The sequence below is a fragment of the Cajanus cajan genome, chromosome 9 (assembly GCF_000230855.2).
Source record: "Cajanus cajan strain Asha chromosome 9, NIPB_CcT2T_4, whole genome shotgun sequence".
NCBI lineage: Eukaryota > Viridiplantae > Streptophyta > Magnoliopsida > Fabales > Fabaceae > Cajanus > Cajanus cajan.
In genome coordinates this window covers 12,627,443-12,771,621 of record NC_138525.1, presented here as the reverse complement: position 1 = coordinate 12,771,621, position 144,179 = coordinate 12,627,443, and the positions used below count along the sequence as shown (strand labels likewise).

Here is a 144,179-nt window from a genome sequence, read left to right as displayed (position 1 = left end):
TAATTGTGATTTATTTTAAAATTCTATATTTTGATTATGTGTAATTTATTGATTTATATACATATATTTTATAAGGTTGTTAGTGTGTTATTTTGGTATAGATTATATCATGTTAATTAAATTACATAAATAAATTATGTGTTCAAAAATAATTAATTTTATTAGATTTTGTTATAGATGGCATCATCATCATCTTCTAGGGGTATGCGTGTTACATGTGGACCCGTCGACGATGATTTATTATCGTTGCAAAATATACATGTGTCACAGCATGTTTGGAACAGAGAAGAAGACAGGAGACTAATAGCACGACGTGCTGCTCCGACGCGCACTAGAATTGCAGGAGTTCCACAGCAAATAATTCTGTTACTAGATCAAGCTGGTTTCGAATGGATAGCGCGTCTGAATTATATCAAAGTTAGTCCTGGTTTGCTAACGGCTTTGGTAGAGCGATGGAGACCAGAGACACATACATTTCACATGCCATTCGGAGAGTGCACAATTACTCTTGAAGACGTTGGCATGCTTGTTGGTCTTCCGGTTGACGGTGAACCGGTATTATCTCGAGGCAGTCCAAATATATTGAGATTGGGTAATTATAACTTGACTTTAACTTATTTGTAAATTTATAGTATATTTTTTATATTAATAATAGTTACATTTTTTGTTTGATTTTATGCAGCTGAGGAGTTGTTAGGGGTTGTTCCACCGCAGTCTGAAATTAAAGGACATCGCGTTAGGTTATCTTGGTTGGCAGCAAACTTTGGGGACATTGTTGATGACATAGATGATGTACATGTGTTGGTTCGTTATGCTACAGCCTGGATATTACGTTATCTAGGAGGAGTGCTTGTTCCTGATAGATCTTCGTCGTATGTGTCCTTACGGTGGTTGGTATTTTTGCGCGACTTTGATATTATTAGGACTTATGCATGGGGTGCAGCTGTCCTTGGATATTTGTATCGGAATTTATGCACCTCAACCGATTACAAAACCCCAAGCTGCGGTGGATTTACCCTTTTATTACAGTTATGGGCATGGGAACGATTCCCAACCATTCTGTCTTCACCATTGCCACCTATTCCTCCAGCCAGTCCAATTGGTTTAAGGTACGAGCAAATTTGAAACTTTATATTTTGACAATTAATCAGTTAATAAAATATTATTTAATTATTTATAATATGTTTTTTCAGGTGGTCAAACACAGCGACCAAAATAAGTATGAGCGTGATATAAAATTTTATCGCAAATACTTTGATCGTACTACTAGGAAATCTGTAAGTAATTAACGTTTTGTAGTTTTAAAAAAAGTTTATCTACATTATTTATATTTTAATTTTTGAATTAAAAATTATATTTTACAGATAATTTGGCAGCCATATCCCCCTGTTGAACAGATGCCCGGTGACTGCACACAGGAGATGCAGATTTGGGGTTCTGTAATCCCCTTACTTTGTCTCTGTATTTGTGAATGGCATCAGCCGGATAGGGTAATGAGACAATTTGGTTGCCAACAACCAATTCCACATCCTCCAATGACTCCTGCAAATGTGCATGCATTGACCTTACGCGGTAAGGTTGAAGATGACTGGGCTACAATATTAAGTCCAACATTAGAGCATTGGGGTCATCGATATGCAAATCACTTCACAGCTACTCCTCCACTAAGGCGCTATGGCCCATAGCGCTAGTTTTAAAAATATAACTATTATTTTATAAATATAAAATTTGTTTAAAAATTTATAAAAAAATTTGGGATAAAAGCGAAAAAAATAAATGAAATAACAAAAAATATAATTTTTAAAAATTTAGTAATATAATGTGAAAATATTTTAAAAACGAAAAAAAAAATAAAAAAACCTGGGGCGCTATGGCCCATAGCTCCACTAAGGCGCTATGGGCCATAGCGCTAGTTTTAAAAATAGTATTATTTTATTATTCTTGTTTTTTTTTCTTTACAGAGTGTCGCTATGGGTTACATTATTTTTTTTAGTCCATCAACGGTAGTGGTTCAGCCCATAGCGACACTGATGTGGCTCATTACAGCCCAATCAAGACCAAAAAAAAAAAGCCACGTGTCATAAGAAAACAGCCTCAAAGGTGTAATATGTTTCAAAACAACTCCATTTTGGTAATTTGTTTTTAAAAGTGTACCAAATTAGTCGTTTAGCCTGTAAATCGATGTCTGGACGACTGTTTGTACGACCTTTCAACGCTTGGAAAAATTTTCAACTTTATTAAAGTCAGAGTTTCGGCGACTTCTTTTGTACAAGAATTCGATTTTTAACTTAGAAAAAGTCGGAATCTAGGCGATTCATTTGGCCAAGCCTTGTTTTCTTTTTTATAACTTAGAAAATTTTCCATTTGGTTAGATTCGGAGTTTGAACGAGTCATCTTAGTCCAAGAAAATCGTTTTTAACTTAGAATATTCTACGCGTTACTAAGGCAATCGGGATTTGAACGATTCGTCTTAATCGAAGAAAATGATTCTTAACTTAGAATATTAAATCTCATAAAGAAGACTTAGGTCGAAACACAAAGAAAATATCAAACATTCAAAACATTAAGTTCACCAAAAAGAAAACCTAGAAAATTAGAGACATGCATAAGTTCACACAAAGAAATCCTACGGCAAATGATTATCAAACAATTCAATCATCTTCTGGGGGATCTACTAGTTCCCCATCCACAATTTCCTTGAAGTAGCCGAGCCCACCAAGGTCTATATTGGCATGGAGAAACTTCACTTGACTTGTGGCAGCATCAAAACCTTGAACGAACTTCTGCAGAGAATCCATCTTGGCCGCTTGAAGGTCGTTCTGAAGCTTCTTCACTTCAATTTTCATCACGGACAAATCATTCTCGAAGACGCTAGCAACATCGGCCGACTTGTCCCGAGACAGGCGTGTCTCGTCCAATTCTTTCTCCATTGCCATCTTCTCGGCAGCCCAAGCTTTCTTCTCTTCCTCAAAGGCGCGACGGCCTTCCAGCAGTTTGTCTCGTTCATTGGATATCCACTTGAAGTCGGACTTGCTCTTATTCAAGCTATCCTCCAAAGAAGAGATACTTTTCCCCTGCACCTTGGTCTCCCTCACTAGCCCCCGAATTTTGTCTTCGTTGACAAGTGAAAGAACCGAGAGACGGTTGGTCAGCGACTCAATCCCCTTGGCAATTGAGAAAGCACTCATTTTTTCTAAGTCACTGCGGTCCCCCTCCAACAGGTCAGTCCCATGAATATGGGCACCGTGATTGAATTTTTCATCCCAGAAAGAAGCCACGTCGCCACGATCGGTGCCGTGATCCACTGGATCCCAGTTTTCACCAAGGCAAGCGCTGATAGTCCTCTCAGTCGACTGGACCTCCGTGTCGCCTTTATCCCCTTCAGAAGCCATAATAGTATCCAAGTTGACTACCGAAATGGGCCTTTCGGTCTCGCGGCGACGCTTGTGCGAAGTTTCGCCCACGTTTTTCGCCAATGTCACAGGATTCTCGGCCACGCCAATCCTCTCGGTAGCCGACTCGTCAACACCGGCGACTTGAGAAGCTTTATGTTGCTTCCATAACTTCATCATTTCACGAGTACCCAAACTAGCCATTCTATCTGCAAAAAATGCACCCAACAATTAACAATAAAACAAAGGCAAAAGTGGAATAAACAATTTCAACATACAAACAAGCGCAAATACCTATGTATATTTTCAACTCTTGGGGCCTATTTTCTAGATCTAGGAGTTTCGCGATGTTGAAAAGGGTTTTCAGGTCTTCAAGTTTTTTAACATCCTCTCGGTCATTCTTCGGGAGTGACTCGGGATTTAGCCCACCAAAGGAGGTCGGTTGCTTGTTCCAGAAAAGAGGATACCCCTCAAGTAAACCTTCGTGCCCAGGGAGGCATCGAGTGCGAAAAAAGGATTTTTTAAAGTCCTTATAGGACGACTGAAATAGAGACAATAACCCTCGGCCCGACACACTACCCACCGACACCCAACTACTGCGTTTGCTAATACGGGCCTCGAAAAAATAAAAGAATTTACTAGAAGTCAGGATTATACCGAGACCAGAACATAAAATTTCGAACCCCCTAACAAAAGCCCAACTATTTGGGTGGAACTGGGTCAGGGCTACGTTCAAGGCCCTAAGCACTCCCTTCTCGCACTCGGTAAGAGGCCATCTAACCTTAAGTTTAGCAACTAGGGTAACATAACAAAAAGTAAAACGTTCCGACACCGAACTTATACACACTTGCTCTCTATCCACACAAGGTTCACAAACTAGGACATTGTTAGAGCCCCGACTCACCACATGTTCACTATTAAAACTCTCCATTGCAGCCCAAGAATTTATGCAAGATCGCACCTTAATACATCATCCTTCACCCATTCATAAACCTCCTTATAATTTATGCACGCCATAGATTAAAAGCCTATATAACCAAGTAACTACAACGATATAGACAAACAACAACTACCAAGCACAACGAGTATTTGGGCATACCTACCAAGATTTCAAAAAAACACTTCCTTTCCTTTATAAAATGCCTCAGAACCACCGTAAATCACCGTGAGGGGGCGGAGAAAAAGAAAAGTGCTCGCTGGAGAAGAAACAAGAAAAGAAAAAGAGGAAGCAAAAGGGTAAAATGAGTTTTGAAAGGGGGGTATTTATAGAGATGAGGGGTTGCGTGTGGGAAAAGACGCGCGCGAAACGCCACGTCCCCTGACCTTTGGGACCCCCCCAACGCTTATGCCACGCGCACCAAGTGACGCGTGGCATTATAATAATGTCTCCCCTCAAGCGACGGTGCTACAGTAAATGCACGTCTCTTCAAGGGTAAGGCGAAGAGACAAGCCTTGGGAAACGCTACACATTCAACACCTCAAACGTCACTTGAATCGGGTCCCAACCCCCAGTGTACGTTCACGGTCGAATTCCGGTGACACATCTCTATCGGGGATAATTCGACCACTTCCTACACCGACCCTCTTAAGCCCTTTCGCCTTATTGGCTCAGGGCTGGAAGGCAAGTGTACCGTCACGGTCGGATACCGACCGGACGTCTCTATCGGTGATAGCTCGATCACTTCGTAGACCGACCTTCTTAAACCCTTTCACCTTTTTAGCTCAGGGCTGGAAGGCAAGTGTACCGTTACGGTTGGATACCGACAGGATGTTTCTATTTACGATAGTCCAGCCACCACCTCGACCGGCCCTTAGGGGGACGGTCGGTCTATATCTGATTGGACACATCTATACACCACCTTTCGGTCTTCTTCCGACACCCCCATCCCCACTCTAATCTTTCATAGCCGAGATCTCACTCGGCCAATGTCCGACTGGACCACTTGGGATGGGCCCGGTCGGTCATGATCCGACTCAACGTTCCCATATCGGTGTAATGTTTTTAAAACAAGAACGGTTAAGGAAATTCCTATATTCTCGGGGCCCATGAGGCCCGTAAACAAGAAACGATAAAACTAAAAACCCTAGAGTTGAGAAGGCAGATGACACTCTTGAATGCTCTGCCTTTGAGGTTTGACCTAGGAAAAAACCCTAGTGCACCCCGTGGCCGGAACAATAAGTAATTATGATAAATAAAAACTAAATTAGATAAGAAGTTAAAAAATATATAAAATTCTTCTAGTCAAAGAAAAGTCTCTAAAAATCCAATGACACACAAAATAAACATTTGTGCTTTATATATAGAAGTTAATTATTCTTTGATTAGTTACTAATTTTAATTTAATATATATTTATTTATATTTTAAATATGAATATAGATTTATTTTAATAAAAAAAAAAGATTGAGGTTAGTATGAAGTGTTGTAGAGTGGAGTTGTTGAGAGATCAAATCTGATGGGTGTTGCACTAAACAAGATTGTTATTTAATACAATTTTAAAATAATTTTTTAAAAACGATATCAACAATACCCACAGAATTACCGACGGATGTATCTGTGGGTAATTATTGACGGATATATTGGTGGGTAATTATTTTTTATTAATAATTTATGTTTAAATTAATAAAATTAATTTATAAGTAATAATGATAAATAAAAACTAAATTAGATAAAAAAAATTCAAAATATATAAAATTCTTCTAGTTAAAGAAATGTCTTTAAAAACGCTATGGCACAAGAAAGACATTTGTGTTTTAATATAGAAGTTAATTATTATTTGATTAGCTACTAATTTTAATTTAATATATATTTATGAGGAAGGATCCGTTTACTCTAAGAGTAAGTCTACCTAGACTTACTCCATTCAATAACTTATGTTCTACATTAAATTTCAACGATCCAATCGTTGAATTTAAAGTTCTTAATGCATAGATCATATCTGCAAATTTTAAAAAAATTTGAAAATCATTTGATACTTCGTTTCATTAATTTAAATCAATGTATAAAATAATTTTATGATTATCCGTCAGTTTGAATTAATGAAATGAAGTATCAAACGATTTTCAAATTTTTTAAAAATTTGTAGATTTGATCTATGCATTTAGGGATGGCAACGGGGCGGGGCGGGTACGGGTTTCATGATACCCGTCCCCGTCCCCACGAGCCAAACTCATCCCCGTCCCCGTACCTGTACCCGTCGGGTATGTGATTTTCATCCTCATCCCCGTCCCCGTCGGGTATCGGGTATACCCGTACCGCCAAATTTTTTATTTTTTATTTTTTTAAAAAAATATAATATTTTTAAATTATTTTTTTAATTATATTATAATTATAATTAAGTTATTTCTTTATCTCATATTATAATAAATAATTACACATAAAAAATATTAAAATTCTTTAATAAAATTAAATTGAAAGTGGATATTAAATTAAAAATGGGAACGGGGACGGGGACGGGTACGGGTACGGGGCGGGTAAGTACATACCCGTACCCGTACCCGTACCCGGTCAAACCGGGTATTCCCCGTCAAAGTCGGGACGGGTTCGGGTATTACCCGCAGGTACGGGTATATTTTCCATCCCTATATGCATTAAGAACTTTAAATTCAACGGTTGGATTGTTGAAATTTGATATAGAACATGAATTATTGAACAGAGTAAGTTTAGGTTGACTTACTCTTAGAGTAAACAGATCCCTCCTTTATATTTATACAAATTTTAAATATGATTTATTTGATTTAACTATAATATTTATTTTTATATATAATTATTAAAAAATTTAATTATATATAATAAAAATATAACTTGTGAAATACACAGACTAAAATACTAGTATTTTTTAATTTACATAAAATTTATAGTATTATATTATGTTGTAACTTGTGAAATACATTGGAATGAGAGGAAACTAGAGATTGTATGAGATTGTATAGTTGAGGATGACTTAAAAGAATTAATTTATACTATCTATACCAATAAGATGCATCTACTCTTCGGTGGCTTATTTCATAAGAACTTCATAGTTAAGCGTGCTTGACATGGTATAATTTAGGGATGGGTGACCTTTATGCTAGTGAAGACAAGGCACGCTGAAAAGTCTTGTATTGATTTGTTGGGTCAATCTTTGATCCTAAAAATAGACGGATATCTAAAAAAAGGCTACCCGCGAAGGGTTCTGATCGGTGAAATGTTTTGACCAATAAGGAGTTGCATGAAGTGTCATGGAGTTGAGCCATTAATGATTTTTTTAAAATATTATCAACAATACCCACGAATTATAATCCATCGATAAATTTTTTAGACGAAAAATTTACCGACGAATTATTATTCGTTTGTAATCCGTCGAAAATAAAGTGTTACCCATGAATTTTTTGGATTATCCACGAATTTTGGTCATTTGTAATTTCAAAATTTCTTGTGGTGGTCTTATGCTTGTCTCTTTTGGGGTTTAGGGTTCAATTGAGGATTTTTTTTTTTTGATAAATTGATGATATATAAGTGTTTAGAAGTGAATTGAGAGTGTTCTACCAATTTCGTTGTAATTATAAGTGTTAAGAAAGAATGGAGTAGGTTATGGAACCCTGAATCGTATTTTTGCAATCATGCATGGAGTAGATTCATAGCACTAGGCATAATGATTTCATATAGGTTTCTGACCTCTCAACGTTGGGTGTGAGAAATACCTTGTCGGGTGCCATTTGATGTTGTTCTATGTAAGTTTCTTACCAGACATGGTCTAAGCCACAATGGGCACAAGCACTCTAAAGAGGCTTTTGACCGCTTGGTGTTAGGCATGGGAAGGGTCACTGATAGTGCATTTTAGGAAACAACTTTGTATGCATTTATTTGACCTTTTTGACCTTTGAATGTGTCTTATATTCATGTTTTGACTTAGATTTATGATAGTGGTATTATTTGATGATTGTTATAATTTTTATTCAATTTTTGGATTTTTACCAACTTGAACACTTTGTCTTCTACAGGCCGTATCTTGAGCTCTTGAACTTGGATTGGGACTTTCTTGATACCGTTGGAAATCTTAGAAAGATTGTTACAACTTCTTTGTCGAAGTCCAAATCCAATTCAGATCAGAATAGGTCCAAAAATGCAATGCAAAGTTATAGTCAATGTAATTTTATTTTGTTGTTTCTAGTTTAAACTTTAATGACTTATAATTAGTGTATTAGTGACTTAATTTGTGGGCCAGACTTTGTTTAGTCAAACTTAGACCCATTTATGTGAATTTATTTTTAGAAACTTGAGATGATTTAGTGATAGTGATGCCTTAATAGGAATTAATGTGTGATATCAGTAACATTGTGAGACTGATTAAGTTAATACTATAAATGTTTAGTTGATGTTAATCTTCTAGTGACTATCATTGAGGTAATAACATATGATTAAATAATTTCATAATGAAGCTATTTAAGGTGTTATCAAATGATGTTTTGGACATTGTTGTGTTTTTGAACTACAAAAATGTAACTTTACGAGATACAATGTGTTATGCTTGTGTGTAAAGTCTAAGTCGAGGCTTAATCGAATAAAGTCTAGGCATGTTGCTTATTAGTGATATTACTTAAGTGTGATATGTGATATGAATTTGTGATGACAAATACATGTGATATGAATATGCACTAGGTTTTGTGTGATATGCATCATAAGCTTAAATGTTTCTGTGATGGGTACGAAATGGAATATGCTACCAGGGAAGGTCCCCCTTGTGTAAGCTTGAGGATTCATGACCTTAGAGATAGTTGGGTTAGGGAGTCAGTTCCACCTATTTATGTGCATGGGGTGTGACTTGGCTAACATTCCTATCTTCACGTGCCCTAGTGTATCTCCTTCTACTGTAGATAGCTATAATGGTTAGATATGACATGTTCTCCTAGGTTAATCTATGTGTGCCTTCTGGCAAGGGTCGAAATATTTTACTAGCACCACATGCATATAAACTAGTGAAGTATGTCTGCCATAGCATTCACATGAATCATGACCTTTAATGTGTTAAGTGAACTAGAGTTGTGATTGCTATATTAGGATGAATGTGTTGTATACCTGTTTTATATTACTTGTTTCCATATTTGTATATTGCCTTGTTGTGTGTGGCTATTCGACCATATCTTACACCTGTAGTTAAAGTGAGATGTTTCTATCTCCCTTTTTTATTTGTCTTATGTTCTTGATATGTTTTGTAGGTGAGAATCATCCCAATAATGATGTTGTAGATGGGAGTTATAGGCCTTATGTGTTGGTTATGTGTCAAGCTCTGATAAGATGTGACATCGAGACAATAATTATGATTTTTTGTTTTCCTTAGTTTCCATCATAAGTAGGATTGATGCTAGTTCCTTGGTTGTAATGGTTTGTTTAATCTTTCTTTAGTTTCAGTCTATGTTTTACAAATGTGACTTCCTCTATCCAAGATGTTTTTTGTGATCTGTTTTTTAGTATTAGTTATTTCAAGCTCTTTTTTCATCTCTTATATTTATATTTATATTTATATATATTAGCATGTGAGATAGAGGGTGCCACAATATGTATGAATACATGGACTTAGGGATGGCAATGGAGCCCCATGGGGGCGGGTAATAGTAAACTCGTCCCCGCCCCACGGGATGAAAATTAGCCCATATCCGTGCGGATATCCATGAATTTCTTGAATACCCATAAATATCCATGGATATTTATAAATTTTTTAAGAAATTAAAAAAATTATATTAGAAATAATTTTAAGTTTATATTTAATTTCATTGAAATATTAAAAATAAAAATTCAATGTTAATTTTAAACTTTTATTTAACGTTAATTTTGTTGAAATAATAATAAAAATGCAAGATAATCAATAACTTAAAATACATCAATCTCACAAGTGAAAGTCTCATATCAGAAAGCTACAATAATTCAATCTCATAATTTCAAACAAAAGTAAACAACTTAAAATACATAAATCTTATTGTGATAACTAATGTGTGGGTTGTGCGGCTATGGAAAGAAAATAAGATAATAGAGTGTAGTTTTAGGGTTATGTGGTACAAAGATAATTAGGATATTTAAGAAATATTATTAAACGCGCGGGTACCCGCGGGTATGGATATCATCATACCCGCCCCCGCCCCATCTATAAACGGGTAAAAAATTATTCATCTCCATTATCCGCAGGTACCCAATTAGCCTATCCATTTATTATCCGTAGTGAATTTTACTCACAAATACCCACGGATACGAGTATTTTTGTCATCCCTACATGGACTCCACAAAATATTTTCAACACAACAACAATGCAATTATAACCATCAACTTGCCAAACCTTTCTTTCTAGTCTTCTCCACAAAATATCGAGTCTTTGTTTGGACTTACTCATCTCATCATCATCATCACCTTTTGTATTCTTACTATCATTTTTCATCACACTCACTTCTTTTATATATATATATATATATATATATATATATATATATATATATATATATATATATATATATATATATATATATATATATATATATATATATATATATATATATATATATATATATATACACTCAATTATAGTTATCTTATTCCTCTCTTTCTTCCTATACCTCCTCACTTATCATCACTCCCATTTCTTTTTGTTTTTTTTAATAGCTACCCATGATTATTCACTCTCTTTATCTTTTCTTTTTAATTTCTAATAATATCTCTCCTTAAAAGCTCGTCAACTAATTTTTATTCTTAAAACTTACTTTCTTTTTAATCAACACGTGGCTCCCGATGAGGTAAGGCTCGCACCCAACGTGCAGAGGTTATGACCTCTTTGTTATGTTTGCATTTGGTGTGGCTACTCCCACACCCAATGTGAAGGGAACAGGGGCCCCTCAAGTTTTCTTACACCCAACCCGCTTGGGAAAATGATGTCATATCATGCTAAGCAAGACAATCCTTGCCTAATGTAGAGATGTCAAGAACCTCTTTGTTGTTCTCGTGCTTGATGTTTCCTTCTACATGCCCAGCACGAACAACTATACTCATTATGCTAAACGCAGTAAATGTGCAGGTTGTTCTCGTGCTTGATGTGTCCCTCTCCATGCCCAGCACGAACAACTATACTCATTATGTTCAATGGATTAAATGTGCATCCAATACTGTCACTAATCCTACACTTCACAAAATTGCAAACCTTGCAATTAATTTAGGGTTTCCAAATCCATCTTAATCATTCATTCACTGAAATTAATTAGCAAAACACTCATATATTACTTTTTGAACAATTACATAACATTAATTCACTCAAATCAACTCATTCCAATCAAAACTCCCAAATTATACAACCCCAAAACCATAGTAGTCGAATTAGATTTAATGATTACTTCACCCTTTATACCTTTTCACTCATAATTTCCAAACCATAATAAATAGTCCACAACTCACTCTAGATTATGGAACATCATTCCGATTTTCACGTATAAACTAAAATAAACATACCAAATTCAAAATTCATCTATTAGGTTTTCAATTACAAAATGCACAACTTGGGTCTTGTGGAAGTTTTCTTTTAACCCCGAATGTGATGGATATGACTAGTAGAAGTGATTGTTGATCTTCTCCTAGTTCCATCTTCACGTCCAATCTTCTCTCGAGGTATTGAACTTCACGAATCAATGCTTCAAACTCTTCAAAGTTTGAAGGAAGCAACTAAGAATGGTGCGTCACTCTTCTTGAAGAAGAAGAAGAAGTAGGAACCAAGGCACAAAGGAAGGAATCCTTTGTGAAGGTTCTTAAGGAGAAGGCTTTCTCCTAGGTTTGGACCTTTGAAAGTAGAGAGAATTTCTGAAAATTCTGATCTCATTAACATCAAAAGTGTTTACAAAGTCAAGGAAAAGACTTATATAGTGAGGGGAAGAAGCTTGTGGTACAAGCTAGACTAACTATGGTTCAAGGAGAACCATGGTTAGCCTTTTTACACTCAAGCTAACCGATTTATTTAGTTTAGGAGGCTTGTGGAGCAAGCTTCTAACTTAGAAGCTTGGGAACCAAGCTAAGTTAGAAGCTTGGGAAGTAAGCTAAGTTAGAAGCTTGTAGCACCAGCTTCCCAAGTGTGTAGAAGAAACTAGGTTAATTCGACCAAGGAAATGAGCTAGGTGACCAAGGTGTTTTCCCTCATTTGGTGAACCTAGCTAAATTAATTCCTTGGAAAAAAATGGAGGAAAACAAGCCCAATATGTAAAATTTAGCCTAGGCCCACTTCTATCTCAATTACTAGTTACACCTACACACCTTACTATTTGTCACACCACTTCTACTACTAAAAATATGAAAATCAATGACCCTTAATACAAGGTCAAATGGAGCAAAAGTCTCCAAGTAACATACCCTAAAATCTCAAAGGAATATCCTATAAGAAAAAGAAAGAAAGTGTCTTACAAATACAAAGACAAAATAAACCTATACAAGAACCTACTATATACAAATGAGTTAGGCCAAATCTCAAGATGTGATGTCCAACATGAAGAGTAGCTTGGGCCTAGAAAGTCCACTACCCTCCAAGCTAGCCAATCCTTCCTGTATGCTCCTAGCCATAACTTGAGTAATTGGGCCCTTGACCCATGATCTTCCATCAGAATGTCATTTGTAAGGAGGTTGCAATGAGCTATTCTTCGTATCAATAACTTGATCCTTTCTAGGCCTTTCCATTGTTAGAAAAGTTTAAAAATGTGATAACGAGGTAGAGTTGGATTAGTTCTAATGCAATCATATATGTTGATTTTAAGGTGAAAACACCATCAATAGTGTTATTCCATATCATAGAATCTTCTTCATTTGTTATCAGAGGAGTCGATGATCCACTAATTATTTCCTAAACGTGGTATGGAATAATGTTGTTAATACCATTAAGGATCCAACAACCACATAATCTATGTATAAAATACTAATAAGTTGATATCTTCTTCTAGAATGGAAACTGTGGTTGCCTTGATTAGGGGTGGCTAATCATGTCCATCTCTAATCTATTAATGTGAGCAGTTAAATTATGTATTTAATATGATTAAATATCTTAAATTACCGAAAGATTAAAGTTTCATAAATGGTTTGTATCTGTTCAATTTTATTAACTTTTGCAATTAAGTATTATTTTAAATTTAATTAAATATCTATATAATTCTTATCTTTAATTATTTTTTAGAAAATATTTAATTGAAAAATAAAACAGACTTTATATATTTCTTAATTTCTAGTTTTTTTAACAACTCTTAATTTCTATCCTTAATCATTATTAAAAACTAATAGAGACAAAGGCAATTGATGCCTTCCCGTGAAAAATTTAAATAAAATAATTTTATTATTTTAAAAAGAGCAATTTTTTTTAAAAGGACAATTTTTTTTTTTAAGAGAACAATTGTTTTTTTATATATATTTTTTTATTTTATCTTTAAATATATATTAGTGAAAAGAAAATAAAATATAAATGTTTTGACAAAGTGGACATCAAAATAGAATATCCACTTTATATGTTACTATATATGAAATAGTAAAAATCATTTTTTTAATTCAACCACATCTTTATGAAATAATTTATTTTAATTATTATTTTTTATGAAATATATTTTAATAATCACATTAAAAATAAATTATATTGATATATATATATATATATATATATATATATATATTATTTTTTATTTTTAATCATTAATAATTAGTTAAAATAAAATATTAGGAATGTATTTCTATCGTTAATTATTATGCGCGCATACGTTGATGCGTATAAATCAATTGTTGATATTTGTTCTCTGTTCAAAGTTATATATATATATATATATATAAGATCCATTTGTTTAATTTAAAAAAAAATATTTATAAACAAGTACTTTTAAAAACAATAATTTTTTAAGAAATAAATAGTTGCTTCTTAAAAAAAATAGAAAACTGTTTATTTTAAAAAAATTAAATAAATATATCAAAAGGTAAAAAAGTACTTATTTTGTTTTAAAAAATATTTTTATAAAAAAATTAAACAAACCTTATTAACCATGTACGTGTTTTAAGCTTGAGCTCATTTTTTGTGTAAAAAAAAAGCTTGAGCTCGTTTTACTGGTTTTGTTAAGTGATGGAAAAATTAAATATATTTTTATAATTTAAAAAATTGTTTTGGTCTATCATAATGTTGACATTATTCGTTGAATCACATGTACATTATTATCTACATATGTTTTGTGACAGATTTTCTAATAATATTTGAATAGAGAATATAAATATTGTTTTTTTTTCAAATTATAGAAAATATAAGATTAATTTTAAATTTTAGAGACTAAAAATAAATTTATTTTATATCTAATAGATTAAATCCGAACAAAAAATTGAAGTTGTAGAGGAAAATTTTCAATGCAGACAAAGACAGCATTTATATTTGCAAAATCATATTTGGACATTCATAAATTTCTTGTTTTTATGTCTTTGATATCATCAAAGTTGCCTTAAAATAATTTTTTTCCTTTGGTATTACATCCTTTTTGAGTTCAAATTTTAATTTCAATCCCCATAAGCCATGAGTGTTTAGAGTCGAATAAAAATACACTTAGATTCATTTTTGTGTTATAATAATTTTTTAATAACTTTTTTTTTTCATTCTCGTCTATTTCAAGCTGTGTGTCACGACATGTTTGCAGTTTATTATTTTTAACATGTATATTTTTTTAAAACTAAATCACTTATTTTTAAATTCACCTTTAGTAAAAATTTATTTTGTAAAATCATAAGATCTAAAATCAAATTTATAATCATTGACCAAAAAAGAGAGTTAATTGAGCGAGTATGTGAATATTGTAATCCTTTTAGTACCAAATTCTATTCCCACCAGATGAAAAAGTTATAAACATACTAAAACTTAAAGTTAGACAAATAATTGCCAACAGTAATAACAAGATTTAAATCTATTTTTGCATCCACCCTTCTCTTTTAAACTTTTTGGCAGTGTTTGTTTTAGCATATATACTAACATTGTTCTACCATTGTTCTGCAGTATTTTGATTGAGGTATATATAATACAACCAGAGGTGACCGGTTTGAAAACTTCAGAAATAAATAGCATTTTAATTCTAATTAATTAGTGTATTAATCTACTATACCGTTTATGTGATTAATAAAAATAATGGTTTATATTTGAATTCCTGCAACTGATAAAACCAAATCTTCAATAATTTGGTCATTTAATTGAAGTTAATTGGAATTCAAACAATTCTCTTTCAAATAGAAAATTGATCAGTCAATTTCACTATAAGATCAACGTTCCTTCCATTTGATGTCTGCAAAAGATGGCTCAAGATAATCCAAGTAGTGCTCCTGATAACAATGCTGGAGGTGGAGGTTCAGGGGGTGGCTCTAGCAAAAATGAAGGTGGCACAAAAAAAGTGGATTTGCAGCCACATGCTGTGCAAGAGCAATTACCTGGAGTTCAATATTGCGTCAAGAGTGCCCCTCCATGGCGTTCGTACACTGTTCTTTACATACTATAATAACAAGAATTATAATTGATTTAAATTTTGGTAGTTTGTTGGAATTTAGAACACAAATGTTAACATATCATTACATAGACAATGCATTTATGTGTCATTACTAGTTAATTACACGTAGTTTATGTGACAAGGATGCAAAGTTTGTTTAGAAAATTTTTAATTTTGATGTTACATTATGCTTTTGGAAGATTTGTGGCATGTCTAGCCAAAGAACTTTAGAGTAACGACTTAAGTGATAGAGACTATATGATTGAATGTTTCATCATAAGGCAGGTGAAGCAGTGCTATTGGGGTTTCAGCATTATTTTTTGACTCTTGGCATGACCGTGCTGATTCCAACTATACTTGTTCCTCAAATGGGTGGAGGAAATGTAAGCAATTTTTCCAAATTTTGTTTGCTTTTGAGCTTTTCAATTATGTAAGTGAAACTTAATATGCTTTTATTCAACGTAGGAGGAGAAGGCTAGGGTGATTCAGACCCTTCTTTTTGTTTCCGGAATAAGCACATTTCTTCAATCTTTGTTCGGAACTCGACTTCCAATTGTAGTTGTTGGTTCATGCACTTACCTAGTACCCTTGATTTCCATTATCCAAGCCAACAGATACACTTCATACACAGATCCTTATGAGGTCAATGGAACTATTGTTACTGCTAATCTTTTCTCATGTTACATTGAAGAGTGTTTCATTTTCTGTTGGTGATTTTCTGACTTGGCCCATATGCTTGAATTTTTCTAGAGGTTTACAAATACAATGAGAGGGATTCAAGGTGCATTGATCATAAGTGGATGTTTTCAAATGGCTTTTGGATTTTTCGGTTTTTGGAGGAATGCTGTTAGGTTAGTGTAACTTTCTTGGCTGGTTAATTACACAGTTGATTAGCTTTTTTTAATAACTAATTTTATTTTGTTAATTGCTTCGATCTCAGGTTCCTTAGTCCACTCTGTGTAGTCCCTTATGTAACTTTCACTGGACTCAGTCTCTACAGACTTGGTTTCCCAATGGTATTTGAGATCTCTTGCTTATGTACCATTGAATTAACTTTCTATAAGTTTGAATTGATAACAGCTTTATATTTCGCAATCAATGTTGCAGCTGGCAAAATGTGTTGAAATTGGGCTTCCGGCACTAGTTATCTTTGTTTTCATCTCACAGGCATGTATTTAAGTCCATTTAATTTAATTTAATTTCTTCTTTAACTTTGGTCCATGTGTTTAATGTTGTTCTATGCTTATGCAGTATCTTAATCGTTATTTTGTCTCCAAGAAGCCTAAATATGACCGATTTTCAGTGCTAATTACTGTTTCAATTGCATGGTTATTTGCATTTATTCTAACTTCATGCACTACGTATAACAAGAAGCCAGAAAGTACACAGAATAGCTGCCGCACTGATCGTGCTGGACTTGTTAGTTCCGCTCCATGGTATGATTCAGTACTCACTGGTTTTCTCAATTAATGATCATTGAATAAATTCCTCCGTAAACACCTTATGATAAGAAAAGAAAATAAGGTAAAATGTATTGGATTTCTCCGTAAGTTAAAATTAACTTATACAAACATGAATTTGAATGCTTTTAAGAAATACTGAGCTTCATTCTTTGAAGGGGAACATGATTTTCTGTTATTAAAAATTTGTATAAATTAATAAAAGAGAAGATACTGCTACTTGAATTGTAATTTAGGAGATAGGAAACACAAATGTGTTGTATGTATTCTTAATGGAAATCTAGTTATGAGTCATACCACTTTTTGGCCTTTTTTTTTAGTTCTACTTCTACATGTATACATGCCTTAAAATTCACCATTTATGCAGGGTGTATATTCCATTCTTCTTCCAATGGGGGCCTCCTACCTTCGATGCTGGGGAGGCTTTTGCTATGGTCGTTGCTTCTTTTGTTTCTCTTTTTGAGGTACATTCTAGGGTAATATGCATTTACATTTAATTTAATACTGTTAAAATACCAGTTCCGATAACAATACCAACAATACATATGGTTAATAGAATCTCAAGTCTATCAATCATAATGTATTTGCACTAATTATATCACTTGTTTAATTGCTTTTCTTAATGAAAACCATGCAAAACCATTAAAATATTCACCTTGTCCTCAATATTAGTTTGCCTTGAAACGTCACAGTTTTTTATATACATTTATTTGTATGCATGCAGTACACTGGTACATGTTATGCTGCGGCAAGATATGGAAGTGCCACACCAGTGCCACCATCTGTTATCAGCCGTGGGGCTGGCTGGTTGGTAGGACTCACTAAACTTTGAAATACTCTCTTCTTGACTCTTGGACATAAAACTTGTGACATAATTTTACTTGTGTCACTGTTTTTGTTATTTTAGGGATTAAATGCTTGCCTCAGTGCCGTCTTTGGTTCTGTAACTGGATTTTCTGCATCAGTGTAAGTTCAGCCAAATTTTTTGTAGGGGACTCAATTTTATAGCTGGTTTGCAGGGTTTTTCTATGTACCTGGGGCCTCGTTTTCCCCTGTATTTTTTATATTATTATTATTATGCTTTTCTTCTATTTCAGGGAAAATGCTGGTTTGTTGGCATTGACAAAAGCAGGAAGCAGAAGGGTCGTTCAAATATCATCTGGTTTTATGATTTTCTTCTCTGTATTTGGTATGGTAGACCAATAAGATCTATACGATTCATAAGTTGAGTCTTGATAGTTTATCAGTTTAATTTATGATTGGATTAAAAACTGGTGTTCATGATCTTAGATTTTAAGTCAAACATATCATCCCCTCATGTTCAAGACTATTGAACTTGTGCATACATAATATGATTGGTGACCCATAATAAATTTATTTTAGGTTATGATATCATCTTAAATTTTGAACTTAACACATCTTTATAAAACTGAACTGACTCATAAAATGAAAGATGCCTCAACTTACTAAGCTCTTAAATGTGAGAGTTGGATTTTTTCTCATACATGAACCAATGTTGTTCTTTTCTTTTATTAATAAACCCAGTATGACTTTCTTATGCTTTCCCTTAGTATATATTATTCTCTCTGTTAAATGATATGTCATGTTAATTTTCTCTTCAACCAGGCAAATTTGGAGCACTTTTTGCTTCAGTACCTCTGCCAATTATGGCAGCATTATATTGTGTATTATTCGGCTATGTGTGTAAGTTCTCTCAAACTTAATTGTCATTGTGGCGCTTATGTTTGCATATTTTGTGATATGTAACTTAAGAGTGTTGCTATTTTGTTACTTGTAGCTTCCGCGGGTCTTGATTTTCTCCAATTCTCCAACCTCAACAACTTCAAAAGTAAATTTGTGTTGGGTTTCTCATTCTTCCTTGGAATCTCCATACCACAATATTTCTCAGAATATTATAATGTGAAGCAGCATCATGGAGTTCCTAGATGGGTGAGAATGAGACATCTTTAACCAAAACAAAACCCATCATTGAAATTCCATTCATGCCACGTGATACTATTTGTATACTATCCATTTCCTGTGATCGCTAATAATTCGTTTCATTTCGATGAATGTGCAGTTCAATGATACCTTCACTGTCATCTTCATGTCCCACACAACAGTTTCTGCATTGGTTGCTTTCGTTTTGGATCTCACACTCGCTCGTGAAAATGATGAAGCACGTAAAGACAGTGGTTTGCAGTGGTGGGAGAGGTTCAACTTGTACAGCGCAAATGTTAAGAGTGATGAATTCTATTCTTTACCATACAGTCTCAATAAGCTTTTTCCGCCAATTTGAGACACCATGCACATTATGTTATTTCCGTGTTTAATGCAAATGTGATTCGTCACTTTTTTTTTTAATCTTGTCAAAAAAATTTCTTCTGGATTCTAGTAACGTGGTTTTACTGTGATATGTTTGGAGCTAATGAATCAAAGAAGTAAAAGCCTTAGCTTATTAAGGTCCGAGTTAGAAACACTTTTAAAATTTTTTATTAGAAATAAACATTTGTGATATTAAATTTTTCTATTCACCAATTTTGTTGATGAAATTTAACTAATTATCTTTAGTGAAGTCCACACTCCCAAGTCTCAACAATATTTTTTTTTTGTACATAAGATTTGGCGACTTTGGTATTGTTTTCATTAAGTTGCTATGTTCTAATGATTTACTTCATGCTCCGATATTTGGTAGTTTTGTACATTTTTTTTTTTTATTATTTCGGTCATGGTTTGCAGAGGCATTCTATTTCAGTGAGTTGTATTCCAAAATATTTCAAAACCATTAACAACTCAAGACATGGTTAACTGCAGAGTTTGTTTTTTTTAGTAATATTTTTTATCTGCAGTTAACTTTAACAAAATTTGCTTCTGCATTGACGATGGATAGTGGATTTAGGTGAATTAAAATTTCTTCAAGATACTAGCCAATATTAATGGACAATAGACCTTTGATATTTCGTGTGATTTTAAAATTAGTCATTTCCTTTTATTTGTCTAGAAAAATCTAGTTTGAGCATGAATATATTTGTAATAATTGATTTTACATTTCTATTAATTATTTTTATAGCAAAATTATAAAACTCAAAAAAAGGCAATGGTAATTGCACTGATATAAGTAGTGATTATAACAATAGTAGTCGGTAGCAATGAGAATGATGTGTGGAGGAGAGGAGGTGGCAGGTAGTGGTTGTGGCAAGGTGGACGTGTGCCTGTTTATTAGTTTGTTTTTACGATTAAAACAAAAGTCAAAAGTACTTTTCTCTCTTTAAAATTGAAAAAGAAAATATAAATAATTTTCTTATCAGACAATTAGAAATTATCACTATTTTATAATAATTACAAATTACGGTTTGAAGGTTACACAGTAAAGAAAAAGAAGTAACAGTAAGGACAAAATTAGGTGCAATTTTGTTTTTAATATTATTCTTTGATCTTTGATTCTTTGATCAGAACTGATACTTTATTTGAATAGTTTACGTTATAAAAATTTATATTAGATATTATTGTAGCTTAATTAAAATTTGTATTAAAAATAAGCATAACTTGATGAAGTGGAATTATAATTGTAATTGAAAAATAACAACAAAGATATACAAGAGAAACTGGTATACTTCTAATAACTCGTAATGCAGGTACGCGTTTTGTCATGATGTGAAAGTCTATCAACCGATCATACGTGGGAATTAGGGTATGAGTGACATATATACACCGTATATTTTTTTAATTTCTTATACGGATATATTTAGGTACAGTTTTAAAATATCATTAAAATTTTCTAATAATTTTAACTTTTAATTAAAAAAAATTAGAATAGTGAATTTGAATCTAACTCAATTCTATAAAATTAACTTATAAGGTGAGAGTTGTTATTTACTTTAGCTAATCTTCGATTAATGTAGAACTTGGAGTTTTTTTAACACATTTCCTCACGCTCAACACTATTAAACTTGATAAATAGATAAATAGTTGACGATCTGGATAACTGACTCTTTTTAAAGATCTAAAATAATTCTGATATCATTTTAAAATAGTGAATTTGAGTCTAACTCAGCTTTATAAAATCAACTTTAGGTAACCTCTAGTATTTGGATTTTTTCCGATAAAAATTCTTAAAAACTGGAGAAGAACCTTACTCAAATAAAATGCCATCATGACTAAGGCAAGGGATCATTGTCTGTGTTGTTGCTGACCTGTAACATGAGGGATTGAGGTTGAACAATGGCTACAGAGTATATATATGAGCCGGAAAACATGGGCAGTGGTAACCGGATCTTCACTTTTCTTTCTGAATCAGATGCAGCTCGCTCCTCCTCTTCGTCTTGTTGCTATTGCTTCTCTCTCATTCATGTATTCTCCTAATTTATAGCTCTATGAACCCATTTATTCGTGGTTACAATTTGTTTTAGCTGTTACTTCCCTTTCAAAATAATGTAACCTTTTTCCTAGACTCAATTAAATGATCATTTCAAACCTCTTTTCATGCCATAAGAGGCCCTACCAACCCAAAAATATTTATTTCTTCTCTATGTGTCGTATTTTCAGTACTTTGATTTATATATATATATATACATATATATATATGTTGAATTTTTATTCTTTGATATTGTTGAAAAAATAAAAATAGAGTTTTAGGATCTCATTTAAATACTCTGATTTGGTAGGGACTCCTTATCATTTTATTCGTGTCTTTGGAAAGGGGAGCTTCCTTCAACTGTACTAGCTTTCTAGTAGCGCACTGTGCTTCACATGTATATACTTGATGTATATACTTGGTCATTTTAATGAACAATGTTCTTATATTATATATGTACATACATGTGTATTGTGAACTAATTTCTAAAAAAAAAATGGAATTAGATCAAGGTGTATCTATGCATTATTTTAAATTTATGAGACTTTTTTTAAATGGTCTTCCTTATTTTTAACAGTCTTTAAAGCTTATATGATTATGGGAAGTGTGAGTGTAAGGTAAGAAAAAATTAATAATGATTCTTTTTCTAATACTCATAAAATATGATAAAAGTAGTTATCTTTTCAACTAATTTTTCAATTATTAAGTCCTATCTCTTTTATAGAATTTACAAAAAAAAAAATTGTCTAATCTAGACTTTAAAAATGATGAATTATTTAATGAGTCATGTCAAGTGAGATGATAAGTGTGACATGTGATTTTTATTCTATTAGTTTACCATTTAGTTTAGTTAGTTAGTCATTTTAGACCTTATATATATATGAGATACTTTTGTGAGTTAAGTAGATAGAATTAGTAGGCATAGGTGTGAGAGCGTACATAATTGTCCAATCAACATTTGGTGTAATGATCTCATACTCTCAAATTAATACATTTAATATTCTTCATTCATTCTTTCTTATTTATGTGTCATTTGTTCTATCTCAATGTTGCACAAAAAATTGGTATCATGAATTCGGTTGAGATCATAGTTCCACATCTTTTGGTGAATCTTTGAAGTTAGATCAACTATTTGTTGTTTGTGATAGATATTCAAGAAAGTGTTCAAGAAGATGGGCAACACAATCAAGATTGAGAAGTTTACACGGAAAACAATTTCAACCTCTAGTACATCAAGATAAAAGCTTTGTTGAAAAAACAAGGTGTTTGGGCACCTATCCCTAGGATGACATCACACCTAGAAAAAATTGTTCTTGAACATAAGGAAGAAAGGCACACTTGTTAATTCTTCTTTCATAGGGTGGCAAACTTTTGTACAAATTAAGTTGCGGAATAAAAGACTACTTCAAGGTTATGGTTGAAGTTGGAGAAGTTTTTCATCACGAAGTCAATATGCAACAAGTTGTTGGTGAGAGGAGACTCTTTGGTCTTCGTATGAAGGAAGGTATGCCTCTAAAAGATCATCTTGATCAATTAAATTCTATGTTGTTGTAACTCTATGATATTGAAGTAAAAATGGAAGATAAGGATGTAGTTATGATTCTATTAGTTTCTCTCAATCTTTTCTATAAGAATTTTGTAAGTTTTCTCAAAGTTAGGAAGGAAAACATCACGGTGGAAGAAGAACTTCGACATAAAGCATCTGATTATGGTGATGAACTATTACTGTTTAGATTGGTTGCATCCAATCTTGCTAAAAGGAAAAATAAGAAGAAAGGAAAATGGAACAAGAAGTGCAAGGTCAATCCAAATGACAAATGTCATTACTGCAAAGAATCAAGTCAATGGAAAAATGATTATACCAAGAAAAGGAACAATAATTTTGTCACCTATTAACATAAAACACAAATGTTGTTTTGTAATTTTGGAATTCAAACTACAAATAAGATGCAAACACGTAGTAAAATTAGATTTGATTCAATATATTGAGACTATTAGGACCAAACTTCCCCAATTAATATTTGGTGTACTCTTCGATCTAACACATATACTTAGCTCATTTATTCCATCAACGCAATGACTTACATATCTAAACACCAATTCCTTGATATTTAGTTTTAAGCATTTTCATAGATCACCAATCCCTTGCATGACTAACAAAGAAGCTCGCATTAAGTTCAACAATGTACACGTCTAATGAATTAAACACAATTCCTAGCAATCCAATTCATTATAGGTGATTCAATTTAATTCAATTCTTGATTCAAGGAACATTTTCCAATCAATTCAAGATTGTAAATCATGTCACATGCATTCAAGATGAGACAAACATTAAGAGTAGAAGAGAATCACTAATGATGGAAGTAAACATAAATAAGCTTGTGTCTTAATCGAAAGGAATACATGAGGTTAATTGATTACATTTGATCCCAACAAAGACGAATTTAGCTACTCATACTTAGGAGAGCCAATCAAGATTGCAAAATGATCTCATCACATGATTTAGCTAAATAGGTATCAATATAAAAAGTAATTTACTAATTATAGTACTAACACAAAAATTAACTAATTTTAAGATTTAAACAAAAAAAAAGGCTTTAAAATTAAGTTAATTGTCTTGATATGTGTGTTTTAGCTCCAGATAACTCTACTAATATGCTTTGATATGTTTGTTTTTGCTTTAGATAAATCTACTAAAATGATATATAGTTTATTTGAACATATGATGAATTCTTGATTTGGATGCCTATATATATGTTTTGATAGAAATATAGTGAATATTGAATTATTCTTCTAGTAATTGAAATTGACTAGATCTGGTGTGCTTAAAAACTTTTTCTTTTAAAAAACGTGTTGTAGACCCCTAAAATTGTCCGGGTCGGAAATAAAGCTTGAAGACTCTCGAAGACTGAAGGAAGATCAGCCAGAAGGACTCCTGGAAGGCCCTAGGAGGGTTCTCTGTAGGTCTAGAGGTCTTAGGATAGCTCAAAAATAAGGAAGTGGAGGGAAAAAGCCCAATACGGCCGTACTGAACTTAATACGGCCGTATTGAAGCTTCAATACGGCCGCAGCGAAACTCAATACGGCGTATTGAAGTTTCTGAAACTTCAATACGGCCGTACTGAAGTCAATACGACCGTATTGACACTTCAATACGGTCGTACTGAAGTCAATACGACCGTATTGACACTTCAATACAACCGCAGCGAACTCAATACGGGCGTATTGAAATTTCTGAATTTCAATACGACCGTATTGAACTTCAATACGACCGTATTGAAGTTCAAAAATTTCAATACGGCCGTATTGCCCCTGTAGGCCGTATTGCGCCTATTCCCTATAAATATGACGTCAATTGGACGTCATTCCACACTTTCACACTCAGTTTTGACTCCCTCCTTGAGTATTCTGGGGTTTTTGAGCAGTGTTCTGCCCTAGAAATCTCTCTGGGAGTCGATCCGACGAAGTTCTGGAATTCTGAGCACTTAGCTTGGAGATTCGAACTTAGTCGAAGGGAAATCCTCCGGATTTCCATAGTCAAAAGTTTTTAGGAAGGAGCGAGCGAGCTTGTAGAGCGAGGGAACGCCAAAAAGCTTCCCAGTTTTACTCAATATATAAAAGCACGCTTCAAGAGGTTTCTTCTTAAATCCTTCCTTTTACTGCTTTCTGTGTGCATATTTAAACTGTCATCATGTAGATAGTTAATTTATAATCGCTTATAATAAATAGGGGTAATTTAGTAATTTTACGCTATTATTTTAGAAATAATCTGTCATAGGGAACCCGAAAGGGGCGCTGTGGGGTGCTAACACCTTCCCCACGCGTAACCGACTCCCTTACCCGACTCTGGTTGTAATGGCCAAAGTTGATTTATAAAATCAATTGCCTTATCCCTTTTTCCAATGTTTTGAGTAAAACATTGGTGGCGACTCCACGAACCCTCCTTTTGCGAAAACCACTAATCCATGGAGGGTCCCGCTTGGGATTAATATGGATTGGTGAATCATTTAATAAAATTGCTCGTTTAACAAGGTCTCAGTTTGAGAATACGTCATTCTAGCAATCCATATTTTTAAACAATTAAACGAGTCCAACCATCCTTCGCGAATGCCGAAAGCCCGTTTGGGCCGGTGGCGACAGATGGCGACTCCACTGGGGAAGCTTCGAGAGTCAGTCCCATTTAGTGACAGATTATTTTTAACAAATAATAGTTAAAATTACTTCATTACCCCTTGCTTGTATGATAACATGCTTTATATATTTGGCTTTAATAACTGTTGTATGTTTAATTTTCCGCAATTGTTTGAAATAAAATTGCACACAAACCTTTGCACACAACAGTTCCCTCTATACCCGGGGGCATGAGTGGTAATCCATAGGGAGTGGATGTTAGTACGGCCGGTTGATGGGTTTATAGGAGCCTATGAGACCGTTGTCGGAAAACATCACTCAAGGTGATAACCATGAACTTGAGTCCGACGGTGCGTTGGAGCTTTCCATCGACCTACGACAAGAGGAATTGGGTCCCTATAATGGGGGCACCTTGGGGGCCTTTGACCAAGTGAGAACAGTTAGATCCTCCTTGAATATGCACTTTTCTGCAGGAGACCCCTACCTCGTAATTTGCTCGTGACTGTTCGTGGATGAGTGAATTGTTTGTGCATTGACTATGTGACATTGTATGAGCATACATTTGCATTTGTTAAACAAACAACATCCCTATTCTATTTAAATAAAAAGAATAAATAGAAATAAAGATCTTCTAGTACATGGTGTTAACATCTACCTTCATTACATTCATATAGGTAGTTTCCCTTTTCACCCAAAAATACAAAAAATATAATAAATAAAAATACCCAAAAAAGAAAAAAGGGTTATTTATCCAAACCAAGCAATATCATGCATCATCTTAGGGACATCCCGAAAACATGATAAGGCTTAGTTCAATAAACACAATGCATGCATATTCATCATCTCATATCATGCATATAGATCATGGAGGGATCTAGGAGTCATTCATACATCTCTCCTAGTAATCCATTAATAAACATTAATAAAAAGAAAGAAATAATCGATGCGTATGTTCAAAGAATGGATCGCACGTCGTTCGTTATCAAGTGTAAGCCAACAACTGCGCCAAGCGAGCGCACATCAACTCCGTTGTTGGTAATCAAGACGAATAAAGGGGAAGGTCCGACACCATTAAGGATCACAGTTCCAAGGCCTTTCCCTTACAAATCAAATAAGGCTGTGCCGTGGATATACGACATCCACTCTTCTGCCGACAGCGATATCTCCAACATCGCTGGACTTGGGGGCATGACTAGGAGTGGCAGGATCTACACTCCCGAAGATCTTCATGACAAAACTCCCAAGAATAAAGGGAAAGAAAAATAAGAAAAAAGCGAGGAAAATAAGGAATCCGAGGAGGAGACAGACAAGCTGTTAAAATATATCCGACAGAGCGAGTATTCCATCATGGATCAACTTCATAAGACGCCAGCAAAGATTACTCTGTTGTCGTTGATCCTATGCTCCGAACCGCATCGGCAAGCTCTGTTGAAAGTCTTGAACGAGGCATATATGTCGCACACTATCTCCCAAGACGAGTTTGAGGGGATCGTTAGTCACATCAAGGCTAATGATCACCTCACCTTCATCGATGAAGAAATCCCCGCCGAGGGATCAAACCACAACAAGCCCTTGCACATCCCTATAAAGTGCAAGGAGTATCACATCGCTAAAGTCTTGGTAGATAATGGATCTTCCTTGAATGTGATGCCAAAAAGAACGCTCAAGCAATTGGCAATCAAGGGAGTCCAAATGCGCCCGAGCAACATGATCGTTCGAACCTTCGACGGTTCTAAAAGAGAAGTAGTGGGAGAAATCAATCTTCCAATCCAAATTGGACCCACTATCTTCAACGTCGAATTTCAAGTGATGGATATCACTCCCGCATACAGCTGTCTCCTCGGCCGACCTTGGATTCATGATGCGAAAGCTATTCCTTCTACGCTCCACCAGAAAGTCAAGTTCATAGTGGGTGACAAACTGGTGACCGAACAAGCTAAAGATGACATACTCATCAGCAAGCCATCCAACATACTTTATGTGGATGCAGCAGAGGAAGCTTTAGAAACCGCCTTCCAAGCATTGGAAATCGCCAATGTTGAAACGTTTCCCCGAGAAATGAAGAAGGTAGCTCATACGCTCACAAAGAACGGATACATGCCAAGACAAGAATTAGGCAAGGACTCCCAAGGAATCCCGGAGCTACCCATTATCAAAGACAATCCGGGGAAACAAGGGTTAAGATACAACCCTAACAAAGATCAAAGGACGAAGAGGAACCAAGATCCTTCTCGACGTTCTTTAAGCCAGATCTTTAGGAAGGCTGGTTCACAAACGTCAAGGCCAGCTGTTGTCATCAAGTGTCCTTCTCCTTCCGATAGGGATGTATAGACTCAGTGACTATTAGAGATCACTCCTCGGGGACAGCCCGACCCCCGAGCCTCGATAGGGCACATGTTTCCATTATGATTATAATAAAATCATTCTTCATTAATTCTTTATTGCTTCTTTTCTCGCTTGCAATAAAATTCTAGACCACATTATTTTAACCCTGTTTGAATAAACATGAATGAGGTTAAAATCATCTTAATAATAATAAACCCACATCATTTTTATGTGGAAGTGTGTGTGTCAACTTGGAGCACCTTTTCTTGGCCTCAATAAGTGCCATCATGGATAAAGAAATCCTAAAGAGCAAAAGACCCGCTAGGAATCCCACAAAAGGGTGACCTAGGCAAAAGTTAGGGTTACAAAATAAGACCAAAAGACCCGCTAGGAATCCCACAAAAGGGTGACCTAGGCAAAAGTTAGGGTTACAAAATAAGACCAAAAGACCCGCTAGGAATCCCACAAAAGGGTGACCTAGGCAAAAATTAGGGTTACAAAATAATGAATAAAAACAAAAGCCCGCTAAGACATCACAAATGGGTGTTTTAGGCAAAAGTTAGGGCCGTCAAAAAAAGAAAAAAAACAAAATAAATCCATGATGGTACCATCAATTGAATTCAACAAGGGGCTCAAGAAAAGCTATCCAAGTTGTCAAAGCACAATCATTAATAACAAAGATGTGCTTAACTTCATAAGTGTTTAATCGAACAAGCCTAAACACATAAGCCCACCTTGGCCAAACATTCTTACAAAATCAATTTTTCAAAAATAAAATAATCCCCTCTAAAACACAAACTTTTGAAAATATATATCATTTCCTTCTTTTCTCTCTTGTCCCAACGATTTTTGAATAATCTAGTGGAAACATGGAGATATAGTGGTCAATAGGAGGGTTGACACATCTTTTAAAGAAAGGGAAGAATCATTTGGTTGATGACACCAAAATCAAATATGCATCATTCCTCGGTAACAGAAATCGGCAAAGCACAGTCCGTCTGGAGGAATGGCAAAATCCAAACACAAAAACGCATCGGTTAATTCTTTTGAAAAAAGAATCAAATAGAATTAGGTGCATCATACTGCATACATGCATACAGATGATAGGTGTACTGGAAGATCACTTATTCTCTGTTTATTGAAAAAACAAAAAATATATAAACTTCAGAAAAACAATACGCCCATATCGTGTTCAGTATGCCCGTACCAAAATTAGGGTTATGAACAAATTTTCAATTCAATACGGGCATACTGAAATGAATAACGGCCGTATTGGCAATAACAGAAATCCTCCCTCACATCAATGACAAAATTCCTCCAAGAAGAAGAGGATAGGGGAAGCCATTCATTTTTTCCAAAAAATAAAATAAATTAAACTTGCATTTTGTGCATCGCGCACAATTAATTGCACATTCAAAGACCTCATCATGAGGCAATTGCATAAAATAGAAAAAATAGAAAAATTGCTTGTGTATGACAGCAGCAAACAAAATGCAAAGATTCAGAAAATCAACAGCGTCATACAGAATAACTGAGCCTGGAGAGGCTTGCCGAAAGAATACTCTCAGAATAACTGAGCCTGGAGAGGCTTGCCGAAATAATACTCCCACAGAATAACTGAGCCTGGAGAGGCTTGTCGAAATAATACTCTTTCAGAATAACTGAGCCTGGAGAGGCTTGCCGAAAGAATACTCTCAGAATAACTGAGCCTGGAGAGGCTCGCCGAAATAATACTCCCTCGTCATACAGAATAATTGAGCCTGGAGAGGCTTGTCGAAATAATACTCCTTCAGAATAATTGAGCCTGGAGAGGCTTGCCGAAATAATACTCCTACAAAATAACTGAGCCTGGAGAGGCTCGCCGAAATAATACTCTCTCATAATAACTGAATTTAATTTCTTTAGCACTTTTAATTTCTGTACAGCAAAAGCCAAAAACATAAAAAAGGCAAAATACAGAAAAAGCCAAATCAGAAGAAAAGGCAAAATACAGAAAAAGCCGAAAATGAAAAAAGGCAAGGATATAGAAAATCCAACAAACAATTTGTACCGAATAACTAAGCCTGGAGAGGCTTACCAAAATAATACTCCACATCCTCCACAGTATGCAGAATAACTGAGCCTGGAGAGGCTCGCAGAAATAATACTCCCCAGAGGGAACCTCAGCTCAAGCTCACGGAAAAATCCCCAGCGAGAGCTATCAAAGCAAAATCGACGCAATCCCCAATGGAAGTGCGATCATCCAAACAGTATATACAAGTCAAAGGACTTAACACTTCCTCAGTGGAAGATAGCTCTCCGACTCAAAGCGCTGAGCGAGGCTAAGCCTGTAGAGGCTTCCTAAATAATACTCTGGGATACAATAAGATCCCCAAATCCCCAATCGCCTACTCAAGAGGCATCCCTGCAAAAAGGAGAAGAAAATAAAAAATATCAATAATTATTCCCCAAGCTGAATTAGGCTTTTCAGCCAATCATTGAACATCAAGATGATATGCCTAACAGAAGAGGCTAATCAAAATCAACGACAAAATCCCCCAGCGGGTAACAGCCTACACAGAGGCATTCCTTCAAAGAAGAGAAAAATCGGAAAAATCAACAACAATTCCCCAAGCGGAATTCGGCTTTTCAGCCAATCATTGAACGTCAAGCTGATACGCCTAACAGAAGAGGCCAATCACAACTAATGACGAAATCCCCTAGCGGATAATAACCTACACAGAGGCGACAAAAATCAGAAAACCCAAAAGAGATACCCGAATAATGATAACCGGGATACTCCACCAACGTCCAAAGGACGTCAGCCAATCATAAGGCACTGCTCATCTCAGAAAGAGCATCTTCGTGTCTACACCCCAAGGAAACAGAAATTCCTCAATGGGCGCCAACTACTCAATGGAAAGTTGGGACACAAGAACCTATGAGTAACTGCACATCCCCTAGACGGATCCCTGCGTTATCCAGCCCTCAGTGGCATAAAAATCAAAAATAATCGTCGAAGCAGCATCGTGGACTGTGGAGACAAAATCAACATCCAGAATCCCCAGCGGATAACAGCCTACACAGAGGCAGTAAAAATCAGAAAATCAAAAAGAGTCACCCGAATAAGGATAACCGGGATACTCCACCAACGTCAAAAGACGTCAGCCAAACATAAGGCATCGCTCAACTCAGAGAGAGAGCATCTGTGTCTACACCCCAAGGAGTCAAAAATTCCCATGGGTACCAACTAAGCAATGCAAGTTGGGACACAAGAACCTATGAATGACTGCACATCCCCTAGACGGATCCCTGCGTTATCCAGCCCTCAGCGGCACAAAATCAGAAAAACAAACCGTCGAAGCAGCATTGTGGACTGTGGAGACAAACTATACTCAACTACCTCATCTTTGAGAGGCAAAGTCTGGAGAGACGATACTCAAACGAAGTCTGGAGAGACAGTACTCAAACAAGGTCTGGAGAGACAATACTCAAACAAGGTCTGGAGAGACAATACTCAAACGAGGTCTGGAGAGACAATACTCAAACGAAGTCTGGAGAGACAGTACTCAAACGAGGTCTGGAGAGACAGTACTCAAACAAGGTCTGGAGAGACAATACTCAAACAAGGTCTGGAGAGACAATACTCAAACAAGGTCTGGAGAGACAATACTCAAACGAAGTCTGGAGAGACAGTACTCAAACAAGGTCTGGAGAGACAGTACTCAAACAAGGTCTGGAGAGACAATACTCAAACAAGGTCTGGAGAGACGATACTCAAACAAAGTCTGGAGAGACAGTACTCAAACAAGGTCTGGAGAGACGGTACTCAAACAAGGTCTGGAGAGACAATACTCAAACAAAGTCTGGAGAGACAGTACTCAAGGTCTGGAGAGACAATACTCAAGGTCTGGAGAGACAATACTCAGCCATCAGCGTCGTCAGAAGCACGTTGGTGTTAAACTCAGCTACCGAGGATGTCAGAAGCGCCGAGGTATGCACCCACCTGGAGAGGCTACTCAACAATTTTCCGCCGGAAGACATTACAAGTCAGAAGGTCGGCACATCACCCGGACAATTGGGTCAACTCCTTTACTTGTCAGCCGGTACACCAAAAGGCCGACCGACTAAGTAAAGGGGGGGCAGCTGTAGACCCCTAAAATTGTCCGGGTCGGAAATAAAGCTTGAAGACTCTCGAAGACTGAAGGAAGATCAGCCAGAAGGACTCCTGGAAGGCCCTAGGAGGGTTCTCTGTAGGTCTAGAGGTCTTAGGATAGCTCAAAAATAAGGAAGTGGAGGGAAAAAGCCCAATACGGCCGTACTGAACTTAATACGGCCGTATTGAAGCTTCAATACGGCCGCAGCGAAACTCAATACGGCGTATTGAAGTTTCTGAAACTTCAATACGGCCGTACTGAAGTCAATACGACCGTATTGACACTTCAATACGGTCGTACTGAAGTCAATACGACCGTATTGACACTTCAATACAACCGCAGCGAACTCAATACGGGCGTATTGAAATTTCTGAATTTCAATACGACCGTATTGAACTTCAATACGACCGTATTGAAGTTCAAAAATTTCAATACGGCCGTATTGCCCCTGTAGGCCGTATTGCGCCTATTCCCTATAAATATGACGTCAATTGGACGTCATTCCACACTTTCACACTCAGTTTTGACTCCCTCCTTGAGTATTCTGGGGTTTTTGAGCAGTGTTCTGCCCTAGAAATCTCTCTGGGAGTCGATCCGACGAAGTTCTGGAATTCTGAGCACTTAGCTTGGAGATTCGAACTTAGTCGAAGGGAAATCCTCCGGATTTCCATAGTCAAAAGTTTTTAGGAAGGAGCGAGCGAGCTTGTAGAGCGAGGGAACGCCAAAAAGCTTCCCAGTTTTACTCAATATATAAAAGCACGCTTCAAGAGGTTTCTTCTTAAATCCTTCCTTTTACTGCTTTCTGTGTGCATATTTAAACTGTCATCATGTAGATAGTTAATTTATAATCGCTTATAATAAATAGGGGTAATTTAGTAATTTTACGCTATTATTTTAGAAATAATCTGTCATAGGGAACCCGAAAGGGGCGCTGTGGGGTGCTAACACCTTCCCCACGCGTAACCGACTCCCTTACCCGACTCTGGTTGTAATGGCCAAAGTTGATTTATAAAATCAATTGCCTTATCCCTTTTTCCAATGTTTTGAGTAAAACATTGGTGGCGACTCCACGAACCCTCCTTTTGCGAAAACCACTAATCCATGGAGGGTCCCGCTTGGGATTAATATGGATTGGTGAATCATTTAATAAAATTGCTCGTTTGACAAGGTCTCAGTTTGAGAATACGTCATTCTAGCAATCCATATTTTTAAACAATTAAACGAGTCCAACCATCCTTCGCGAATGCCGAAAGCCCGTTTGGGCCGGTGGCGACACGTGTCAGTCACCATAAAAAAGAGGAAAAATGTTAGATTAAAAGACAATATTGAATCCCTTAAGATATTGGTTTAATGCTAACAAACTTAGACATTTTCATCAAAGAAACTTTTTTCATATCATAAGACGAAATAGAATAGACGATTGGTTATGGTGATGTAGTCTCTTAGATGAACCACTTTGTTTGTATAAGACAAATATATTTAATATATATCACTTATGATGTCTGAGAATCAAATCATCATTATCTATATTATTCTTTAACATATTAAAAGGAATAAAAACTCCTTTGGTAGTTGCACTTCAAAAAGGAATAGAGACATGTTTTTTGGCAAAGAAAGGACAAACAAATTCCTTGAAGTATGCAAAGTCTCATTAAAAGTCATTTCTAACTGACACAAACAACAGTTCCTTCTATTTGGTATTTTAAAGGTGATAAGTAGCCTCCTTGATCAAATAAAAAGTGATAATTTGGTGAAACGCATTTAATGCTTACATTTAATTTACCAACAAACACTTCTATCCATGAGGAAAGAAGACAAAGATAGACAAATCAACCATGTGAGAAATGCTCAAGGAAAGAATACTTAGTTATTCTCTCTTCTTATTCATCAGAAAATTTTATTCATTCTTCAACAATTGTAAATAATACTTAGTTGTTGAAGCCTGGAGAGGTTTCATTATTCAAAGAATATTTGAGTAGTTGTTTGAAGAGGCAAGTAAAATAATATTTAGGTTGAGCCAGAAGTGGCTTGTGAAAGAACACTTATATCTTTGTGGAAGATAGTGTAACTTGATCAAAAACTATACGTAGCCTTAGTGGCTGAGACGACTAGTATAAAAATATTGCATGTTTTTTACTCTCATCTTTCTACACTTCTAAGGTTTTGTTACTACTTCACTATTTCAAAAAAAGTGTCAAATTATTATAAGATAACTCATTCTTAGCATTATTGAGGCAAGAAGCCCTTTGCCTCGCTCACACCTAATGTCATTCAACCCACGCCCAACGTGGATAAGTCACACTTGGCATGGAAAAATTCACACTCGACCCCAAATCAGGTAGAGACGAGTCTTTTTTCTCACAATAGTGTCACTCATTTAATGCCTAAGCCAAATCAAGCAAAACCATCTCTCACTTCATGCTTAACACCATTCAAACCACGCCCTAATGATCAAGTTAGAGGTTTTTTTCTCTCCTCACACTCGATGCCACCAATCATGTGCTCAACATAATTAAGATAGAGAGTCACTAATTTGAGTCATGCCTGACACCATGAAGGTACGCCTAGTGTGATGATGAGTTTTGCATTTGCAAACTCACAAATTTGACTCAGACCACCTGAAATCCAAAAAATTTGCAATGTAATATATCACACTTATACATAATCAACAACTCATTCTACACCAAATTTGCAATATGCAACAACTAAATTGGTAGAATCACCCAAAATCATTTTCAACATGGTTTAAACATTCCAAACTCAACTCTTCCATAATACAATCTAGAAATCAACTAATGCAACCACATTTGATGATAATCAAACAATATGCAACTCATATAACTCATCAAGAACAAATTTCTAGCTTCCTTTACCTCAAGTCCAAAGATAACCTAGGAAGAAAGAAAAAAAAAGTGGAATTCGAATTGTGAGACTTCGCACCAACACCAATCATTGGCTTCAACAACTTCGAATTACAACTTAACTGATCAACAATAGCTTTGGTGAAGGAATTAGAGATCTGCCTGTGGAATGAGGGGGAAGAAAGGTTACCTTAGGTTCTAGAGTGTCTCTCCCTAAATTCTATGAGAAAATGAGTTTATGAAATTCAAATCTCAAAATAAACCTTAAGTACCTTCTCCCTCAAGGTCAATTGGACATTTCCTCAAAGAAGTCCTCTAAAATCCTAAAAGCTCCTCAAGAGCTTCTTAACTCCCAAAATTTTTCAAGTACACCTCAAAACACCACACCACATAATTACTGAGAAGACACAATAATTAAATAAACGTACAATGTTACAACAAGTATGTTTACTATATATAATTAAAATTTATAATAAGTTATATATAAATAAAATGTTTAAATATATAAGTTATATTTAAAATTTGCCTAAATAAATATTTTTAAACATAAATTATATGTTTTAGATTTATAATAAATAATTTATATAGTAAAAAATAATTTATTTTTATTTATTGATAATTTATTTAAAATATTAATATTTAATTCATAAATAATTATGATAAATAACAATTAAATTATTATAATCTTTACAAACTCTCTTATTAAAAAGAAATTTTAAAAAAATATTCTAGCATAAGATAAATTTTTTTTTGTTTAATATAGATTACACAAATCTTTTCTATTTCTTAAACATGCAAACCGTACCGTTATTATTATTATTATTATAGAAAAAAAATAGATCAAATCAAAAGTAACTATAAAATAATTAATTTTTACCTTTTTATTTTCTTTTAATCTAACTGTTAAATATAAATTATTTATTGGAGTCATTAGATTAAAAAAATCATGAGAATTGAGACTAACATTTTAAAAGTTTTGGTGTACAAATGCAAATATAAGACCAAAATAAGTAAGTTAAACACTTATAAGTGTGAAAAAGTCGTAAATATAACGTGCGTTTATTTTTTATTTAGAAGAAATATTGCAGAAACGAACTATATAAGAATTAAACCTAAATTTTGGTGCTTATATTTGAACATCTTTTCTAACTACTACACTATCTCTAATCTCTAATGATTTGGAATAAAATTTGAAGTTAAAAAGTAACGTGGAAGAGTGTGTAGTTAACTCGTGACTCATCCAAGAAAATTTTTTTCACCATGATTTACCCGCTCGTATTCTCACGGGTATCCTTTGTGTGGAAAGTCGAGGGAGGATTTTAATATGATGTGAATTAATCCAGCAGAAAGGTACTCACGGTATTCAATGTGGTGAAATTACTCATCGCAAAACAACAGTGAAATTAGAACTCAATGTCAGGTAAAATCCTTCGCAAAAGACAAACAAATTTCAAGGCTCACCCTTCTAAAAGTTTAATTCAGAGAGGGATGGATAAAGGCGGTTTCATTACTTCATAAAAAAATGTATTTCTTGCATACAATCTCATCACACCATTTCTTATATACCTTTTTTTTTTATTTTATATCGGTTGATTATTAAAGAATGTTTTTCATCAAACACTTATCAATGAGGGAACTAGTTTTTTTACAATCATCAAATAGGTGGTGTTGTTTTCTCAACTTGAATTTTTTCCCACATAAAATGATTATTTATTGTTACAAATAATGTTTCTTTATAATATAATTAGTATTTTAATTTGTGTAAAGTAAAATTAAATATTTATTATATATGATTAAAATTTAAAATAAATTATATATTTTAATAAATATTACGTTTAAATATATAAATTATATTTAAAATTTGAATAATTAGATATGTTTAGATATATAAATTATAATTTAAATTTATGATAAATAATTTATATAATTAGATGCGAAATTAAATAATTTTCTTAAAATTTTCTCGTTAAAAAAATTCTTAAAAATACGTTCATGCAAAATAATTGTTAGCGTTTTATATATAGAAAATTTTCATTTTGAAAAAAAAAAAAAAAAAGTTGCTCTTTTGATATTTGTTAAGTAATTTTGTTTTTTACATGCGTGTATGAAAAGGATAAAAATTAAGCAACAATAATATATAAGGTATATTTAAATATATAATGTCCAAAGTTTGATGTACATGGAGCTCTATATTTTAGGAAAGGAAAAGCTAAAGTAGAGTGGGTTGGAATGTCAAATTCTATAGTCTTTTAATGTCGAGAATTATACAATGAAAATTGTGTGTGAAATGTAAATATCATTGTTACAATTTATATAGCTTTAAAACATTTACACCATCGTGAAAACCAAAAGGAAAAAAAAAAAAAAAAAAAATCATTTCATGGTGGTCCTGGAGCTGACAAGTACGTGTTTACCACTTGAGGGTTGGTTGGCATTTTACCATCACCACTGTGAAGCTTCAGAATTCAGATTGACTCGACTTTTGTTTGAGAAGGACGAAGAACAAGTGAGTTTTAAATTATGTCAATGTCTGCATACACTAGTCACTCTCACTCACTCTGGATTTCCATGCTTTATGCTTCCTATCTATCATTCATTAATATCAATTCCACTTAATAAACAATAATTGAGATAATTACACACATGTTGTAGACTTATTAACCCCTTTGGGCCATGCATAGAATGTGAAATTCTTAATCATCCAACACTTAATACCTAATAATTGAGATGATTATCAACACATGTTGTAGACACAAACTTTAGGATTGATCATAACCATCCAACACCATCTTATGACCCTTTTTGTATAGATAGGTAGAAATTGAAGCTTAAGATTTGACTTTGATCATATGTGATTTGCACTACGGATGGGGTGTGAAAGAGAAAGAAAGTTAATAGTAGAAAAGGGAAGCAAGACTTTGAATTTTCAGTCGGTGGTTTGGCACTGTTGCAACAAAGCAATCTTTGACTTTGCCATGTGAAAGGGGACCAAAGTTGCACAACGTTGTGGTGCTGGAAAACCCCATACTCATACTGTGACAGAAGTCTTTGCTAGTTGCATTATAACCCAAGAAAAGAATAAATAATTTGTAAGGACTTTGGCATGAAAGGAGACAAATCTAAAAGATAAGATACCTAAGTATAACATTCAGTTTCTTATCTTATTCAATGTGAGATTATATTGATTAATATTTATAACAATTTTTACTTTATCATATTAATCTAACCACAGTTCTTTATTATTATTATTTTTTAATATTTCACTCGTATTTGACACCTTAATCTAACTTATAAACAGTGATATAGACTAACATTAAGGGATATAGTTGCATCTCTTAACTTTAAGAATAATACAAGTATGTGTATTATGTTATTTTTTTTCTCTCTAAATTTATATTTTAAACTCAATGCTCTAATAAATTTCTCAACTTTTGTCTTTTATTGGTTAGGTTCTTTTTTATATTTTGGTCCCTTTTTATTTCTAATGGGTATTTAATCTATTTTTTCGTGTAAATTTATGATTTTATTTTGTGTATATTATAATAGTTATTTTTAAAATAAAATTATTTCACTGACTCAATGTCTTAGGCCCACCACTTATGATATTTTTCATAGTCTAACTCTCAATATAAATACTAATTATTATAACTTAAATACATGAGATAATGATACCCGACTAAAAACATATTTTTTTATAATCATTTTAATATTATTTTATATTCTTTTTTCATTATCATTTTTCTAAAATTAATAATTTATTATTTTTTTTATTTTTATTTTTGATAATTAATGTATGTTTACTAAATAATATATTATTCATTTTTAATATACCTATTTTTTTTTTAACTACTTAAAGAGTACAATAGTAAAATAAATAATAAATATTTTAAAAAATTAAAATATCAATTATTTTCTTTAACTTTTGTAGATAAATCTTAAACGTAGAAAAAAAAAAAGAGTAGTCTATTAGATATAAAAAAATAATAATAATAAAATAAAATAAAAAGTCTCGGTTTAAATACCACGCTAAATTTTCTATTCGATGATGTGAGACTTGTATATGTAATCACTTTAATTCATGGAAGTAGTGAACCCACTTTAATTCATACACTAAGATATAGTGAATTAAATATTTAAAATGTTAAATAAATCATTCATTTAACTAGCTATTATTTTGGTCTTTAAATATATATCAATAACAATTATCAATTTATTCATATTTTTTAATCTTAAATTAATATGAATATCGATTTATATTTTCAGAGATTTATAAATTCTTAATTCTAAAAATTAATATAACATTATCTTTCAAATTTGGGGACAAAGTGATTGTTTACATTGAATAAAAATGTGAAATACTTACTGTCGTGGGTATTATTTTAGGAGAAATTTTATGGTACTCATATTATTTGAGAGGGTACCGGTACAATTTTTTATATTTTATATTTTTAATAATTTATTTAAATAATATTTATGATATTTTATTCTTTTCATTTTATTTTTATTTTATATATTCTAATTTATTTGTAACAATATTATTATATATTTAAATAGTTTAATTTTAATAATTTTTTAAGTATATTTTTATTTTTTCACTTAAAATTTTTGAATTTCTATATTATAATTTTAATAATTTTTTATTTCTACTATTTATTAATTTTTTTTCTTTTTTAATATTTTATAATATTATTAAAATCTTATAATTTTAATCTCTATAATTTTATCTTACTTTTTATTTTATAAGTATAATTTGAATTATTCATTTTATAATTAAATTAATTTTTTTTAATTTTTTATGAATTTATATAGAAAAATGTATTAAAACTCCTCGATGTTTAAGGTACCGTATCTCTTATTTTAATGTCTTTTTCTTTCTTTTTCAATTTTCGCATTCTTTTGATTGATAGTAATAGTATAGCAGTAGAAGTTACGTATGAGTCATACCTCGTGATTTGAACTGCTCATCTACGTGGACAAGGCTTGATTGGTTTATGTCTTTTCTTTAGTATCGTCCTTTATCATCGTGTCTAATTTAAAAAATAAATCTTGATTTTCTTATTTATTTTCATATTTAGTTTTTTAAATTAATATCTTATAAAACATTTTTTATTATTAAATAGTTCTTTCTATTTAGTTTTTCCATTTAATTCATCTAAATATTATGAGTATCTCATTAGTATTCTATTTATAGAGACTAAATAAGAAATGAGTGATATGTAAGATTAAATGAAAACTTTTAACATTTAGAAAGACTAAAAAAAACATATCATATATAGAAAGATTAAATAGAAGACAAAAATTAAAAGGTTAAGATAAATGTATTATAAAAGCTTCGTTTTAAAAAATAAGAATAAGGAACCAAATGAAAAATTACAATTTTTTAAAGATTAAAACATATAAACCTTGTCATTATATCATTATATTATATTTTTATAATGAATAGGTGGCTTTTTTTATTTAAATTATTTTGAATGTAATCATAAATGTTTTTATATCTATATTTATCTTAGGACCAATTTGGTTAAATTATAATATATTTTTATTAGTATTTTTTATATTTGGTCAAAAGCATTACAATAATAATAAGAAGAACCGAAATTAAATTGTTATGTAAATGCTTTATCTTCATTATTATTTAACCCTAGTAATTGTTTTTTGTTTAAATGTACACACTCCTTTAGAAAGAATAACGATAAACTTACAACATTTAGAAGAGCTAAAAAAAAGGTAAAATATAGAGATTAAAAGAAAGTTCATAACACTTAGAGAAACTAAATAAAAATTCAAAATAGAAAAGAACTATTTAGGAAATAAGTTCTTTATAATAAAAAATCATTTGAATTTTTAAATACCAAATATTTAATTAAGTTTTATGATTATATTATCACATTATTTTCAGAAGGAACATGAGATATTTCTAAAAATAAGTTCTTTGAATGTAACCATGAATTTGGATCCTCTTCTGCAATATTCTCTCTCCAGTCTCTCTTCTGCAACATTAATAGTCATTAAATATATCTAATGGCTCAAATTTAATCTTATAATTAATGTAACTTTTTAAATGATTAAATTTGAGTCATTAAATATATTCAATGGCTATTAATATTGCAGGAAAGAGGCTGGAGAGAGAATATTACAGGAGAGGATCCAAATTGATTTTTCATCTATATTTTTCTCTTTAAACAAATATGATTGAAAGCATATTTATGGTATTAATATGTACAATGATTTTTATTTTGACTGTAAAAAAAATCCTTTCAATTTAGTCTAGTACAATCATTTTGAATTTGGTCTTAGTTGAATTTATTTATTTATTTATTTATTATTATTATTATAACATATTCTGATGTCATAATAACAACATATTGGAAGGTGGAGAGAAAATTAAAATTAAAGATCATGCATTTATAGACAAAAATAATATATTTTTATATCACCATTATCAATTGTACGGTCTTATAATAGTAATAAACATGTGGACAAATTAGAAATGATTACTCTAGAAGAGTATATGAAATTTAATTTTTTATACAAACAAATTAAAAATAGTGAAATTATATCATACTTACATAATATATATATATATATATATATATATATATATATATATATTAATGTGTATGTCTCCCCTCCATTATTATTTGTTGTCAAGTGTTACCTTTTTAATTATTCAGAGAAGGCAGAAAAGATAGGCATGAGTTGGTTCTCATTATATAAACCTTGAGGTCCTAACTCCTAAATTCCATGATTATTGCACTGACATAATAGTGTTTTGATTGTTTAATTAAGATGGATTAGACTTGAAGGTTCTACAGGTAGATATGATTGAGATTGGATAAGCCAAGTGCTTAACAGAGCAGAATGCATTAGAAACCTGCAAAGGGACACATTCTATTAAAAGAGAGGGACCAATTGGAGTCAGACCAGAATCATATAGTGGCCCTATGATCTTTACATAAAGTCACATTTCATTGTCAATAGACACAACCCAAAAATAAAAAGATGTAGAGAGCTTCACCTGCTTCTTGAAATGTTGTAGGGTCAGTGACTATCCTTAATTGATTATTTCTAAATAGTAAATAAGGAATAAAACCAATCTAGGAAAGCAAGATTTATTGATATTATCACGTTTCCAATGTCAACCGACGAATTGTTTTTTTACTGTTAAATGTGTTTCCACCCTTGCATTGCATAGTACACATAATACAATAAGCTACTTGCATATCATATCAGATTCCAAAGCCTAATGTTACCTAAATGTGACAATATTTTCCCCACTCATATCACAGGTAGAGCAAACCTTAGTGGGGTCTAGATGTGTCGTAAGTACTATATGGATTTTCTACCATTTGGACGAGGTGGGTTTTTTGTCGCTAGGAGCAAATTGTACCCGTGTGGCATTTCTGAATCTCAATTGTACTAGACTCCTTTGCATCCTCACGGTTATCTTTTGTACAATGTCCTCTCAAGCCTTGAGTGGTTCACTTTCTGCAATAGTTATGCTGTTTGATACACATGGTTAAGAATTTAGAATGAACTTTTTAAATCTATGATATAACTAAAATCTCATTTTGTGCAAGCGGAAGGAGAGAGGGCTTGAAAAGGCCACGGTCCCCTCTTCCCCTTTCAATTTTTTAAAATGTATTCAAATTATTCTAAAAATATTTTTTTACCTCCTAAAATTTATAAAATAAAAATATCATATGTTGAAAGATGAAAATTATCATAGTTTATATTTATGAAAGAAAAAAAAAATATATATATATATATACATATATATAATTGATATATAATATAATAGAAACAGAGATGAAAAAAATATATAAATGATAATAAACCATTTATGATGTTAGAATATTTACAAATAAGTGTTATGGAAAAAATCTTATCTTCCACAAGACAAAATTCTAGTTCACTCTTGATTTCTTGGGCAATCTTTTTAAGGATAAAAGTATTCATGAGTAAATAAAATTTTGGACTAAAGATAAGTGTAATTGTGATGTATAAAACTTTGTGGCTCAAATCTGTATAACTTGATTTCGTGGACAATCTTTTTAAGGATAAAAGTAATATGAGTGAATAAAATTTTGAACTAAAGATAAATGTAATTGTGATGTATAAAACTTTGTGGCTCAAATCTGTATAATAAATTTTAAGACAAGTCTTTGTTACAAATTTTAATATGTCATTATCGTCATACCTAATAGTAATTGAGAGTGTTTTTTCATCGCACCACATTTAAAATAAGTGTAATTGTAATTAGGTAAAATTGTTTATAATTAAACATGTACAACAATTTTTTTGAATAAATCTTTGTTGACAATCTCAACATGTCATTAATGTTCTACAAAATAATAAGTAGGGGTCTTTCGTCCTACCACATTTAAGATAAATATAACTGCAATTGGAATGCTAGCGGTTCAGGTTTATATAACAATTTGTTCAGATAGGTTTTGTTTAGCAACTTCAACATGTAATTAGTGGCAACCAATAGTAACATGTATGTCTTTTCGTCCTACCACATTTATTTATCAAAAGCAGAAACAGTAACAAGAAAATGGAAAACATTGAGAAAGAATGGCCAAGTAAAATTTATGTGACTAAACAGAGAAGTTAAGAATTATGAAAACATAAAACTCAAATAACCAGCCGTCTTTTAATGTAAACACAAATGCTTCTTATTAGTGTTACACTCAAATCAGGTGCTCATTAGTGGTTTCTTTCGATGAAACGTGGGTCTGTCTAGCTCTATGAGGAGATTCACATTTATAGAACTTCTAGTACGAGAGAACAAACTACTACTCAAAATGGTAATTTATGTCAAAATGAATAACCAAACTAAACTAAACAATCACTTGAGTTTGTTCCACTATTGAAATTACATAAACCTAAAAACTTTCAAAATTGCAAACCTTCCTTTAACTTTTTAGTAAGGCATGTCCAATTGTAAGTACTTTCTAAGCTCCCAAATTTCAGTTGAAAAAAAAAAAAGGGAAAGAAACCAAAGTAACCCCTCACTCATATCATAACTGTTGAACTTCACTGAGGGGTAAATACTGGTTTGTGAGTTGTGACAAATATGTTGAATAAAATGCTCAAGAAATAAATAAAGGGAGAAATAATAGTTTGTTGGTTGTTGCAAAACACACACAATGTTTGAAGGTGTAAGAAAATAAGCAAAGCCATAGGTGAGGGAGCAGAGTGCATTTATTGTGCAGTCAACTTGCAAGACCAGTAACTATTAATAGAAACAAAAAACTAATCATTAAAGTATCATTAGTTGTGACTTGGCCAAATTAAGATTAACTTTTGTCCTGAAAGGACAGCACTATCTTTTGATGTGGTAGCATGGTAATGCAATGTAATGCTATGCTGCTATAATCTAATCTCTCTTCCCTTATCACAATCTCTCACTCTTTCACTAGCAGACACTCTCGTACACACACGTTCACAAGGCCAACTGGCAATATTGATTCATTCGCATAAAGATAAAATAAGAAGGCGAAAGGATTGTGCAAAAGGACAGAACCAGTTTAGAATTCTAGTGCAATTCCTCTCTCTTAGTTCAATGATTTTTTTCCCCCAATTCTCCTTTTACTCCTTTTTCTTATTTATACTGAGAGAAGAAGAACTACATAAGAAGCACATGGGGTAAGAGACATAGGGAGATAGAGCAAAGTAGCTACTACCTCTAGGTCCTCTTCCACTATATGATCTTTCACATTTCACTTGATCATATCATACATATTGAGCATCTATAAAAGAACACCAACCTTGGTGCCTAGTTACTAGAAGAAAGAAGGGTTGAATGGATATATCTGGTGCTTCACAATACAGTAGTGCTAGTGAATCCGGTTGGACCCATTATTTGGACCAATCCTCTCTTTCTGAAAATTACTTCCAGAAGAGAGGTGGGGTTGTAGAGTATGAAGAAAAGGGAGCAAAAATGGAGGACTCTGAGGAAGATTTATCCATGGTCTCTGATGCTTCTTCTGGACCTCCACATTATGATAATCAATGCTATTGTGAGAATTGGTATCCTTACCTTTCTTTTACAAACAAGGAGCACCAAAAGAAGAAGAAGGCCAAAGAAAATGGCAGAAGTAAACAGTCTTCACCTCTTGATGACACTGCCAGTTCTCCTGTTTTCAACTGTCCAAAAGATAGTCACAAGGTTAATGTCAACATATAATATCTGTGCCTATAGTTTCTCCCTAGCAGAAAAAAAAATGTTAATGGGTTGGTTCTTTTGTTGTTGAACAGAAGCAAGACAGTTTCCAAAGGAATGGAGTACTGGAGAGTGAATTGGACTCTTCTCGATGTGTATCTGCAACAAGAACAAAGGTACAACTCAAATTCTGTAGCTAATTCTTTTATTAAATCATTCCACTGTAAGTTATGAGTTATAACTATGAGAGTCCTTTGCATTGCACTTTTTTACTGTTTTGAGCTGAAACTTTTTGTCTATGCAGAGAAGACAAAATTCCAGAAATAGTTCAGTTGCTTAGAGTGCTCTCTTGCTGGAAAACTAGCTCCAGAGGAACAAGGAGGTAAAGATCATCCATTTTTGTCTTGAATATTATGTTCTGTTACTTAGAAAAGACTTAAAAGAAACATGCTAACAAGTGCTTTGTTATTATATCTTTGATCAGGTAGTGATTTTGATGAAGAAGGGAAATGAGTGATTTTACTGTATCCTTTGTCACTGTTGTTGTTGCTGCATTGTTGTGGAAAGAGAGACCAGAAGAAGAATGGATGTCAAAGGAGAGAAGCTACTCTGTCTGTCAAAAGGAACTCCTTTTCTTTTTCTTCCTTCTTTTTCCCTTTTTTTCTTTTTTTTTCTTTCTAAAATATAAAAAAAGAAAAGCTCTTATGTTGTAATTTTACCACCTTTTTTTTAATCTGCTCCTATGCTACTGCCTATGGTATTGGGAGCAACCTAAGAGAATATAGGAAACTGAATAAGGTTTCTGTCTTCCATTTTCTTTTGTTGTCGTTAGTGGCAGGCATCTCTGGGACCTCCCAGGTCTTCTTTGGATACTATTCACAAACTCTTACCTCAGATCATATTAATATTCATTCTTTTTTCCGTTAATAAAAAAAATAAACACTCACTTTATTCTCTAAACTTGAAAAATATTGTCATTTGAAAGTAACAAATTATCAAATAAAAATACATATTAATAATCATATTAGTCTAAAATTAAAAGAATTGTATGCCAAAACTGATAACTAAAATGACAATAACAATCTGTTTAGATATAAACAAATATTTTTAGAATTTCTCAGAAAAATCAGAAATTGTATTTTTAATAAAGAAGTTCTTAAAATTTATTCTAAATTTGTATTCAAATAAATTCTAAATAATTAAAACTAAAGACTTATTTAACCTTTTTAAAAATTTATTTCACAATTTTTAAATTTCGGGACTAATATAACATACTTTTCCAAATTCAAGAAACAAAATGATTGTGTACCCTAATAATAAATATGAAACTGAATTAACTAATTCAACATAGCTAAGAAGAGAAAAAGGAAAAGTGATTTCAGCACTCACCACCATGAAATAATAGCATATATGAAATCTAAAGGACAAGTAATGAGTAGTGACCCACTTTATTAAGTTGAGCCACTGCCAGCCTAGCTCACAACCACTTTGGGTGGGTAAATGTGGCAAGGTAAGTAGCTTCACACCCAAAATGGAGAATGAAACCAAAAGCCAAGCTTCATTTTGGGGACAGCCCCACCAGCTTGTGAAAACTACCCCACTTGAAATGTGATTCATTCATAACACTCGGTACAATTATTGAATATTTGTTTTGGTAGGATATCTAACAAAATCTTTTTATTCATAGTTTTTATATCCTCAAACTCCAACCAACTGCATGGATCTATTGGAAAATAACTTTGATTTTTTTGGAAACGACAAAACACACCGCTTTTCCTACTCATTTTTACTTTATGTGTACTATTCATTCACGATTTTAATTGAAAATTACAGTGTTGGCACTCCTTGGAAGACATCACAAGATTTAGAATGAAGGGTAAATTAGAAAATGCAAAATAAATAAATAAACTGGTTTTTGATTCTCGCAAACACAATTCTTATATTCACAAGTTTCTTAACTATAAAAAATATATAAATATATATAATTCAACAATTTTATATACTTATTAGCGGTTCAAGTGATCCAGACAGCAAGAATAACATAATAAATAAGAATAACTGTTATCAATTTAACAAAACTAATTATGTTTAATAAAAAATAAATTGCTCAAATTAATTTTATTTATGATATAATTTTGATAATCATAAATTAATAATGTATTTCAAAATCAGAAGTTGATAAAAAAAAATAGTTATATAAGTATAACATCAAATATTATTTTGATATTTATGTTTTAAAATTAATTAATTTAAAATATGTTTTAGAAATGAACTAATAATATAAAATATTAAAGTGAATATTTATAAAATAACTTTCATGACATGTTTTATATGTATTTTAATAATTTGTGTGAGTAAAGAGTTTTTTATTATTCATATACAGAGAGAGGGTGTTATAATTACACCGATGTAACTTTTACTAAGTATTACATCGCTCAATAACTTTATATTAATTGTAAATTTTGTAAATTCAACCGTTAGATTGAAAGTTCATATCACTTTATACGTGTATATCAAATTTTGTTAAAATTGAACAACAATTTGAAGGTAATCAAAGTGTTCATATTTTAGTATATTTCGAAATGAATATATTACGTCAATTTTGTTTTATAAAAATGAAGTATCAAATCATCTTGAATTAATATAAAATTTTGTACAACTTGAAGGTAATCAAAGTGTTCATATTTTAGTGTATTTTGAAATGAATATATTATGTTAATTTTGTTTTATAAAAATGAAGTATCAAATCATCTTAAATTAATATAAAATTTTGTATATATGACCTAAGAGATATGAACTTTCAATCTAATGATTGGATTTACAAAATTCACATTTAATATAAAGTTATTTGAGTGGTATAATACTTAGTAAAAGTTACACCGGTGTAATTATAACTCCTCATATATATATATATATATATATATATATATATATATATATATATATATATATATATATATATATATATATATATATATATATATATATATATATGTGTGTGTGTGTGTGTGTGTGTGTGTGTGTGTGTGTAATAAATTAATTTAGTGTTCAAGTATTTTATTGCTAACTTAAGATTTTGAATTCTAATCTTGTTAGTAAATGTTTTTTCACCCTATTATACTTTTGTTGGTTTTTCATAATCAATCGGCTAATTGTAATAGTGTGATTTGCAAAACAAACATTTCCAACGATCTATTAAATATTATAAAACAATGATAACTGTGTGAATAGAAAAAGAAAATGCAATAAGTGGATTTAACACGTGAATTAGAATAAAAAGATTGCAACAAGTGAATTTAACATTTGTGTGAATTAAAAAAACATTTTAAATTAAACTCACTAACAAATATCAAAGATCATTCAAACAAATAGTTCGGAACTTGTATTTCATAACAAAAAATTATTGGAGTTTAATTATTTGTTTAGACATTGATATATGAGTTGATAGCAAGTGTAGGAAATAACAATGACACTATATTTATACGAATATAGAATACCAAATATTTACTTTAGAGATATAATTAGATGTAATTTTAAGAAGTCCCATACTCCAAATTATAAGTTTTAACCGAATAAAAATCAACTATAAACTTACATCAATGAATCAATGGAAAGAAAAAAAAAAACAACTATAACAACTTTAGAAGATAGACATTCTAAACATTGTTCATATATTTTATGATGTATTTTATATTAGAGATATACTATTTTTTTTGAAGATTATGATGTATTTTATATTAGAGATATACTATTTTTTTGAAGATTATACTTATCACGGCATTATAAATTAAAATCATTACAGAAACTTTATCTGTTTAATTCTTTTATTAAAATTAGAAATAAAAATTGATAAATAATATTTATGGAAAGATAACTTTCAAGATTAATGGATTGAATACAGAAATGTCAAAAAAAACAATTATACTCATGGATAAAATTTATTATGAGTAGAAAAGGAATATATGTAGACAATAAATACGAATATTTTTTATATCTACATGTTAACAATATAAGTATAAGTATTATAATATTTGTGTTTATAAAAGTCACTAATATTTAATTACATAATAAAATTAATGAAAAATCTTGATTACTAAAATTATGTATAATATTTAAATAGTTTAATTTTGAACTTTTATACTATTATTTTAAAAAAAACTATTAAATATTTTTAAATCTTAAAATAAATACCTACAAATATTCACAAGTATTTGTAAATGTACTATCCACATCAGACACCGAGACTAAGCTACATGACATCAGCCAACACGAAGGCCCACTGTTTATTGGGTCGCGACCAACCATAGGCCTAAATAGGCCTAAATCAACCTTATCCTCGACTAGGAGGAAAACCCTAATTTACATCGAGATACATGCATTATATATACGAGACACTTACAGTATCAAAAACTAATTTCAGTATTATAGTCTCTTTTGCAGGTACTGACCCCATCTCAGAGCAACTAACGTACCAAGCAGAGAAGACTCACCGATCTTGCCAGTAGATCATCATCACGACTGATCTCAAGTAAGAACAGTAAATATTAAAAAAATATTTAATAAATCATTTCAATTAAATGCATTTAGTGTTTTTAATCATAACCACATGAAAAATTTGAAAAATTAACATAATTTAATTTAAAAATACATATAATACCCTTAACACATTATTTACCATAAATCATATAGAAAAAATTATTAACATATGTTTCATATATTAAAATTATACATTTATATTTAAATAACATGTATAAAGATGTTTATTTGACAGATAGAATTTATTTGGCCTTGTTGATATCCTTATTTAAATATTTGTATTTTTATATGAAAATTTAATTTCATTGAAATTACATTGTGTTAAAAGATTCTACAACATCGAGCTGAAAATTGAATAAAAACAGTGTAAATAAAAAACAATGTGAATAAGCCATTACTAATGAAACAAAATTGATTATGATATCACATTACAAGATTCTAAATCCCAATCATGAAGAGACGAAAAGAAAAAGAAAAAAAAAATTATCCCCTCACGTTGAGAACTCTCTAAGTTGCTCAGTGCTCATGTCCCAAATATATGTCTGTGGACTGGTGGGGCTTCTAAACTCTTGACCACTTGCAACCAAGGTTTGTCTACCATAAACAAAGAATTTTTTGAAGTATAAGCTAAAAATAAAACAGGATTCTCTAATGGTACAACATTAAAGTTCTTCCTATTATGTTTAGTCCTCTTCTTCGTATTGAAATTTTGTATAATATTTGTCTTCAAATCTTGATTAATTAGATTATGACTTTCGTCTGCCTCCGCAGACAACCCAAAGTCAATCAAGCACATTGCCCTGAAGATAAACAAATTTCTAACATGAGACTGATTCAAAAATAAATAAAAAAGAAAAGCACAACATTTTCATAGTTTCAAACTTTCTATTGAGTCGGGAATGGTGAATATCACAATTCCAAAACAAACTGATATACAAGGCTTAACTTTTCATGTATCACACCTGAATGCGATGAAAATGTAGAAGCGATAGTGACTTACAGCACAAAATTCTTCTTCCAACATAATTATGAAGACCCACAATAAAAATTTCAATAAATACAAACAAAAAAAACATAAATCAACAGATCACAGGCTTTAAATTTGTAATTACTTTCCTATCAAAAAAATATATATTTTTGCATAAAAAAATTATATTTCACATTTAATTTTTATCATTTAACCAATGCAAGATTTCAACTTCATACTTGAAAAGAAAATAAGGCTTACTTGGAGCTGTAAACAACAACAGAAGATGAGGTTGGCGAAGGAGAGAATGAGAGACCAATAACTTCACCAGGAAATTCCTGATATCTCCTCGGAAGAGTAGATGTATGCCTTGACCATTCTCCCAACTGTTTGGCCTCAACGTCAAAAACATACACTTGATTTGATGATGTTGTAACTATTAATACATTGCTGTTCTCGGGTGAAAATCCACCAGCTGTAACAGAGGCACCATCCAATCTAGAAATGAACCACTGATTCCTGTTGCACAATATTTATTTTATAAAATATACAATAAAACATTAATATCTATATCAAATAATTATTGCAATCACTCTTGCCCTCTAGAATTAACAGGGTTCAGTATTATCAGTTAAATTATATTTAATTTTACAGACAAAAGAACTGTACATCCAATCAGAACATTCTTTTGATTGTCTAATGCCTATTTGCATGTCTCCCAAAATTTTATCCTTTTATTTTAAAATTTGTAAAGCAATAAATGCGGCAAATCAACTACAGTAATAGATCTCCTGAATTTAAAAAAAAAAAAAAACAACAACAAGTTAAGCAAATCAGAAGCAACACCTTCGTGTCTCCAAGTTAAATACATATATATCCCCAAAGCAGTTCACAGCTGCCAACCACTGCCCATCTGAACTAGAAAACAATCTTGTGATGGGTGGCTCGGTTGGACTTGATTCCTCATTCAATTCGCGGCGGGGAGTAAAAGTGTGCATTAATTCTGATCTCTCAACATCCACAACCTATAGCATTAAAAAAATAAGAAAAAAAGAATATCAACAAAACACAGATTTTTAAACCCTAAGATCATGAAATTTTAATGAACATTAATTAATCCAGAGACAAGCAAAACAACCAAAAGAGAAATTTGGATGTTAATTACATAAAGCAATGTACAGTTATGCCAAACTTAACATCTAGCATCTTTTTGAGCAGGATAACAAAGCATAGTTAATTGACACTTTTAAATGCTACCTGGACAGCAACAACAGCAACAACAGCAACAATAATAATGATAAACAGCAAAAAACCCCTTTAAACAGTCTTCAGGTGCAAAAGATTTGAAGCAAGGACCAGAATAGCAAGCAGCAAATGATGGGCATGATTATCATAAAGTAGCAATGTACAGTTATGCCAAACTTAACATCTAGCATCTTTTTGAGCAGGATAACAAAGCATAGTTAATTGACACTTTTAAATGCTACCTGGACAGCAACAACAGCAACAACAGCAACAATAATAATGATAAACAGCAAAAAACCCCTTTAAACAGTCTTCAGGTGCAAAAGATTTGAAGCAAGGACCAGAATAGCAAGCAGCAAATGATGGGCATGATTATCATAAAGTATGGAGTAAAATAACCAAAGTTTAGATAAGTTCATTCAGAAATTCTTGCAAAAACAAACAAAAAAATTTCCCTTATAAAGTAACCTTACTTTACATAAAACACAATTTAATCATAATAGAGATGGAGCATGTTGCTAACTTACATATATCATTCTATCGTGACCTGCTACTATCAAGCAGGAGGAGTCGTGCGTAAAAATCATGGAATGGGCAAATGGTAATCTCTGAGGAAGTGTCCGTCTACGAACATCACATGTGATTTTACCAACCTCACCACTTTCCAATTCATAAAGCCTAGGCTTCTCTTGATCAGAGTATGCAAATAGCGCCCCTGAATCAGAAATTGTACTGCAAATTATCTTTTGAGATGCCTTACTCTTGACTCGACAAAGTATTTTGGTTTTTGCAAGATCACCAGGAGTCCGTACATTTTTTAGTTGTAGCAAATGAATATCTATGCATTGCGAAGATTGAACTAAAAGCATTTTGGATTGATTAAAGACAGAACTGAGCACTAGTTGAATGGGTGTTCTCTGAGGAGCAGGACAGATATCATGAGGATAAAACTTAGTGAATTCTTTCACCGGATATGCAAAAAGTTTTGTGTCATCTCCTGCAGAGATGAGCATGGGAACCCCCAAATGAGCCCACTTATGGTAACTAAAATGAATGGGCTTTTCTTCACGTCGAGCTCTTTTAATTCTCCTTTCTGCCTTAATATCTGCTACACAAAAATGCACAGCTAAGGAACAGAACATGGCTAATGCATTCGTAGCAACTAAAGACTGTCCATTTGGATAAGTTTTTCTACTGCAAAGAAACACTTACTGTGAAAAGAAGTTTGGTTATGATAAAAGATTCACCTTCAGAAAATAGAAGAAAAAAATCTTTCATTTCTCTCTTAAAAGCAAAAAAATTTTTTCCAAGAATACTTGCTTTAGACTCAAAGCTCATCCAAACAAGCTTAATACAATATGTACTGAATAAATAACAAGAATATAAGCAATATAAAAAGAGACCTTCATGACTTATCGGTAAAGCAACAGTCAGAGCCCTGATGTCATGCGTGTGAGCCCTTACACAGTGAACATACATCCATCTCTTCATCGTTGATAGCGGTTTGTTATCATCAGATGATGCTGACTGACTACTACACAGCTTGTAAAGAATAACCTTCAAATAAAATAAACTAAACCAACATTATTATAATTCACGTCATCAACAGACTTAACATGGAATAACAGTGCAATTAAATGGAAAATGGGGCAACAAACTTAACATGGAATAACAGTGCAATTAAATGGAAAATGGGGCAACAAACAATAATTTAATGAATAAAATATAACGACACACCAATATACAGACTCATGAATAGCATGCAATGGCATTATTAATTATTCTTAAGAATATATAAATGCAGAGCTCAATAAATGTGATACCCTGAAATATGATACACAGTGGAACTCCATTAAGAACAATTCAAGATATACATACATTGGAAGCATCCAGAAGACACAGCATACATAACAGTAGATTTTTTATTTCTTCTAAAAATCACTGGAAACAAACCATAATGCAAAAGCTACACAGATGGTCAGCAAACAACTATATTACTTTTTAATTAAAAGGCTGAAATATAAAATAGAAACAGGAATAAAAATATAAATAGATCAAATGGAACTAATTATCAGTTACTACGTTTCATGGAACTAATCATCTGTTACTAGGTTTCATGTCACACTAAAATAATTACAGAGAGGTTTGAGATAGGGAAGTAAAATGAAGGTAATAGTTGGAAATGGCAGTTCTCATTCTTTTGATTACACAGCAAACTGATAAATTCACATAGACAGAGATTGTAACAAGTGAGAATCTAGATACGTTTAGGTCTTGAAAAACCTTTCAAAGTTGCACTACTTAACAATTAACATGCATATCTAATCTAGTAGCCTATTAAAACTGTCTCTCAGTACTGTTATTTCATCTCTTCTTTCCCCACATAGCTCAATCTCCAAGAATAAATCCAATGAATGGAGTTCAAGACATTTCCAATGATGCTGCAACTTTGTTTTACTAGCAACAAAACCAGGCCCCAAGGCAACATAAAACCTTCAATATCACAGTTTTAAACCATGATTTAAAATAATTATAAACTTGTTATTTAAAATATTTTTTTATTAAATTTACTTTTTATCTTAATTAAAATTATAAAGTCCAATCAATTCTTCTATTAATTTCTCACCTAATTAATTAATATTCACTAATTTTCTTTGAATTAATTCTTTATTTAATCAATTAATTAAATATTTTTCAACTAAACCAATCTCATTAAACTACTCTTTTCACGTGGCCAAATTATTGCCCTCCCACCAGTATTCTTAATTTCCCACTCCAATTCTTCAAACTTATATTTTCAATTTCAATTTGACTTTCCAATCCCATCCACCCACCGTCTCACTATTTCTCTCTCATAATTATTTTTCCTGAATGCCTTGCTTCTTTCCTCTCTTTAAACCTCTTCCCTCCATCTTCTCATTTCCCCTTTTATCCTGTACACTACAGACTCTTAGCTTCTTTTCTCCCACTCTTTTCTCAAGTCGCTTCTCATCACAGAATTTACATGAACAGAAAATCGTAACTGGTCAGGGTGGCGAAACCCAACCACTATGACAAAGCATGAATGAAGGGCAGCTAACATTGTGGACGTGGGAAGAGTTTAAGGATGCCTTCTACTTTCAAGTTTCAATTTTTTAATGACGATTGTTCTGATTCTATTCATGGGTTCTCATTCTCTACTTCATAGGTTCTTCTAGAAAACAAAAAAAACAAAAACAAAAAAAAATGGTTTTCATATGAGATTCTTGGAGAAAAATGATATTCCAGCTAAAAATGATAGTCTCTCATATGAGATTCTCTACTGCAACACCATTTTGTTGCGGCATTTTCATGTGATTTGAACCAACCTGATATATTGGTTGGCAATGGTATCACCATGCTCTGTTAACATATTGCAGACGATATTGGTGTTTAAGGATGATTTATATAACCTTGAAAATATCCACAGCCACTACTTGAATTTGACCTCAACAACAATGGAAATTGTGCACAATAATCATGCGTAATGTCAAAAATATATTGCCAAATTGCTATCAAATACACACATACAAGAAGCCAACTACATTATCAAAAAAGATAAATTACTGTAGTTTCATAAGAAGAATTCACAAATCATGCAACTCGGTACCTGGCCATCAGAACCAGCAGAGAACACCCTATCATGACTAGGGGCTGCTGCCAGAGCATTTACATGTCCCTTGTGTAGTGAATGTGTTTGCAAGAGAGTTCCATGTTGGCTGTCCCAAAACTGGACACTACCACTGCTGTCAGCACTAACAAGTGTCCCGGACCTAAATAATAACTAGCCAATTAGCTACAAAAGGCTGAAAATAGCAAGAAAGAACTCTACCAAAAACTTATACCAATAGGGTGGATGTGAATAGCAGAAGTATGCATATATTAGTTAAATTGAAAGACAATAATTCAACAAAGAGATGCATTCACTATCACCTTAAAGACAGTAATGACCATATGCAAAGTTCATGTCCACTGCCCAAACCTCCAAGTCCAACTGTAATCCTATATATTTCATTGCCCAATGCAGCATTCCAGCATCTTATCAACCTGAGAGGAGACAAACAAGAAACACAAGTAAGGACATTGATCTAAGTGATGTCACAAATTAACAAATGTGTAGACTATGTTGCTGGACCTACTAAACTTTTTGCATAATTAAGCATAGAACCTTGGTTTCTAACATAAGAAAATTGGTGATCTTTTATCAATCACAACTTCAATACATACCCGTCACTACTTCCTGAATATATGTAGTTAGCATCTGTACTCCATGCCACACTTAAAACTCGTCCTGCAAACCATAACAAAAAACCTCCTCTTAATGGGAGTAATGCATTAAAAAAGGAACACCTGCTACGAGACAAATAACTTGAGGAAAACCTCACCTTTGACCCGAGGCAAGGATTTTACGTAAATAAATTCATCTGTGTCAGAGATATCATAAATTCCCACATGTCCATTGTCAAGACCAATTGCCACACGTGGATTCTCACCCACAGAACCCTCGTGAGGACCAGGTGAATCAGAATCTTCATCACTTTCACTGCTCTCATGTTCAACAAAATCATGGAACCCATTCCCCATTTGATCACCCTTCCTCTCATCATTTATCTTGTCACCCTTGGGAAAAGTCACTGCCATTTTCCAAATTGAGACACCAACCGACTCAAGCACCGTCTGCAAGCGCCACGTGTCAAAGTAAGCAACCCACACAATACAACAACCAAAGAAAAAAAAAACTCAAAGCACCAGTCATTCAGAAAACTCTTTCAACACCTTAACAAATATTACCCGACATGTAACTAAGAACACATTCCTAACCCAACAGTCCTACAAATAAGTGTCTCTAACATGCTTTTCTATTGTTAGAAGAATAAACACCCACTGTAGTCCCTGATTTTGTCATATTAGTCCCTAAAGCTAAAAATGGTAAAATTAGTCCTAAAAGTACAAATTGACAATCACATAAGTCCATACTGAAAAAAAAAATGAGACTAAAGCGATAATATTAATATATATTGAAGGACTAAAATATCAGCAAGTGAATAAATTTAAAAACATTATAGGAACTAATTTTACAATTTTTAGTTTCAGATTACAGCGTCTTCTAAATTCTCAAAGACGAAAGTAGGTGTTTACTCGTTAGCCTCCATTCCACACCAAGACAAAAACACAATAAAGAGTTCACAAGCTTCAAGCACACTATCTCGAAACGAAAAGAGAAGAAGAAACACGATACCTCCTGGTTCAAGTGGAAAAGATCCCACTTAGTAACGGAGCCGTCTAAGTGAGACGAAAACAAGCGACTTCCGTGAGGACCACCGGGGCACCAAATAAGCGACGTTACTCTTCCGTTAGGGTTTCCGTGTATAGTCTGCGCAATGCATCAGAATGAGAACAACGGAGAGAATGTATGGTTAGTTAGTTAGTTAGTGATAGTTAGTTAGTTACCAGCTGACAGTGCCAGCCGATGGAGCCGGGCGAGACGAGCCATATTTCGAGGGAGCCGTCGTGGCGAGCGGCGGCGACTCGCAAGCCGTCGAAGCTGGTGGCCAAAGCCACCACCGGAGAAGGTATCCAATCTATGGAACTGATCTTGTGGACGGAATATGAGGAGACACACTCCGACGGTCTTCGATCGACGGAGAGGGTCTTGGTCTTGCCCATGGAGGAGGAGGAGCCACGCTCCGAAACGGTGCGCGTCAATTGAATTTTGATTAGCGGAAGAGTAGGGTATAAGGGCGAGGCGGCAATATTAGATAGGTTTTTTCTGAGGTTTATGTCTGGACTTGGATCTGTACATATTCCGGGTTGGGTTTTGTGACCCATACATTATAAAGCCTCTGGGCTTTTTCTCTGTTCTCTGGCCCGTATCATAGTTTTTTTATCTCTTGGAATTATCAAAATATGATATTTTTCAACACTATTTATCTTTAATCTATAATCTCTAACGACATAGCCAATCCTCGATTTTGGCTTTCTACATTTTCTCAAGTTTTTACTCTTTAAAAGTTGCAGATGTAACTTCTTTTCCCACCGCTTTATTGCATTGTTGGCTGATTTTATTGTGAATTTAATTTAACTACTTAAATTGCTCTCTCTTTTTTTCCCTCCTAACACACTCTTTACTTTTAATTTATCCTTATAACTACTTTTAAACCTCTCACCTACTATTATATTATATAATTTCAATTTATTTTTTTCTTATAAATCTCCAACTAATCACTCATTTTTTGTTTTTTTAAATAATAGAGACATGCCATTCTCACACTAATATATATAAATAAATAAATAAATCATGGATATCTCATTCTCTCTTGTTTTTTAAAACAAACAAACTTATCTCATGTCATTAATAATATCTTCAACAATACAAGAGGAGTGTATCTAAAGTTGTGTAGACTAGCATACAATTTAGTTGTCCTAACTAGATTGTGAGCAACTAAGTTAGCTTGTCTAGGTATATAACTGACCTCCCAATTTTGCAACTCTCTCAGGACATGTCTACATTATTAATGATGGTTCCATGCTTAGAAAAATTCTACAAGGTATTTTTCGTACTTTATATCACCCTATTACAATCAATTCCAAAGTAGACTCCCCAAAGGTCATGGTATTGTGTCCAACATAACACCTCAAGAATTCATGCCCAAATCAAGTATGTAGATTAACCAAATCATCATATGGACTCAAACATGCAAGTAGGCAATGGTTTGCCAAGCTTTTAACCTCCTTGTTGTCACTTGATTTTATTCGATCGCAATCTGATCATTCATTATTCATTAAGAAGACTAACTTTTCTTTCACTACTCTACTAATATATGTCAATGATATAATTCTTGTAAGTGACTTTATTAGATATTGATATAGTGAAATGCTTATTGGGCTCCACTTTCAAAATTAAAGATTTTGTTTAGCTCAAATGTACTTCTAGCCTTGAAATGGCTCATTCTCACAAAGGTATTTACAGTTGTCAAGACTTTGACATCTTCTCTAATTTTGGATTACTTGCTTCCAAACCATGCTCTATGCTTATGGCCAAGAATACAAAGCTTTATTTTTTTTATCACATTTCTCAATCTCATGATGCAACTTCTTATCATAGGCTAATTAGAGCACCTCCAATGGAGGTTGCTTAAGATGTATCTTAAAGACAATGAATGATGCTTACAAAAAAACTTTCATTAGAGTGATTTGGCGTGGCAAGGAAAGTTAGAATTTTTTTACATCCGTTGCTTCAGGAAGGAACGGTGCTTGGTCTTTGAAATGTCAAATGGAGAGCTCTCAATGATTCATCCTCCAAGTTGGAAGCTTCAACAACACGCCTCGGACAACCACGCCTCAGACAACCATGCCTTAACAGCCTTGGAACTGCGTGGAAGAGTGCGTTCTAAACGAAGGAGCACGGCGTCCCTATCATCGATGGTGGTGACGAACCCCGTGGCAGTCGTCGGCCAGCGCCACAACTGCCAACCCCTGTGCCAGCCACTCCCCGTGTAGAGACCTTGGAGAAAGCCTTGGTCATGATGCGCGAATGAGCTTCTCTGAAAAGCCCACCTTGGTATCACAAATTCTGGAAAAGAAGAAAAAGGGAAGGTGAACATTGAAAAAAAAAAAAGGGAAGGTGCGGTAATCCAAAAGAAAATGGGAAAGTAGACTTTGGAAAAATTGTAATTTTTTTTATTATGTAATTTTTTTGTTTGTTATTTGTATTTATATATTATTCATAATAATTAATTTTTTAATTTATCAAAAAATGTAGTGTGAATTGTCAAAAAGTGTAGTATGTGTTGTTAAAAAGTGGAGGTGCTTATAAGTAATTCTCATTAGAACAAAATTTGTAAAAATGTAAAATGAGTTGCTTATGAGTGATATGGCATAGTGGGACCCATTTAAAATAGATGAAAGTTGCTTATAAACAACTCCCATTATAGATGCTCTTAGTTGTTTACTTTATTTGACAAATGATAGTGCATTTAAAAGTGTCTTAAATTGATGAATTGATTGACATTTATTTTAGTGGACTATTTTGGTTTCAATTTTAAATTCTAGTTAATTTTCATAATTTTTGTCCACTTTGACATATTGTCTTGCATAGGCTATATCTAGAGCTCCCGAACTGGGAATTGAATGTTCTTGGTGTCCCTAGAATGCTAAGACAAATCTCTACAACTTCTTTGTTGCGATTTTTACCCAGTTCATACATTTAAGGATCCAAAATTGCACTTCAATGTTATGCCTCTATACTTCATTTTGGGTTTACTTTTGATTAGGAACTTGTATTAGTGGTATAACCTTGTTAATTAGTTGATTAGTGGGCCGAGCCTTATAAATATTATGATTAAGCCCACTATATTAGTCTATTAATAGGCGTCGTGAAACTTGTTATATACATTTTCTCTCATTTGTTAGATTTTAGAGTTGTTTCCTTTACGAGTTTTTCTAAATTTTCTCTTTCTCTCTCTCTTTCTCTATCTATCACTAAATTTTCTCTTTGCATCTTCTACATGAATTGATTGTAGCAACTTGATAAAAATGCGTGGCTAATCCATTTAATCGATTCAATATTCCATGCATTAAGGTAAAAGTTGAGTTCTCGGTCTAATTTAACTATACGAATTTTCTTCATCTATTTCTCCATTTTAGATATAATTTTCGTTTTCATGATTATGAATTTTAATTTAATTAGATATGGAATATAATTGAAGATTAATTTTGGATCTAGATTTAGATATAGACCAAAAATAACCCAAATCTCCTAAATCAATCATTTACCATTCTTGAATTTCACAAAAATTGTGAGATCGCAATTGCATTTCACATCTTTAAGAAATCTAGTAGTTCTAGATTAAGATTTACATTTTAATTACATTCATGTTTGATTGAGTTTGGATTATAATTTGAATCGGGAAAATTTTACTATAAGAATCAAAATCTTAAATTGATGCAAATTTCAATTGTAATTTATAATTAATTTTCTATTTACATTTTTAATTTCTCAATTATTGTTTGCTATCCAAAATCCCCTTGCTAGCAATTGTGTGATACATTTGGATTCAATTGATTTGTGTCTTTGAAAAGAATGACCTAAGTTAATCCCTATAGTATAAATTTTTGGAGAAAATTTTATAATTTTTTTTTGTGATTCGGCAATGTTATCAACAAACACTCATCTTGATAGATATTTTATTGTTCAGCATTTGAGTTAGTTCATGCAAGCTTCTTCCATTCACCATCATCAAGTTGCTTTGCATATGTTATGCTACATTAATTCTTCACCATCTCAAGGACTCTTTTTCCTTTCAAATTCTTTTGTTCAGTTAAAGGCAATTAGTGATTTTGATTAGGCATCTTGTCCAAATACTTGTCACTCAATTATCAAAATTTGTGTCTTTTTAGGCTTCTCTTTGATCTCTTGGGAATCAAAGAAGTAGACTTTCGTCTCATCTGAAGATGAGTACCATGCATTTGCTTCAACCACCTACGAGCTCCAATGGATGACTTATTTGCTTTGTAATTTGTGCATTCATTTCATCTCTTCAGTTGGCTTGTATTTTGACTGTGGAGAAAAGATAAACACTAGAAGAAAATCACGCCAAAATTTAAAGCCACACATTAGAAGCCCCAATACATTAGAAAAAATCTTAAAAGATTCCCTTTATACTATTTCCACCATATTGATAATAGTTTCACCTCATGTTGACCAAAGGTAACTAAATGTTGTTTAGGTTGAGTGAACTAGCACCAACACGTCTAGGCAAGGCCTTCATACACATGAAGGCATGCTCGTTTTTGAGCATTCAAGCCCAACGTCGCATGCGATTTAACACCCAATCACCAACATCAAAATTGCTAGATCTTGAAATAAATGTTTCCACAATCAATCATACAAATTATAATCTTCCAAAACTCGTTTTACATCTAGAAATTCACCAATTTTATCATTTACAATTTTTACCCCTCAAATTCAACAAATTTCTCTCCTTAGGATTCTAACCCCTTTCTACAGAGCACTCAATTAATTACTCTAAAAATATTTGATCATCAAATAAATTACATATTCCAAAATCTACTTAATAAATCACATCAAACGCACATAACATCTCATCAAATAGAAAATTTATGGGATTGGAGTCAATCCTCTACCCATCATGCATACACCCAATCCCTATAAATGAGTATTCTTACTCTCCCCTTACTTGGAGCGATGCAATGTATGAGTCTAATCTTCTTCCTGTTCTAAGGCGATCCCTTCTCCTTCCTCTCCATATGTGTTCTCTTCAAAGCACTCGGGCGTTAAAGAACGTGAAATAAAAAACAAATGAATAATAATATCTCATTTCTCCCTTCTCTTCTAATATATAACTCATATTTCTTTAAACCCCCTTTTATCTTCATTATTTCTAATACTCCCCTAAATAATTAATATATTAACATGAATAAAATAAAAAACTATTAATCATAAAATAAAATAAAATAATTATTATCTTCCTAATTAATAATTACTAATTATTAGAAAAATTTTAGGGTGTTGCATAATTCAGTCATCTAAGGGTTCTCACAAGGCTTACAAGTAGAAGACATTACTTTTTCACACATAGAACATGAGGCTTGTCTTGAGACTCACATAACTCGATCATTTCTAACATTATATGATTATTTAGTCTAGATTGTAACCCCAAATGTCTAGTTTCTAACCCAACAAACAAAACTCTATTTAGTTAATCAAGTAGATAGAAATCACTTAAATATCAATATATGTTCATATTAGAATTTTCAGAGTTAAATAAACCACACCAAATTTCCAAATCATACATTCAACCCTAACCCCCAATACACAAATTCATTTAAATCAATCATCACAATTCATGAATTTACTGAGCCAAGGTGATATATAAATTCAAGAACATACAAATATGCATCCACAATAATTCAATTAATATATTAAGATGCTTAGAGGTTATCTCATTAGCTATACCCCTTATATGTGTCCATGAATGAGACATTTTCACTTTCCTTTACCTTGAGTGACAATTTCGTAACACAAATGTGTTCTTGATAGCCCTAGTCTACTTTACGCTCTCTTTGATGGGCCCTTATAGGTTTTCCTCTTTGTTGCATGAATCATTGACACATCATTTTGATCGACCAAGTTACTCATCATCTGTGTTATATCCTATGGTACTTCCCTAGTTGTTATCACATCCTCCTAAATCACAACAACTTGCACTTCCTGATTTGCTCCTTAGATGAAGACTTCTAAAGTAACAAGCTTGATCTATGTTATTTTGAGACTACTCCATGCACTCCTTGTGGTTTTCTTTAAAGTTTTTTCCTCTAAAGGCACTCTTTAGGTGTAAAAGTTGATGCATATAAATGACCTAACCTTCTTTTTCTTATTATTAATAAGCTTCTGTGTTTGACTCAAGAGTCTGACCCAAGACTCATTTCTACCTCATTGCCTATTCTTTTTTATTTTATCTAATAAAATATTTTAATTATATCACTAATTTAATCAATTAAGTTAAAAATATTTTTTTTTTATTACAACACTTTTTTATTTTATTTTTGAGAATCAGGATATTACAATCTAAGTTTATTTTGACTCAAACTAGTTTAATCAATGACAAAAAAAGCTTAGACTTTGACTCAATGTAGATTTTGGGATGCGACTAGTACCTAAAATCCTATTTATGGGTGTAATAAATCTGTTTTTAGAGATTTACGAAGTTTCTTCCGTAAATTTAGACCCTCCTCTAAAAATCACTTATTTTCCAAGTTATTTTTTTGGCTTAAAACTTGAAATACATATTGTACTAGTAAGGCCATTCGGCCACCTGGTTCGGCCACTCGGCTACCTGATAGCCGACACCCAATCGGCCCCTGAATGACCGAACCAGGTGGCCGAATGCCGTTCGGCTACCAGATGGCCGAGTGAACTCAGATTCCTACTAATAGAGGTAAGAATGTACCCATAATTAAGGATTAAGGGTTAAGCATACCCGTAAGCCGATTAGGAGCGTATTACCTAATCTGGTAATCTTGTTACAGGGCCCATGGAAGTCCGGGCCCATAAATGTCAGTATAAATAGCTCTTGTCACGAGGTAAGGTCACTGTTCATTAATTGTCATCGATATCTGCGCTTTGTCCTGACTTGAGCGTCGGAGTGCCTTTTGCAGGTACCTCCCCCACACCGGAATATTGGTTCGGAGCACTCGTTCGGCCCTCAGAATACGAAAGGATTATTGGTGTATCCTTTAGACAGGTACACATATCATTTTTAAAAGAAATATGTTTTTGAAGATTTACAAGTTTCTTCCATAAATTTAGATCTTTCTTTAAAAACTACTTATTTTCTAAGTTATTTTTTTTTTTGCTTAAAACTTGAAATGCATATCATTTTTAAACCGTTCAAGTTTTTTTTTTTAGTGAAACCAAAGCCCATAACTTATTTTAGTACACTATAAATCTATTTGGAGGACCCACATAAGTTTGATAATTGTACAAATGAGCTTAATAGAAAAACTTGTTTTTCTAGAAACATGCATTGTACAATTTTACAAGATGCGTCATTTCCAAATCATTTGGAGCTTTTGAGTCAAACCAAAGTCAATAGATTATAAGTACCACATATAATATATTTTTCAAGTCCGAAGTGATTTTAAGTTTTGTATCTCAATCAACATGAAAAGCTATTTTCTACAATTTCTTAAAAACGCAACCTTAAAACACACATTGCTTTCAAATTGTAACCCTAAATTAGACGAAACCATGACTCACAATCTTATTTTTAAGTTAACTAAATATATTTTTGGAGTCGCATCCCAAAATCACATGTTGAAAAACATAATTCAAAGAAAATTTCTAAGCAAAAGACATGTTCCCTACCTTAAGACCATAAAAATAGTTAGCAATTTTAGAGTTTATCACAAAGTTCACTGCATATAATTTTTTTTCCCTCGTGAAAATTGATAATTAGCGTGATTAATTCTAATAAAAATGCATATAATACCATAAAAAATCATTTACAATAATTTGTTTATAATAAATTATAAAATAAAAAAGCTTTATTTCTAAATATTCTTTTAATTAAAATATTTTTTTTATTCTTTATAGTTTCACTCTATCTTTCAATCTCTATAGTTTAAATAATTATTTTTAGTCGTTATACTTTCTTTTTTCAATCTTTTTTAATTCATATTGTTAATTTTGTGTGTAATTACGTCTAATTTGTGTTAACATGACAATTATCTTTAACTTTGTGTTTCTTATCTTCACCATCCATAAAATCAAATACATCAATGTCATGTGAATTTAATAAATTAATGTCATTCACATAAAAATAATGTTTTAAAAAAATTAACCGTAAAGAATAACAAAGTTTGAAAAGGGAAACATATAAACTAAGGATATTTATATTAAATTATATGAACTAAAATGTAAATTAAATGATATTATAGGGATAAAAATATATTTTAACCTATGTTTTTTATAAATCTAAATTATATTTTTATATTTAAATAAACTTAATACATGAATAATACATCTAGTTCTTAAAAGCTGCTAAGGTCTAAGTTGTCTCTCATCCTATCGTTGTCTTACTATTGAGTTAACGAAAAATTGTCTCATTTATACTAGTAAAAAATATTTTCTTTTCACTTATACAAAATTATGTTTAAATTAGTTGCTAATGAAAAAATAGAAAGAAAAGTAGTGGAAGGAAGAGTTTATTTCGTTTTCTACTTTCTAAAAATAAGAATATGATGAAAGAAAATGAGTTAATATTCATTTTATTCCATTATAATAATTTTATCTTTACATGTTGTATATTAATCAATAATTTATTAATGATAATTTAAACATAAAATCAATCAATAACTTCTTAATGATAATATAAATATAAGATAAAAATAAGAATATGAAAACTAATACATTATAACTAATTCCGCTCCATCCTTTTTTTTTTTTTGGTTATGAAAAATTCAAATAATACAATAACAATTTTAACTGATTCCATTTCAATCTTTATCACCGACAAAACAAGCCTGTAAGATATTTATTTACTTGTTCCATTATATTCATGATAAATAATACTTGACCGTATAATAATATTTTGTAAGAGGTATTAAAGTAAAAAAAAAAAAAAGGAATAAACTTGTAATTGTAAGAAATAACGGAGAAGGAACCAAGTATTACAAAATTACCAAAATACTTGTTTATGAAATCCACACGTGAAACAATGGTTATTCCCAATTTTAGATTGTTACCCTTATGTAAACAATATTCTTTTACATAAAATTGTAATTACATCTTAATCAAACTTTGACAAAAAGACTACGAACTGATTAAAAGTAAAAGCATCGGAGTTGTGTAAATAAAAATAAAATAAATTATGAAGAAAAACTATTACTAATGCAACAAAATTGATTATGACAACATGTTACACATCCTAAATCCCAGCCATGAAAAAAAAAAAAAAAACTTCGGACTTTTATATCCATCATGTATTCCTCAGGCTGAGAATGATCCCCTAAGTCGCTTAGTGCTCAGGTTCCAAAAATATGTCTGTGGACTGGTGTTGCTTCTAAACTCTTGACCACTTGCAACCAGGGTTTGTCTATCATAAATAAAGAATTTTTGGATGTATATGCTAAAAATAAAACAGGATTCTCTAAAGGAACAACTTCAAAGTTTCTCCTATTGTGTTTAGTCCTCTTCTTAAGATTAAAATTTTGTAAATTTTTTGCCCTTGAATCTTGAATACTTAACATATCACTTTCGTCTGACTCCACGGGCAATCCAAAGTCAATCAAGCACATTGCTCTGAAAACAAAACAATTTCCAAACATGAGAAATGGTATCACAATATTTCATACTTTCTATTTCAAATCAGAAATGGTATCACAATTTGAAACCAACCGACATAAAAGTAGGCATGACAACGGGGCGGGACGAGGGCGGGTTTTATGTTCCCCGCCCCCGCCCCCGATACTCGCCGGGGGTAAAATCTGGGTTCTCATCCCCGCCCCGCCCCGCCCCCGTCCCCACTCCTATTTTTTTTCTTTTTTTCTTTTAAATAAATATGAACAATTTAAAAAAAAATAAAAGAAAAGTAAAATAATATAAATTATTACATATAAATTTTTTAATTTTAGTTTATATATATATATAAATAATTTTTTAATTATATTATTAAGCGGGACGGGGGCAGAGGCGGGGGCGGGGTATTAACATCCCCGTCCTACCCCGTCCCTGATTTTATCAATCAGGAAAACCCGAACTCGAACCCGATAAATACGGGTTTTCCCCGTCCAAATCCGGGCGGATTCGGGTGGGTACCCACTGGGGCGGGTTAGATTGCCATGCCTACATAAAAGCATTAACTTTCCATGTATCACAAGTCTGAAATTAAGTAGAAGCAATTCCAATTTCCAAGTACTTTAGAATTTCTCAAAAATTATGTATATCATAGACTTGCTATAACCTATAATACAGCACACAAAATACTTCATCCAATAAGTGTTTATAAAGAAAATAAAGCTTACCTGGAGCTGTAAACAACAACCGAAGATGAAGTTGATGGAGGGAAAGACAGTCCAATAACTTCACCAGGAAATTCCTGGTATCTCCTCGGAAGAGCAGATGTTTGACTTGACCATTCTCCCAACCGCTTGGCCTCCACGTCAAATACATACATTTGATTTGATGAAGTTGTAACTATTAATACATTGTTATTCCGGGGTGAAAATCCACCAGCCGTAACAGAGGCACCATCCAATCTTGAAATGAACCATTGATTCCTGTAGTACAAAAATATTTATTTTATAAAATACAGAAAAACACGGATATTAATATCAAATAATTCATGCAAATGCAATCACTCTCACCCTCTAGAATCAAATCAAAGAGCAAGCCAAAAGAAAAAGCGGGGAAAAATAATAAAGGAGCCTTTGGTATTACCAATTAAATTAATTTTGCAACTAATCTGCCATGGCAAACGCAACTAACATCCGGGTCAAAAACTTTCTTTTGATTGTCTGATGCATATTTGCATGTCTTCGCAAAAGCTTATCCTTCTATTTTCAATTTTCTCAACTAATAACAAGATGTCATAGCTATATGCAGCAAATCAACTACAGTAATAGATCTCCTGAATTAAAAAGAAGTTAAGTAAATCAGAAAGAACACCTTCGTGTCTCCAAGTTAAATACATATATATCACCGAAGCAGTTCACAGCAGCCAGCCACTGCCCATCAGAACTAGTAAACAATCTTGTAATGGGTGGCTCAGTTGGACTTGAGTCCTCATCCAATTCACGACAAGGTGTAAAAGTGTGCACTAGTTCTGATCTCTCAACATCCACAACCTATACCATTCAAAAGAAAAGACTATCAATAAAACAAACAAATAGATTTTTAAAGCCTAAGATCATGATATTTTAGTGAACACTAAGGAAACCAGAGACTAGAAAAACAACCAAGAGAAATTTAAACTTAATTATACAAACCAATTTAGAATTGCCCCAGCTTACATTCTAGCAAATAATAATAACGAAGAAACCACAAAAGATAAAGAAAAAAGAGAACTAGTAGCATTTTAGAGTAAGATAACAAATCACAGCTGTTTGACATTTAAACCCAATCTGGACAATTTTTAATAATAGTAAGTACAAACAACGTAAATTCCCTTTAAACAGTCTTCAGGTGAAAAAAAATTACAAAGCTCCAGTTAAGCGAGAACCAGAATAGCAAACAGATAATGATGAACAGCATCAATATCATAATGTATGGAGTAAAGTAACCCAAGTTTTCTTGCAAAAACAAGCAATAGAAATTCCCTTTTGAAGTAAAAAAACCATACTTTTACATAAAACATAGTTTAATCATAATAGAGATAGTGCGTTGCTAGCTTACATATATCATTCTATCGTGACCTGCTACTATCATACAGGAGGAATCATGAGTAAAAATCATAGAATGAGCAAATGGTAATCTCTGAGGAAGCATCCGTCTGCGAACATCCCATGGAATTTTACCATCTTTACCCCTTTCCAATTCATAAAGCCTAGGCTTTTCTTGATCAGAGTATGCAAACAGCGCCCCTGAATTAGAAATTGTGCTGCAAATTATCTTCCTAGATGCCTTAGTTTTGACTCGACGAAGTATTTTGGTCTTTGCAAAGTCTCCAGGGGTGCAGACATTTTTTAGTTGTAGCAAATGAACATCTATCCACTGCGAAGATTGGACTAAAAGCATTTTGGATTGATTAAAGACAGAATTAAGCACTAGTTGAATGGGTGTTCTCTGAGGCGCAGGACAGATATCATGAGGATAAAACTTAGTGAATTCTTTCACTGGGTATGCAAAAAGTTTTGTGTCGTCTCCAGCTGAGATGAGCATGGGAACCCCCAAATGAGCCCACTTATGGTAACTAAAATCAGCGGACTTTTTTCCACGTCGAGCTCTTTTAAACCTGTTTTCTGCCTTAATATCTGCTACACAAAAATGCACAGGTAAGGAACAGAAGATGGCAAATGCATATGTAGCAACTAAAGACAGTCTCCATTTGGATAAGCTTTTCTACAGCAAAGATACACTTCTGAAAAGAAGTTTGGTTATGCTGAAAGATACACCTTCAGAAAATAGAAGAAAAGAATTTTTCATTTCTCACTTGAAAAGATAAAATTTAACCTTTTCAAGAATCCCTGCTTTAAATTAGACCCAAAGCTCATCCAAACAAGCTAATACAATATTTGTGAAACAAATAACAAAATTATAAACAATATAATTTTGAACACCTTCATGACTTATTGGTACAGCAACAGTCAGAGCCCTGATGTCATGCGTGTGAGCCCTTACATAGTGAAGGTAGTTCCATCTCTTAGTTAATGAAGATTTGTTATCATCAGATGATGCTGACTGACTACTAGACAGCTTGTAAAGAATAACCTTCAAATAAAATAAACTAAACCAACATTATTATAATTCATGTCATCAACAGACTCAAGTATGGAATAACAGTACACTGACTGGAAAAGGGGGCAACAGACAACAATTTAATGAATAAAAAATAACAACACACCAATTTACTGACACATGCATAATATTGCAATGGCATTAATCATCATTCTTAAGAATATACAAATACAGAACTCAATAAATGTGATACACTGAAATATGATACACAGTCTACCTCCACTAAGAGCAATTCAAGATACACATACATTGGAAGCATCCAGAAGGCACATCATATGTAATAGTCAAATATTTATTTATTCTTAAAAGTGAGGGAAACAAACCAGAAAAAAAAACTATACAGATGTTCAGCAAATTCCTTTTCGATTATAAGGCTGAAATACACAATAATTTGCCCATAAGGTAATAGAGAACACCTAAACTTATATAAAAAGAAACAGGAATAAAAATAGAAATACAAAACAAATGGAGCTAATTATCTGTTACTAGGTTTCATTGTCACACTAACTTAATTATAGGAAAGTTTGAGATAGGAGAGTAAAATGAAGGTAATGGTTGGAAATGGGGTTCTCATTCTTTTTGATTACGCAGCAAACTAATAAAATTCACATTGACAGAGATTGGAATAAGTGAGAATCTAGATATGCTTAGATCTTTAAGAACCTACCAGATTAGGTAATAAAAATAATCTACTAATTTAAAGTTACACCACATAAAATGCTTATCTAACCTGGCCTACTAAAAATGCCCCTCAATAATGTTATTTCATCTCTTCTTTCCCACATAATTCAATCTCCAAGAATAAATCCAATGAATGGTGTTCATGACATTCCTAATGATGCTGCATCTTTGTTTTACTTGTGCAACAAAACCAGGCCCCAAGGGAACATAAAAGCTTAAATATCTCACATATTGCTCAATCATTACCAATAATGAGACAGTATGGATTATTGTTCTGAAAACCTGGTCAGCCCAGCCAGTTCAACCGGGGAATTAACCCAGGAAACAAGATGATGAAAAAAAACTGGTCAGCTGTTTTTCGGTTCTCAACAGGTCAACACAATGGTTCAATACAACTATACCAGGAACCAAAAAAAATTATTTTGTTGTTTAGAAAAGAAAATGGAATTCGCATCAGACTCCTCTGTTGCCTTACCCTACCGGTCACTCTCACTCACGAGGTCAAAGGGTGCTGCGAGTTCCTGTGATGACACACTGCAGCTACCAAGTCAAACCTGCTAGCTGTTGCTGCCCACGAGTCCATGCATTTGTGATTTCCTGGGACGGTGTGTGACCTCCCTGCTTCTTGTTCTTTCTGCTTTCAGGTTTTGCTTAGATAGAGCACTGCAGTTTTTGCAGTGAGATAAAAATGGAAGAATAACTTTTATATGCCCTTTACATTATCAATTGTAATAAAAATTAGACTTAATTATGCTTAAACTACCTCGAATTAGGTCAATTTTCGAATTACTACTTTTTAATTTTTTTTTTGTTTAAATTACCTAACTAATATTTTTTTTCAATTTAATACCTGACGTTAATTTCCGTCTGTTAAATGATGACGTGGCTAACAGACTGCCACGTCATCACCCAACAGTGTATGCAATGTCAGCACATATCTTCAACTCATTCTCAGTCATCTCTGCCCCCTTGGCTTGGTTCCTTATGGAGAGCCCAACACTCTGGCTGACGCTCCTCCTCTTCCCCCTGGTCGGCATGCCTCCGACCCCAAAGCCGAAACCTTAATGACCCCCTTCCTCCTCCACTACTTCCACCGCACCGCCCTCTACCCCTTCCGCCTCCTCCTCACACCTCCCTCCAAAGCCCCACCCCCTTTCCCCTCGCCCTCATGGCCTTCACCTTCAACTCCTACCTCCAGGCCCGCACTGTCTCGCACAACATCGACTACTCCACCGGCCTTTTCTGGCCCCGCTTCTTCCTTGGGCTTCTCACGCGTGTTCTCCTACGAAATGTGGATCAATGTCTGGGCCAATAGGCTCTGTTGCGGCTCAAGGGCCAAGGGAAGGGCTACGTTGTTCCCAGGGGAGGCCTGTTCGAGCTCGTCGCTTGCCCTAATTACTTTGGGGAGATTGTGGCATGGCTTAGCTAGGCCTTCATGACTGGTCATGGGTCAGGCTTGGCTTCTGCGTCTACACTTTTGCGAACTTACGGCCCAAGGCACGCCACTCCATCAAGTTCACCACCTTCCTCTCCAAGCTCGCCACGCTCTACGACACATCGGCGCAGGACCTCACCTTTAAGTACCAGCTCCTCCCATCGCGCCTTCCTTCGCCGACATCAAGTTCCACGGTTCTGTTTTGGAACCCCCCGCCGCGCCACTGCCGGAGTATCACCCCCGCGCTCCCGCTCCGCCTTCACCTCCCGTTTTCAATGCCAACGTCAATACACTCAAAATTCACCAACAGTTGCATCAGGAGCGTTGGGTGACGTGGCTGTTGGGTGGCAGCCATTTAGATGACGTGGTAGGCACTGTTGGGTGATGATGTGGCAGTTTGTTAGCCACGTCATCATTTAATAGACGGAGACTAACATCAGGAACTAAATTATAAAAAAAAATATTAGTCAAGTAATTTAAACAAAAAGAAAATTTAAAAAGTAGTAATCCAAAAACTGACCTAATTTGAGGTAGTTTAAACATATTTAAGCTTAAAAATTATTGGGTAGCATTTGCCTTCTAGATGACATGTGTCAGTAGGAATTTACAAAGTAAATATCTTTGTACGTGCCATGTATCACATCACATATACTTCTCTTTTTACATCAAGCTTTTTAGTTATCTATTTTATTTAGTATTCCAATTTTTATAAGTGCAAAATGTTGTCATTTTTATACTAACTACTGTGGTTAAGTACTTTTATATTTAATTTGGACTTCTGTTTGGAATTTTAAATTTAAAAAAATTATAAATTATATCACCCTTGAAGTTTTTAATGTTGTGAAGTTTACGTTTTTTAAATTCTTGATTATAATTTTTTATAAATATATTATTTTATTTATTGCAATTTGACTACAATTTATCCACAGCTTGACCATTGAACCGATTCAACTTAAAAAACATTGGTACGAATCATGCCAATCTCAATACTCATTGAATCAATTCATGGTAAAATTACACTAAAGGGTTCTAACCATCTCATCAAAAACCAAATGTTCAAACTACAAATTTTTATGTCTTGTAAACATCACTGTTTTTTACTTTTATTGAGAAAATTATACAACCAATCATAGAACTACTTTATAGTGGTCCATTTCAAAACCATATCCTGTTAATCATTTAAATTTCAACGTGATTTTTGGTTTCCACTTATTCTAAATCCTTGTACTATTTAAACCTTTTAACGCTACTATATTTTGCAATATGGCCTTCATATAAGTACACTTGCAAAACTGAAACCATCATACACATTCCCATGTAGCAAAACACAAAACATACTCCCTCTTGTCCTCTTTATTAGAAACAAATGAATGTTCTTTTTAAGTCCTAATTATGAGAAACGAGATTCACTTTATGATGAGTTAATAGCTAATACCATTTTACACATTTCATTTATTGTTAAATTTATAAATGTGCCACCTACTCATCTCTCATGCATACAGATGCATTTATTAGTCTATTAACAATACCAGTTACACTCTGTAGGAAACATGATCTTTTGAATTAGGTGTATTGTCATTAATATAACTATTATTTAAACCATTTAATTCAAAGGGTATTTTTAAAATACAATTTAAATTTGACATTATTAATTAAAATTAGAGAGTGCCAGCAACACACTATATTGTACTCGTTTTAACTCTCTTATTAGTTAAATTTCATTGAAAACACAAAAAAAAAAAAAATTCCAAGAGATTCACTAAATAGGGTGTGGGATCCACCAAAGTTTGTAATTTTTAATAAATTTAAACCAATAAAAGGGAGTGTGTTCCAAAGATTTCTCCCCAAATTAACTACCTTAACTACTTTTATTAGTCTTAATGAACTAGTTATTAATTTCCTATATAAAGGACCAATGCAATGAGAGCATTAATTTAAAGGAAAAAAGAGCAGAGAAAAATATCCACAGTCACAACTTGAATTTGATGTCAACAACAATGGCAATTATGCAAAATAATCATGTGAACTAATAAGTAATGTCAAAAATATATTGCCAAACAGCTATTAAATACACACGCATAAGCAGTCAATTGCAATGTCAAAAAGATAAATTAATAGTTTCATAAGAAGAATTCACAAATCATACAACTCAGTACCTGGCCATCAGAACCAGCAGAGAACACCCTATCATGACTAGGGGCTGCTGCCAGAGCATTTACATGTCCCTTGTGTAATGAATGTGTTTGCAAGAGAGTTCCGTGTTGGCTGTCCCAAAACTGGACACTACCACTGCTGTCCGCACTAACAAGTGTCCCAGACCTAAATAATAATAACTAACTCATTAGCTACAAAAGGTTGCAAATAGAAAAAAATGACTTTGCCGACAAATTATAACAATAGGATGGATGTGGATAGCATAAGAAATTGCATATTAGTTAAATTCAAAGACAATAAATCGACAAAAAGAAGCATTCACTATCACCTTAAAGACAGTAATGACCATATACAAAGTTCATGTCCACTGCCCAAACCTCCAAGTCCAGCTGTAATCCTATATATTTCATTGCCCAATGCGGCATTCCAGCATCTTATCAACCTGAGAGGAGACAAACAAGAAACACAAGTAAGGACATTGATCTAAGTGATGTCACAAATTTAACAAATGTGTAGACTATGTTGCCGGACCTACTAAATTTTTTGCATAATTAAGCATAGAACCTTGTTTTCTAGCATAAGAAAATAGGTGATCTCTTATAAATCACAACTTCAATACATACCCGTCACTACTTCCTGAATATATGTAGTTAGCATCTGTACTCCATGTCACACTTAAAACTCGTCCTGCAAACCATAACACAAAACATCCTCTTAATGGGAGTAATGCATTAAAAAAAGGAACACCTGCTACAAGACAAATAACTTGAGGAAAACCTCACCATTGACCCAGGGCAAAGATTTTTCGTAAATAAATTCATCTGTGTCAGAGATATCATAAATTCCCACATGTCCATTGTCAAGACCAATTGCTACACGTGGATTCTCACCCACAGAACCCTCATGAGGACCAGGTGAATCAAAATCTTCATCACTTTCACTGCTCTCATGTTCATCAAAATCATGGAACCCATTCCCCATTTGATCACCCTTCTTCTCATCATTTATCTTGTCACCCTTGGGAAAAGTCACTGCCATTTGCCAAATTGAGACACCAACTGAATCAAGCACCGTCTGCAAGTGCCACGTGTCAAAGTAAGCAACCCACACAATACAACAACCAAAGAAAAAAAAACCTCAAAGCACCACTCATTCAGAAAACTCTTTCAACACCTTAACAAATATTACCCGACATGTAACTAAGAACACATTCCTAAGAGCATCTGCAATGGGGGTTGCTTATAAGCAACCCCCATTGCAGATGCTCTAACCCAACAGTCCTACAAATAAGTGTCTCTAACATGTTTTTCTATTGCTAGAAGAATAAACACCCACTGTAGTCCCTGATTTTATCATATTAGTCCCTAAAGCTAAAAATTGTAAAATTAGTCCTAAAAGTACAAATTGACAATCACATAAGTCCACACTGAAAAAAAAAATGAGACTAAAGCGATAATATATATATATATATATATATTGAAGGACTAAAATATCAGCAAGCGAATAAATTTAAAAACATTATAGGAACTAATTTTACAATTTTTAGGTTAAGATTACAGTGTCTTCTAAATTCTCAAAGATGAAAGTAGGTGTTTACTCGTTAGCCTCCATTCCACACCAAGACAAAAACACAATAAAGAGTTCACAAGCTTCAAGCACACTATCTCGAAACGAAAAGAGAAGATGAAACACGATACCTCCTGGTTCAAGTGGAAAAGATCCCACTTAGTAACGGAGCCGTCTAAGTGAGACGAAAACAAGCGACTTCCGTGGGGGCCACCGGGGCACCAAATAAGCGACGTCACTTTCCCGTTAGGGTTTCCGTGTATAGTCTGCGCAATGCATCAGAATCATAACAATGGAGAGAATGTATGGTTAGTTAGTTAGTTAGTGATAGTAAGTTAGTTAGTTACCAGCTGACAGTGCCAACCGATGGAGCCGGGCGAGACGAGCCATATTTCGAGGGAGCCGTCGTGGCGAGCGGCGGCGACTCGCAAGCCGTCGAAGCTGGTGGCCAAAGCCACCACCGGAGAAGGTCTCCAATCTATGGAAGTAATCTTGTCGATGGAGTGCGACGAGACACATTCCGAAGGTCTCCGATCGACGGAGATGGTCTTGGTCTTGTCCATGGAGGAGGAGGAGCCACGCTCCGAAACGGTGCGCGTTAAGTGAAGTTTGATCAGCAGAAGAATAGGGTTGAAGGGGAAACCCAAGGAAGGCGGCAATAGTTATTAGTTAGGTTTCTTCTGAGGTTTAAGCCTCGACTTCGATAAGCCGTATATATTCCGGGTTGGGTTATCAGATTCAGACCCATACATAGTAAACCTTCTCTGGGCTTCTTTTTCAATTCTCTGGGCCGTATTTATTTATTTTTGGTTCAATTCTCTGGCCCGTAAATTTTTTGTCACTTCTAATTATGAAAAGTAGAAAAGAAAAATAAAGACTCATCATATATACATTTTATTTTAATAAGTACACCTACTTTATTTTAAAAAAAAAAAACAAATTTCTAAAATATTCATAGTTTTCTTTTGTTTTTTTAATTTTACAATCCAAATTTCAATTTTTTACTTTTCTTTTGTCTTTTTCCAATTCCTCATCTATTTCGATGGTTAGTTTTAATTATCTTGAATTTTACATTATTCTTTTATTCCTTCACCTCTTTTACTTTTTCACATGCATCTAAATTGTAGAATTAGTACCTGACAATATTGTAGGTATGTGCAGTTTCGTTGACAATTTCTATCGAATTAAACACACATTTTTTTCTTTCAACATTTCATTTCCTTTCACCCCTCCAAAAACATTAACATTAAATTTACCATTATGAAAAATACATTTTTACTATTCTAGAGCACTGTGCGAGATAGTAAAATTATTGATAAAAGTTTTGATTTTATTAACACCACATGTATATATAAATATATATATATATATATATATAAGAAAAAGAAAAATATAGGAAATTCATGGTATAACACCCTCCCTTTTAAAATATTTAGACATAAATAATATATAAAATAAATATTTTTTAAAATATATTTAATCACATAACTAATTAAAATACATTTTCTCCAAATACTTTTTATAACAAAATAACATAAAAATACATATATCTCCAATATTTATTATACAAAATAATTTTACAAATATTTATTATTTAATTAAAAACACTTATAATTATTAAAATCTGCTAACATATTTTTTAAAATTAATTAAAACATCTATAATAAGGCAATAAAAACACCAAAATGTTAGGAAGTAACATTAAAAAATATTAAATAAATAAAAGATGACTAAATCAAATAAAATAAAGATTCTTCATTCATCTTGCCTCAATGATACAATTCAAATGGCTAATATAAGTAAAGCCATTATCGGTCAATAGATCTGGACCCATAAAGTGGATAGATCATATGTAGACTATTTAGGTAAAACAACAAAATACAATCCCAACTAAAAAGACTAGCTAGGTTCAAATATTAATAATAACTAGTATTTTATTTCAAGTATTTATTATATTTAACTAAAATTTATAATAAACTATATATAAATAATTATTAGATTTAAATATATAAATTATATCTAAAATTATATAAATAGATATTTTTAAACATATAAATTGTAACGCTGTTGGTAGACTGGAACGGGACATTTCAAAGTTGGAATGGACCATTCCAAACTACTAAAAGAAGGTGATTTAGTAGCCCAGAACGGGCCGTTCCCAAACTGGAACGGACCGTTCCAGACTACTAAATAGGCTTGTAAATCCTAGTTGAGAACGGACCGTTCTAAATATAGTTGTTGTAAGTTAAATTCAATTACAGAACGGGTCGTTCTGGTTTGAGAACGGACCGTTCTAAACGTGCCAGAACGGGCCGTTCTGGTTTCAGAACGGGCCGTTCTGGTTTCAGAACGGGCCGTTCTGGTTTCAGAACGGGCCGTTCTGCATGTGAATTTTACACATCATGAAGGAGCCCAGAACGGACCATTCTGGATTTGAAACGGGCCATTCCGGCCACTTCAGATTTCTATAAATATGACCTGTGGGCAGTTGAGGAGAAAGAGAGGTTTTAGAGAGAAGTTCTAGAGAAAAGGACTCTAGACTAGAAAGCTTATTTTTGGAGGATTGAAGTTCAAGAGTCAAGCTTTGAAGGATATTTCTTATTCTTTTTCTCCTTCTTCTTCTTCCTCTCGTATTCTTGGCTTTTAGAGCCAATCTTCAGGTTAGGGAAGCTTTATGCATTGTTTTCTTTTGTTGAAATAGTTGAGTTGTTGGGTGCTAAAGTTGATTTATGCTGTTTACATTGTGTAAGTTGACATGATAGATGAATTTTAAATATGTTAGTTGATTTGTAAATTTATGTCGAATATGTGGTATATTGTTGAAGTTGTTTTTAAGGTTGTAAAGTTGTTAAGTTGCATTAAGTTGATATTGTGATGACTATAGTTGTTTAATTAAGTTGTTTGCATGTTGTTAAAATTATTAAAGTTGTATAGTTGTATAATTGAATAAGAAGTTGTCAAGCTGGTATATAATGTCTATTGTTGTATTTTTGTAAGTTGTCTATCGTTGAAAGATGTCTATTGTTGTATTGTTGTAAGATGTCTATTTCTGTAAAGTTGTTAAGATGCCTATTGCTATAAAGTTGTTAAGATGCCTATTGCTGTAAAGTTTTTATGATGATATAGTTGTAAAGTTGTCTATTGTCGTAAAGTTGTAAAGCTGCCTATTGTTGTAAAGTTTAAAAGTTGGGGACATATGGTGAAGATATATGTCCTATGTTGAGATACATAGTACTAAGGTGATAAGTTGAAAGTTGTTTTAAAGTTGAATCTCTTAGTACTGTGTGGGCGACATGGAAGTAGTCGATCCATGTCATGATTGAATGACCAATTTGAGTAAGGTATCTAGTTAGAGATGTAGTCTTCGACTAGGTACTGGAGGGTGCGTGGTACTTGGAGGACAGTGGGTGGGCTAACTCCATATGTGGATTGGTGATGCTAGCCAAGGCCGTGGTAGGCTCATACCCAAACCCTTCTGTCCTAACAGTAGTATTGGACATTCGAGTGTAAGTGGCACACCTGAGTAATCACCTATTGTTGTCTATACCTGGTTCTCTTCGGAGTTCCTAACGATGTCCTATACCTGACCTGGTTGAGATAGGTCAAATGCTGGATTCGGTAGGGTTTATGCCACCTAGACTGCTCAACCTCAATTATTGGAGATCTCCTAGTTGTACATGCGTGACGACGCATTAGTTGATGTTGCATGGATTGTTGTATTCAAGTTGTATATAATGTTGTATGAATGAATTGATAGTTGAGCTATTGTAATAAATACTATATGATTGTGTTGTGATGAGTTGTTGATCACTAGGACTAGAGGAGAAGTTTTCGAAGTTGCTCATCCCATTGTGCGGATTGAGATAGTTGTGGTGCTCTAAGAGTCCAATTTGTTGAAAAACCTTCCTTAGAAAGTTGTCCCTTGGAGTGGATGATGTGTTGTTCTCCTCTAGGACTTGGTTGGTCCCGTGTGTGGGCAAGGTCGAGGCACATGTGTATGAAGCGACCACGGTATAGGGGTCAGGCCGAACTATACCGATTACAAGTGGCCAATTTAAGTAAAATACGATGTGTTGAAAATGTTGTTGCTATTAGATGATATTGTGTATCTATTGTTGTAGGTGTTATGTTGCTTTATGTTGCAAGTTGAAAGTAGAATTCTATTGTTGTTCATTATATGTTGATGCTATTTTTTTTATATTTATTGTTGTGAGCTTACCCTAACGTGTTTTCCCTATGTGGTTGGGACTGCGATGACCATATCTTGGTATGCGAGCAGATCGGGATAGGTGTTCTGCTGGACTGGGTGAGCTTCGAGACTCAGGAGGAGGGCTAACGTTGTAGTTAGTTGATTGGTAGCTTTTGACTACCTAGTTGTTGTATAGAGTATTATTTCCCTACTTTCAGTTATATATATATTGAGACTTTTTAGTTGTGTATTCTCATTATATCTATAATTGTTTAGTGGTGAGATTTTATTTTTATACTTGTATTTGGACGCTATAGACAGTGTGAGACCTGGCGGGTCGTTACATAAATTTTATTTTAAATTTTTAATGAATACTTTGTATTATAGCACAATATTTTTTATTTATTGAAAATTATTTTAAAAATATTAAAATTTTATTCATAAAAAATAATAATAAATAAAAATTGAATTAGATAAGAGTTAAAAAAATGTTAATAACCCTTTGTTAAAAAAAATCTTTAAAAATGTTCATGTTTAATATATAGGAGTTGATTAAATAACTAACTTGGAACCTTCCTTTTACATTTGGGTCTGTTCTGAATGAGGTTTTCTAAACTACTAATAGAAAGTCTAGTAGGATGTGATATCGAGGTTCATAACTCATGATTTGTTATTCTATTTATTCGATTTATTTTATCTTGTTTAGGAATGTTGTTAGTTGTTAGATTTATGTATTATTTTTAGATGACCACAATGTATTATTGTTAGATTTAAAAATATTGTTGTCGACTTTTTTTAAAAAGTACTTTCCTTATTTTTTTAAAAAAATATTTTCCTTAAAAACACCTAAAACAATACTTTTATTCATGAAAATTATTCTAGTGTATAGAAATTAATTATCTACTTACAATTTTAAACCAACAATATAACTAAAGCATAAATTCTTTACAATTTATGTCACAAATAGTAACAAAATTATTATAATTGTAAGTAACGTCTGACTGAAATTATCAACTTTCATTCTCAAAAATAATATTCCTAGGAATATAATGATGAGAATGCCATTTTCAAGTATTTTACAAAGATAATTTGGGTTAGTGATGAAAATGTTTTATGAAAGTTAAAATGAATAAAAATAAAAACTTTAATTTTCATATTATGTGAATCAACTTATCCACCTTCTCCCGTGGTAATAAAACCATGAAATATGAAAACCATTTCCATATATTCCGAAATTAAATTTGTAACCTTGTACCACAGAAAAACACATTCTATCCATATATACCCCGGAATAAGGATGGCAAAATTATTCGTATATGTGGGTATTTGCGGATAAAATCTGCTACGGATAATAAATGGATAGGCTAATTAGGTACTCGCGGATAATGAGGACGGATAATTTTTTACCCATTTATAAATGGGGTGGGGGCGGATATGATGATATCCATACCCGCGGGTACTTGTTTAATAATATTTCTTAAATATTTTAATTATCCTTGTATCACATAATCCTAAAACTACACTGTCTCATCTTATTTTCTTACAAAAGTGAGGTTGATGAATAAGTTACCAACATGTGTTAAGCATGTTATAAAATTATGTTGGATGTAATTTGATTAATTTTCTAACTTTGATTGGAACAATAAGATTTATGTATTTTAAGTTGTTTACTTTCGTTTAGAATTATGAAATTAAATTATTGTAACTTTGTTACGAGACTTTAACTTATTTGTGAAATTGATGTATTTTAAGTTATTGATTATCTTGTATTTTTATTATTATTTTAATAAAATTAATATTAAATACAAGTATTGCTGCTAGGTTGGAAACATTAACATAAAATCATTCAATGTAACTATTAAACAGGACTTGCCAGCGAATTTAGTGCATAAGGTTACAAACTAATAGTATAAATGAATGTATTTTTTTGGAATCTGTAGATTTTCGTCCGATTTGAATTTGCATCTACCATCTATCAATTCACATTTTTTAATAGAAGCTTTATATCATAAACAGTACAGATTCAACAAGCATCAACTATTAAATCACTGTGCTATCAGCCACTTCGTCCATTCCCATTCTAGCAACCTCTTCATTTTCCCTCTCATCTTTCTCAACCTTTAATCTCTGTTTGAGAAGAGTAAAAGCTTTAGTTACAAAATTACAATTTATGTGGAAGCAAGAACATAGGGTGTTTATAATGACAAACAAAACAAAGTAAGAACAACATAATGAAAAATAGAAGAAATGATATATAAATCCTTAAGTGACATGGGAATTGTTCAAGTTTTTCTCTATTCATTGCCCCCATCAAGGCATCAAGCCAGACTAGGAAATTCCATATTTCTGTAGCACCCATGTTAGCTTCATAGATCCACAAGCAATCATTAGATAAAAATAAAAAATAAAAAAAGATGTCCACATTAGACAATGTGTGAGCCTAGTGATCTAAAATAGATCCTCTCCTTGTTAAGATTCGGTCATTGATGGACAATCCAGTAGTCCATACACAATCTTACTGTAGAATTACACAACAATAATTGGGTTCCCCATCAGCCCCAAAATCACATTTTATATATCCATACCACCATAGGTCCTTACCTAAAATTGATTGTTAAATGAGCATGTTTTCTTCCTCTGTCTCTCTCTCTTCATCTTTTCCTTTTCTAAAGAAGTATGTCAATTATTTTGAGCCTAATTAATTGTACTCAATTTTAGTCATTAAGTCTAAACAATATTCACCTTTATAGCCATAGACGAGTCCTTTGTTTTACGGGCAAACATGTTTTCGTATAGATTAGCATCCTTTTTGTCACTGTCAGCTTGAAGTTGCTTCAACTTCTTCTGAATTACCTTTACCTCCCTGGAAATTGAAAAATAATGTTTCAGTAATAAAAACCATTCATTTTAATCCATCAGTAGTTTCATTTTTGGAGAATAAGCCCTTTAACATACCTGTTTTGTGGGTCCACCTCGAGAGCTTTCTTGATTTCTACATCTGCTAAAAGGAAGTCACTAGTTTCTATATATGCTTGTGCTCGTCTGTAGAAGGCTTTCACATTGCAAAATTCAACATCAAGCACCTGAGAGAAAAGTAAGAATTGCAGTATTAGCCACTCTTATAACATCTTAGAAGTTGAATGATGAGATGATATTAATCCATTTCCTTGTTTGCACTCCAACGAGTGCATTATACATGAAGCTTACAAGTTACAATAAATGTAAAAAAAAAAATTAAAAAAATCAACGTGACTGATTTATAAGTTCACCAGTATCTGTATATGCCAATATAATGATTTTCTATGCTCATACTCTGTAGTTACATTTAGGCATTGTCATTATTCATCTAGAAATTGAGAAGACAGTGTGAATCTTTTCATAATTGATACATATAAGTGCCTTTAGCAGACAATAATATAAAAACATTGGTTACATTTTAAAAACTTAAAATATGTAAAGAACAATCTCAACAGAACTAGTGTTAAAACCCCCCTCAACTAGTACATTACATCCATTTATGCACAATCAGCTGATGCAACAACTTAGCAGCACATATATAACTGTGTGTGAGGAGACATAATGGCAAAGTTAGTGCATTATTGACCACATCCACGTGATCAAGAGAGATAAGGGATTTTCATTTAAGTTGTAACTGTCCAGAGTCTAGATCAGTGGAAAGATAGAGTGAGAAAAGTGTGAAGCCTGCTAAAGTGTGAAAAGCAGAATGGGCAAGGTTGCAAGAATTCAGAGGGGAGGGTGGAACTTCTGAGGGAGCGAGACCCACAAAAACCAAGCCTAGTTACAATAATGATCCATATCCTTTTCTTTCTTATTTCCGTTTCTGTAATCACGGTTAATTCCTAGTTTTTTTGCAATATTTGAAAGAGTTTCTACCAGACTATTTTGTACGAGTTAGTTACTTCAAGTAACTCAACATATAATTCAGAAATAGAAGACCATGACTCTTGCAAGAACTATTTTGATTTCATTTATATTAGGAGTCCCACATTGAGTAGAATATGAAGTTCAATGAGGTACTTAAGTCTTGAGGCTCTCCTCTAATGGACTAGCCTTTTGGATTGGGTTCTCCTCATATACTTCAGTCCTAACAATTTACCTTCCAATTTTCTAATACCATACAACTTGTTATCACTTCTCCCACCCATATTTATTCTCTCCAATTAGCCAACCTGCTCACAACATTGGCTGCTTCAAATCTTAGGCGTGACGCGTGACATGATTCAGTTGATTGGATGTTGTTACCTATGAACATAGCTTGATTGCCTCAGAAAAGTCATTAAGTTTAAGGCTACAAGCTGCACAATTCAACCAGCATGACACTCTCACTGCCTTAGCTTCCTTTTTCTCATCATCAACAAAAGATCCATCTTTAGTAACAAAATCAGCAGCCTGAGAGAGAACAAGGTATCATGGATTTGGCAGAAGTCATGAACTACAGGAATCTTAATGAAACTTAAAAAACCAAAGCCAAAGCAAGTCAAGGATTTACCTTTTCATACTTCTTCCCTACTCGCTGATAATTGCCATCTTTAAATAATACATTTCCTTCTTCTTTCTTCCTCCCAGCCACCTCAATTTTTTCCTTACTATTCAATTCCCACGGTGCTTTCTCCTTTAAATCAAATTAAAGTTAGAAGTATTGAAAGCAGTACTGCATGAGAAACTATACATATATGTATGCACAGACAAATTATATTCTGCAAGAGAAACTAAAGCTTAGTGCAAGTCATTTTGGGTTTCTCCACTCTACTGGGGAATGATACAAGTTTCTATCATAGTCTATAGGAAAAACCAAGATCTTCAATTTCTCAATGGACATGGTGGAAGATTTTTGTTTTTTCTTTTACAATAAAATTCATCATCTCAATGTCATAGACTACATTTAAGCCTGGTGGCACAATAGCCAAATCTCGTCTCGCTTCAACATTTCCAAACGCATAATCAGGATGTATGCTAATTAGGGCCCTCTCACCCTTCTTCATTGTTGCCACTGCTCGGTCTAGACCAATAATCACTTGTTCTACAGACAGCAAAATAAAAATTCTATTATCATCACTTCATATATGTCATAACCATGAACACAATAATCATCAGTTCATCATCAAACAAATGGGAAAATGCATGTCTTGAAATTATGAAGTTTTAAGCATAAGGAGAAAGAGAGATAAGAGAAAACGAAACGCCAAATTACTATTAACTGTATCACACCATGTTGATGTGTTTGATAAGTTCATAGGAAAGCCAATCATGATGCGATATGGAAATATGACAATCAATCCTAAAAAATGATGAAGGAAAAGGAAAACTAATCTAAGAGCATAACCTATAAGGTATTTTCATATATTGCAACAACATACAAAAGAGTGTAGTTAACATAGGATAAGAATAAGCTCACCCTTATCAGTTATGAATTCCAAGGGTTGTGTGTTTCCTCAATTCCTCTTTTCTCAAATACAGTGCCATCTTCTAGCATAGCTGTGAAGCTGACTGCCATAGCAATTTCATCAAAAGCAACAAGTAAAATGACGTTTCTTTTTCTTTGACTTCAATTTGCACAATAAATAAAATTATAGTCATATTACCATCTTACATTGAAGAAACAACAAACTTTATATACCTATAATGGGAGTGTTATCACAGAAAATCATTCTACAAAGAAGCTACATACAATTTACATGGTGCAATTTGTATACACTAGCCAATGTATCTCTTTTATTTGTGTGTGAATGTACTTTAGTGGCCTGTCTAAACTCAGAAGCTAATACATTTCCTTTAATGTTTCTTTTCTTAAAATGTGATTGTTGAGTAGTATATAAGTGAAAAAAACTCACCTATCTAAAATCTTAAAATTTTAGGTTATGTTGTAGTGTCAAACTCATTTATGTAATTTACTTACTACCTATTGAATGAAGTGCTCCCCAAGGTAAAATTTCCCAAAAGTGGTATTAGAGCTAATGGTTTGACCAAATGACTGGTGATCAGCTCAAACGAGTACTGATCAATAAAATTAGCAATGGATGAATCCAAGAGTGAGATCGTGAATAATGCAATTGACAGGAAATTCACGAGTGGGATCATCCCTTATACTGAGAGCCACTCTAGGGGTGTGGAGGACGTGTGCTATTGATGTGCAATGATAGTGTAAGTAAGACCATCATTGAATACTCATGGACGAAAAAAAAGACTTTCGCTTGAGGGAGATCATGACCATGTGGAAGAGATTTATACTTGAGAGAGAGTGTTGGAGTTCAAATGTGAAATGAAATCTCACATCGATTAGAGTTCGACATGTTGAATAATATATAAGTGAGAAAAACTCACCTACCTAATACCTTAAGGTTTTAAGTTATGTTGTAGTGTCAAGTTCACTTATGTGATTTATTCACTATCCATTAAATAGAGTGTTCTCCAAGGTAAAACTCCCCAACAGCTATGAAGCCTAGATACTTAGTATGATACGGGGATAAGATACGTTAAAAAAATGGAAAATTTTATATAAATATAAAATATTGGTAAAATAAAAAAAAGAGAGAAATGTGTCTCTGTAAAGTACGCATATTAACTTTTAAAAGGTTTTTTCTATTAAAAAATATTAAAACTAAAAATAAAATTTTTAAAAATATTAATAAAATGAACATTTGGGTAAAAAAAACGTATCCAAATCGCCTCACATGTTATAAAGCTGTATCCAACTATTATGAGCCGTATTCAATAATTTTTAAAAAGAATTATTGGATACTCCTTAGATACATATTCTGACGTATCCAAGCCATATCGGTAGGGATGGCAAATATACCTATATTCACGGGTAATACTTGAATCCGTCCTGACTTTGACGGAGAATACTCGATTTGACCGGGTACGGGTACGGGTAAAATCCGATATATTAAATCGGGTACAGGTATGTACTTACCCGCCCCGTATCCGTACCCGTACCCGTACTCGTACCCATCCCCGTTCTCATTTTTAATTTAATACTCACTTTTAATTTAATTATATTAAAAAATTTTAATATTTTTTTATGTGTGATTATTTATTAAAATATGAGATAAAGAAATAACCTAATTATAATTATAATATAATAAAAAAATAATTTAAAAATATTATTTTTTTCTACAAAAAATAAAAAATAAAAAATTGATGAGTACGGGTACAGGTACGGATATACCCGATACCCTACGAAAACGAGAATAGGGATGAAATTCTATACCCGACAGGTATGGAAATGGGAACGAGGATAGGTTTAACTCGCAGAAACAGGAACGGATATGTACCCGACCCGCCCTGTTACCATCCCTACATATCGGTGTGAGATACGAGTATGACACTGATACTTTTTCATTTTTGGAGTATCAGGCTTCATAGCCCAACAATGATGATTAATTGTTAAAGTAATTGAATTGGAAGATAGCATGGGAAAAAGAACATTAAATAAACTCATGTCTCCAATAATGTAAGGTGACACTAGATTTGGGAATATTAACCTGAATCTAGCCATAACTCAATTTTAGTACAAAAGGTATATGAACTGAATTATTCTTTCATCACAATTTTTGGAAAATTATTGTATTTCCATTTAAAATTTATCTCACAATTGACTAATGTAGTTTATGTGATTCATTACTTGTTATATGCCAATAATTTTAAGAATAAAGGATTCAAGAAGTCAGAAATAGAAAAATTACTGTCACATCAGAGTCTGCAAATATAGATTCTAATTAAACATCCTACCATGGCAATAGATTTGAAATTTACTCTCACATCATTATGACTTACAGTTCTAGATCCATGTTGATTCTAATCAACAACATTAATAACCCATCAACCGAAGGGGGTCAGGCTCATGCCTATTTATTAAGTGTGCCCTCTAGAAACCGTTATAAGGTAACTCCTTAAATTAGAGTTGGGAAAGCAATTAAATCTTGTAAGCTTATTCTATGATTTATTGGTCCCTACTAAATTCTTAAGAGGATTTGTAATATTGCTTATCAAATTGTTTTGCTTCCATTTCTTTTTAAATTGCATAATGTCTTTTATGTTTCTCAAATTAGAAAGTACATTTATGACTCACCCACATTGTTGAGTCCGACAACATTTAGTTAAAGGATAACCTCACCTATGAAATTGTTCCTTTGAGGATTAAGGATAAGAGGGAAAAACAGTTAAGAGGTAAGGAAATTTATTTAATCAAGGTCGTTTGGGGTGGAAACATTGAAGAAAGTGTTGTGTGGGAGTTAGAGAGTCAAATGCATATGAAGCGTATTCATTTATGTTTTCTTTAGGTGATTTCAAGGACAAACTTTCAAAAAGGAGTGGAGAGTTGTAACACTTCATTTTTCATAAAATATAATTAATTATTTTTATTAATAATTTTGGTATTTTATTAATAAGAATTGTTTAATATTTATTTAATTATTTGGTATATTTTGGAATATAATATAAGTTGTATTATTAAAGGTTTTATTTAAACATTTTATTTAATTAAATTAATAGGGAATGGAATTAGTAACTAAGGTTAAGTGATTTAACTCGAAGATTAAAGAGAGGTTAAGGTTTTTAAAAAAGTAGTTTTATGTTTCTATTTTATGTACACGCTTTAGAGTTCATAGAATGGGAGCAATAAGGAAATCACCCTAGAATTGTGCATCTATCTTCTTTTGTTTACCAAGGTAAGGGGGAGTGAGAAACCTCACTTTGGGTGTAAGATTGTATGTCGGGTAGTGGGATTGACTCTCAATTCTGTTTCTATTATTTTCCCATGTATGTGGGGTTTTCCCCAAATATGTCTTTATCTTCTTTGTTTCTCTTGTATGTTCTATTTGATGTAGATTGTATGTAATTGTTAACAATTCTTGAAATTGGCTTGAAATTGTATGCTCTAGTGTCCCTGTGGGAAACTCTAAGGGAATGCATTGATGATTTTATAAGGAGATTAATAGAGTACGATGTTTAATTTTGGGATAATGATACGAGTGTCGAATAGTGTTAAGATTTTATGTAAAATAGAGAATCATGTGTGAAGTAGTCGAGCTTGATGTGATATCGTGGCTTTGGACTAAAAATCACGGTCGTGCTTGAAGAAAACATGCCCGTGGTTGTGCTTGAAGGAAGCATGCCCATGTAGAGGGTACCATGATCATGCTTGAAGGAAGCACCCCTACGCAGGAGGTACAACAATCATGTTGAAGGAAGCACGCCTATGCATTGTCAATATTGAGGGAGCCACGCTCGTGCTTAATTAAAAGCACACTCGTGCATGTAGTGAAACACACTCGTGCTTATTTTGTGCACATTCATGCATACTTTTAAATTTTGAATTAGCCTTTTATATCTTCATAAGAATTGTGGTCTTAGATGTTATCTTTCCAATGACACTAGAATCACCCAAAAATGAGGTTTAGAACTCAAGTTATGGTCAAATTTGTGAGTGAGGTCAAGTTGTCAAAATTAGGCTAAAATACCGTAGTTTTGCAATTTTTTAAAATAGTAAAAGGTAAAATCAACTCTTGAAATCATCATAGAAGTTGTAGATGATTATTTTAGATTGCTAATAAAATTAAGATCAACTTGATAGCATAGATACATCTCTAGATAATTTGTATAGACCATACAACATCATAGAAGGTTAAGATAAAAAAAGAGAGTTTATGAGTTGTTTTATTTCTTAAGCGTTTAATCTTAAGACACTAATGAATCCTATTATAATGTATATCATTATGTTGTGGGATGTGTTGATTAAGATCAAGATGAAGACATGGTTTTAGTTAATTTTGATTATTACAAATAAGCCTCTTAAAAGATAAGAGTGTAACTTGTATTTTGTTTTGTGTTTTAAGCCACTTAAAAGAAAAGAGTGCAAGTTGTATCTTGTTTTGTGTGTTTTAAGCTTTGTTGCTTGTGTGTTTTGTGCTTAGTAAGTAACTTAGCCTTTTATCTTTATTTAGATGATGATTGATGATTTAAAATAAGTGTTAGAATTGATTTATAAAGAGAAATGGTATGAAAAATTGAGATATCAAGTTTTCACTTAAAAAATAATTGATTATCTTAAGTAATAATTGATTATTTGTTCTATTTTTAAGAAACCTGAGGAGCAATTGTTATAATAATTGATTATTCAACAAAATAATCGACTATTTCAGAAACTAGTTTATGGGATAATCAATTATAGCTCAAAATAATCGATTAAACCATTCTTTGCTGATTTCCAAATCTACTAAGAACAAATTAATTATTTATTCATGTAAATAATCGATTATTTTAGTCAAAAAGCTTATATATATATATATATATATATATATATATATATATATATATCATTTTTCACACTTAGAACAAAGAGATTTGAATCTTTGTCATATCTTTTTCGAAAATACTCTCTAAGAAACATTTTTATTTGCAAGAAGAGATTTGTTAACCTTTTTGGTAATCTTAAGAAAGATTTCAAGAATTTAATTGGTCATCATATTTATGGAGTGAAAGGATAAGCTACTTGGTTGATTCACCTACTCTAATATATTTGTGCATCAGGTGAATTCATTCCTTAACTTTTGCATTGGTTGTTTTACTTAAGTAGGTTTCTTAATAAGGGAGAATCTTGTAGTGAGGTGTTACAATTGAATGCTTCTTGGGGTCCAAGAAGTATTTTCTTTAATAGTGTAGAAGTGTATTACATAAGGTATTGTGATTATAAAACTTCTAATATTAAAGATTAATGAAAAATCTCAATCAGGTTGATTGGGGATTGGATGTAGGTCACAAGTGGATGAAGTTGAAATAGTATAAATTAGTTGTGTATTTTTCTCTCTCCCTATACTTGATTTTACATTCTTGTAATTCAGTTTCTATGCTTGGTGTTATGTGTTGTGAGACATAAACATTGCATGTAGAATTAAGTGGTCTTAGACTTGTATTGAACCTGAACTTAGTATCCTATATACAGCTATAGATCAAGACACTTTTTTGGAAAGAATTAGAAAATTTTTTCAAAATCAAGATAGCTGTGCAAGATTTTTTTTTTTATTTATCAATTCACCCCTTTCTTTTGGTTATGCCATGTTTTCTAACATTATATTATGATGATGATGAATAGTGACATATAATGCATGAAATGAATAATGATGTAATATGAGGAATATGTGATATGTAAAGTAAGATCATGTGAATGTAATGCATTCAATCATATTTACCAAAAATGTAAAATATTCATTTTAATCTCATTAGAAAATTGGACATGTTAATCGTCAATTTTATAAGCTATCTCATTGAAATAATATATTTTAATATGATAAAAATATATAGCATAGATAAACCAGTTTGTGTACCGACAAAAAGAAAATGCTATGACTCACGATGAATTAGATGTAGTGACAAGTCAATTCTTTTTTTGAGAAATAGATAAAAGTTAAATCTTAGAAAAATGCATTTAAGAATAAAGTATAACGAATAAATAATCGATTTCACTCATAAAATATATTATAATTTTATCAAATAGTTTTAAATTATTAATTTATTTATCAAAAAAATATTTAGTGTTTTTAAATGATACTTCACAATTTTTAAGTCAGTGTCTCCATTTCTATTTAAGACATAAGTTGAACTTGCATTAGCATGTATAGCATTACATACCTTTCGTCGCAAAGAATATAGTTTTGATAAATTTTTAATTGAATTAGTAGATGAATTTTTATCTTCAATTCTACTAGTTAATGAAGACTATAATTTTGAGCATATTATTCAAACTCAAGAGCATGAAAGGGAATATGTCAATGCATGAAGGACTAATATTACTCTAGATATGTGGAGAAATGTTAGTTAGAAGGACATTAGAGTTAGTTACCTGTCAAAAAATAAAGACAATTATTTGTTAAAAGATAGAAAAAAAAAATTATGTTGGTTTTACTTTTCTTTATTATTTATATTATATTTTTTTATTAATTCTTATTGTATTAAATGTGTTTTAAAAATTCATGTTTTCCTATAAAATTCATAAAATCTTTAAAAATTTTATGATATAAATCCATTAAAATCCTTTAAAATCTATTAAAATCTAAATTATAAAGTCTTGATTAAAATTCATATTTTAAAAGTCTTTTTTAAAAAATCTTAAAAATCATGACATTTCTTCAAAATCTTTTAAAATCTATTAAAATTCATAAAAAATTTCATACTAAAATGGTTATTTAAAATCATAATTCAATACACCTCCCTAATATATATTATTTTCAAAAAAAAAAATTACAAAATTCATTTTCTACTTCTGTCTCATTTATTCTCCTCAAATAGAGTCGTCGTATCTTTATTTATAAGTTTCAGCCTTCTCTTATTTATTTGTCTACGGAACAACTAAAACATGTTTGTTCTTCTTAACAAAAAACAAAAGCTTGTTGTCATTATTTCAAGTTCAAACTTCATTTCATTTAGACCTGGCCAGCCTAACAAAAAAGCCAACTCCACTAATAAAAAATTCATAAAACTTTTTCATACTAAAATGCTTATTAGAAATCATAGTTCAATACACCTCCTTAGTATATATTATTTTCAAAAAAAAATTACAAAATACCTTTTCTACTTCAGTCTCATTTATTTTCCTCTAATGGAATAGTCGTATCTCTATTTATGGATTTCAGTCTTGTCTTATTTATTTATCTACTGAACAACTAAAACAGGTTTGTTCTCATTGACCAAAAACAAAAATTTGTTGTCTTTATTTCGAGTTCAAACTTTATTTCATTTAAACCTGGTTAGTCTAACAAAAAAGTCAACTCCAAATCCACAAATAAAAATTCATAAAACTTTTTCATACTAAAATGATTATTCGAAATCATAATTCAATACACCTCCCTAATATATATTATTTTCAAAAAAAGTTACAAAATTCATTTTCTACTTCTGTCTCGTTTATTCTCCTCTAATGGAATAGTCGTATCTCTATTTATGGGTTTCAACCTTGTCTTATTTACTTGTAAAATAGGTTTGTTCTCCTTGACAAAAAAAAACTTGTCTTTATTTCAAGTACAAACTTCATTTCATTTAGACTTGGTCAATCTAACAAAAAAGTCAACTCCATCAATGAAAAATTCATAAAACTTTTTATACTAAAATGTTTATTCAAAATCATAATTCAATACACCTCCCTAATATATATTATTTTCAAAAAAAAAAATATTTTTTATACTTCTGTCTCATTTAGACTCCTCAAATGGAATAGTCGTATCTCTATTTATGAATTTTGGCCTTGTCTTATTTATTTGTCTACAGAGCAACTAAAACATGTTTGTTCTCCTTAACCAAAAACAAAAGCTTGTTGTCTTTATTTCAAGTTTAAACTTCATTTCATTTAGACCTAGCCGACCCAACAAAAAACCTATTCCAATAATAAAAAATTCATAAAACTTTTTCATACTAAAATAGTTATTAATTAGAAATCATAATTCAATACACCTCCCTAATATATATTATTTTTTTAAAAAAAAATTACAAAATCATTTTTCTAGTTCTGTCTCATTTAGTCTCCTCTAATGGAATAGTCGTATATCTATTTATGGTCTTCAACCTTGTCTTATTTATTTGTTTATGGAACAACTAAAATAGGTTTGTTCTCCTTTATAAAAAATGAAAGTTTATTATCTTTATTTCAAATTCAAACTTCTTTTCATTTAGATATGATTAGCCTAACAAAAAAGTCAACTCTATCAGCCAAAAAAAGATCAAATAATTTTTTATTGAAATCATTTTTGCTTACCAAAAATGTAAAATATATTCATATTAACCTCATTCGAAAATTGGATATTTATAGTTAATAGTCAATTTTATAAGCTGTCTCATTGAAATAATATATTTTAAATCGATAAAAATATATAACAAAGATAAACTAGTTTGTATGTAAAAAAAGAAAATGCTACGACTCACGATGAATTAGATGTAGTGACAAGTCAATTTTTTTTTTTTGAGAAATAGATAAAAGTTAAATCTTAGAAAAATAACATTTAAGAAGAAAGTATAACGAATAAATAATCGATTTCACTCATAAAATATATTATTATTTTATCGAATAGTTTTAAAAACGATAAAATTATATAAGTAGTTTTAAAATTATTAGCCTCTGAATTGTTAAATCTTATTATTATATTGAAAAAATTAATTTTTTTTAATACTTAAAGAGTTTATAGCATAATTTTTAAGATTTAGAAACTACTTACTTACTTTCCTTTGATTATGAATATAAGTAATAAAAATTTCATATTTATTTATCTCAAATATAAACAGATATCAACCAATGTCATTTTATTTAATGTTATCATCTTTAAAATACTCTTTTATTTAGTTTATATTGTGTTTTAACATTTCTTTTTATTCTTGATATTTAGTTTCAAAGAAGGATAATTTAGAAAAATAAATTATTTTGTAGATAGGTTAACAATATTAAATAATATGAATAACTTTTTAATTAGTGTAAAATTGATTTTTTGTATTATGAGAATGAGAAGAGTATATAATTTTAAGTATTATTTAAAAGAAAAAGTAATGATTTATTGACCAAATCGATAGTTTATTTAAAAGTATAATAATTGCTGTAAAATAATATATAATAATACCACTTCTAATTTGAAGGAGTCTACAATGATTGTAAAAATTGTCGAAAAGCAAGAAAGGAGATGATTCAAATTAACACCAAAAGTAAATGCAGGTATGTCTAGTATATTAATACTACGTTACGTCAGAGAATATTTTATTAAGATACATAATGGATTGATGAGGGTGGAATTCCATTGCGTTACTATCGTATCAACAAAATTCATTATGACCCTTAAAAACAAATCCTATGACGATACCTTGTGCGACATCTGAAAACTTCATAATTGATAATTTGACCAACTTTATGCTGAATTTAACACAAAAAAAAAAAAAAAAATTTGTTAACATGTCAAGAAAATATTAGAAGTTACTCGTAAATCTCACTATCAAATTTACAATTTAAATTATTAAGTTATTTATCCTTTTTAAGTTATAATATGGACATAAATATATATAACGATTATTATACAAGATAATTATTTTTAAAAATTATTATTTATTTTAAATTTAATTTAAACTACTAAATAATAAATCTTATATTATAAAAAAGTAAATAAATTATATAATTTATTATTGGTTCAAATATTATTTTAGTCCCTATAAAATGAGCATGCTTTAATTTTGGTTATTGCAAAAAAATTTCTTTGCTTTTTATTTCTATAAAACTTATAACTATTGTTTTAATTCCTACTATTATGTTATCTTTTTTTAACACATTATTGGTTCATTTTTAAGGTCGTGGTCATTCTGGATGGTATTCACATCTATATGTAGTATTTTATTTACATGTGACACTTCTTAATTTTTTTTAATAGTCTTTAAAACATGTGTTATATATACTTTAAAATGGTCATTAGGACTAAAATGAGTGACTTTAGATTATAGAGGGATATCAATTATAAAAAAAAAAATGCTTTACAGGTGTCAAATTCAAAATTTTGTTCATTTTACAAGACCAAAAGCTGTTTACAAAATTTATAAGAATGAAAAATAAAAAAAAAATTATAGAAACCAAAATCAAAACTTACTAAGTTTTGTAAGGTCTAAAATCATATTTGAACCTTTATTATCTAATATAGTTTTTATACAATTAATTTAAATGCACAATCACTTTTTTTATAACAATGATTTTCTCATTTTTTTTAACACATTAGTAACAAATTTAAATATACAAGCACTTGCTTGAAATTGGTTTAACGTTGGACGCCATGAAGGGTCCCCAAGTGCAGGGGCAACAAAAAGCATAAACTACTCCTTATGGCTCGTACATCAAGCATGAAATGGTCCATGTTGGGCATGAGAGCTCTAGGGACTCCCTAGGGCAAATTCGTTGGACATGATGTAGTCATGTCGAGCGAGAGACTTCCACAAAGAAATGCATGCTCTTTATGTGACTTGTGTTGGACACATGGGACCCTTTCTTCAAGCTCCATCCTGCATGTGAAAAGGTACTTATATTATATAATGTGATGGTGTTTTTAGAGGTGTCTAACTAAGGGGATGATCTTTGTTAAGAAGGATAATAAGATGATGACTAAGTGATGAATTATATACGTAATTTAAGAGTATATATTGACTATTGATTAACAATGATGTATGTTGTGTACATGTATGGACCATGTGATGGTCATGCGCCTTGAAGTTTAAGTTAAGGTTTAACCGAGATAAAGTATGAGCATGATTGCCTAGCAGTGATGTGAATAAGATAAGAGATGTACTTGTGATGGTGTTATAACATGAAATATATATTGAGTCCTATGTGACACACATCATGAATATAATGGTTTTGTGTAAAGGGTACAATACAAAATACATTGGTAGGGAAGGTCCCTTGTGTAAGCATAGGGATTTGAGATCCCCAATTTTTCCTATTTGTGTGCATGAAGTGTAACTTGTATGACACCATTATCAAGATGTGCGCTAGTATATCCTCTCCTATAGTGTAGAGTGTTGTCGTGACTTGGCATATTCTGCCAAGCTACTTTATGCATTCCTTCGAACAAGGTTAACGTGTTTTACTGGTACGTGGCACCACATGCATGTAAACTAATAAAGTTCGTGTCCATAACATTTGTGTGAATCTTGCACTTGTTGATATTTTGAGTTATTTTAAGTTATATTTGTTGTTAAGATTGTTTATTAATATATGTTATGTTGATGTTGTGTGGCTATCTAGATCTCACACTAGTAACAAGAGTGAAATATTTCTCACTCCCCTTTCATTTGTTCTTGTGTTCTTGTGTGTTTTGCAGGTGAAGATCATCTTGACGATGATGTTAGAGACGAGGCTAAGGCCTTATGTAATGGTCATGTGTTGAGATCTAATAGAATGTGACATCGTGAGTTTTAGTTTATGATTTCATGTATTCATTAATCTTTGTCATGTTTAGGACTGATTTTTGTTTCTTTATTTTGTAATGACTCTATTAAACACTTGTTTAATATTTCTTTAATTATGATTTATGTTCTACAAATGTGATTTCCTCTATTCTAGAAGTTTTGCAAATTTTTTTTATATTCATTAAAGTTATTTTCGAACTCTTTTATTATCTCTTCCATAGTTTATGAGTGTGTTAGTATGTGGAGCAGTAGGTGTCACACGTACATTTTTGCATGAAAAGTGTTGTGAACAATTGTAGAGCTTCGTAAGTCATTGTTATGTTACACTTTCTCTGAACAATACCAACATGATGAACAATAATCACAACCATAGAGCTTTTGCTTGTGTCTCTGCTATGTCTCCAATTGACGATGTGTTATCACTTTCAGGAAGGGGAGTCTCTAGCAACTTGTTTTGTCTAAGAATCGACGTTCTTTATCGCTTCATGTGTTGTCATACTTTGATGTGTAATGTGCATAGGCCCAACACAAACATGTGTCTTTGCATGTTTTTATTACTAAGTACATTGACCTCTTTTAGGTTGTACCAACTAAGATCACCAAATCTAATTACCAATTAACAAATATATTCACCAAATCCCTCAAGGACTCCCAAATTGATGACATTTATAACAAATTTGACTCATATGATATATATGTTCCAACTTGTGGGAAAGTGCTAAATATATAATTTGATATATTGATTCCTTTATAATTAGAGAAATTTATATAATAAAAATTAAGAATTCTACTTATTTTTACTTGTTATCCTTTATTTCCATATTTCCTTATTCATATCCTTATTCACACTCTACAATTCTTATATATAAACAAGCCCAGAATTATATAGGTCAAACATTCATTTTACACCATCTTAGAGTGCAAAAATAACAAACAAATGACGATCATTATATTATTATTTTGATGGCTAATTGATGAGAAGGTACAAGTCATTAAAATCTAAAACTTTGAGAACATAATTTCTGGATAAAAAATAAGAACAAAAATCCAATTAAACCTAACTCAAAAAGCTAAACCACAATTAGTGTAATTTAACCCCTAATTCCTAACCTAAAGAGTTGAGACCGATGGCACAAAATAAGCTTAAACTCAAAAAGCTAAACCACTTAAACTTGTAGTAGATATATCTTAGAATCCGGACTCAATTGGCCAAATTACAAGGACAATCTAACAGAAATCAACCTTAACAGTACATACTTATAAAAAAGAAAAACGAAATCCCAAAACAACCAAATCTGTACATCCAATATATCATTTCATCCACCAATACCATCACCAAACAAACAGAAGGTAGCAAAACGCGATTAATCGCGCAAAACAAGACATAAAGAAAAACAATTCTGACAAATTTAAAACCTGATTCTCTCACTAACTAACTAATCTCCCCTCACCACACCAGCTCCCAGCTTAAAGAGTCGGGGTGGTGAATTTACGAGAATCCACAGCGTTGGTTCCAAAATCATGCTTGCTTTTCCCCACAGCGTAGCTCCGACTCCTGGGATACGGGTCGGTGACAATAGCAACGCCCCCATCAGCGTCGTACGGCGTATCCTCGTCAATCCTCGCCATCCCGACACTGCTGGACTTGTGCAACCCTTCGGAAGTACCATGTTGTTGTCGCTGTTGCTGTTTGACCACCAAATCCACGTCGATTCGGTTCACCAGGGTCCTCGCCGACGCCGCCCTCAGAAGCTCGGCGTAGTCGTCGCCGCCGATCTCCGACGACGTCGTGGCGGTGGCCACGCTGTAGCTCCTGGAGAACCTTCCGGCGCCTTCCAAGGGGTCCCCGTAACTAATGTTGTTGCCGCAGTTTGTTATGCTTCGCACGTACATGTCCTTGGCTTTTCCCAGCGCTCGCAGCGGCGACGCCGCGATTCTCACCAAGACGTTCCCGCTCTGGCCCTTGCTCCTCATGATGGAAAATTAAGTTGATCGGAGAGGTTGTGTGTGAAGTGGTTATGGATTGAAGTGAATTCTGTGGGGGGTTTATAACTTTATATACATGGTTGGAAGAAAATGATTGTGTTGGTTTGTGAGAGAGAGAGAGAGAGAGAGAGAATGGAAACTGTGAACAGCAGAAGCATGTGGACTTTTTCGTAGCACACCGGATTGACAAAACCAATTAATTATTGAGGATAAGAACGAAACCGTGGAATGGAATGCCTAACTTACATGCTACCGGTTTAAAACTATGTTGAACCCAAAAACATGTTTTTATGAAAAAATAAAATAAAATTGTGCGCGTGATTTTTTTTTTTTTTTTCAACACACCCCATGCAATTATTCTTTATGTTTATGTAAAAAAAACTGATTTACACTAATTCAAAAAATTAAATTTGGTTAATTTCATCTTAAAAAAATAGCTTATTTTCTTAAAATATTTATCTTTGAAACTTGATGTCATAAATAAAAGAGAATATTAGATATATGATCTCTATTAAACTAGAGGTATTAAGAGATACTAACATTAGATAAAATGAAATTAATTAATATTTACTTATATTTGAGTATCATGAGTTTTTTTTTTCTTATCATAATTAGAGGAAATAAATAATTCATCAAAATTAATAAAGATAATTGAGGTAGTTAATTTTTTAGATTAAATTATATTTTAGTTATTTATCTTATTTTTATATTTATTTTAGTTTTTTATTTGATAAAATATTTATTTTAGTCATTTATCTTTTATATTTGAATCAATTTAATCTTTTTAGTATAATAATCATTTTCAATTTTACAACATGACTTTAAATCAATTTTTAACTGATTTAAGACATAAAATTTATAATATTATATTTATTATATAAAAAATTATAAAATATAATTGATGTTTGGATCTAAAAGAACTATAAGCATATTGAAAAAATATGTGAAAAATATATTTGATGAACAATTAAAAAATAATAAGAATTAAATTTTTAGAAAATTTTAATTTTATTGTATTTATAACATGTTTGGGTTAAACATTAATTACATTCTATAATTTTATATGAGTGAATCTTTTAAAATGAATTTTAAGTCTTGAATTAGTAAAAAAAATATTTTAAAAGGATTAAATTGACTTAAGTTTAGAAAATAAAGAATCAAAATAAACATTTAAAAATAAATAAAATTTAAAATAAAAGATAAAAATCTAATTTAGCCTAATTTTTATTAATAATATTTTAAAATTAAATTTTATTTCAATAATATCTTTTAAATTAAACAATTTAAATAATAGTTGTATTTAATGAGATTATACTTAATTCAAGAGATGATATTTTTCTCATATAACTCTTATTATTTGTAGATTAATAAATATATTTATTTGTATAAGAAAATATTAGATTTTTATTAATTTTATTTGTACAAATTATTTATTAATTTTGTTTATGAATAATTTTTATTAAAAAATTTGACCGACTAACTTTAATAAATGCTAGTATTTTTCTTATTTATAAGGCTTGAATATAATACTTTTTTTAATTTAATACTTCATACAATGAAGTCGCGATGAATTCTATTCTGACTTGTCACTACAAAAAAAAAAGTAGATAAGCATCCTTTATATTTGACCTCTCAAGGGTTCCATTTCAAATGTCACTCATCTCTATATTACTCCAAGTGAAACACGCTTAATTGTAGATTTTTGATGAGACAAACTACCGAAAAGTAGTTGTATGTTGTTAGTATAGGTAGTACAAAACTCCAAGCGTGTGGTTCAGCGGTAGGGGTTGATCCACCCTTAAGTAAGGTCAGGGGTTCAAATCCTGCCTTGTGTTAGTATGTCATTTAAGTCATATTATAATAATATATATAATAATTATATAACCAATAATAATTATATTATATTTAATTAATCTTTATTTGTATATATACTTACTTTTATAATTAACAATCTACTTATTTCAATTTAAAAATAATATTATGATACAATTTAAATTATTTATTATAAATTTAAAAGTTTATATAATAATTTATATATTTTAGAATATTATTTTTATAAATTATAATGATAATATAATTTATAATTATAAATATTTATTTATTACATACTTATAAATTAAATTTTAACATTTTAAATAAATTATTAATTAACTTAATATATTTATTTATCTTAAATCTAAGATATAAAATTCAAAAAATGTATTTATCCTTATTTTATTTTCTAATTATCAACCATTAATAAAATAATAATTTAAAATCTTATCTAATTATTTCATAATATTTTTATATCAAATTATTAAACCCTAAATCAGATATTAATTATACAAAAGTATCAAGATCATATAATAAATTGTCAATAAGATTCTAGTTAAATAATTTAAAATAATTAATTTTTCAACTATATTATTAGTAAATAATTTATTCCAAAGCTAATCAAAATTTTTTCTATATTAATTATTAGTAAAATTTAATAACTTTTAATTTAACAGTTAAATCGATAAAATTCAACATACACTATATATGAGTTATTGAGTAGAGTAACTTTACCAAGAATTGAATCGATAAATTTCATCAGAAATATAAATTTTTCGATAAATTTATATCCGTTGAAAATTATGTATCGGTAAGTACATTTTTTGTGTAGTATATAGCATTTGTTAGTTTAATGAATTGAGTGGTCAAATATTTAATAAATGTAATTAATTATTTTAGATATAAGCTTTAATAAAAGGATCCGATTTTTTTTTTCTTCCATAAAACACTTTTTTGTGTGAGACAATTTCTTTAAATTAGGTAAAACTGAAATGATGAAGATTTTTTTTTAACTATTTGCATTTTTTTTAATAAATTTACAATGATAATAATTCGACCTAAGACCCTTCCATGTAACTCGACTTGAATTTAGAAGACATAGACTATTTTATATTTAAACAGGGTTTTGTCTAAGTCCATCTAATTGTACAATTATAAATAGAAATAATAATTATATATATTATAAAAAATTAAAATTAAATAAAAATTATGTAAAATATTAATAACATACTTTATTAAATGCATGGAATATTAATTATATAAAATAACCATTATATATTACATATTAATTATACAAATAATATTAATTATTAATAACTATAGTAAAAATCTTCTTATATGATATATTCTTTATAGAATAAATCATAAAAATAAATTAAGATTTAAAATTAAATAAATAAAGTCAACCTTCAATATATTTTTTATTATAGAAAATATTGATTATACAATAAAAGATGTATGTACCGAACAATCAGTTGAATTTGATTTTTTATTTTTATTTTCAGAGATCATTTAGGTTAAATTATAATTTGATCTTTTATCTTAATTTTAAGATTTATTTTATTATTATTATTTTTTTAAAATATTTATTTTGATTATTTATTTTTTAAAACTTTGATCAATTTAGTAAGAATGATTATTTTTAATTATGAAATAGAATTTCATTTTTTTTAATTAATTCAAGGCATAAAATACCATATACATAAAATATTTGATCTTTGTTCCTAGACTTTAAATGAAAAAAGTAATTATTATTATATTGAAAATCTAAAATAATGCTTATTTGGAGGTTTACTTTTATTTTTTTATTTATATGACACGTAATATATGAGAAGAAGAAGAAAGTAAAATATGTTTATTGAAAAATGTAAAAATACACCATCTTTTAAATTTAATGATTTTCAATAAAAGAAATCTTCTATATTTTAATTCCTTTACCAGTACTCTAAAAACACCTTATAGCATATTCTTAATTTATTTTTTGACACCAATCATATTCATAATTTTAAGTCCCAAATTTATAAGAATAAAGAAGCATATTTATTTTAATCTATTACAAACCGATGGAAAACATGATGCCTAATAATAAGAAGTTAATGCAACATAAAAATATGCTAAATGTAGTTCTATAGACATTTTAAGTGTTGTTTCTCAATCAAAATATTACGTTGATATCTAATGAAGTATTTTATTATGCGGATTATCAAGATAACACTCTAATTTTAATGGGATAATAATATTAAAAATACTTATAAAATTATATTTAAATTTTATCCTTTCAAATATCATATAATTTTATTATTTAAGTGTTTATCATGCACTCCTTTCTACTTAATTGGATATTATAAAAGTAAATGATAGTCCAATTGTAATATATTCAAATTATTAGAGATTGAATTTTAATTTTTTTATTAAGAAACACAAGTGTTTAACCACTTGTGCTAACCACCTTTGGTTGTATGATATGTATATGTTTTTAAAAATTAAATTTATTTATTTTAATTTTACTTATTTATTTTATAATTAATATTTTTATATGATTAATTTGCTTATATAAGTATATTATTCAAGTTTATTCATTTATTTTATGTATATGGTATTTTTGTCCTTTTTCTCTAATATTTGCAAAAATGAAAATAGGTGCATAACATATATTTTTTGGTATTATAACATCAATTATATCCAACTTCCTTTGGATGTATAACAAATCTAGTGTCGTGGACAAATGCAAAATGACTTAAATATAAAGTTTAGTATTTTTAGTTATCCTATAGTCTATATTTATTAATTATCTTTTTTTTTTCAAAATTAGTAAACAGAAATTCCACCTTGAAAGTTATGTTGCATGTATACTATATGAGATTGTCGTATTCTTGAATCTGATGTTCCTTAAAAGTAGACACGTCGTAGAACCTCGGACATTTTGATAGACCATGTCTATATAAATTGGATATGTCTCAATCATGAACACTTACAAAATTGATGTGTGTTTCATTGCGAACACATGCATAACTAATATGTTTCCATTGTCATAGATATCTGCAAATGAAGACGTCTCTATCTTGATGTATTATTCGATATGTGAATTTGAGATTATTTTTTAAGAAAGAATAAATCTCGATAAAAATAAAAATAAAGAAGAGATGATTTAATTTTTTTTAAAAAAATAATAAATCTCAATAAAAGAAATGGAGAATTTGAGATTTTAAATTTTTTTTGATAAAAATAAAAACAAAGAATATAAGGTTTAAGATTTTTTTTAAAATTTTTTTTTAATAAAAATACAAATGAAAAAAAATTGGTCTATCTTTTCTTATTTAACTTTCACATAATAAAAAACATCTTAATAAAAATAAAAATAATAAAGGAGAAATTCAAAATTTTAAAAAATTATTATGATATATAATATTTTTAATATTTTTTTAAGAATTAATATATTATTATTATATTAATATATAATATTTTTATCATATTATTTATATTCATGTGTTGATATCCGTATCGTTTCACATGTGTCCAAATCCTAATTACATAGTTCGAAAGTTTAAGATAAGATGGTAAGAAAAACATGTAGTTTCCGTGAATTAGCAACCACTGTTGATGTCATGCGGCTCACGGTCACTTGCCACTTGCCACCATTTGAGTGGAAAAAATTGAAGAAAAAATTGTTATCCCGCATGTTTCGGGATTCCGATGAAATATTTATTCATTAAATGTTGTTGTTGTTGGTTTTTTAATGTACTAAATGTGACTTTGAATTTGGATACAAATGTTTATATGTAAAATTTTATGAAAGAAAAAATTGCAAGGAATGCACTTTCTGTCGTACTTATTTGAAGATTGTCTTACTCATATTTTATATATATTTTAAATTAGCCAATAACAAAGAATATGTTAAACGAATTTATTAAAGAATGTATTTGCTAATACTTTTTCTTTTATAAAAATAAATGTAAGTGCAAATGTAGGTATTTTAGTATTCACTCTAATTCATACTCATATTATTAAATATATTAAATTTTAAATAAAAATAACAATTATACCTTATAATTTATACTTACTATAATATGAGAATTTAGACTTATATTTTAAAGAATAAAGTGTAATAATAATTATTAATTAAAAAATAATATTTAATATTATAATTAATTTTAAATTTTATTTATAAAAATATGATTTTATCATAAATTCTAATCATTAATTTTATAATCTATAATCATAAATACACTTTATTTTTTAAAGTACATTTTCTCTCTCTAAAGGAGTCAAATTTATGATATAAATTAAATATTTAAATTATTCTATTTGTTATCAGCATTATCAGTAAGATGTTTTTAAAATTAAATACTTTAATACATTGAATTTAAATTTGGTTAAATATTCCATTTATTGTATAAATGATTAAAATACGAAATAACATGATTATTTTATATAAGCATGAATAATGCATTTGAATATAGGTATTTAAGTATCGATAATTAAAAATTAAAAATACGGAGATAGATATTAAAGTTGGTATCGTACTCGTACGTGTATAAATTTGAAGGATACTTTTTAGAAGCAGTACACACTACTAGAAGGATCTCACCACTCCCTTGATTTCCATAGAGGAAAAATTAGTAGTGATATTTGCAAATCGAATAATTTTAAAGCTCTCGTTAATATTTATAACCATAGTTTTAAAAATCGGACTGGTCATCAAATCAATTAGGATATTAGATTAGTGGATCAAAAGTTGAAACGATGAATTATTAATTAAATCGCATGACTCGATTTTTATTAATTTTTTTAAAAATATATTTATGTTAAATATATTTTATATTTATAAATTTTAGTAAATTCATATTCTCTTAAATTTTAATTTTAATTTTATTTAAAATTATTTTTATTTTTATTTTATCCAAAAAAAAATACATAAAAAATTATTTAAATTTATTTTGGTTGAACTAGTTTAACTTACTGGTTCACTGGTTGAACCAAAAAATTGATCGGATCACTACAGTTTGAAAAAAGTTTAATTCATAACCGATCCAACTCAAGATTCAGATCAGCTAGACTCAGTTCCTGGTTCGACCGGCCGATCCAATCCAACTTTTAAAACATTGTTTATAACTTTTAATCTTATTTTCTTCTATCATATCATATCACGTAGGCTAAAACATTTATTATTTTTTATTTTATTTGTTTTTTTAAAAAAAAATTAATTTACACGTTTAATTTTTAAATTTGAGTAATACTATATTACACATTTAATCTTTTTATAATATTAAATTCACAATTTTAGTCCTTTCAGTAGATATCCATCCGTTATTTATAAAGTTATAATATTAATTGTGACCCAAAATATTATATTGATAACATAATATTTAATATGTAATAATATTTAAAATAAATTATAATTTTAATCTTTATTTTTATTTTTTTAACTATTTTCTGAGATAACAATAAAAATTTAAAATTAATTTAAATTTTATTAAATATTAATTATTATATCATCTATTTAATATCAAATTATTACTAACATTATAATTTTGACAATTAACGAACAAAATTATAAATTCTATAAAAATGAAACATTGTAATTACAAATTAAAAAAAAAAATTTATAAATTCAACATTATAAAAGAATCAAAATTACATTTTAGTCTATCATCTTTCTAATAAAAGTTATTTTTATTTTGAGATATAATTTTAAATATTTTGAACATTGTTTAACACAATTTTCTAACATTAATTAACAAAATAAAGAGCCTAGAAAACCCTAGATTCTGCTAATCGCCAAACTTTTGTTTTTCCACTAATATTGTTATCTTTTTTTTTTTGCTATATCCTCTTTTGATTACATAATATCACGTAGGAAGCTGCAAGTGCAAGTGTGGCCAAAATGCTTAGTAGTTATGGTTGTTAAATCATTTTCAATTCTCATATCGTGCATATATAATAAATATTTCTTCATGGCGCCATTAATCAATTTAATCTGGATGCGCCCATTGTATATCAAGGACTAAGGGGGTAGCAAGTGGAAATTACTCTTCTTTCTAGCACCATATATAAGACCAAGAAGAAACAACACGTCTCTGTGCGACTAGAAAGTTAAAAACGACAATTCTGGAATCTGGAGAATTTTTGTTTCCAGAAGAAATAAAATTAAAAAGTTCTCCCACCTTGGCAACAGACAAAGATGTACATTGATTGACCTATGTGTCACACTTTTCTACACTAACAGCTGAAATCACCGACAAATAATGCCTAACACTGTACTACCATGATCTAGAAGAACTTAAGAAGATTTTTATATATATCGCTTTTTTTTTTTCAAATTATGATTATTATGTTGCTTTAATGACTTCTATTAAGAAGTTCGTGCCCTTTTTAATAAACCTATTCGATTTATCGCGCTTGCACGTCAAATATATTTTCATTGGAGTAAAAGCATTGCTTATAAAATACAAACTATATTTATGTGGGAAACTTGAAAAACCTCACAATAAAAAGAACTTAAAACACGAAGCTAAATAATGGTTGGTTTTTAGTTTCAGGGAGACAAAGGGCAAGTGAAATGGAAGTTTCAAAAATCTTCGGAGGCAAAATAAGTAAAATACAGAAGACAATAGTTGAAGTCAAGTGCTATGAGATTCAATTTAATGTTATTTTAGGTTTACCCAATAAGCCAAGGTGACAAGTCATCTAGCTCCGTGGCATGGATGAGAAATACAATTCAATAACGATATCGAATCTTCTGGTCAGCAACCATGCATATGAATTTTTGACCATTATTATTATTATTATATTACACATTAGCAGTATGGATGAATGTTTATTATTTAGAGATTTAGAGATATAGATAACTCAATCAGTGATCAGTGCCACCCTTCTAGAAAGATAAACTATTTATGTGTAATACAAGTATTTGAAAATTATGCAATTAATTATAAGTAAACTACAAAAGAAAAGCATAAAATAAAATAAATGATATAATACTAAAAGACAATTTATTAAAAAAATTTAAAATTATATTTATAAAATTTATTGTTTAATTTTAGTCATTGATTGTTATTTTATTTGTTTTTGTCGTTTTGAACATTTTTAATCTCTTTGTGCACTTGCATTTTCACTTCATCAACTACTTCATTGTACAATATCATTGAATTGTGTTTAAAATTGACAACAGTTAAATAGTTCAATATATTGTCTTTGAAGGTAGCCGTTCAATAGTTTAACCATATGATTAACTGTGGCTAAATCAATAACAATAAAATATTTTTTTTTTAAGTTTTAATATAATTAATATACAAAAAAAAACATAATAATATTCATAATTTATAATAAACTTTGACAATTCATAATTTGTAATATTAAAAAAACTAAATTTCACTTATAAATTTAATTACTCATTTTCACATTGTAAACCGCCACGTATTCCTTGAAACAAATTTTATTTTTAAATTATAATAATTAAGTGTATTAAGAATATTTAATTGTCTTTCTTATTATTAATATTGATTATGGGTAAAACAAGTTTTCATTTTTATACAATATGATGTTATGCACATACATAAGTAAGCATGCGTAACCACGTTATTTTTAATTTTTTTCTTCTGTGAAGTTATTATTATTATTTTTTCATATTGCTAAGTATATTATATTAAAAACTAAAATAATGGTATTTAATTATTAAGGTGTTAACTAAGTTTAATTAGGGCCTAACATCAAATAAACTTGTATTTTATATCCTTCCACACAAACTTACTTTAAAAGATGGGGTAGGCAGTTAGTAATTCTATTAGTTAGAAATTCTTAAAGAGATTGGTGGTTAACTTCAATCTTATACGGGACCGTGGTTTACCCTAATTTAAACTTTTCGATTTATTTTTAAAAAATTGTAAACTAAGTTTAGCATAATTAGAATTTGTTTTGATACAAGTTAGAAGCATTTTTTTTTAATATATTTTTTATACTGAAAATAGAGAGTACCTTTCAATAAAAACTCTTAAAATTACTTCTAAGTTTAAATTCAAATAAACTCTTAGACTATTGAACAACTTCTTTTAAGATAAAACCTTGATTCATTTCATTATTACCGTGTTTAACAATACTACAATTTATACTTGTTGAGAAGAGGGGTTTACTAAAATTATATAACATGTTGTTTATCAATACTCTAACTTATTCCACATAAATAGCATACATGTAGTTAGGGGTTGTAAAAAATTCAAACTCATCCAAACCAATCTAAACTTGAATCTAGGTTGTTCAAAAAAAAAAAACCAAAAGAACTAAGCTAGTTTTTATCGAATCATTTTAGAAAAGCTAGAATCAATTATAAAAAATTTGAACTAGATGTATTTAAAACATAATTTTAAAAATTGAACTTATTTTTTAAAAGATTATGTTCACTACAAAATGAAGGCTCGATTTATAGCTCCAAGTTGGTCATGCCATCATGGAGACGCAATACGCATTTACGACATTTGCTCACAATTTCATCTTGCATCTCTCGCACCTCACACTCATTCTCAAACAGGTAGTGTGGATGCCTAAAGCCCTATATGATCAAAGGAAATCAGAGAAGAACCCTAATCTTTGGTTTAACTTTGATTTTGAATTAATCTTTTTGTCTTGCTTCTTTCCCACATCAATCCAGTTTGTATGAACCCTAATCACAAATTCTCTTCCTTTATTCCCTTCATGTATCCAGGTACAAACTATTGATGTTCATTTTGAGTGATTACCTGAGGGTACACTCGTAGTCTTCTGGGGTGTAGGAGGGCCGAACGAGAGCTTTAGGTGGATTCTTCGGAGGGGGGAGATACTTGCAAAAGGCACTCCAACGCTCAAGTCAGGATATGCACGATTTTTTAGGGTAATAAATGAACAGTGACATACCTCGTTACGTGTGATTATTTATAATACCTGACATGGGCCTGGGCATGGTAGTCCTTCTCTGACATTTACCAAATTAGGTAATACGATGTTAATCGGCTAATTATGTATTAATCATGTACTTATCCTTACTAATCATAATCGTCGTTCTAATTATTCGATACTGACTTTTGGCCGAGCCGAGACAACACGGCCGAAACGTCCTCTCTTGGCTTCTGGCCGAGCCGATAGGGGAAGAGCACAGTTCTTAGTCCCCTGTCGGACCGAAGTGGTATTCGAGCAGTATCATCTGATAGTATATGGCATGCCGGTCCACGTGGCCGATCCACGTGGCCGAGCCGAGATGTTACCTGAGCTGCGTCAATATCTGATAGGACATGACGTGCCGGTCCACGTGGCCGATCCACGTGGCCGATAGGGTCCTTCCGGTACACAAGCCCCCAGCCTTGAGGAGTGTAAGGACGTAAAGGGTAAAAGTGACTTTACATGTTATGACGGTTGAGGTGGAGTGGGGAATTATAACCGTCGGGCATTAATCGTGGGGTATTAACGTGGGTATGCAGAGGGTTATAACCGTTGGGTTGGTAATGGTAACGTAATGATGAGAGGGATTTGAAAAGTTGAAGCCCATGGATCGTTGGATCATATTGATCTAACGGTCCCTAGGGGAGTAGCGGTTACCATTTGTATTTTGGAAACACTATAAATAGGGGTGGTGGGGACCAAACCCTAATGTGTTTACTTGGTGATAGCGTGCAATTGCTTCGAGCTGACGTAAAGATCAACCTTGGTTGCGAGTTCTTGACCGAAGTCGACATCCGATTTAAGGTACGTTTTGATGGTTGATTTGAATATAGATGTAGAGGATAGGGTTTCTGAGGCGGGTTCTACTGGAAGTAGTAGAGCTATTTCTGTCGAGGTGGGTTCACGTGAGCCTTCTCACCCAAGGGTCTCAGACTCGGCAACGCAGAGGTCGGTTAGCGTAGAAATTGTTGAGGGGTTCGAGCAGTCACGAAGTATGGAGGAGGCTTCTTCTCTCGAGGTGACCGAGGGCCGACCGACTACTCGCCGAGTCGGTTCGACTTCGCGTCGGTTCGGCCCTATAGAAGTTCCTGGCTATAGGTGGGTTCATGGGGAGGTGGGGAGTGTATTTTCTCAGTATACTGACAAGAGCTCAATCGCTGTGCTGTTCGACACGAAAAATTTTGTTACGCTTCCAGAGCGTGAGGTACCATCTGGTTTCTTTTTTGACTCGTGCCGGAACGATGGGTCATGGGAATCGGATTTTGTTTTTCTTGGCCGAGGGAAGTGTAAATACCACTTCTTTTTTGTGTACGACTACTTGTTTCGTGATTTGGGGGTGACTCTTCCTTTTGACAAGTTTTTTATGGGTGTGCTCCGTTTGCTCAACGTTGCACCGACCCAGTTACATCCAAACAGCTGGGCCGCGATGCAAGGATTTCGGTAGTTGTGTCTGACACTTGGTATCGAGCCGACTCCCCATTTGTTCTTGTATTTTTACTCGTGTCGGCCTACGAAGAAAGCGAAATGGCTGTCACTGGTTCGGGCGGAGCATTGTTTAATTCAGCCGTTTACTACCTCCTATAAAGGATTCAAAGTGGGATTCTTTAAGGTGATGATTCGGCCAGAAAACGGCAACAAGTATTTTTTTGACGGTGCAGGGAATGCCTTGTTTCCTTTATATTGGACTCGGTTGCCGAGAAAATATGACGTGGTGTCGAAGTCCAAGATGTCTGCTGAGGAGAAGGCTGACTTGGAAGTGTTGGAGAAGTTGCCACGGCCGTTGCCGTGCCGAGATCTTGTTCGTCTCGTGAAATCAGCCCAGTCTGTTGATGATTTAATTGGTATAGTGTTTCTCCTTTATTTAAATTCTTGCGTTGCCATTGATTTTGACTAGTGTTTGTGCAGGTATCATGGCGAACTACGACGACGAGTTGGATATTCGTGCCCTGATCCAGAGCCGAGTTGTAAAGCAATCGGCTCCACATGGGGAGGACCGGGCTCTAGCACGTGAGACGGCTCGGCCTCAACCGCAGCCAAGGGAGAAGAGCAACCAGGATGCCCAAAGGGCGAAGAGCAAAAGGAGGGCTGAGGCCGAGTCCGAGGCGCGCCGGCAAAAACAACAAAGGCTGCTCGCTCTTGTGGCTCCTCAGGGGCTTGTGAGTCCCAGCTTCTTGGCCTCGAATGTCAGTGCCCAAGATTACTTGAGTCAAGACCTGACTTCAGAGATGGGGTAGTCCATACTGGGACAGATGACCGCGTCCCATAAGTGGACTTTTTTCTGCGAGTTGCAGGCTCGGGCCCTGGCTTTGGCTCAAAGCATTATGATGCAACCAAGCGCCGAGGCCGACGGACTGCGCCGACAGCTGGCCGAGTCAGAGAAGTCCGTGCAGGAGACCTTGGTGGCTCTATCCGAGGCACAAGGGCATGGCAAGAAATGCGAGGCGGAGCTGGATCGTCGGAGTCGTCAGAATGATGACCTGACCTTGAAGGTTCAAAGGTTGGAGCATCTGCTGAAGACCGAGGCTGAGAAGTCGGCTTTGCTGCTGAAGGAGCTAGAAGCCGAGAAGAAGGAGTTCGGCTCATACCGGGAGAGGGCCAGGAGCAAGGTTCTTTCTCAGCATGAAGCCGGCTTCGCCCAAGCGGCTCGGCAAGCTTGGCATTTTGGGAGTTTGCCTCAGGACTTTCAATTTGATATGACCATGGACTTCTATCGGGGGAAAAATGTCAATTTGACCCAAATCCCACCGAATGAGCAGCCAAACACTGAAGTCCCTGTTCGTCCTGAGGCCGCATCGAGTGGAGGCGGTCATGTGCAGGAGGAGGTGGCCGAGCAGGAGCCTTCAGTACAAGGGGAGCCCGAGGCACAGGCTTAGGGTGATTTTCTTTTGATTTTGTATGTTGGGGCCGATAGTGCCCCGTTTAATCTCTTGTAGTTCCGGGCCGTTAGAGCCCTTTTGATTTGTTATTGCAATTTCCTGCTTTTATCAGTGTTTCCGAGCGAACAGCAATATAATAAATTTGCCGAACGTAGTATAGTTTATAATAAATTGTAAAAGTCACATCCTTAGCCGAGAGTCGTCTCGGAAAGGAAGACGAAAGTTGAAGTCACATCCTTGGCCGAGAAACATCTCGGGAGGGAAGACTTGTAAATTGAAACGAAAGCCACATCCTTGGCCAAGAGACATCTCGGGAGGGAAGACTTGTAAATTTTAACGAAAGCCACATCCTTGGCCGAGAGACATCTCGGGAGGGAAGACTTGTAAATTGAAACGAAAGCCACATCCTTGGCCGAGAGACATCTCGGGAGGGAAGACTTGTAAATTGAAACGAAAACCACATCCTTGGCCGAGAGACATCTCGGGAGGGAAGACTTGTAAATTTTAACGAAAGCCACATCCTTGGCCGAGAGACATCTCGGGAGGGAAGACTTGTAAATTGAAACGAAAGTCACATCCTTGGCCGAGAGACATCTCGGGAGGGAAGACTTGTAAATTGAAACGAAAACCACATCCTTGGCCGAGAGACATCTCGGGAGGGAAGACTTGTAAATTTTAACGAAAGTCACATCCTTGGCCGAGAGACATCTCGGGAGGGAAGACTTGTAAATTTTGCATGAATATAAAGCAAGACATAAATAGCTGAATTGTATTGTTATTGATTATTGGATGCCTTGTTAAAAACCTTGCCGGCCAAAAACCTCTTTTCACATTTTTCTAAGAGGAAAAAAGACCGGTTCAAGGAAAAGAGTGCACCGGAAGACATTTACACATATACATGAAGTGGAATCCTAACTGTAATAGGTCTTCAAATGGGTAGAATTCCATGTTCGGGGGATGATCTTGCCGGACAATTCTTCTAACTTGTAAGAACCATTATTAAGGGTGTGTTTGACTCTGAATGGGCCGTCCCAATTTGCCGCTAGTTTCCCCTCGGTCGAGCTTCGTCGCGCCGAGCCAGTTGATCGCCAAACCAGATCACCTTCTTGGAAACTCCTTGGTTTTATCTTGGAGTTAAATCGCCGGGTCATTCGTTGTTTACACACTTCAGCGATGTCTTGGGATTTCTCTCGGACCTCATCCATGATGTCTAGTTCAACTCGGATTGCGCCATCGTTAGAATCCTCATGAAAGTGTGTTCGTCGGAACAAAGGTTCGCCAACCTCGACTGGAATCATAGCATCCGTGCCGTATGCCAGCCAGAACGGAGTTTCCTTTGTGCTTGATTGAGGTGTGCACCTGTATGCCCAAAGAACTTCAGGAAGCTCTTCGGCCCATAATCCCTTTGCCGTGCCAAGCCGTTTCTTCAACTCGGTGAGGAGAACCTTGTTAGCAGCTTCGGCTTGACCGTTGGACTGTGGGTGCTCGACAGAAGTGAACCGGTGTCGGATGCCAAGGTTTTCAAGAAAGAAGTTAAATTTCTTATCCGTGAATTGCAATCCATTATCGGAGATGATTGCGTATAGGATGCCGAACCGGGTGATGATGTTTTTCCATACGAATTTTTGAACATTAGCTGCTGTAATGGTAGCTAGCGGCTTGGCTTCAATCCACTTAGTAAAATAATCAACGACCACTACCAGAAACTTGCATTGACCTTTAGCGAGTGGAAACGGGCCGAGAATATCAATTCCCCATAAGGAAAACGGCCAAGGGGCGCTGACTGAGTGGAGCTGCTCGGCCGAGGCATGTATTAGGTTGCCATGCTGTTGGCATTGCTTTCACTTCTTCACATATTCGGCGCAGTCGATTTTCAAGGTCGGCCAATAGTAGCCGGCTCTCAGCACTTTAGCAGCTAAGGTTCTTGCACCTGAGTGTGATCCACAAATTCCTTCATGAACTTCTCGTAGAACATAGTCGGCTTGTGGCTGGTCAAGGCATTTTAATAAGGGTGTAGAGAACCCTCATCGGTATAGTTCACCGGCAATTACATAGTAACGTGCTGCTTGAGTTCGGACTTTCTTGGCTTCCAACGGATAAGACGGTTCATAACTGTTGATGATGTAATTAATGATGTTGGTCATCCATGAACTTGTCGGTCTTTCAATCGACATGCACTCTTGTGGAATACTTGATGCAGGTAGTTCCAAGTGAATGGTTGACCGAAGCTGTCCTGGTTTTCGACTACTAGCTAATCGGGCTAGTTGGTCAGCTCTCTCATTATGACACCGTGGTGTGTGTCGGACTTGTACTTCATGAAACTGATCCTTCATTGCCTTGAACATGTGGTAATACTTCAACAAATGCGCGTCTTTGACTTGAAAGTTGTCATTGACCTGTTCGGCCACCACCTTCGAGTCAGTCCAACACACAACTTTTGAAGCACCCATCTCGGCAGCCAACCTCATGCCGACAAGCAAAGCTTCATATTCTGCTTGGTTATTAGAGGTCTTGAAGCCGAATCGCAACGATTGTTCAAGGGTAATTCCGGATGGGCTTTCCAAGATTATGCCGGCACCACTTCCTTGTTGATTGGACGACCCATCCACATGCATAGTCCAAGCGGTATCTTCAAACTGGCCGAGTGGTGATAATTCATTAACGAACTCGGCTAAGCTTTGTGCTTTGATGGCTCCTCGAGGCTCGAAACGGATATCGAACTTAGAGAGCTCAATTGACCATGCCATCATTCGGCCGGCTAATTCTGGTTTTCGCAGTACTTTGGCAATCGGACAATCTATTCGGACTACGATGGTGTGACTCTGAAAGTACTGACGGAGACGCCTAGCCGCATACATGAGTGCCAACGCTACCTTCTCTAGTAGTTGGTATCGTCGTTCGACATCTTGCAGCACTCGGCTAATGAAGTATATCGGTTGCTGTTGTCCGTCATGTTCCCGTATCAAGCCGGCGCTTATGGCTTCGCCCGAAACCGCCCAAGTATAAGATTAGTTCTTGGCCGGATGTTGGCTTGGTCAATACCGGGGGAGTGCCGAGGCATTTCTTGAAAAGTTGAAAAGATATTTCGCATTCTTCTGTCCATTGAAATCTGTTTGCCTTTTTCAGAAGGCCAAGGATCGGCTTGGAAGTCTCGGCCATACATGGTAGGAAACGAGATAAAGCTGTTAGTCGACCAACTAACTTTTGGACCTCTTTCAAGTTTGATGGACTCCTCATGTCGATGATAGCTTGGCATTTGTCCGGGTTAGCCTCGATGCCCCGACTTGACAACATGAAACCTAAAAACTTGCCGCCTGAGACGCCGAATACACACTTATCGGGATTAAGTCTCATCTAATGTTTCCGAAGGGCCCGGAAGACTTCGGCGAGATCGGTTACATGGGCAAGTGTGTCAGCCAATTTGACAACCATATCATCCACGTAAACTTCCATAATTCTCCCGATTTGATTGCCGAAGATCTTGTCCATGAGCCTTTGATATATGGCCCCAGCATTCTTCAGGCCGAATGGCATTACTTGGTAGCAGTAATTGGCAGATTCTGTAACAAATGTCGTTTTGTCTTCGTCTCGGGGGTACATTCGAATTTGATTATAGCTCGAGTATGCATCGAGGAATGTTAGGAACTTATGACCAGCCGCACCATCCACCAATCGGTCTACGTTTAGCAACGGATAAGCATCCTTGGGGCAGGCTTTGTTCAAATCTGTGTAATCAGTACACATTCGCCATTTGCCATTCGACTTCTTGACCATGACAACGTTGGCCAGCCATGTTGTGTATTGGATTTCTCGAATGAAACCTGCTTCAAGGAGCTTAGACGTTTCGGCTTCAACCGCCTTTTTCCTTTCTTCCCCCATTTTTCTCTTACGTTGGGCGACCGGTTTGGCCTCCCGGCACACTGAGAGTCGATGGCATAAGAAGGTAGGGTCAATCCCGGGCATGTCGGCCGGCCTCCATGTAAAGAGGTCTTTGTTTTTCTTTACCACATTTTCGATTTCACGCCTTTCGGTCTCGGACAGGTTGGAACCTAGGTAGGTGACATGCTGGTTGGTCGGCCCGATAATCAGTGGGTACCGATCTTCAATCGGCTCGACCCTCTAATCTTGCTCCATTCGAGGGTCGAAGTCTACAACCGTTTCGAGGTCTTGGGCTACCGAATGCACGCGTTTCTCTCGACTCGGCTCGGTTGCTCAGAGGCGGGGCAACCGGAGACTAGCGAAATAACATTCCCTGGCCGCTTTCTGATATGCATGTACTGTGATGATTCGGCCTGATTCAGAAGGAAATTTCATGGCTAAGTGTGGGGTTGACACAATTGCACCTAACCTGTTGAGGGACGGTCTTCCAAGAAGAATGTTATACGACGTGTTAGCATGCACAACCACGTACTTGATCGGGATGTCTTTGACTTCGGGTTCATCGGAACAAAAACGAGTGGATAACTTGATGTATCCTTTCGTTTGTACACGCTCACCAGAAAATCCAACCAGCGGCTCATTGTATGGGATCAGTTCGGCTTCCGGGATGCCGAGTTGCTTGAAGGTATTCCAGTAGAGGATATCGGCCGAACTTCCTTGATCGACCAATGTCTTCCGAACGATGCAGTTGTGGATCTCCACGCTAATGACCATGGGATCTTCCTGATCAGGATCGATGCCCTTGAAATCAGCCTTAGTGAATGTGATGGCTGGCAACCTCTGTCGGGTGCACTCAACCGCATGGACAGTTCGGACAGCTCGTAGATGTCTCTTCTGGATCCTCCGCCCGCAAATCCACCGGCAATAGTATTGATGACCCTTCGGGGTTGAGTTGTGGGCTCGACTTCTCTTCGATCTCTCGACCGGCTTCGTTCCCTGTGAGGGTGCCTATCAGATCTCTCTCGGCCATGCTGTTCCCCACGATGCCGGTGATCATCGCGTCTGGGAGAGCGGGGCCGATCGACAAAATGTTGAAGCTGCCCTTGCTTGATTAAGTCCTCGATTTTATCTTTAAGAGCCGTACAATCCTCAGTTGAGTGACCTCGGTTTCGGTGATATTTGCAGGACTTGGTTGTGTTGGCGCGTGGAGGGGTTGACGCTCGTTTTGGTACTGCCAAAACCTCTGAAGCGAGTGCCTGATCTAGGACAGCAGATCGGCTGGCGTTCAATGGGGTGTAATGAGAATACCTTGGTCCTCGTGCGTGTTTTTGACGGGAAATTTCTTTAGGACGGCTTCGATAGTTGCTCTCGGCTGGCTTATCGGCTTTGGCGGCTATCTCTGCCCGTGCTTGATTACGGAACTCAGCTAATTCCTCCATTTGCATGTATTTGTCGGCGCGCCGATGCAAATCATCCATATCAATTGGGGGTTTCTTACAGATGCTGTTGGCGAAAGGTCCCGGTTTCAAGGCGGTGGTAAGGTGGTGCAGAGCTACAGCAGGGTTGAGGTCTCGGATCTCCAAAGCCGCTTTATTAAATCGGCTCATGAAGGTCCGAAGGGATTCCTTCTTTTCTTGTCTTATGCTTACCAATGAGAGCGAGGTCAGCTGATGAGGCCTGCTGGTGGCGAACTGAATGGTGAATTGAGATGCTAATGTATTGAAGGAGTCGACTGAGTTGGCCGGAAGTTGTGTGAACCAGCTCAATGCCCGACCCTTTAACGAAGTTGGGAAAATTCAGCACAAGGCAGCATCGTCAGTAATACTGAGGGTGACCTGAGTCAAGAAGATGTCGACATGCTCGTCGGGGTCGGTGGAACCATCATACTTATCGAGTGGCAATGACTTCCAATGGTCAAGGAGTGCCGTTTGCATAACACTTGGAGTAAAGGGATGCCGATGTGCTCCGGCCGGCGATGGTTGTATCGGTCGGCTGCCCGAAGCATGGGCAGCTAGGGCAGCAATAAAAGTGTGGGGGATGGAGGTATGATGGCCGTGCGAGTGGAACGACCCCTGAGTGTGGGTCGTCTCAGATGGTTTCCATGTGGGGTCTCAGTACTGGTTTTTCAGAGCAGCATTCTCTTCTCTCAATGCGGCCATCTCAGCGGCATCTCTCTCTCGCTGCTGTTTCATGGCGATCATTTCTTCCTTCATCTGGCGTACCATATCGGTCAAGTTTGTCTCCTCAACCGTCTCGGCCCCGGACTGGTGCTCCTCTTCGGACTGTTGTCCTTCGAAATTAGTATTCCTTGTCTTTACCATGATTCTTTTCCTCGTAAACTTTCGATGCTTCTGCTATGCTTTCGGTTCGGCCCCACGGTGGGCGCCAAAATGTACCTGCCTGAGGGTACACTCGTAGTCTTCTGGGGTGTAGGAGGGCCGAACGAGAGCTTTAGGTGGATTCTTCGGAGGGGGAGATACCTGCAAAAGGCACTCCAACGCTCAAGTCAGGATATGCACGATTTTCTAGGGTAATAAATGAACAGTGACATACCTCGTTACGTGTAACTTATTTATAATACCTGACATGTGCCTGAGCATGGTGGGCCTTCTCTAACATTTACCAAATTAGGTAATACGATGTTAATCGGCTGATTATGTCTTAATCATGTACTTATCCTTACTAATCATAATCGTCGTTCTAATTATTCGATACTGACTTTTGGCCGAGCCGAGACAACACGGCCGAAACGTCCTCTCTCGACTTCTGGCTGAGCCGATAGGGGAAGAGCACAGTTCTTAGTGCCCTGTCGGACCGAAGTGGTATTCGAGCAGTATCATCTGATAGTATATGGCATGTCGGTCCACGTGGCCGATCCACATGGCCGAGCCGAGAAGTTACCTGAGCTGCGTCAATATCTGATAGGACATGACGTGCCGGTCCACGTGGCCGATAGGGTCCTTCCGGTACAATTTTGAAATTTGAATTTGTGATGAATAATTTAATGGGTGATTTAGAATTCTTCATTTTTGCAACATCATTTCAAGGGAAACATTCACTAAGCTATTGAATTTTTTTTAAAGCTTTTTGTTCCAAATTTACATGTGTGGCTTTGCATGTTGTATTGCTTTTTCCACCTTTGATATTTCATATCTCTTGTTTGGTTCAACATGTTTATGTGTGTCCATTTTTCTTACAAAATATTACTATGAAATTATATTCAATTTCCATAAATTTAATAATTATAGTTCTAGTTTCTTGATGAGTTTATATATTTTTGTGTAATTACTCATGCTATTTTTTCTTCATTGTTGCACATTTTTCTCTCTTTAATAGAACAATTTTTTTTAAATGAAATTTTCAATTTGTCTTTACAAATTTTCATGCAACCAACAATACCTATAGAGGGTAAATCATCACCCAAGGTAGGATGCATAGGACACTTAACCCATATATCTAACAAACTTTTTCAATTAGGGAATAAAAACAATGTGATTTAGGATCATTTGTAGGTTTGTTACTATGTCTCCAAGGAGTTTCGTGGTAGGATTTTTTAGTGTTTAAACTTCTATTGTTATGTTATTTTGTATATGTTGACCAATTCCCTTCCTTTTCCAATTAGTTGTTGGGAGGTTTTAATATGTACTTGCACAAATGTATGTTAAATGTTAACTACATAATCTTGAATTAACAGGAAAATAATGAATGGACATATTAGTACCTGAGTGTTTTATCAAGTTGCAATGTTATGGAAAATGTCTATCGATGGGTGTATGGGCATGTTGCATTTCTTCATAAGCTTGAGTTTCATGAATAATGCATGATGGACAATGACAATGTGGGGCTTGTCATTATCACTGTTCTTGTCTACAAAAAAATGTAGCTAAGGCTTATGTTATCCACCTTATACAAAAGAGTTTAACTAGTGACTATCCCAACTTTCTGGTTTTTATTAATGTGTATTATTTAATTAGATAAAGAAATGGAAAGGTTAGCTAAAAATAAATCAAAAAATAAAGTAATGTTTTATTTTTCTTGCATGTAATAGTGAAAAATCTTACAATTTTTCCATATTTTGAGGGCTTTCAACATCATACATGACCTATATGTATTTTCTAGTTCAACAATTTGCTTATTTTGATGATCAAATGCAAATTCATGGGTTAATGATCCTCTCATGTAGTCTCTTATCTAATATTGCCAATCAAGCTCACAGTTTTGAAATCTTAAAATCATGTATATTTTTTTTCTTCAGTTGGTGGAGAATGTTGTTGTGTCTATGCCACATGTAATTGTAACATTTCTTGTCATATGCATAAAGACTCCTAAACCTTGTTGATTGTGGAAACACCAAGGGGTTTACATCATTAAGATTGAAACAATTGATGATTGTTAACTAGTGATTTTTGTAGAGAGTGAGCCAATACCCCTTATCCCTCATTAGGCTTTGAATTAGATGTAAATATTAGTTCCTTTTCATTTTGTTTGATCTGTCGTTGATCCTCTATTTTCTTAATCTTGATAAAGTACTCATTATTTCCTTACAATTTTCAGATACTTAATTCTTTCTAATATCAGTGTCTATTGTGAGAGTCACTTTATTCTTGAAATTCTCATGTCAAGTTAACTAGTCTCTTTTACTTTTTAGACTCCAAACTAAAAAAATAGAAAGTTGATATCACTATTTAGTAGCGAACTATAAGACATGAGAATAAAAATACTTGCACAAATTTACAGTTAGGCACACTTCAACACCATTTTATTGCAGTTACATGAATACGACCCTTTTATGACATTTACCTCATGCTATCACACGTTGTGGACTTTAAGTGATGTGACTAGGTTTTATTTTAGGGAATAAAAATATCTAAAATATCAAGCATTTTGAATTTATTCAATTTGCTTGTCTTTTGTCTATGCTATGTTAAACATACCTAAAGCCTTTAGGGAGTCTCAAGAATAGTGAAAGTATAGTCTATTCTTGCTATAGGTCACTGATATAATTCTTGGTGTGGAACCTGTTAAGTCTCATTTATACATATGTTTAGATAGGAATTATTGAACAATTCCATTCACCCCATGCACTCTTGCAATATAATTATTCTCTTTTTGATTCAATTTTTGTGCAGATATAACTAACCCAAAATTTATCTAACAATACCTTGATACACCTCATTTTTTGTGTAGGTATTGAGTTAGAGAGTTGAGGTTGAAGACCCATAGGATTGGAAATTTAAGGAGCTAAGGAGCAGGAGAAGAGTACCTGCGCCGGGCGCAGACTACCCACGTCGGGCTTGAGAAACACAGAGAGCATCACCTCTGCACTTCAGCATTGCATCGGGCGCAAGAGCATCCGCGCTGGGCGCAATTCAAAACAAAGAGCACTCAAAACTCTCTGGAAGACATTGCACCAGGTGTAACCGCATCCGCTCCAGGCGTGATTCGAGACAGAGAGTAATTACCTCTCTGGAAGACCCTGTGCCGGGTGCGAAGTATAATGCGTTGGGCGTGTAAACCCTATCCTGTCTCCCCCCAGCTCGTATTTGATCAAATCTTCGAGGCTCATTCCCTCATTCACACATTGGGTGACTTCTAGGAGCTGAGGAAGGGATTCCCGGTGCTTGGGACCGTTTGTGTGTGAGTCTTTCCTTCAGTTCTTCCATCTCTCTTCCATCTCTATTTTTGTTTTACCCTCATTGTTTTGAGCGATTTTACCCATTATTTTGTGGGGTTAGATGTAACCAACTTAAATCTTGTGTAATCTTCACGTTATCAATGATATATATATGTTGTTTCATTCATTGTTGTGTATGTTTTGATTCTTAATGCTTGCTTTGGATTGATTCTCCTTTGCTTGATATAGAGTCCATTGGGTATTGGAGAATAGCCTTTTGAACTAGCTCTGAAACAAATACCTAGTGGGAAATGTATCTAGGAATGGAGCTTGGCCCATTAGTAGTCTTAAACCCTAACCCGTAATGCAGGTGTATGTATTGGATACTCAAGGAATTGATATTCATTATCTGCACCTAGGCCCTTGCTCTAAGGGATTAGGTTTGAGTAAACTTATGGGTTGACTAGGCAATGAATGTAACAAGAGAATAAAGATTCATCAGTGTGAAGTTCGGTGATATCTGACCCCACAATCTTACAAAATCACAATACCATTTCTATCCCTTCCACAGACACAAAGTATATTATAGGTTTGAAATTTCAATAGTCATAACCTTTATTTGAATTGCATGACAACCTATGAAAAATTGAAATTATTCTTTAGTCACAAATAGTCATTAAATGCTTATTTTACCTACTAGTCCCTGTGGATACGGTTTAAATTTACTACTTGAACGACCGGTATACTTGCCGTGTTTGAGTCCATTGATAGAATAAAAAATGATTTATAACAAAGACAGAAACTAATGTCAACGGAATTCTCAACAAAACCTTGGATTCAAGTAAAGTATATTCTTTGGTTGAAGCAAAAGTCAAATTCATCCGCAAATGTCTTTTATCCCCTTCCTTTGAGCCCAAAATTGACCAAGAAGCATGTTGGAATGCACTGGTCAAAATATTCATAGCAATGAAACCCCTCTTTTGAAATATTGAGCATGAAGCTTTTCGTGAATTTTTAAGCCTTGTAGCACCCTTTCTTACTGCTTTCTCACGCACTACACTAGCACGTCTTATTTTGAAACTTTGGGATAGTGAAAAAGCAAAGTTAAAAAGGTTTCTTTCTTAACATTGTCTTAGGGTTTGCCTCACCACCAACATGTGGACTTCATGTCAAAATCTAGGTTACACATGTTTGATAGCTCATTTCATTGACAATAACTAGAAGTTACAAAAGAAGATATTAAATTTTTGTCAAGTCTGTTAACTCAAAGATGATCTTGGATCCCTCAAGTTTTAATGATAACAAACAAAAGATTTTCTTTTTAAGCAAAGTCAAATATCTACTAAGATGCGTACTGTATCAGACAAAATGTGAAAAGTATATATCATCTATAAGATGAAGAAAATCAGACGAAGCATACAGTTTGTCTTTATGCATTAAACGCATACCTCCAAATGAGACTAACATTAAATTTCATTAAATGTGTTATTCCTTAACATATTGAACAAGAAAGAAACTTTAGAACTCTCAAAATCTATTAAAGAAGGAAAAGAAAAAATATCTGTCAAAAGCAAAAAGAAAATTCCCGAATATCACAGAAAAGACTCTACAAAATACTACTTTGCCCTGACTTTAACTACTCTATGTTGACATAGCTTCTACCATGCTTATTTAGAAGGAAATGATGATAAGTAACTTGCTAGATCAGATAAAAGATTCATGCTTTGTTGAAAAGCGTGTAATGCTCACATTAAATACATCAACGGTAATCTGTACAATTAAAAAAGAAGACAAACAAAGCAACTCGTCAAACAAATTGTAAATTCAACTTAAAGTTGTCGTAACGATCATCTTCTCTAAAATTATTATAAAAGGATCAAGACTTCAAACAAGTACAAAAGTTTTGACATAATAGAACAGAAGCAGTAGAAGCAATACACATCAAAACATTTGTATAGAGAAACACACAGAAATACACAAAGTTGAAAAACTACAAGATGCATACTATTGTAAATCTTATACATATTTCTTTATATATTACTTGTGCTTTCATTGTTGATTACATCACATCTAGAAGAGACAAAAGAATTCTATAATCATTCGTTACCTTGTTGTTAGGGTTGAGCTTGGAAAGGCTTGTGTAAAAGAATACTTAGTGTTAAGTCTAGAGAGGCTTGGGTAAAAGAATACTTAGTGTTGAGCCTAGAGAGATTTGGTTGAAAGAATACTTGGTGTTAAGCATAGATGGGCTTGTTGTTCAAAGAATACTTAGGTAGTTGCTTAAAGCGACAAGTCAAAGACTACTTAGGATTGATCCAAAAGTGGCTTGGTAAAAAAATACTTGTAACTTCGTGAAAGTTAGTGAAACTCAATCTGGTTAGATTGAGAACTGGACGTAGTCTCGATGGTGAAGACGAACCAATATAAAATCTCTAGTGCTTCATTTGACTCTTTTTATAGTGCTTCATCTGATAAGTCATTTTATTTTCACTACATCAACATGTGAGTTTTTTATACACACTATCCAACCCCCTTTTTAGTGTGTCTTTTCTCCACAAAATCAAAAGTCACTCAAGAAAGACTACGATTAAGAGAGTTAAGCATCGCTTCAATAGTTGGGGCTTGATTCATTTTCTTAGTTTGACAATTGATAATGCCTCATCAAATGATGTTGGAATCCAATATCTCAAGAAGAGACTAATGGCATGGAATAATTTGGTTATGAAGGGAGATGATGTTCACATGTGTTGTTGTGCATATATTCTAAATTTAATTGAGAAATATAGATTCAAAGAAAACATTGATGCTATTATTAGAATTTGTATCATTGTCAAATATGTGAGATCTTCCCCTTCTAGGCTATCTAAATTCAAGGCATGTGTTGAGCAACATAACATTGAATTTAAAGGCCTTGTTTCCCTAGATGTTGAAACCAGATGAAATTCTACATACTTAATGTTGGAGGTTGCATTAAAACATCAAAAAGAATTTGAAGAGCTTGAGATGCAAGATAAAAAATACATTGAAGAGTTAGAAAAAGGGAAGGGTGTTCCTACATTTGATGATCGGGATCTTGTGCGTGTTATCTTGCCATTTTTAAAGTTGTTTCATGATGCTAGTGTGTGTATCTCTAGTCCATCTTATGTGACAAGCAATATGTACGTGTTTGAGGCCTTCAGAATCAAAATGAATATTAAGCATAAGTGTGCTTCCAAGGATGTGAATATAAGTACGATGGCTAAAAATATAAAGAAAAAATATGATAAATATTGAGACAATTTTGATCAATTGAATATCTTATTATTGATTGCTTTTATGTTGTATTCAAGATATAAATTAAAATGTATGCATTGGTTGATTAATCAAAGTTTTGATGGTGTTATGACATCTAATTTGAAAGATAAAGTATTAGATTTGGATATTTTAAATTGGTGGAAGTTAAATTCAGTTAATTTCCTAATCTTTCAAACATGGCAACAGATTTGCTTGTTATAATTGTTTCTACTATGGTCTCTAAATCTACCTTTAGTATTGGAGAAAGAGTTCTTGATCCATATCAAAATTCTCTAGCACCACAAATGGTAGAAACACTTATTTGTACACAAGATTGTCTAAAAGGGACAATTTCACCATTTTTTCAAATGAAATTGAGGATTTTGTGGAGTTTGGGAAATTTGAACAACATAATAAAATTTGTTTAATTTCTTTACACTATATTATTTTATTATCTACTTACTATAATATGACTATCTAATAATTGAGAATATTTTTCTATATGTTGCAGAAATTGTTTCCTCACAAGACAATGTATATTTAGCCTCCTCCATTACACTTGATGATGACTAGAGAAACACTTACAATATAGTTTAATGATGTTTTTATAATTTTATAGTTTTTATATTTTTTCCTAATGATTAATTTGGGTTACTCCATGAATATATGTTTGTTATTATGTGAAATTAAGTGAGGGCTATGCATGGAGATATACTCTCTAATACTTTTTTTTTCTTTGAACTGATTTTTTAGTTGTTTTATATGTATAGATCAGTTTAATTATTTGTTGGTCTTGTCATTTGGCATGATCTATCCAAAAAGTATTGGGCAGAATTTGTAACGAAATTATGAAAGTGTTGTAACTTGGGCTATTACACATGAATATATGTGCTCTAGTGATTTTATCTTTCAGTATAGAATTTTCATGAAGTATATTTTCTTTCTATGTGAAATAGAAGTTTTTCATAAATGAGGAATGTTTGTTCAATTTGGAGTTTTTATCATACTATTATTAGTGAATTTATTTATAATTTATTGAATTTTCTTTTTGACACTACTTTTATATATAGGAAACATCATTAAATCGCAAATGTTTTTATAACAGAAAAAAATACAAGCTTTGAAACTAGTTTTAATATAAGAAAAGCCAATAAACTTGTATATGGTTTTTATAGTAGAAAAAATATAGGAAAATCAATTCTTTAAAATTGATTTGAAATTATTCATTTTTTAAAACGTTCAAAAATGTGTTTGCTTTTGAAACTGGTTATAAACTTGTTTATTAAAATAATTTAGTTTTAAATCAATTTATTAAAGTGATTCAAATGGTTTATAAACCAATTTAGTTTAGTAAAATGATCTGGTTCAATTTGGTATGTTTTTTTTTTCATAAAAACCAAACTATGCACACCCCTTTGAATTGATTTAAAATTAAAACCTAATTCATTTCGAAGAAAAACTTGAACCGATCCACTTTGAAAAATCAATTCCATTAAATTATCTATTTTGTATTGGTTTAATTAAGATTTTTGAAAAATTTGATTCATATATGAGTATAAAGTAGATAATTATACCACACTAAATCAACCCAATTAAAAGAAATTCCATCAAATTTTTTTTTAAAATTGAATCAATTCACTTTATAAAAAATAGTTCAATTAACTGATTCACTTTTATAAAATAAACTCATTTGGTTCAGATTGAATTTTTCAAAAAATTTGATCCATAAATACCCCTGCATTTAGTGTGTGTATATATATATATATGAGTTAATCATCTATACACTGCCAGTATAAAGTTTTTTTATACTGACAACCAATTATATCTTTTAATTGTACCATGTCACTATAAACACATTTACTTTTAATAGTCACATGACACAATTAAAAAATATAATTGGTTGCTAGTGTAAAAAAACTTTACACTGGCAGTGTATAGGTGATTAACTCTATATATATTATCAATTAGAATTACAATAATAGTATTATTATTAGAATTTAAGACCTTATGCATATTATTTCAACCTCAACCATTATGCCAATGTTTATGGTTTCATGTAGTACATTGTAATGTTGTTGGTGAGGTAAAAATTAAAGTTTATATGTAGAAGATATTAATTTCTTTTCATAGTGGATAAAACAAAGGTAAAAAAAAAAACTAACTAAAAACTAGAATCAAAATCAAAATCAAATTTTATGGATTTAAAGTCAAATTTTGAATTAATAGAGACTAAAATAAAATTTTAAAATTTGTAAGAGCTAAAATTATTATTTTTGAAAATATTTTGAGAACACAATATTCTTAAAATGACAATTCAACACTTGTGGCTTGATAGTTACATGGTTGACACATATATAATATTATTAATGTGTTCATGTATACTTTTCTTAATTATATCGGTACTATGTTAATATATAATTAATGAATTTTATTAAATATGACATTTTTAAGAATTATAAGACAACAAAAAATGACAAAATAAGAATGAATCAGGACTAAAATTGAATATTTGATATTTTATAGCTACAAAGTGTACTGTAGGCTCTATATTTACTTCATTTTTTTAAACCATATTTGCTTTATTCTTTAAATGTGTGATTTCATTATCACTAATATTTTAGTTTTGCAATGCTCATGTTAAATGTTTATTATGTATAAATAAAATTTATAATAAATTATATATAATTTTTTTAATATAAATTATATTAAAAGTTTATAAAAATAAATATTTTTAATCATATACATTATAGTTTAGCTTGGTGATAAATAATTTATATTATGGTATGAGATTATTTTTTATTTATTAATAATTTATTTAAAATATAATACATAAATATTTATGATAAAAAATTGAATTAGATAATAAGTTGAAAAAATTCTTAAATACCCTTTTACTGAAGAATAACTCTTAAAAATATTTTCATGCTAAATAAAGTTCATGTTTAATATATTAGAGTTGATTTAGTAATGGTGATATTTTATTAATGTATTATATATATATATATATACTAAGAGAGTATAACTATTTTTACAATTTCGGTTGCTATAAGAATAAAGTGGTCCCTCCACTAAAAAAAATAGCTTACATAAATATATTAAACTAATTGAAGAAACATCTCAGATTTAAGACTTTTCTTTATATTTTAGATGTAAAATCTATATAGCTATAGTTACATAAATATATTAAACTAATTGAAGAAACATCTTAGATTTATGACTTTTCTTTATATTTTAGATGTAAAATTTATATAGTTAAAAATACGTAGTAGGTGAAATTGGTTAAACTAAGTCAGTTATGATCATACTTTTTGTGTGTAACTTTGTGTTTTCACAAAATACAAGGCATTGTAAAAACACTCAAATATGCATAATAAAAATACACTTTTGTAAATTTATACCATACAAGATTGTGTTACTTTTTTATTTGCTTTCCTCTAGCTCCTTTTTTCCTATTTTATGCGTACATGATATCAAAAGCTTCATTAATCTTTAAGGCTTCGTGAGTGATAGAAAAAAAAATTAAAAAATAAAGTTTGTGTGTGTGAGAAAAAATCATCAAGAAAACTCACTTAAAAAGCCTTCACTTAATGACTTCTAGTAGTAATTTCTTACCTCCACCTCTAATATTTGTTGGAGAATTATGATTTGTTGAAAGCATAAATGAGAACTTATCTAAGAGCTTAGAATCTGTGGGAAGTTGCGGACAAAAGGAAGTAATCCAACTTCTTTACTAGACAACTCAACAATGCTTCATATAAAATTTTACATCAATCAAGTGGTTAAAGAAGGTAGAACACTTGCCATCAAGCCAAAGACAACATATGCATGGACCAAATCTCAAAGAGTAGCTATTTGTCAATGGGCCAAAGAACTAAAGTTACTCAATGAATATGCTTCTATAATTTAGGTAAATGTGTTGTTATTAAGAAGGAAAAATTACATGAAATGAAAAGTCACGATTACCATTGATGTATAATTGAGTATTATAATCAATATTTGTAGTACTAGAGGAGCTATAATTTAGGAGACAAAATAACCTAAAAGATAGCGTAATAGAGGGCTCTAAATAAGGAGTAAAAATATTCTGCAGTTATAAATCTCTTAATCTAAGGTGAGAGACATGGAAATAAAATCTCAACAAAAATATGTTGTACATTGAAATAAATTGAAGTGGAAATGTGAGTTGTTGTGTTATGTGTGTTAATCATCTTCCATCATCAAAGTCAATTAATTCAAGATCTCTCAAGCTATCATATCCAGTATTTTGATGACTACCACTATCACCATGTTTATGAGTGTATGCCTCATGAAGCAAGTATTGGGTTTCATCAAAATTTTGGCTTTTATTGGTCCATGGGTGTTTTTCCATTCGTTTTACTCCTTCCAACTCCATTGCCACTTCCTTCATGCTAGGCCTTTCCTCCCCCATAACTCTCAAGCACTTAGCAGCAAGAATAGCTACTTCCATGATCTCCTGTTTATTTTCTTTATCCAAAATACCCATTTGAAGAACATCAAATAAGTGATCCTCTTTCAAGCAAGATAAAAAGTGAACTGTAAGACTCCGTTTCTCCTCTGGCCTATCAAAAGAAAAAGGTTTCTCCCCTGTTAGCAATTCTACAAGCACTACCCCAAAACTATAAACATCACTTTTTTCAGTCAATTGGCTTGTTTGCATGTACTCTGGGTCCAAATAGCCAAAAGTTCCTTGCACAATTGTAGCTAATTCAGTTTGATCAAGTGGGACCAATCTTGAAGTTCCAAAATCAGACACTTTGGCAGTGTAAGTGTCATCTAAGAGTATGTTGGAAGTCTTGACATCTCTATGGATGATGGGTATGGAAGCTGCTGAGTGTAGATAAGATAGAGCTCCAGCTGTCTCCGTTGCTATCCTAAGACGAGTTTTCCAAGATACATTAGTTGCCTTGCATTCTTTATGCAAATAATCATAAAGTGTACCATTGTTAACAAATTCATAAACCAATAAAGGAACTTCTGTCTCTAAACAACAACCCAAGAGTTTGACAACATTCCTGTGATTAATTTGTGATAGTACAACGACCTCATTAATGAATTGCTCGACCTGGCTCTGATCAACTATTTTGGACTTTTTGATAGCTACAATCTTGTTATTTGACAGAGTTCCTTTGAAAACTGTACCATAACCTCCTTTACCAATAATTAAGTTCTCATCAAAATAGTTAGTCGCTTTCTTAAGTTCCTCCACAGAGAAAATTGTGGTAGATTGAGTTGAGTCTTTTCTGGTAGAGAGTTGTTGTTTTAGAATGATACCCCCATTTTGTTGAAAGAACTTCTCCTTTAATTTGAGAACTTTTCTTTTCTGGTATATCAAGTATAGCCAAGAAGTTCCCACAAATAGAGCAATCAGTCCTAGACCAGCACCTGTTTTCAAAGTATGATGAATTAAATTCCCGAATGTAGCACTTAATTAATATCTATATAGTTTCTAAGAAGGAAAATAGTGTATGGTCAAAAAGGAAGAAAAAAGAACAAACCCAAGTGAGGTTATTATTTGCATACCAATGGCGGCCTTGGTAAATACATCACGTTGATGCCTTTGTTGGCATCCTCCATCTTCTCTTGTTCCATTTCCGAGTTGTCCTTCAGGACAAAAGCATTCGAAAGATCCTTCGGTTTCACGACAATTCTGTTCACTTATGCAATTGTGTTTGCCACTCTTACATTCCTCTATGTCTACAAGGGCATATAACAGAAAAGCTGAGAAAAATCCTACATGTTTCTTTATTAATTAACTACCAATTACTCCTACGTGAACTAGTTTTCTGTTCTTTTACACTTGAGGAGGGAAACAAATGCAACGATGCAAACTCACTAATCCTTTATATTTCTACAGAAATTTCACGTAAAAACTAAAATGGAGATATGTAGAGCTGTCAAAACGGGCCAACCCGGCCCATCTGGGCCGGCCCACCTTGACCCACTTTAAAAACGAGCCAACCCAACCCGGCCCACTTGTAATTTTTTCAAAAAAAATTTGGCCCGGCCCGGCCCACCACGGGTTGGTGGGTTATACGGGCCAGCCCACCAGCCCACCAAAAATTAAAAAAAAATTATTAACAAAATTCAAAATTTTAAATTAATTATAAATTAACATAATAGTCATAAAATTAACATCATTAATAGTTATAAGTCATAATTCATCATACAAAATTAAATACAAATCATGATAAAAGTTTAAAATAAAAATTTTCAATATATCATCATACAAAATAAACTACAAATTATATTCAAATTTTTATTGAAAAAAAAATGGTGGGTTGGTGGGCCACCCGGCCCACCACGGGTTTAGCCCGGGTGGGCCGGGTCAAAGTGGGCCAGGTTGAAATATACCCACCTACTATAAAACTTCAATTTTTTTTGGCCCGGCCCGGCCCGTTTTCAAGGTGGGCCGGGTTGGCCCACGGGTCCCGGCCCACTTTGACAGCTCTAGAGATATGGGATTTTTAATTTTGGAATAACGTTGTTTAAATTATTAAATTTCTAAATTGAATAGTACAAGTCAACCAATCGACTATTTCAATAGGATGGCTGTTTTAGCACCTTTATTCTCTGTGCATTATTATTATTATTATTATTATTATTATTATTATTATTATTAAAAAGGGACATTTTATACCTCTGTGGTAAAAAAAAATGAAAAAAATAAATAACGAAATAATAAAGTGTACAATTTACTTTAAAATGATGAAATAAATTTTTATATTTTTTTATACTTTTAATTGGTACATTTTGTATGATTTAATAAAAATTCTGATTTGTTCTTAAAAAATATGAGATAATTGAATAAATTAATTAAGAAAATAAAAAAATAAACACCAAAACAAAATATTTTCTTTATTAATACTCACGGTTACATTTGGTTATATTTTTTTGTATATATATTTCTTCCATTTTATCTTTTATTTATAAAGAGTTATTACATAATCAAATGAAAAAAAAAAGTCAAACAAAAAATAAAGACAAAAGCGATTATTTAAAAATATATTCTTTTTATTAATAATTATAGATTTGGTAAAAAATTAATATAACTACCATCTAGCAAGGTAGTTAAGAAAACACATGATAAATAAACAAAGATAATTGACCTTTTGATTTTCAATATGTTTTAGCTCTTAAAAATATTCAGGTCGCTTTTATTTTTATTTTTATTTCTGGCAAAGTGAGTTCTATTATATTTTTATATGATAAAATACATCTATAGCACAAAAAATACTTTTATTTTATCTATAAAAAATATTACATAAATGTGACCAAAATTGATTGTATATTCTCTCACTTCTATTTCAATCTCTTCTTTCTTTCTAATCACTAAATTATTCTTAGTGGTCATAATTCAATAAATACAATAGATAAATATTCTTAAAATTATCTATAATTTATAATTATAATAAATAAATAGTTTTTTTTTTTTTTACTTTTCATTAGATCATTTTAAACTTTAATTGCTCTCTAAATTATTTATTTCTTTTTAACTATTACCAAAATTATCTACTATTTTATTCTTTAACTATTTTCTAAACTTTTGTTTTTAAGGAAAACTAATTTCTAAACTATTCACTATTTTCTTTTCTTATTTTACTTTTATGTCTTAAAAAATATTAAGAGGCGGCACGCTAGCTTTTGTTAAATCCAAACTGGCCTGTCATGCGAATATTTATATGCAACACTGAAACACGCGGATCTTCTTATTCAAAAAACGCCATTAGTTTCGGCCAAAAAAGCTGCCATCCAACTTTAATATTAACATAAAAAAGTTTCAATTCCACATACAGCTTTTATTTTGTCGCTTTAATTCCTATTTTTTTTGTCAGGTTTAATCCCTATCCCTTAATTTAATTATAATCAGCCATGATATGACTAATTAACAGATAAAGAAGGTTTGATGTCAATTCCCTAAATCCAACGGAGTCTACAATGGAAACCTAAAACAACCGGAGACTACAATGGATACTTTTATATATATATATATATATATATATATATATATATATATATATATATATATATATATATCTTTATCTAATATTGATAAATATTTCTCCTAATTATAAATAAAATAATAAAAAGATAAATACAAATGTAACATATAAGTTTTGTTATACGTCTAATATATTTTTCCCATAATTTCATAAATTTTATTTTTAATCTCCATAACTTAAAATGTTCCATTTTAATTCCTATACATATAACTTTAGGTCTCTTTTAGACTTTATTGTTGCAAAAACTTAAGAAAAAAAAATCTATTAAGATTAAAATAAAATATTTTTAGTCATAAAGATTAAAAAGTAGTTTATCAAATTATAGAATCATAAAAGTAATTAAAAAAAAATAACAACGACTACACCCAACAATTTTTTTATAACCAAACTGAATGAGATATATAAAAAAAATTAAGAATTAAATACAATTTTAATCTTTGCGATTTAAGTTCCTTTAGAGGATTTATTTTCATTTTCATTCTTCTAAGATTTAGAACCACTATTTTTATCTTTATTTTTATGTGATATTTTAATTAATTAATTTATTAAAATATTAAATGATCATCATTAGTGTTATTCATCATAATTGTTAGTAATATTATGTAATTAAGGGATGCTTTTTAATTTTTTTTTATAAATCATTTAAAGAAATGATACTCATCTATCTTAAAACAATTATTGGAGAGAGAAAAAACGACTTTAACTTTTAAAAAGATAAAAAATTAAAAAAAAATTACATAAAACAAAGTTAAAGATTACTCATTTTACAAATACTAAAAACAATATATACAACTTTTAAAATTATAAAAATAAAAAATAATTTAAGAAAAAAATTAAAACTTAGCATATTCTACTGTTTATACGAATTTAAAAATATATTTATGTAAAAAAGTTAATTAAGCAAAACAAGAGATATAATAAAAATCACGAAAAAGAGATAGTTAAAGTGATGTTAAGTGTACCTCTGCAACCATGAGGAAGGTATGGGTTTCCTTCGAAGCCTGCTTTACATTTGCATCGGTAGCCATATCCAGTGTTGGAGTTCTCACAATAGCTATTATTCTTGCACGCATAGTCGTTGGTTCTACCCTTGGAATTTTCACACGTGTCGCTTCCAACCGTCCAATCAACGACAAACGGTACCTTCTCGAACGGGAACCGCTCCAAATGATCCACTGAGAAAGTATAGTTGCCATTCTTAGCAACAAAGGAAGTGCTGCAGTTGTTGAAGCCGAAGGAGGAATTGAAATTGTTGAAGCTGAATGCTTGTAAGCTAATGTTCTTCATCCCAGGAGGTATATCCACGTGGCAACACCCTATCCCCGTACACTTTCCTTCTCTCTGCATGATTTGCATGCTCTTTTTGCTGTCACATTTCGTCAAGCATCCCGTTGTAGATTGTGTACCTAAGATACACAAATATGTTTCATTCGGGGATACATAATTATAAATTACATGTTAAAGAGTGTGTTACTTATATCTAAGGTGAAGTGAAGTAAAATATATGTACCGTCGCGGAAACTGTTGAGGAAGCCAATAGTGTCGCACCCAACACTGACGAACTTGTTGTCTTCGCTGGAAATAGCAAAAGCGGGTGTTCTGAGAGTGGGTACTTCGCCTCCTATTGCTTCGTTTTCAGAACCATTTTTGCAAACCTGAGAAACGAAGGCAAGCATGTCCATTTTGCCTTCGAGGGTTATGTTCAAAATCTGGACGTTACCGTTACCGCGATATAAGGTGGAGTGGTTGCACATGAGTTCCAATGCTTCCTCCAAGAAACAGTTCTTACCGTTGACTGAGCCTATGCCGAACGGATATGGAACCGAAACGCCTCCACAACTGTTGGGGCAGCCGGGTAGGACGACTTGGTCAGCTGCTGCTAACGCCATCAGCAACAGCACGGTCAACTGCATGATCATCTGCGTGCCCTTCAATCCCATTCTTGCCTTCTTAAGTTCCATGTGTAGAAAAACTTGGATTTATAGCGAGAGGGATTTTAGACTCTGACCGGGTCATCTTGGATTACAAAGAAAATTTTAAACAAGGCTTTGTTATGCTGTGGATCGATTAGTCCGTCACCGCTTAACTTCTTGTTATTTCATTCAAAATTTAAAAACTTCAAATATTTAACTTTGTTTCCTAGTTATTTTCGTAATTGGAACTTGTTGAATAATACTATAAAATAATACGATGATTTGAAAATGATACGTGTTTATGTTAGATTACTTTTACAAAGAAGTGTAAGTAGGTAAACATATTTAAATGAGTCTCTTATTTGATCCAATCAAAAATTTAATAAGTTTGGTTGATTTGGGTTTATATATATATATATATATATATATATATATATATATATATAGAGAGAGAGAGAGAGAGGAGAGATCCTTTTATTCCAGGAGTAAGTCTACTTAGACTTAATCCGTTCAATAACTCATGTTCTATATCAAATTAAAATGATATAACCGTTAAATTTAAAGTTTTTAATGCATAGAACAAATCTGCAAATTTTTAGAAAATTCAAAAATCATTTGATACTTCGTTTTATTAATTCGAATCAATGTATAAAATAATTTTATGATTATCCGTCAATTTGAATTAATGAAATGAAGTATCAAATGATTTTCAAATTTTCTAAAAATATGCAGATTTGATCTATGCATTAAGAACTTTAAATTGAACGGTTGGATCGTTAAAATTTGATGTAGAACATGAGTTATTGAACGAAGTAAGTATAGGTAGACTTACTTCTGGAGTAAAAGGATGTAATTATGCAAATTATTTGATATCTTGTTGTAAGTATGATGTCATCAACCCATATAGAGTAAACAATGTTACAAACTAAACTAGTAAGTAACCCATGCAAATGTTGTGACATCTTTAACCCCTCATACATAACAACATCTTATATTATAAACTAGAATACCTCAATATAAAAAAAAATAATAAACTCAAAATTCCTACAAGTAGAAAGAATCACATTTTAACATAAACTAAACAAAACAAAAATAAAAAATTACAAAGAAAATAAAATATCATGAATCAAATCCTAAATAGTCCTAACTACTCCTAGATGTCATATGTCCTATCAAAGCAACCCAACATTGAGGACTAGGTCTCATCACCAACATTTTGAGTACCACATTGATGATCACTTACAACAACTGCAAGAAAACAACATAACATCTCACTCGACCAACTCACGATGCAAGAATCTAACCAACTAGTCAAATACAAACAATACATATTGTAATATATAGCATACATAATTATACATTATCATCATAATTATTTCATTTATAACATAATAAACAACAATAGATGAAATTATAATTCATATGCAACGGACATGGACTACATGTTATCATGCATGTAGTGGCAGTAAAAACATCACACTTGTGCATTGTCGCCAGTAATATACTAGAGTAGTCTAGGAGTATATGTCGAGTCACACCCTATACGCACTCTCACTAGAAGGACATACTATTAGGGTTTGGTCAGGATAACTAAGCCATGCAAGATACATCCCATGCTCATGAGGGTAAGATTGTGACGTTCAAATCGAACTATCCCCAAGGTTGGCACCAAAGCTTTTACACAAGGGATCTTCCCTAACGGTGTATTCCATATCGTACCCTTAAAAAAATTGCATGCACATGATGCATGTCAAACAGTGATAGCAAAGCTAGGTGAAAAAGATTGATGATATTCCCTTGGCTTTGCTCTAACCTTGGAATCCTTCCTTAAACCAAATTCTGGATGTCAAAATCCAGCAATGAAGAAGATGAATTGCGAAATTGAGAAAGGAAGGAAGCACTAAAGTGAAAGGAGCAATGGATTGCTCACAAATGGACTAGACCTAGAAGCTCTCAAGGTTCTAAGCTAAGCGTGAAAAGGAGACTTGAGGGGAGAATTTGGCTTAATCAAAATCTGATCAAAATTCTCTAAATATTCAAAGTGATTACAAATGAGAAGGAGTGATCTATATATAGGTCCGGAGGCAAGCAAAGTGGCACCAATCACAAGCTTACATAATTGGCGCCAAGAATTTAAATTTCAAATGGGATTTGAAATTCAAATTTTCGATCACCATGTGCATGGCTGTGATCTTAGGCTCTCCATGCATCTAAATGTCATTTAGAAGACATTTAGAATGGATTTGGGCGTGCACATGTTCAACCACACTTGGCTTAAAACATGTGACCCCAAATTCATCTTAAATGACTACTAAATGAAACCTAGATTTAGCCTCACTTACCTATTCTAGTATTCCTCCAATATTCCTACTCTAATGGTCTAAATACAATGGCCAAAGAAATACAAACAATAAGAAATAATAAAAGGAACAAAATGAGCCCAATATTAGGTATCAAAATACCCAAGGCCCATGCATAAAGCCCATAAAGCCCAAAAATAGGTCCACTAAGCGTATGACCCAAAAACCCTAATCTAGGTGGTCCAAAATACAAGACCAAAAATGTAAAGCCTATACTACATATTGGAAACAATAATAATGGTGGTCACTATAAAGCCCATGTGAAAGTACCCTAGGCCCACCAAACTCTAAAGTAGTCAAATCTTCATGTAATCTCCTAGCCATAGCTCTAGTGGTTGGATCCTTGGTCCATGCTCTTCCACCATCCCCTCCCTCTTGAGAAGGATTTGTCCTTAAATCTAAAGACTCACCCTCATCGTCACTAGCTCCTACAAAAGGTTTTAGATCACTAACATTAAAAGTAGGGCTAACTCCATAATCAGAGGGAAGATCAAGCCTGTAAGTGTTATTATTGATACGCTGCAGGAGTTGAAAAGGTCCATCTCCTCGGGGACTAAGCTTAGACTTTCTCTTTTGGGGAAACCTTTCTTTTCGCAAATGAAGCCAAACCCAGTCTCCTTCCTCGAAGATCATATTCCTTTTGCCTTTATTATTAGCTTTAACATATCTCTCATTTTGTTGTTGTATTTGCAATTTAATCCTCTCATGTAATTTTTTTAACAAATTCAGCTCTTGAAGCCCTTTCTTTATGAATAAAATGATGAACATCAGGAAGAGGAATCAAATCCATAGGAGTCAGAGGATTAAATCCATACACAGCTTCAAAAGGAGAAATATTGATAATCTTATGGACTACCCTATTGTAGGCAAATTCAATATGAGGTAAATACTTATCTCAAGATTTATGGTTTCCTTTTAGGACTGACCTAAACATAGTGGATAGAGATCTGTTAACTACCTCTGTTTGTCCATCAGTTTGTGGATGACATGTGGTAGAGAAAAGCAATTTTGTTTCTAGCCTTGACCATAACACTTTCCAAAAATGGCTTAGGAATTTAGTATATTTATCAAACACTATAGTCTTAGAAATCCCATGAAGTTTAATCACATCTCTAAAGAAGAGCCTTGCAATGTTGCTTGCATCATCTATTTTGTGGCATGGAATGAAATGGGCCATTACTAAACCAATCCACTACCACAAAGATAGAATCCATTCCCCTTTGGGTCCTAGGGAAACCTAGCACAAAATCCATGCTAATATCTACCCAAGGAGAAGAAGCAACAGGTAAATGTGTGTAGGTTTCATGGGGCATTATTTTAGACTTAGCTTGTAAACAAGCTACACATTTAATACAATGCCTTTGGACCTCTTTTCTCATATGGGGCCTGAAAATTTTTTCTTTAAGTAAACTTAGAGTTTTATCAACTCCAAAATGCCCCATAATTAAGACCACCTTCATGACTCTCTTTTATTAATAATTTTCGCATGGATCCTTAGGGTATACATAACTTGCCTTCTTTGTACAAATTCCCCTCAACCATGTAAAAACCATTAATTGCTTTTTGTTTGCAAGATTAATAAATAGATGCAAAATCTAGATCTTTCTCATACATTTCCCTAATATTATCAAATCCCAAAATTTGGGTTCCAAGAGTCGCAAGCAAAGTGTGCCTCCTTGATCAGGCATCAACCATTATATTAGCGTTTCCCCTTTTGAATTTGATAATTTAAGGAAATTTTTCAAGAAATTCTAGCTATTTTGCATGCTTTTTATTTAATTTACCTTGGCCCCTCAAATACTTTAGTGATTCATGATCACTATGTATAACAAACTCCTTGGACACTAAGTAGTGTTCCCAAGTTTGGAGGGACCTGACCAAAGCATACAACTCCTTGTCATAGGTGGGATAGTTAAGGGAGACACCTTTTAGTTTTTTTCACTAAAATATGAAATTGGGTGTCCTCCTTGTAATAATACAACACTTATTCCAATTCCAGATGCATCACATTCTAGCTCAAAAGTTTTTGAAAAATCAGGTAGAGCTTGTATGTGTGCATTTGTGAGTTTATCTTTAATGTTTGAAATGCTTCGTCTTGTTTTAGACTCCACTCAAATGGAATATCTTTCTTGACAATCTCATTCAAGGGTGAGGCAATGATGGAGAAGTTAGGAACAAAACTTCTATAAAAACTTGTCAGTCCATGAAAACTTCTAACTTCACCAACATTATTTGGTTTTGGCCGCTTTTGGATGGCTTTAATTTTCTCAGGGTCAACTTGAACCCCATTTTTGCTAACAATTAACCCTAAGAAAACCACATTATCTACACAAAAAGTGCATTTATATACATTAGCAAACAAGTGGTTTTTCTTAAGGATCAACAAAACTTATCTAAGATGTCCTAAATGATCATCTGGACTCCTACAGTCCTACTATATATTAAAATATCATTAGAATAAACAACTACAAATTTCTTAATACACTCTCTTAAGACATAATTCATAAGCCTCATGAATGTACTTGGTGCATTTGTCAACCCAAAGGGCATGACCAACCACTCATATAGTGCAAACTTAGTCTTAAAAACAGTTTTCCACTCATCACCTTCCTTTAGTCTTATTTGGTGATATCCTCTTTTAAGATCTATTTTGGAAAATATGGTAGCACCATGTAACTCATCAAGCATATCATTAAGTCTTGGGATAGGGTGCCTGTACTTTATTGTTGTGTTGTTAATAGCCCTACAATCACAACACATTATCCATTTTCCATCTTTCTTAGGGACTAACAACACAGGTACAATACAAGAACTTAAACTCTTTTGCACCCATCTCTTATCCAATAACTCTTGAACTTGGTTCTCTATTTCCTTTATTTCTTGGGGATTTGTCTTATAGGCTGACCTATTTGGTAGACTAGCCCCAGACACAATTAATTTGATGTTCTATACCCCTAAAAGGTGAAAGGCCTTTTGGACCCTCACTAGGGAATATATCATCAAATTCCTCCAAAGGATCTTTAACCCCATTATTAAGCAGAGAACTTGGTTCAATAGATAAGTTATGACATTGTAACACACTTCGATAAAGAAGAACATAAGAAGGTTGTTCAATAAAAAGTATTTTCTTGAATTTTTCTTCTTGTTGAAGACCTTCTAGAGAATAAATATTAATTACTTCTTCCTTTTTCTTCTTTGAAGACTTATGTTTGTCTTTCTTTTCTTTTTTATTTTATCATTTTTTTCCTTCCTCTCTTTTCAATTTCATTTGTACTTCATCTTCTATTACCTTGGAAGGAGATAGAGGATGAAGTACAAATTTCTTTTCTTTGTGAGTGAAAGTAATTTCGTTAGTAAGACTATTATGCATGGTTTTCTTGTCAAATTGTCATGGTCTTTCTAACAAATTATGACAAGCTTTCATAAGTACTATGTCACAAACCACGTGATCTTCATAGTTACCTATTGAAAACTTGACTTTCACTTGTTTATCCAGTATTATGTCCCCATCTTCATTAAGCCAATGAAGTTGATATGGTTTTGGATGGGGAATTGGTGTTAGATTTAGCTTCTCCACCAACCTAGTGTTACAACAGTTGTAACATGATCCACTGTCTACAATGAGAGAACAAGCATTGACTAAAATTTTACACCTTGTATGAAAGATGTTCTCTTTTTGTGAAATATGTCCATCATTAGGTTGGCTTCCTAAAAGCCTCCTAATCATAAGCAATTGACCATCATAAGGATAAGCATTTTCCATCTCATGGTCATCATCACTAGAATCACTTTCACTAGAAGTAGTTGAACTAGTTTCATCATGACTACTATAAATATCTTGACCTCTTAAGACCATCACTTTCTTGTTAGGAAATTGATATATGGCCTCTTCCAAGTCATTTAAAGCATTTGATGTCACTAGTTTTAGTACTTGGAGTGGAAATGTTCTTTCCTTTTTCTTTTTCTTTTTCCTTTGCAAAATTCTTGGAGGATTCTTTATTGTTATATTCTAAAATTTTTCCCTCATTCTTGTAGTCTTTCTTGGCATAAGAACTAAATTGAGTTTTATCTTTTTTGAAAGACTTTTTCCTTAAATGTTGTTGTTCCACCCTTATACAAAGTTGGACCAAGTCATCAAGGTCCCTATATATATCATTCAAATAAATAAATAAATTAATTAAAAAAGATTTAACAAATATCATTAAACTAAAGAAATAAAACAAATTTTATTAATATTATTAAAATTGACAAGGTTAAGAAATAATAAAATACAAGAAAGAGAGACAAATAAAGATATGGGGGGGAGAGGGAGAGGGAGAAAGAGAAATAAAAGGAGAAAATGAGAAAGAAAGAAAGAGTGATGGAAAGGGAAAGAGGAAGAGAGGGGGAGTGAGAGTGAGGGAGAAAGAGAAATAGAACAAGAGAGAGAAAGGAAGAGAGGGAAATGGAGAGAGGAAGAGAGGGAGAATGAGAGTGAGAGAGAGAGAGAGAGAAAGAGAAAGATTTTATGTTTTAAAAAATGATACTATGGTCTTTTTATATACATTAAAATTTCTCTCTAACTCGGAAAAATTAAATTCCTACATCTCACCCCTTTCACAGGAATGTTTTTGTGGGAAAGTTTTTTGCTAACTTGAAAAAGTTAAATTCCCACTTCCTCCCATAGAAATATATTTGTAAAAAAGTGAGATAAAAATGGTTACTGAAAAATTATATTTTTGAAATTTTTTTCAAATAATTACCAAATATAACAAACTAAGATTTTCACTTTAAAATTTTTAAAAATATAAAAATATTTCATATATCAATCACTCCTTAATGTTTTTGAATTAAAGCCCATGAATTTAAGAAATGTAAAAATATTTCATATACTAACCATTGGATTTCTATATTAAAATCACAGTACTAACCCGATGGGCAAAATTTTATTGATATTTTTTAAAAGGCAAAACTCATGTGTTGTTTTTTTCTTTCCCGTGAAATCTCTTACTCTTTATTACTTGCATTTTAATTAAATAAAATATTATATAATAATAAATAAAACAAATAAGTATTTAATTAGATTTAAATTTACTATAATAAAATATTCAATTGCAAAACCTTATACAATATTCAATTACAAAACATTATACAAGTTCATGGTAGTAACAAATAAAATAAATAAACAAATAAATTTTAAATTCAAAATATCAAAAATATAATATTAAAATATTAAAAAAATTTATTAATTAGTTCTTATATTAAATGTAAACAATTATTTTATATAAGAATTTTTTTCTTGAAATTTGAAGACTAATTATAATACTAATTAAATCTGCGAACTTTAATATATAAAAAATATTTTTTAGAACTATTGTTTGACATGAGTGTTTACATATTTTTTTAATTTTTATCTAATTTAATTTTTTTTATTTATCATATTTATTGATGAATTAACCTCTTTAATAAAGCATTTAAATTAACATGTATTTCAATATTTTCCAATAAATATTCGCATATGAATCTGAGCTTATTTAACAAATAATTTATCCCTATTCTACACATGTTTTTAGTGGATAGCTACTAAATTTGCGATACACTATTCTACATGTGTTTGGTAGATATCTGCAGAGTTAAAGCATTTTAACTAACTCTATGATTCAAATAAATAATTAAGACCGAAACTAAATGAAATAAGTTAGATCAGAGTATTATTTTTTTTATAAAATTCTATTTATTCTTGAGAACAATTTAGTTGAAAAAAAGTGTTTTATTTAGGTTTAAATATATATTTTTCTCTTAAATATGTAGTTGTATAATTTTAATCTTTTAAATTTTAATTGAATAATTTTAATTTTTAAAATATCACATTATACTATTATAATCTCATAATTTTTAATTGAGTAATTTTAATTTCTCAATTGTTACAATTGTGTAATTTTTGTTATTCTTGTTAAAATTTTTGTTGATATATATACAACACTAATATGTGACATGATGTATTACTATTTGTTATTAACTTTTTTTAAATATATTTATTTATCTTGTCTAATATATTTATTTATAATTTTATAAAAACATATTAATATATATTAATTTATATCAATGAAAATATAAATTTTTGAATTAATATACTAATAATATTACTGATATTAATTTATTAATACCATTATAATACTATTAATATATATATATATATATATATATATATATATATATATATATATATATATATATATTCCTTAACATTTTGTGATTCTTGTTAATTATTTTTGTACTTATCATATAGTCAATGATTATTTTTAGTGACATCTATAACTATATTTGATATCATATTAGTTGTTGTAATTAGAGGAAAATCTTTTTAATTAGAGTAAATATTTGTTAAATCTTTTATTTTATTTTTTAGCATATTTTTTCCCCTTATTTCCTTATTCTCTTTTTCAAATTTAGTATACAATATTTTTAAAAAAATTATAAATTTTTTAAACAAATATTATTTATTTATCTTAAAATGAATATTAAGAGTTAAAAATAGTAACTTT

At 32.4% G+C, this 144,179-nt stretch overlaps 10 protein-coding genes and 1 pseudogene across 12 annotated transcripts; 3 read left to right on the top strand and 8 right to left on the bottom strand.

Moving 5' to 3' along the window:
- Positions 1-15,684: 15,684 nt before the first annotated feature.
- On the top strand, positions 15,685-19,795 carry LOC109807263 (putative nucleobase-ascorbate transporter 10). Its single transcript, XM_083064141.1, has 14 exons — positions 15,685-15,856; positions 16,159-16,256; positions 16,339-16,530; positions 16,624-16,724; positions 16,814-16,889; positions 16,981-17,040; positions 17,125-17,309; positions 17,701-17,797; positions 18,058-18,144; positions 18,241-18,299; positions 18,431-18,522; positions 18,960-19,037; positions 19,132-19,283; positions 19,414-19,795. Exons 1-14 carry the CDS (start codon positions 15,685-15,687, stop codon positions 19,630-19,632), a joined length of 1,668 nt encoding a protein of 555 aa, XP_082920267.1. The 3' UTR covers positions 19,633-19,795.
- A 24,773-nt stretch (positions 19,796-44,568) lies between these two features.
- Positions 44,569-46,120, top strand: LOC109809124 (uncharacterized). The gene is made up of 4 exons (XM_020372356.3): positions 44,569-45,314; positions 45,404-45,484; positions 45,613-45,690; positions 45,793-46,120. Exons 1-4 carry the CDS (start codon positions 45,067-45,069, stop codon positions 45,794-45,796), a joined length of 411 nt encoding a protein of 136 aa, XP_020227945.1. The 5' UTR covers positions 44,569-45,066; the 3' UTR covers positions 45,797-46,120.
- A 3,428-nt stretch (positions 46,121-49,548) lies between these two features.
- On the bottom strand, positions 49,549-57,918 carry LOC109808588 (WD repeat-containing protein PCN). Of its 3 annotated transcripts, none has more exons than XM_083063843.1 (11): positions 57,526-57,918; positions 57,314-57,448; positions 56,460-56,751; positions 56,302-56,365; positions 56,008-56,121; positions 55,685-55,847; positions 53,460-53,613; positions 52,584-53,161; positions 51,658-51,836; positions 51,073-51,330; positions 49,549-49,826 (listed from the first exon to the last, which is right to left on the bottom strand). In XM_083063843.1, exons 1-11 carry the CDS (start codon positions 57,901-57,903, stop codon positions 49,772-49,774), a joined length of 2,370 nt encoding a protein of 789 aa, XP_082919969.1. In that variant the 5' UTR covers positions 57,904-57,918; the 3' UTR covers positions 49,549-49,771. The 3 variants fall into 3 exon arrangements, with proteins under 3 accessions (XP_082919969.1, XP_020227229.3, XP_082919968.1); XM_020371640.3 differs by lacking the exon at positions 49,549-49,826 and adding an exon at positions 50,212-50,644; XM_083063842.1 differs by lacking the exon at positions 49,549-49,826 and adding an exon at positions 50,212-50,438.
- An 8,543-nt stretch (positions 57,919-66,461) lies between these two features.
- Positions 66,462-76,582, bottom strand: LOC109808223 (WD repeat-containing protein PCN). Its single transcript, XM_020371122.2, has 11 exons — positions 76,235-76,582; positions 76,019-76,153; positions 75,104-75,395; positions 74,945-75,008; positions 74,650-74,763; positions 74,324-74,486; positions 69,874-70,024; positions 68,990-69,567; positions 68,264-68,442; positions 67,621-67,875; positions 66,462-66,898 (listed from the first exon to the last, which is right to left on the bottom strand). The coding sequence occupies exons 1-11, from the start codon at positions 76,448-76,450 to the stop codon at positions 66,622-66,624; spliced, it is 2,424 nt and encodes an 807-aa protein (XP_020226711.2). The 5' UTR covers positions 76,451-76,582; the 3' UTR covers positions 66,462-66,621.
- Positions 71,657-72,499, top strand: LOC145951623 (steroid 5-alpha-reductase DET2-like; annotated as a pseudogene).
- A 5,838-nt stretch (positions 76,583-82,420) lies between the features above and the next one.
- Positions 82,421-85,079, bottom strand: TPR6 (Tetratricopeptide repeat (TPR)-like superfamily protein). The gene is given in 5 exon segments (XM_083064140.1): positions 82,421-82,939; positions 83,032-83,159; positions 84,340-84,486; positions 84,587-84,721; positions 84,945-85,079. Coding segments are annotated over 5 exon segments (681 nt in total). The 3' UTR covers positions 82,421-82,803.
- A 13,093-nt stretch (positions 85,080-98,172) lies between these two features.
- LOC109808751 (uncharacterized) lies at positions 98,173-99,186 on the bottom strand. The gene has a single exon (XM_020371874.3). It carries the CDS (start codon positions 98,986-98,988, stop codon positions 98,482-98,484), a length of 507 nt encoding a protein of 168 aa, XP_020227463.1. The 5' UTR covers positions 98,989-99,186; the 3' UTR covers positions 98,173-98,481.
- Positions 99,187-114,619: 15,433 nt separating this feature from the next.
- Positions 114,620-115,453, bottom strand: LOC145951943 (uncharacterized). Its single transcript, XM_083064139.1, has one exon. It carries the CDS (start codon positions 115,451-115,453, stop codon positions 114,620-114,622), a length of 834 nt encoding a protein of 277 aa, XP_082920265.1.
- A 496-nt stretch (positions 115,454-115,949) lies between these two features.
- LOC109807267 (RNA-directed DNA polymerase homolog) lies at positions 115,950-116,558 on the bottom strand. The gene has a single exon (XM_020369788.2). The coding sequence runs from the start codon at positions 116,556-116,558 to the stop codon at positions 115,950-115,952; it is 609 nt and encodes a 202-aa protein (XP_020225377.2).
- Positions 116,559-116,807: 249 nt separating this feature from the next.
- Positions 116,808-118,699, bottom strand: LOC145951942 (uncharacterized). Its single transcript, XM_083064138.1, has 4 exons — positions 118,593-118,699; positions 118,310-118,466; positions 117,716-118,249; positions 116,808-117,314 (listed from the first exon to the last, which is right to left on the bottom strand). The coding sequence occupies exons 1-4, from the start codon at positions 118,697-118,699 to the stop codon at positions 116,808-116,810; spliced, it is 1,305 nt and encodes a 434-aa protein (XP_082920264.1).
- A 10,731-nt stretch (positions 118,700-129,430) lies between these two features.
- On the bottom strand, positions 129,431-135,502 carry LOC109807269 (putative wall-associated receptor kinase-like 16). The gene is made up of 4 exons (XM_020369790.3): positions 134,893-135,502; positions 134,345-134,788; positions 130,903-131,076; positions 129,431-130,764 (listed from the first exon to the last, which is right to left on the bottom strand). Exons 1-4 carry the CDS (start codon positions 135,341-135,343, stop codon positions 129,566-129,568), a joined length of 2,268 nt encoding a protein of 755 aa, XP_020225379.3. The 5' UTR covers positions 135,344-135,502; the 3' UTR covers positions 129,431-129,565.
- Positions 135,503-144,179: the final 8,677 nt, after the last annotated feature.

Coding starts and splice junctions, on each gene's coding strand:
- LOC109807263 (XM_083064141.1), top strand. CDS start 15,685: ATGGCTCAAGATAATCCAAGTAGTGCTCCTGATAACAATGCTGGAGGT. Junction 16,531..16,623: donor ATGAGGTCAATGGAACTATT/GTTACTGCTAAT, acceptor GAATTTTTCTAG/AGGTTTACAAATACAATGAG. Junction 17,310..17,700: donor CTTGTTAGTTCCGCTCCATG/GTATGATTCAGT, acceptor CCATTTATGCAG/GGTGTATATTCCATTCTTCT.
- LOC109809124 (XM_020372356.3), top strand. CDS start 45,067: ATGAAGAAAAGGGAGCAAAAATGGAGGACTCTGAGGAAGATTTATCCA. Junction 45,315..45,403: donor GTCCAAAAGATAGTCACAAG/GTTAATGTCAAC, acceptor GTTGTTGAACAG/AAGCAAGACAGTTTCCAAAG. Junction 45,485..45,612: donor TATCTGCAACAAGAACAAAG/GTACAACTCAAA, acceptor TTGTCTATGCAG/AGAAGACAAAATTCCAGAAA.
- LOC109808588 (XM_020371640.3), bottom strand. CDS start 57,903: ATGGGTCACAAAACCCAACCCGGAATATGTACAGATCCAAGTCCAGAC. Junction 56,752..57,313: donor TTTTCCACTTGAACCAGGAG/GTATCGTGTTTC, acceptor TGGCGCTTGCAG/ACGGTGCTTGAGTCGGTTGG. Junction 56,366..56,459: donor ATCCTTGCCTCGGGTCAAAG/GTGAGGTTTTCC, acceptor TATGGTTTGCAG/GACGAGTTTTAAGTGTGGCA.
- LOC109808223 (XM_020371122.2), bottom strand. CDS start 76,450: ATGGACAAGACCAAGACCATCTCCGTCGATCGGAGACCTTCGGAATGT. Junction 75,396..76,018: donor TTTTCCACTTGAACCAGGAG/GTATCGTGTTTC, acceptor TGGCACTTGCAG/ACGGTGCTTGATTCAGTTGG. Junction 67,876..68,263: donor TTTAACTTGGAGACACGAAG/GTGTTCTTTCTG, acceptor TTTGTACTACAG/GAATCAATGGTTCATTTCAA.
- LOC109808751 (XM_020371874.3), bottom strand. CDS start 98,988: ATGAGGAGCAAGGGCCAGAGCGGGAACGTCTTGGTGAGAATCGCGGCG.
- LOC145951943 (XM_083064139.1), bottom strand. CDS start 115,453: ATGTATGCGGCTAGGCGTCTCCGTCAGTACTTTCAGAGTCACACCATC.
- LOC109807267 (XM_020369788.2), bottom strand. CDS start 116,558: ATGCCCGGGATTGACCCTACCTTCTTATGCCATCGACTCTCAGTGTGC.
- LOC145951942 (XM_083064138.1), bottom strand. CDS start 118,699: ATGGTACGCCAGATGAAGGAAGAAATGATCGCCATGAAACAGCAGCGA. Junction 118,250..118,309: donor TCGACATCTTCTTGACTCAG/GTCACCCTCAGT, acceptor ACTTCGTTAAAG/GGTCGGGCATTGAGCTGGTT. Junction 117,315..117,715: donor ATCAGGCACTCGCTTCAGAG/GTTTTGGCAGTA, acceptor TGCACCCGACAG/AGGTTGCCAGCCATCACATT.
- LOC109807269 (XM_020369790.3), bottom strand. CDS start 135,343: ATGGAACTTAAGAAGGCAAGAATGGGATTGAAGGGCACGCAGATGATC. Junction 134,789..134,892: donor CCTCAACAGTTTCCGCGACG/GTACATATATTT, acceptor TGTGTATCTTAG/GTACACAATCTACAACGGGA. Junction 131,077..134,344: donor CCTTCCTCATGGTTGCAGAG/GTACACTTAACA, acceptor ATGCCCTTGTAG/ACATAGAGGAATGTAAGAGT.